At 33.3% G+C, this 144,179-nt stretch overlaps 10 protein-coding genes and 2 long non-coding RNA genes across 20 annotated transcripts in view; 4 read left to right on the top strand and 8 right to left on the bottom strand.

Annotated features, from left to right (window-relative positions):
- Window positions 1–9,543: 9,543 nt before the first annotated feature.
- On the bottom strand, window positions 9,544–11,280 carry LOC110630490. The gene is made up of 2 exons (XR_002490391.2): window positions 10,722–11,280; window positions 9,544–9,921 (listed from the first exon to the last, which is right to left on the bottom strand). It is a non-coding gene; the product is annotated as an uncharacterized LOC110630490 (long non-coding RNA).
- Window positions 11,281–16,006: 4,726 nt separating this feature from the next.
- LOC110629138 (kinesin-like protein KIN-8B) lies at window positions 16,007–24,625 on the bottom strand. The gene is made up of 15 exons (XM_021776049.2): window positions 23,942–24,625; window positions 23,777–23,848; window positions 23,579–23,695; window positions 23,294–23,382; window positions 22,698–22,842; window positions 22,509–22,604; window positions 20,724–20,815; window positions 19,844–20,092; window positions 19,591–19,741; window positions 19,084–19,146; window positions 18,766–19,002; window positions 18,209–18,313; window positions 18,013–18,126; window positions 16,802–17,401; window positions 16,007–16,515 (listed from the first exon to the last, which is right to left on the bottom strand). The coding sequence occupies exons 1-15, from the start codon at window positions 23,987–23,989 to the stop codon at window positions 16,282–16,284; spliced, it is 2,412 nt and encodes an 803-aa protein (XP_021631741.1). The 5' UTR covers window positions 23,990–24,625; the 3' UTR covers window positions 16,007–16,281.
- A 4,924-nt stretch (window positions 24,626–29,549) lies between these two features.
- Window positions 29,550–43,713, bottom strand: LOC110630230 (probable sphingolipid transporter spinster homolog 2). Of its 2 annotated transcripts, none has more exons than XM_021777617.2 (16): window positions 43,552–43,713; window positions 43,246–43,377; window positions 42,946–43,047; window positions 41,908–42,012; window positions 41,721–41,796; window positions 41,522–41,596; window positions 41,238–41,340; window positions 41,085–41,150; window positions 37,659–37,707; window positions 34,352–34,452; window positions 34,107–34,183; window positions 33,852–33,965; window positions 31,861–31,980; window positions 31,561–31,689; window positions 31,050–31,128; window positions 29,550–29,917 (listed from the first exon to the last, which is right to left on the bottom strand). In XM_021777617.2, the coding sequence occupies exons 1-16, from the start codon at window positions 43,608–43,610 to the stop codon at window positions 29,787–29,789; spliced, it is 1,518 nt and encodes a 505-aa protein (XP_021633309.1). In that variant the 5' UTR covers window positions 43,611–43,713; the 3' UTR covers window positions 29,550–29,786. The 2 variants fall into 2 exon arrangements, with proteins under 2 accessions (XP_021633309.1, XP_021633310.1); XM_021777618.2 differs by having other exon boundaries at window positions 34,352–34,449.
- Window positions 43,714–45,949: 2,236 nt separating this feature from the next.
- On the bottom strand, window positions 45,950–68,057 carry LOC110629968 (probable starch synthase 4, chloroplastic/amyloplastic). 4 transcript variants are annotated; one of them, XM_021777215.2, is made up of 20 exons: window positions 67,787–68,052; window positions 67,657–67,704; window positions 66,960–66,993; window positions 66,795–66,873; window positions 66,516–66,644; window positions 65,859–65,988; window positions 65,360–65,494; window positions 64,226–64,330; window positions 63,939–64,037; window positions 60,035–60,164; window positions 59,194–59,244; window positions 58,987–59,097; window positions 58,178–58,287; window positions 57,780–57,948; window positions 47,892–47,978; window positions 47,574–47,642; window positions 47,075–47,188; window positions 46,674–46,735; window positions 46,463–46,559; window positions 45,950–46,380 (listed from the first exon to the last, which is right to left on the bottom strand). In XM_021777215.2, the coding sequence occupies exons 1-20, from the start codon at window positions 67,888–67,890 to the stop codon at window positions 46,261–46,263; spliced, it is 1,983 nt and encodes a 660-aa protein (XP_021632907.1). In that variant the 5' UTR covers window positions 67,891–68,052; the 3' UTR covers window positions 45,950–46,260. The 4 variants fall into 4 exon arrangements, 3 of the variants coding, with proteins under 3 accessions (XP_021632907.1, XP_021632906.1, XP_021632908.1); XM_021777214.2 differs by having other exon boundaries at window positions 65,859–66,063; window positions 67,787–68,051; XM_021777216.2 differs by having other exon boundaries at window positions 65,859–66,063; window positions 66,960–66,988; window positions 67,787–67,866.
- A 4,097-nt stretch (window positions 68,058–72,154) lies between these two features.
- Window positions 72,155–73,192, top strand: LOC110629274 (protein MAIN-LIKE 2-like). The gene is made up of 2 exons (XM_021776183.1): window positions 72,155–72,779; window positions 73,023–73,192. The coding sequence occupies exons 1-2, from the start codon at window positions 72,155–72,157 to the stop codon at window positions 73,190–73,192; spliced, it is 795 nt and encodes a 264-aa protein (XP_021631875.1).
- A 60-nt stretch (window positions 73,193–73,252) lies between these two features.
- Window positions 73,253–74,326, bottom strand: LOC110629273. Its single transcript, XM_021776182.1, has 2 exons — window positions 74,290–74,326; window positions 73,253–74,247 (listed from the first exon to the last, which is right to left on the bottom strand). Exons 1-2 carry the CDS (start codon window positions 74,324–74,326, stop codon window positions 73,253–73,255), a joined length of 1,032 nt encoding a protein of 343 aa, XP_021631874.1.
- Window positions 74,327–76,814: 2,488 nt separating this feature from the next.
- On the bottom strand, window positions 76,815–83,657 carry LOC110629872 (titin). The gene is made up of 10 exons (XM_021777053.2): window positions 83,510–83,657; window positions 82,861–82,951; window positions 82,534–82,760; window positions 81,822–81,936; window positions 80,784–80,861; window positions 80,490–80,613; window positions 79,953–80,398; window positions 79,723–79,862; window positions 77,741–77,833; window positions 76,815–77,149 (listed from the first exon to the last, which is right to left on the bottom strand). Exons 2-10 carry the CDS (start codon window positions 82,879–82,881, stop codon window positions 77,038–77,040), a joined length of 1,356 nt encoding a protein of 451 aa, XP_021632745.1. The 5' UTR covers window positions 82,882–82,951; window positions 83,510–83,657; the 3' UTR covers window positions 76,815–77,037.
- Window positions 83,658–83,870: 213 nt separating this feature from the next.
- Window positions 83,871–86,754, top strand: LOC110629873. 2 transcript variants are annotated; one of them, XM_021777055.2, is made up of 7 exons: window positions 83,871–84,178; window positions 84,335–84,402; window positions 84,496–84,636; window positions 85,237–85,278; window positions 85,991–86,127; window positions 86,222–86,323; window positions 86,416–86,754. In XM_021777055.2, the coding sequence occupies exons 1-7, from the start codon at window positions 84,117–84,119 to the stop codon at window positions 86,542–86,544; spliced, it is 681 nt and encodes a 226-aa protein (XP_021632747.1). In that variant the 5' UTR covers window positions 83,871–84,116; the 3' UTR covers window positions 86,545–86,754. The 2 variants fall into 2 exon arrangements, with proteins under 2 accessions (XP_021632747.1, XP_021632748.1); XM_021777056.2 differs by lacking the exon at window positions 85,237–85,278.
- Window positions 86,755–87,624: 870 nt separating this feature from the next.
- On the bottom strand, window positions 87,625–94,759 carry LOC110630247 (phosphoenolpyruvate carboxykinase (ATP) 1). The gene is made up of 13 exons (XM_021777647.2): window positions 94,601–94,759; window positions 94,112–94,383; window positions 92,371–92,540; window positions 91,524–91,677; window positions 91,362–91,446; window positions 90,375–90,475; window positions 89,852–90,150; window positions 89,501–89,674; window positions 89,284–89,349; window positions 89,011–89,189; window positions 88,609–88,778; window positions 88,356–88,524; window positions 87,625–87,925 (listed from the first exon to the last, which is right to left on the bottom strand). The coding sequence occupies exons 2-13, from the start codon at window positions 94,372–94,374 to the stop codon at window positions 87,782–87,784; spliced, it is 1,974 nt and encodes a 657-aa protein (XP_021633339.1). The 5' UTR covers window positions 94,375–94,383; window positions 94,601–94,759; the 3' UTR covers window positions 87,625–87,781.
- A 25,428-nt stretch (window positions 94,760–120,187) lies between these two features.
- LOC110629151 lies at window positions 120,188–123,510 on the top strand. Its single transcript, XR_002490178.2, has 2 exons — window positions 120,188–120,306; window positions 120,417–123,510. It is a non-coding gene; the product is annotated as an uncharacterized LOC110629151 (long non-coding RNA).
- A 5,258-nt stretch (window positions 123,511–128,768) lies between these two features.
- On the top strand, window positions 128,769–141,218 carry LOC110630222 (protein RMD5 homolog). Of its 4 annotated transcripts, none has more exons than XM_021777598.2 (3): window positions 128,769–128,988; window positions 130,011–130,142; window positions 139,788–141,218. In XM_021777598.2, the coding sequence occupies exon 3, from the start codon at window positions 139,851–139,853 to the stop codon at window positions 141,006–141,008; it is 1,158 nt and encodes a 385-aa protein (XP_021633290.1). In that variant the 5' UTR covers window positions 128,769–128,988; window positions 130,011–130,142; window positions 139,788–139,850; the 3' UTR covers window positions 141,009–141,218. The 4 variants fall into 4 exon arrangements, with proteins under 4 accessions (XP_021633290.1, XP_021633291.1, XP_021633289.1 ...); XM_021777599.2 differs by having other exon boundaries at window positions 130,006–130,142; XM_021777597.2 differs by lacking the exon at window positions 130,011–130,142.
- A 1,011-nt stretch (window positions 141,219–142,229) lies between these two features.
- LOC110630486 (auxin-responsive protein IAA9) overlaps window positions 142,230–144,179 on the bottom strand; it is a 4,754-nt gene continuing 2,804 nt past the window's right edge. Inside the window, exons 5-6 of the mRNA XM_021778003.2 lie at window positions 143,141–143,202; window positions 142,230–142,520 (exon numbers count right to left, since the gene is read on the bottom strand). Of these exons, the coding sequence (XP_021633695.1) occupies window positions 142,483–142,520; window positions 143,141–143,202 (100 nt within the window). The 3' untranslated portion in view covers window positions 142,230–142,482. The remainder of the gene's footprint in view (window positions 142,521–143,140; window positions 143,203–144,179) is intronic.

The raw sequence follows: 144,179 nt of genomic DNA, 5'->3' as shown, positions 1-144,179 counted from the left end.
CCAAGATGTATCAAGATCTGAAGAAAGTGTATTGGTGGCCAGCTATGAAGAGAGAAGTGGCACAGTTTGTGTCAGCCTGGGAAGTGTGCCAGAGGGTGAAGCTGGAACATCAGAAGCCGGCTGGAATGCTTAACCCACTACCTATTGCAGAGTGGAAATGGGAGAATATAGCTATGGACTTCGTGGTGGGGTTACCGGCAGTGTCCAACAGACTCACCAAATCTGCTCACTTCATCCCTCTCAGGAGTGGCTACTCTGTGGACAAGTTAGCGCAGGTGTATGTTGATGAGATCGTCAGGCTGCATGGGGTTCCTGTTTCAATAGTGTCTGATCGAGGGCCCCAGTTCACCTCCAGGTTTTGGCGGAGTCTGCAGAACGCCATGGGTACTAAGTTGGATTTTAGCACCGCTTTCCATCCACAGACGGACGGACAATCAGAGAGGACCATCCAAACAATAGAAGATATGCTCAGAATGTGTGTGCTGGATTTTGGCGGTTCTTGGAGGCAACATCTACCTTGAGTGGAGTTTGCCTACAATAACAGTCATCATGCTAGCATCGGGATGGCTCCATATGAAGCTTTATATGGAAGGAAGTGCAGGTCGCCTGTCTGTTGGGAAGAAGTTGGAGAAAAAGCCTTGGCAGGGCCTGAGCTAGTAGAGATCACCAGCAGAGTGGTGCCCATAATCAGAGAAAGAATCAAGACTGCTGCAAGCAGGCAGAATAGTTATGCAGACATCCGCAGAAGGCTAGTAGAGTTTCAGGAGGGGGATTTGGTATTGCTCAGAGTGTCTCCAATGAAAGGGGTGATTCGGTTTGGGAAGAAGGGTAAGCTAGCTCCACGGTACATCGGACCCTTCGAGATCTTGCAGAAGGTTGGGAATGTATCGTACAAGCTGGATTTACCTGCTTCAATGGAAAGAATCCATCCGGTTTTCCATGTTTCCATGTTAAGGAAGTTCGTGTCAGATCCGGGCAAGGTTCTTAGTGAGCCTGATGTGGAGATCCAAGAGGATCTCACCTATGTTGAGCAGCCAGTACGGATCCTAGACACCCAGATCAGAAAGCTAAGGAACAAGGAAATCCCGATGGTGAAAGTCCTTTGGAATCACCACAACATCGAAGAGTGTACCTGGGAGACACAGGAGTCTATGCTCCGGCAATATCCTCATCTCTTCTAAGGTGAATTTTCATGTGCTTTGTATGAATGTTTATGTTTTATGCCATGCTATGTTTGTTTGGTGAACATTCGGGGACGAATGTTCTTAAGGGGGGAAGAATGTAATACCCGGCTAGACTCCGGTATCGGAATTCCTACCGTCCGGTGGAATCTTGGATGTCGGAAACCTCTAGAAGGGTAAAAGCATGTTTTCATAAATGTTTTAATGTATGTTATGGTTTTAAGCAAAAAGGAAATTGAGTTTTAAAAGAAAAAGACCAAGGAGACATTTCCAAGTTCGGCCGCCGAACGTGGGATGGTTTAGGGGGGAAGTTAGGCTTCCGAAAGTTTCAAAAGTTCGGCCGTCGAACCTCATGTTCGGCCGCCGAACTTGCATGAGTTTTGGAAGCACCTTAGGCTGCCGAAAGGTGGTCTGCCAGCCCCTATATAAGAGCTCCATGGCCGAAACGGGCGAGTTTTCTCCCCATTTTCGGCCACGGTGAGTTTTTGCTCTCCTATGGTTCATTTTAGATGTTTTTCCTTCGATCTTTCATGTTTTAACAAGCTTTATGTTGATTTGAAGATATTTGAACAAAAGAGCGAGTTTTGGAAGCTTGGAGACCAAAGAGTTGAGATCTTTCCCATCTCCAAGTTGGATCGTCTCTCCTCTCGTTCTTCAAGAGGTAAGAGTAGATCCATAGTTCCTTTAATGTTTTAAGTAAGTTTTATGAAGTTTCTTGGGGTAGAAATGCATGTGTAGGTTTATGTGAAGTTTATGGGTTTACTGTGCGTTTATGAACAATGTATGTTGATTATGCATGATTGAATGAGTTGGGAGGCGTTTATGCATGTTGAGCTGAGTTTCTGCCCTTTGGGAAGAATTCAGGTTCGGCAGCCGAAGCCTCTTTCGGCCGCCGAACCTGCCTTTGGTAGCATGTATCGGCTGCCGAACCCTGCCCCCGAAAGTGGACTTTCGGCTCTGGAAGGGAGTTTCGGCCGCCGAAGGTGCCGCCGAACATGCATGAGTTTCGTCTCTGGAGGGAACCTTCGGCCGCCGAAGGTGCATGACTTTCGGCTCTGGAGGGCCTTTCTGCCGCCGAACTTGCAGCCGAAAGTGCCCTGTTCAACCCTCCTTTACATGATTTCTATGATTGTTTTAAGGTGTTTTAGGGGGTTTTTGGGGAGTATTTTAGAGTCATATTTATGTATGTTTGGTCCCTCATTTGAGTCCACCTGTGTAGGTTCGGACCCGAGGAACCGAGGACCCCAGCAGTGAGTTCAGCTGCTTCTGAGTCTATTAGAGCTTCAGCCAGAGGTGAGTGGAATATCTTATTTCATTTCAAAGTAAATAAATAAATTCTGAGCATGATACACGCATCATGAATGCCATGAGATATACTAGGGTGCTTGCATTAGAATTCACGAATATGTTGCATTGCATAATATGTTGCTGATGTGGATGAATGTTGGATGATCCTTTAGCCGCACTACATTATGATATGATGTGATACGGTACGGAAGACCAGTGAGGCCCATTCTACGCCCCTGGCACCATGTAAGAGAAAGACCAGTGAGGCCCATTCTACGCCCCTGGCATATTGGAATGTTATGTTATGAGTGTAATGTAAGAGAAAGACCAGTGAGGCCCAGTCTACGCCCCTGGCACTATGGGAATGAGTAGTGGGCTATGGGTGACAAGTTCATCCTTGATGTGAATTGTTTGTGATATGTTGCATTTCATGAAAGCATGAAATTTTAAATTAAATGTTTATATATTCTGCTCACTGGGCTTTATAGCTCACCCCTCTCCCTTAACCCCCAGGTTTGCAGGTACAGGGTAGGCCAGGAGGTCAGCAGGAGTAGAGTCTTGTTATTGTAATAGCTTGATGTGGATATGAATATGATGTAATGTAAAAGTATAGTATAGAAATGTTATGTAATGATGCTTATGGAAGTTTAGAGTTGTGCTTGACCATATTTGTAATACCCGGCTAGACTCCGGTATCGGAATTCCTACCGTCCGGTGGAATCTCGGGTGTCGGAAACCTCTAGAAGGGTAAAACCATGTTTTTATAAAATGTTTTAATGTGTTTTATGTTTTAAGCATGAAAGAAAATGAGTTTTTGCATGAAAATAGCCTTGGAGGAAAACTCAGGTTCGGCCGCCGAACCCCAAGTTCGGCCGCTGAATATACATGCACTTCGGGAGTGCTTTAGGCCTCCGAAGGCACAAGTGAGGAAAGTCCAGGTTCGGCCGCTGAAACTCAAGTTCGGCCGCCGAACATGGCATGCATGCGGAGGCACGTTCGGCTCCCGAATGTGGCCTGACCAGCCACTATAAAGGGGTCCCTTAGCCGAAAATGGGCTAACTTTTCTCCCCATTTTCGGCCAAGGTGAGCTCTCCGCCATCCCTCACCAATCTTGAGTCTCTTCCTTCAGATCTTTCAAGATTTTCATGAGTTTTCACTTTGTTTTGAAGTTTTTGAGCATTTGAGCAAGTTTTGGAGCTTTGAGGTTCAAAGAAACTCAACCCCTCCCACCTCCGAGTTTAGGTCGTCTCTCTCTCGATCTTCAAGAGGTAAGAGCCGATCTTAAGCTCATTGCATGTTTTAAGTAAGTTTTAAGTAGATATATGGGGTAGAAATGCATGTTAGGTTATTGTTATGTTTATGGGTATATGTTGCGTTTATGAACAATGTGGATGTTTGATGTGTTGTAGATGGGGTTTAAGTTGTTGAAGCCCCTAGGAACTTGTATGCTTGAGTATGCATGTTGTAGAATAGGAAAAATGCAAGTTTGGAAGGTTTGGGAGGCATTTGTGCATGAGGAGCTGAAGTTTCTGCCCTTTGGCAGAAACCAGGTTCGGCAGCCGAAGGACTTTCGGCCGCCGAACATGGCTGGGAGGCAGGCAAGCCTTTCGGCTGCCGAAGCCTGCCCCCGAAAAGAGACTTTCATCTCTGGAGGGCACTTTCGGCCGCCGAAGGTGCCGCCGAACCTGCCTGACTTTCGGCTCTGGAGAGACTTTCGGCCGCCGAAAGTGCCCTGTGCAGCCCTCCTTTGCATGTTTTGCCATGATGTTATAGGTGTTTTAAGGGGGTTTTTGGGGAGTATTTTAGAGTCATGTTCTAGTATGTTTGGTCCCTCATTTGAGTCCACCTGTGTAGGTTCGGACCCGAGGAACCGAGGACCCCAGCAGTGAGTTCAGCTGCTTCGGTATTGTCAGAGTCAGCCAGAGGTGAGTGGAACTAAACTTAATCTTTTAAATTGAGAAATTAAATGTTTATCATGTTTCATGCATCATGAGTATGCAATAGGATGATTGCATTAGATTTCACGAATATGTTGCATTGCATTCTTTATTGTTGATGTGGGTGAATGTTGGATGACCCAATTAGTCCCTGAGGGAAGACCAGGACCCCATTCTACGGCCTGGCACGGAAATGAAAGACCAGGACCCCATTCTACGGCCTGGCACGGATATGGGACTCGAAGACCAGGAGCCCAGAGGAGGCCCTGGGGCAATGGTAAGTAATGTATGATATGACAGGAAGACCAGGACCCCATGCTACAGCCTGGCACAAATGATGCTGGAACTATTTGGTGACAAGTTCACCCAACCCTTATGTGAATTGTCTGTGTTATGATGCATTTCATTGGAGCATGTTTGTTAATATGTTTTTATGGTTCTACTCACTGGGCTTTTTAGCTCACCCCTTTCCCTTTAACCCCCAGGCTTGCAGGTACAGGATAAAGCAGGAAGTCGGATAGAGTAAAGTCATGGTTATATAATAGCTAGCAGTGGACATGATTAAATTGTAATGTAATGTCTTATACAGTCATGATATGTAATGATGATGTATTGAGGTTTAGAAATTGTGCTTGACCGAGTTTGTATAGTAATCCCTTTTGATTCATGATCTATAGAATGTTTTATGATGTTTATGTTCAACCAAGCTTAATTAATGATATGTTATGATACCCCATTGGAGTATTTGATGAGGGCTCCAGTGTGTGGTTTATGTTATGTTATGAGTATGCACAGGTTGAGCTTGGTTTATGGAAAGGAAAAGTTTACAGGTTTATGAGTATGTATGATCATGTATGGGATTTGACAGGTTCACAGGTTACATGTCAGGCTTGCTACGGGTCCCGGCGGCCTTAAGCCGATCTGGATTCTAGCGCCGGTAGCGGTCCGATTTTCGGGTCGTTACAATAGTATTATGTTAATCCCTTTCTAGTACATGATCTTAATGTTTAATGATGATTATTGTAAACCAAACTTAATGTATGTATGTTACCCCATTGGAGCATTGTTGAGGACTCCAGTGTGGGTTGTTGATTATGATTATGTATAGTGCATACACAGGTTGAGTTTGGTGATTGAATGGAAAGAAAAGTTCAAAATTTTTATGTATGTTGTTGATCATGTATGGGATTAAACAGGTTCACAGGATGAATGTTTGGCTTGCTATGGGTCCCGGCGGCCTTAAGCCGATCTGGATCCTAGCGCCGGTAGCGGTCCGATTTTCGGGTCGTTACAATATTAATATACAACTCAATAATTATCATAGATCCAAAATTACTCCATACATATTTATAATTCTAACAATACAATAACTATTTAAGAAAATAAACATCAAATCCCTAAGACATGGTTAAATTCTTATTTTAGTATATTTCTCTTACAAAAATTAGGGATCTATTATAACAAAAATAACTCATTGGATAAAACCCCTAAATAAAAAATAATTAACCCATAAATGAATATTTAACACTCCAAAATCTCAAATCATAAAAATTACCATATAATATACTAAGGAAATACATAGAACTTAAGAAATTTACGAAGAAAATGAGAGAAATTTACCTATTAAAACTTGATGCTCAAAAGAGAGGAAAATGAGTTTTAGGTTAGGGTTTTTTATTGAAAAAAATTAAAATAAAAATTTGGGATTTTGGTTTAGATTGAAGGATTAAAATGGAAGATGGAGAGAAGATGAGAGATTAAGAGATTTTTTTTTTTGATATAATATTAAAAAGGAGTACACCTTTCTGCTCTCCCAAAACCAGAGCAAGAATATGAGGATTTAAAATTCTCTTTTTTTTAAAAAAAGAAAAAACTAGTCGGCCCATTTTTTAGTCTTATCTAAAGGGTTTTACAATTCTCTTCCCCTAAAAGAAATTCCGCCCTCGAAATTTACGTATTTGATGAAGTAAACAAGTACAGATATTGAAGCTGCATATCCTTCTCTCACTCCCAAATAGCTCCTCTACTAGAGTGATTGCTCCAACAAACTTTCACCAGAGGAATTATCTTGCTTCTTAAAACATTCTCTTCTCTAGCTCTGGTTCTTCCTCATATATTAAATCTTCTCTCAGCTCAATTGGTTAATTTTGAAGAACATGAGAAGAATCACTTCTAGACCTCTTTAACATGGACATATGAAAAACATCATGAATCTATGATAACTGTGGAGGTAAAGCTAAACAATAAGTAACTGATCCAGTCCTCTCTAAAATTTCATTATTGAATAAATAAGGACTTAGCTGCCCCAAACATCTTTGCACGATTTCTTATGATAGATTCATTAAAGAGTACCAATTAATGAATCTTCCGTACTCCCTTAAACTCTATGAATGAGTGATGGCTGATCCGTATCAAAACAGAAACACAAAAATAGCCACAGCTTTAAATATAGTAAATAATTTAAATATTTACAAATTAAAGAAAGTAATATATTAAGATTAAGAAATAATATTTTATTATGTTAGAACTAATATGAAATTAAATCAAAAGTTTTGAACATATTCAGCAAAATTTTTTAAATGGGTTTATCTAAACTTCTTTAGGAATTTATTTGAATTTTATGCCTAAATTTTAGGCTTTGGTATCATATTGTGTTCATTTTGTTTATTTTGTTTTTTTCATATATATTAAAAAATAATTTTTTTATTAACTTTTCAATTATACTCATTTTAAAAATATTAAATTTTATTAAATATTGCAGTATTTTGCATACTCATTTTAAAAAATAACAATTAATAGAAGATTATATTAAAAATAAAATAAAATTAAATAGACCCATAATAATTAATTTATATGTTAATTATAATGTAAAAAAGGAAGAAATGAATAATAATTTTGAAATAATAAAAAAAATTAAAAATTATGAAATGGAGAAGTATATTTTAGACTTTTTAAGTCTAGCATCTATTTTCTCATTCCACAAAAGATAAAATAAAACTGCAAGTAATAAATACTTTCTAAATAGAATTAATAGTTACCCTAACTAACTTTTAGGACAAAATTTTCTCTCCTGATTTCTTTATTTTTGATATTCTCAGACTCATATATCATTCAGCATCCTCTTTGCTCCTCAACATAAGAGAGATCTCATTGTTATCTTGAAAGTAGGTTTTCTCTCCTTTAAGTGGAGTTGTACATAAATAATATTCATTTTGATTTTTAACAGATATTTAATTGTAGACAGAAGATTTTTTTTAAAAAAAAAAAATTAAATTTATTCTTAAATTATATAATATTGACCGAAAATATCAAATTTAATGTTTTGGTTTAAATTAAACTCTAAATTATTATTAAAAGCCAAATATATATATATATATATATATATAGAGTTTACATTTTAAATTTTTGATAAGTGATAGTTTAATTGAAAAGTAAATTGAAACTGAAAAATAAAAACTGATAGTTCATCAGCAAATTTTGATTTTTTGACCTTTCTTTCTTACATATATTCACTCTTGGTGTTTGTTGTGGTTGAATTTTGTACTTACCGGTTGTTAGACACCCAAAATCATGTTCTTTTTCTTTTTAACTATGCAAAGTTTTGTATTAAAAGCACAATAGGGCAATGCCTACCCTTGGCCACCATAGCCCATCCATTAAACAACCCCACTCAAAGCCCACAAAACCAGCCCATAGACTCATCCCCAACCGAGAGTATTTTGAAAATCCTTTCAAAATGCTCTCAACAATCCACCACCGATAGTGTCGCTTATCTCCTACGGGATTGGTAAGCATACAGAAGGAAGAGCAAAGATAATACACGATGCAACAGCATGGCAAGAAGCCCAACTTCCAAGCAAGAAAAAACTCTTAAGCAACAAAAAAATGCAAAAACCCAAGACTCAGCCACAAAGACTCAACCCATCGAAATCCATTGGGAGAAGAGAACCAGCGTCCCAGCATTTTCAGTCTATTGAAATTGTGGAGGGACCATATTTGAGATAAATTCGCTCTCCGTTGCCTATTCTACTAGTCTTCACAGCAGTTGACAACAAATGATCAGAGTAGAGGGAGCAGTGTTCCACGACCACATGACCAAGCCATCACCAACTCTAGCAGAAACCGAAACCATTAAATGAAAACCCCATAGTAAATTATATTTCATAGATGAGTAGTCTTAAAATTTCTAAAAGGTAAATCTGAATCACAAAGTTTAAATATAATAAAATTACATTTCCCATATAAATTATTTTGAATTTTTTAAGAAAATTCTATATAAATACAATTATAAAATTATTTTTCCTATATAAATAATTTTAAAATTTCTAGATGATAATTCTGTATCACAAAGCTCTCAATAAAAATGTAAGAGAGCAATATCACACCCATAACTTTGAGGAAAAAGAATTTTATTTTTATTTTTTGTATAAAAAAGTTAATATTATTTATTTTTTTAAAAAAAATCTGTAATCTTGTCCTTTACTAGTAATAACAAAATAATATTAATGATTTTAGGAGAGAGAATAATGTTAATATCACTAAATTAACTTTTTGCTAATTGAATTTCTCTCTTTCTCCCGTTCTCCCTTCCCCTTTCACAACTCATATGGTGCTTCTGCTGGAAAGCAATTAACACATTCCCCATAAAACTCCATTACCTCACGGCACAATGTCCAAGAGTTTTAAGTTGAAGATCGAGAGATGAATATCTGTAATTGTGTGCCCTTTTGGACCTTTGACTTTTTTTTATAATTTCTTTTGCCCACTGAATTTTGTTAATACAAGCTTTCTTGCATGGTTTAATTTTATGGATTAACATAGTCAAACTGACAAGATCATTGGCCGGTCCAGCCGGGAGATCCAAATTTCAAAACCCTAGGGTAATGTACAGAAGGCCAGGAATGGTAACAACATCTACTTTCATGAAGAACAGGACAACTACATTCATCATATTAGCTTGCAAGAGTATATCCAACTAGTTATGAACTAAACGAGAGCTCAAAATGCATTTTAAATGCCGCTGAAAAAATCAATTTGAAAAAACTGTTTTCTAAATTATGTTTTAAGAAAAATTTTCTCGATAGTGACTGTTAGCCAGTAAAATAAACATCAATTTTATTGTTTATGTGAAATAAATATGAAAATATTAATTTATTATACAATGACGTAAAAAACCAAACACCTCCTGAATCTCCACCTACTCTTGATATGTACAACTGCTGGCGGCCAAAAACCAAAATAATATCGCAAAGCACACTAAAAATACAAGATATCTACACAAAATTTAAGGGGTGAATTTTGGTACAGAACGGGAGGTAACATGTGATATATTTGGCCCGTTAGAGGGTTCAGTGCGTTGAAAAATATGGTTGAGCAGTGCAGGCCCGAGAGCCATGCCGGCAAACCTAGTACTGTTCCGCCATCACCCATCGTTTTAATGCTACCACTCATCCAGCATTAGGATTCATATAGAACATGCCTTCAAGCATTGCTCCATATTTCCTGTATAAAGAAGGCTAACACAATAGACAAAATAACTTCAGAAACATCTACAATTTTCAGTGATGCGGTTCCTAAGATTGGATCTGCTAGAAAACACGCATAAATGGGCGAGACCTAAAGATGGATAATAAACTCATTCAGCTACAATTAATTAGGTAAAATATAGCTGCTGAACAAGGATTGTGAATGGGAGCAATTTAAAATAGAAGAAAAAAGGTAATACAGAGATTCATGAGTTCAAATCATCCACAACCAAAGATAATTGCCGAGCAATTTATAAAACTATTGTTATATAATATACAAGATGATTCATGGGTTCATGTTCCTCCAGTTAAAATATGCCCAACTGGCCAAGACAAAATGTTAACCAAGGCAGTTCAAATTAATGTTCATCGGAAAACCAACACTAGAGGACCTTCCTATTAAAAAGGAAGAAAGATCCCCCAGATTTAAAACCCAGTGAGTTCTACAAATATGGTGACTGATCTAACTAGCAGAGATCAAATGGATCGGGTCAATCAGATATGGAAAAACATGAAAAATTAGTAGATGGCTTAAACCATCGCTATTGAACGAGCTTCTTGAAACAGATATTTTTTCTTATGAAAAATGAGATCCAATTGAAAACCTTGTTTGGATTTCAAAACCAAGGAAAGCATCTAAATACTAAAACAATTAAATTAACCCAAAACAAGAAGCTTATCCTTTCCTTCCATTGCTTACCAATAGTGACAAATCTTAAGCCTCGAATCTAGATATAAACAATTTATCGTTAAAAAAATGAAATGAAACCGTGTGAAACAGATTGACATACCAATAAATCACAAACTAACAAAGATCTTGTGCATCTTTGATTAAGCCAGTTTTGAACATCGATCCCCTTCAGTGTTTATAGCTCGATGAATGCTTCAAATAGTAATCCTTCTATGCAAAGTCTAGACCGTATAAACATCAAGATGTCAAAAAGCCACGAAAAGGGTTTGAATACCAAACCAAGCAATAGATCAGAAGAATAGGTTTCAACCGACTTTTCAGTGGCTTTAAATGGTGTCAATAGCTCATCAAGATCTCCCAATTCACGCAAGCCACCTACGAAAGCTTCCATGCTCGGTATAATATAGCCTCTTGTGCATCATCAAAGTGGAAAAGGACTTTGCAGGGAAGGATTACTGGATGAAGCGCTCATTCATGCTGCCGAAAAACCAAAACAACACAGTAGGGGACAGAAACAAAACCCTAGATACAAATTCCCAGTGAAAGATACGTATTTATAGGGGAGGCTCTTGCACGGGTAGGGTTAAGTCACGAGCTAATAAAACGATGTAACCTTGGATCGAGATAGATCTAGATCTAGAGATAGAGAACGTGACAGTTACAGTAAGTACCTTTTTTTTCTTTTTTTTTTTTAAAAAGTATGGTGAATTTATTTTACGAGTATTAAGATTTAAAATTGTAAATAATAAAGCTAAATTAAAAAATTTAATAATAAATTTATTAAAAAAAAGTTATAATTTAATTTTTAAATATTATCATTATTAATAAATCAGTCTCTTTATTTATAAAAATTTATTAAAATATTTTTATTTTCTCGTTCCGTAAAAAAAAACCTATCTTTTCATCAATTTTTAACGTTAAAAATATAACAAAAAAATTAAATTACTCTCTTCCTCCTTCTTTATTGATTTTTTTCTTTTTTCTCTTTTTTTTATTTTTTTTTCTTTTTTTTTATTTTTTTTTCTTCTTTTGAGGAAGAATTATTTTATCGATAAAAATAAATAATAAAAATTTTTTAATAAATATAAAAAAAGATTATGATATTTTAACAGATATAAAAAAAATAAAAATGTTTTAATAGATTTTTAAAAATATAGGGACTGACTTGTTAATAATAACAATATTCAACGACTAAATAAGGGGTTTTATTTGAGGGTAAAATTGAATTTAAAAATTTTATCTTATTTTTTATCTATTTTTAACGGAAAAGAGGACGGAATGACTATTTCGTTGATAGAAAAAAAATTATGTTTTAATAGATTTCTAAACTTAGAGAGACTGATTTGTTAATAATGACAATATTCAGATACTAAATTATAAAGTTTCAATTTATTAAATTAAAATTTTGAAAAATTATTATTTCTAAATAAGAAAATAAAATTATATTTTTTATAATTGTTTATAACTTATTATTTGATGTTAGAGGCATATAAGGTGTTATAAAATATTAAAAATTAATTTTTACATTTAAAATGTTATTTTTCTTAAAAATAATTATAATGACGGATGTATTTATAAAAGAATATATTAAATACTTAAAAATTTTCATTTTTTTTTCTTTTTATATAATTATATACGTATTAATATGTTTATGGTTTTTGTTTTGACATTTAGCTTTTATGCATTTTATGGATAAAAAGTTATTAAAAATATTTACATATCAAGGGTTCAAGGTACGTTGTTTTATGAAAAAAATATTTTTTATATTTTTTGATATGTGAAATATTTAAAAAAATATATTTTTGAATGAAAAAAATAAATTATTTCAAAAAAAATAACTTTCTCTTTTTAATCTGCACTTTAATATTTTTATTAAAGTTTATGTATATAAATATATTTTTTAAATTAAAATTAAATAATAAAAAATTAATTATTTTATTAAATTATCATAAATCAGTAAAAGCATTGCTCGTCTACGACCCCTCTAACCACTGCAAATCCAACTTGATTTATCATCTTTAATACCTTACATTCACAAGTCACGTCTTGTGTCATGTGTCTTGCATCTGTAAGACGCTAGATATGGTTTAGTTATCAAACTCTATCATTGTAAAAGAGCATACAAATTATGATGTCTAACTTTGGATAATGGTTAAAAAGTTGAATTTATCCTTAAATTATATAATAAAAATCGAATATTTCAAATTTAAATTTTTATTTTAAATTTATTTTTAAACTAATATTAAAAGGCCAAATAAAATTATTAGTTGTTATAATTTTAAAGTGTGAACTACATACTACTTAGTTTATTTGATCTTATTTAACATTTTAATAATAATTTATGAATAAAATTGAACTATAAAATAAAATTTCAGTATTTTGACCCTTAATATATAATTAGTTCATGGAAAAATTTAGTTTGTATGCCTTCCAACACTTATCTTGTCCTGTAAAGCTATTACATAGTTATTTTTATATAAATTAAGCCTCCATTTGTTTTATAAAAAATATTTTTCAAGAAAATATTTTTCAAGCCGTACGTGCCGCTTCAATAAATTTATTTCTCTCTTTATCCACCATATCTGCATAAAGTAGAGAGTGAGTAAGTAAAATAGTGTAAAGGTAAAGGTAAAGGTAGTAAAAGTAAAATACTCTGCTTTGTAAAAAAGGATAGGATCATTCGAGGGTTCCGTTGATTAGATGGCCGAGTCAACCGAGTCTGTTCTGCTTGGTAATGACTTTGTCATGAGAGGATGGCATTTCTCGCCGTCACGGACACCCAAAGGCGAAGGATGAAGAACTTATTTTTTCAACATTTCAGGAAAAAGAAGATTTGATCAAAAAGGCTTTGGCGCTTCTTCCTGCTGAAAAACCAAAACTCTTTGTTTTTTTGGTACCCAGTTAATACAACTGGGAAAAGAGGGCTACACTCGACTTAATATTGTTATTGAAGTAAATAAAGTGAAAAGTCACCAAAATTCTCTAGCTATTGGAGTGCAGTTGGACGATTGACAGCTTGTGGAATCTGAGGACTTCAACAAAGAACGGGCAATTGGGAATCGAAGATCTGCCTTCAACTGTTCCTCGTATACCATGATGATATCTTTAGTAGGATCTGGTCATCTATACAAACATTTGGATTTGGAGCATAAATTCAGAAGATCTCTCGGGAGATCTGGTAATCATCATGTAAGCGATCTACGTCCCTTTCAGCATTATATCATTCACCAGAAGGGTATCGTTATCATGGACTGCCCTCAACGAAACTATGGGAGCTGGAGCACGAATGGGTCACCGGAGAGAGAGCTAAAGCTTGAACCACCATCAGAATAAGAAGAAGAAGATGAAAAAGACCTAAAAGTATGTATGAGTTACCTTTAAAAAACGCAAGTTAGAGACTGAGAGTTTGAGTGTTTTTAGAGCAGAAGGAAGCAATTGAGAGCAAAAATGATGATCATAGGAGAAAGGGAGATTTTATATTGTTGTTTCGACGACTTGTTTAAATGCAGTTCATAAATAAAATTGAACTACATAGTTTTTTTTATATAAATTAAGCCTCCATTTGTTTTATGAAAAATATTTTTCAGGAAAATATTTTTCAAGCAGCACTTACCGCTTCAATGAATTTGCTTTTCCCATATCTGCATAAAGTAGAGAGCGAGTAAGTAAAATAGTGTAAAGGTAAAGGTGATAAAAGTAATGAGGATTATCTGAGGGTTCCGTTGATCGGATGGCCGAGGCAATCGAGCCTGTTTTGCTTGGTAATGACTTTGTCATGAGAGGATGACATTTCTCACCACCACGGATACCCAGAGGCGAAGGATGAAGAACTTATTTTTTCAATATTTTAGAAAAAAAAAAAAGATTCGATCGAAAAGGGTTTGGCACTTCTTCCTGCTGAAGAACCAAAACTCTTCATTTTTTTAGGTACCCAGTTAATACAACTGGGAAAAGAGGGCTACACTCGACTTAATATTGTTATTGAAGTAGATGAAGTGAAAAGTCACCAAAATTCTCCAGCTATTGGGGTGCAATTGGGCGACTGACAATTTGTGGAATCTGAGGACTTCAACAAAGAACGGGCAATTGGGAACCGAAGATCTGCCTTCAACTGTTCCTCGTATACTATGATGATATCTTCAGCAGGATCTGGTCATCTATGCGAACATTTGGATTTGGAGCATAAATTTGGAAGATCTCTCGAGAGATATGGTAATTGTCATGTAAGCGATCTACATTCCTCTCAGTCAACATGGATGAGATATCATTCACCAAAAGGGTATCATTATCATGGATTGCCCTCAACGAAACTATGGGAGCTGGAGCACGAATGGAATAACCAGAGAAAGAGTTGAAGCTTGAACTACCACCAGAATAAGAAGAAGAAGATGAAAAAGACATAAAAGTATGCAGGAGTTACCTTTAGAAAATGCAAGTTAGAGACCGAGAGTATGAGTATTTTTAGAGCAGAAAGAAGTAATTGAGAGTAAAAATGATGATCGCAGGAGTAAGGAAAATTTTATACTATTGTTTCGACGGCTTATTTAAATGCAGTTTGAGAAGCAAGGCAAAGTATCATTTATGACTAGTGCAGGCGAAGAGACGTTGATATAGAGAATCAATTCAAGTATGCCATGCATCCAAAATCATAGACAACAACTATAAACTTCAAATCTAAAGAATCGAAAATCGATGAGGGACTTCTAATATGATATAATATGATATAATAATAATAATAATAAACAAATGATATGATATATGCAATTTGATGTGCGAAAACGAAAGTAACACATTAGTGTAAGTGCCAAGTTTTTAATATTTTAACATTATTTCATTATACTTTGAATTACCACCAAAATGTCCCTTGAACATAAATTTGTATTTGATTAAGAACTTCCCACAACATAAATTTTCGAGGTAAACATGAATTTTATTTTATTTTATTTCTTTTTGTGTATGATTTTTTAAAAAAAGTCGAGATTCTCATTGCAGCATTATTAAATTTCGATAACCATTTTCTTTTTCTACCGTGAAAGAGTTTGTATTTAATTTTGCCGTTTATGAATTTATGTTACTCATCAAGTTTGTCTGGTCTTTTATTATTAAGCTAGACAGTGATCAACCTAAGGGACTGGTTGAGGTTACCATCCCATTTAAAATTTAATCTTTAAGTGGAAATAGATTAAATATAAGTTTGTTTCTAATAGATTACCATGTTTAATTCTTCTATATTTTTATAAAAAATTTAAAAGGTTAATCTTACTTTTTAAATGTAAACTTTGACGCTGCCTAAATATAAATGTTGCATCAAGCTAGACACTATTCTTGAACGGTCCCCAACTGGGAGATCCGAATTGCAAAAGGCTGGTGAAATGTAAAGAAAAGTAATGGTAAGAGCATATACTTGCATTACAAACAAGACAAACTGCATTCAACTTGCTGCTCTCCAACTAATTACAGACTAAATCTCCATCTCCTTCCTCTGAATGGAGGAACAAAAGAATCAACTGCTGCCTGCCCTACGCTCACAATATTACTATGCTACACTTGATATGTACAACTGGTGATAGGCAAAAAAAAAAAAAAAAAGAAGCATACCTGCCAAAAATACAAGACATGACATCTACACAAAATTTAAGGGGTGGATTCTGGGGTCTGAACTAGGGTTTACAAAAGAGATTTTTCTCTGGAGTAGCAAATGAAGGAACACGTAATATATTTGGGCCACTAGGGGTTTCAGTGTGCTGAAAAATATGGCTTGTGCTGTGCAGCTCTGAGAGCTGTGCTGAGAAACCAAGGGCTGTTCGGCCATTACCCATCATTGTTTGGCTATCACTTACTCCAGCATTACGAGTCTCATAGAGATGTTTCCTTGAAGCATCGTTCCACATTACCTGTATGAGAAGGCTATTACAGATCAATGCTTGAACTTCAAAAACATCAAAAGTTTTCAATGATATGGCTCCTAAGATCAGAAATGCTAGAAAACACGCATAATGAACAAGAACCAGAGATGGATAATAATCTCATTCAGCTAAAATTACTTATTAGTTACAAATAATTTTAGCTGCTGAATCATGTTTGGGGATGGGAGCAATTTATAATGGGAGGGGGAGGGGGAGGGGGAGAGGACGAGGATAATGTGCACACAGAAACTAGCAATAATGATTGAATCCGTACCTTACGATGCCGGCTTAAATCAGCACTGGGAGATGAAGCTGATGGGGAGCCTTCACTACAAGGGGAAGCCCAAGTTCTCAACTCTGGGCATGAACTGCGCAAATTTTGAGGAAGCTTAGCAGGTGTGCCAAACCAGGAATCTGGGGCACTACCAATCCAATGATTAGTGCTCTTCCTCAGACTCAGATATGCAGGAGGTGATTGATCATGAGACAGCATGTAATAGGAACTATGGTGCTCTTCTCTGCAAAAAGTACCACTTGGATTCCAAGGACCCCTGGAAAATGAACTTGAACCAAAATCTTGATAGTGTTGGAAGATGCAAGATCTAGAAATCGATTGACCAGAGCACTGACTATATCCCTTTGGGGCAAATCTGTCAAAAGTAGAAACCGAGTACTTATCTGAAATTGCAAGACGAGGCATCATTGTCCAATCTTCAATTATTATTCCATGTTTAGCTGCAAAGTCCAACAAATGCTTCTCTTCAAGTCCTAATCCCATGAGCATGTTCCACAACTTTCTTTGTGCTTCTCGTTGGTTGTGAATTATTTGATCCCTCATTGCCATTTCAAACTGAAGCTCCGTGTTAGCCATTCCCTATATTGTAGCATTTGTTAAGTAAAAGCAATTTACAAAACCCTTCATATAGCATATATGACATGATGACTAATGGGTTCACATTCCTCATTAAAATGCCCTAATAACAAAATGTAAACCATGACAGTTCAAAGTCATTGTTCAGGGGGAAAACCAACATTAGAATAAGAAAAATGTCTTGACAAAAGTGAGCATACACTTGTACGCTCTTGGTTCAAAGCTTCAAATTTTAATAACATCTTGATATCTCATTTTTGTATAGGCTTCATTTGAAACGATTCATTTTGCCAGAAACTAATTCAAATGAATACTTATATAATCATGCATGATTTTTATTTTTGAAATGAAAAGTTTTTCAAGTTAGAAAAGACGAATACTTTCATTTCAAACAAGAAAATTAATAAAAAAAAATCAATTAAATTGAATTCTTGAAAAATTTTAAATTCCAGACAAAGGGATATTCATTTCCAAAGACTATCAATTGGTGACTACTTTACTAATGATATATTTGCAACCTACACTTATGTTAAGATTATGATACAATTAAAAACAATCCAATTTGCACAACACTCAATTCCATGCAAATAGATTCCTGCATAGCATTTACTCACCAGAAGCCTGTATTGATTAAGAATCCGCAAGTAGGTTTTATTTCCATTCTTACTAATGGCTTTATCAATCATATCTTGGAGTTGGAATCTATGCTTCTCATTTTCTTCAATTTCCTACAAAGAGATGAAGTTGATGACATGATCAAAAACCAACAAAATTTGGGTCCTATAACCTGAGTACAAGCAAAGACTTCACCTTTTGGTAATTGATGCCAACCTCATCATTGTCACGAATGTTGTCAAGGATGACTTTTTGTCTAGCTATCAAAGCCTCTATAACTGATCCTTCCTTTTCAATAGCCTAATAGATAAGAGAAGGTTAAATCAGAGTATTTCACTATTACAATGAATTATAAATAAAGAAAGACTATTATTGTTCTTTTCTTGACAGCTCGCAATAGAAGATATACTATTTAAACAACTCATGGACTATCCACGAGTTCCATTCCCATATTTCTTACCTATAAACTGTTCCATCCTTCAAAAGGAGAAACAATTATTAAATATTCTCCAATTCAATCAATAATCTATATCCCAGGCTGCCTAGCTATTATAACCATATAACATATTTGAAGAAAATGTCTCTAAACTGCAATTAAATATGATCCCACTAAGTGCTAAGTAAATGGAATGAAAATATCTAAACTCCAATTAAATATGACCCACCTAAGTGCCAAGTAAATGAAATCAATAATTCTTGTATCACTGTCCTAGATATAGTCATGTGATTGAACGATGCTGTCAACACCTTACCTGTTGTTTTGCTATTGCATCATCAAGATGTTGGAGTTCAAAGCGATTACGAAGATTAGTCTCCTCAAGTTCAAATAATGCCTTCTGTAAGTTTATACGTTCCTGAACATTTTCACTGGTTTCACGACTTAAAATGTCCAACCAAGAAAGCTCATCATCTACAGATTTTTCAGCAGGTTTGACACTTAGTTGGGATTCCTTTTCAGCCAATTCTTTTCTCAAACGGCAAACCTCAATCTGTACAATCAAGCATGTTACATTCTGATCCAAATTAACTGCCAAGTGAATAATACAAATAAAATACATGCAACAGCTTACCTGAAGACCATCAATCATCCTCTGGTAATCTGACACATGGGTATCAATTGTGCCAATATTTTTCTGAGGAAAAAATAAAGAAATTGCAAACTTCTGTGAGAGATGGTGCCAGCCAACCCAGTGGTGCATAGGGAAATAGAAAGGGAAAAGAAGGAAGAAGAAGATAATGAAGAAAAAATGGCATATTCAATTAAGAATAACCATGTTTCCACTTTGTAAAAGAGGAGGGTTAACACTCCAATCTTATGTTTGGAAATCTTATCAGCCGACTATCAGAAGAATAGAGAAACGTGCAAAAAGCAAAGGATGATCCAAAATGAAGTACACAAGAGGACAAAATATGTATATTTTATTTGAAAGAACTATGTTCATGCAAGCGCAAGTGCAGTTGTTGATTCACTTTTTTTTTAAAAAAAAAAAAAACACACACACACAAATAGCCATCATCAGATCTATTTGATCTCAACAGTTCTAATGAAATACTTTCCTGGATAAACATAATCTCACCTGAATATGTGTCTTGATTTCCTTTGCTCGGTCAGCATACTTCAAGGTATTTATGGTATGATGATACTGATTGTCCGCAGGGGATATTGTAGCAACCATGACAGTCTGAGAATTGCCACTCAGACCATCTTTAAGTATACGTGTTAGTTTGCTGTAAAATACTGATATTAGCTCCACTACCACAAAGGACTTGGACTATATCAACTTTTATATGCCCTTCAGCAAAAAAATAAATAAAGTTAACAAAAGATACCTATTGCGATATGGAACATAAGCAAGACCCTTCTTGTGTTGTTTCCCCAAGGCGTTAATGCAGTTTGCTAAAGCAAGAAGGGAACGGTTAATATTAGCACCATCCCTTAGCTTTTGTCCTCCACTATTTGTCTCAGAAGCTCTTTCACTGCCAGCAAGATCCACAAGTGCAAGTTTGCCTCGCATGACCTGATTTTGATACTTGTTTCTCTGCTTTCTTTTCACGATTATCTCTAAAACAGCATGTGATCTGGTTACATGAGATATAATTTCATCACATGGCACAGAAAAGGCTAAATGTAAAATAAGTTTCCAATGCAGTAGTTTACAAACTTTTCCCTTAACAATGTACTGACACATCTATCTGATTTTTAATCATTAAATTGCAAAAGTTACTATTTTTCTTTTAATAATTACTCTTAAAACACGGTTAGTAAGAAATAGAAGTTGGAAGACCAACCATTTGATAATAGTATAGATAAAAACTATTCACGTGACCCTCACCAACAAGCCTGAGCTTTTAGGTTGAGCGGTTTCTTGAAATGGTAGCAGAGCATCTCAGACCAAAAGGTTCAAGTTCAAATTCTATTTCAATATTTCAGTATAAAGTAAAGTGGGCTTGTGATTGTTCACGCTTCAAGCCCAGTAGACATTCACGTGCGGTAGCATATTAGAAATATAAAACTATTCTTGTAGCCCTTGCCTGGAAATATGAGATTTTCGATGGGGTCATTTCTTGACATTATGATGAAGTAAGAAGTATCTTAATAGAATATACTCGTTAGAAGGTTTTAATATTCACATGCAACAGAATTATAGTATTGGAAATCAGAAGGTTAATTTGAGAGCAAACATGTGATTGAAAAAGGATAATTACAAACCGAGACGATGTTGCATTAGCCTCTGTACTTTCTGTTTTCCGTCTACTATTTCCCAAGTTCAATAATTCAAGAATCTTATCAGCTGAATGCACCTGAGATAACAGAAAACATCATCAAGGACCGATAAGCACCTCAACATCCTGCATGTATGGAAATGTCCCAGGGAACAAAGCAGAGAAGTGACGTAGCTTTTAATAGAAATCATAAAACACCAGTTTTTTAGTTTAAAAAATAATACAACACAGTGAAACAAAATAGTTAAACCAATATGTGAATATAAGATCTAGTTCTATTACAGTGTACTCTGCAAACTGCAACATACAACAACAGAAAAACTAAAAATATCATTTGGTTTGAGAACTGAGATTTCATCCTCAGCATGTTCTGGAGAATTTGCTACAGATTTCTTTCAGAATAGTTTTAGGAGCGATCAACTTTATCCAGGTTACACAAAAAGATTTTTGAAAAAAAGCTTCAATTATCTGCAGCTTTAATTACAATAAAGTATAATAGAATGTGTTGAAACTTTTGATCGAACATCCATGCTCCAGCTGTTAGGTTGATAAGTGGCCCAGTGACAAAACAAGATTAAAATAAAAAGTTTTAATACCCGAAGAGAAAAATGTTATCTTCATAAATTGGTTCATATTAAAGGTATAAATCATCTAATCACCAGTAAATAACGCGCAACCAAAATGATATCCTGATTCCTGAAACACCAGTGAATCAATTAGAAAGCCCATAAGGTGAAAATTCATTAAAGCTTGACCAGTTCATGAGCCTATTGCTAAACATGAAAACTAGAATTCTAGCAAAAGAAACTAAAGTGGTCCGTCAGTAGCACTTCCTCCACCAACCTCAGCAGCTCAGTCATTAGGCAAGGTTTTAACCTAGAGTTGACAAAGGATCCATACAACTGGACCTTAAAAGTCCAAGAATTTTTACAAGCTATGTGAAATGCGTATAGAGAACATGGTACAGTTAAATTGTCATATATATAATTTTTAAGACATTTTTAAGCTTAAAATTCAAATGGCAAGCTCTAAAAATAACTTAGTAATCAATATGAGAATAACTTCAATCATATAATAATTCAACAATTTAATTTATATTTCAAAGTATAAATTTTGAAAGTCATAAATGAAAGTCATAATTCAACAATAATTGTGTCATGTACTTTTAACAACAATATATAAAACAGTAGTTTATATCCATCATAATGATAATATTTGCATACACATAAGATCATAGTCTGTAGCAAATTAGGAGTTACAGACACAATCTAATAGCTCTTAAGTAAACAATTCAGCACCTAAAATTTGAAACTTGAAAGAAATAAGAAAAGGTAGAAGAGTGACAAAATAATAACAAACTGAACAAGAGCAGCAAGAGCTTTCACAAATGAAAAAGACAGCAAAAATTCAAAAAGGTAAAATTTAACTATTTAAAATTATAGATTGATATTAGCGTTTGAAAAAATCAATTTCAATATGAGTTTATCTGACTTTGGTTTTATATATAATTTGAATCATTCACATATTTTTAACTCACAAAATCATAATCTTAGAAATAAGCTTGCAAATTTAATAACTACTATTAGTTGTAATCTAAAGCACATAAAACCCACCCAACAATCGCAAGAAAGTACATAACCGCAAAAACATAATGCTGCAATTGACTGGCTAAGCTACACATAGTGCATTTTATGCTTTTGCATGAAAAACAAAATTCACGTGATATATGATGAAACAATTGGTTAATTAAACAAGAAGGATGAAAATGAACCTTGATGCACCTCAGACCAACAACAATTATTCCTTTCTCTGGATCCTCACGTAGTTCCAAATGACCTGATGATTTCTCAAGTAAATCATAGATAACCTAAATTTGAAAAATCAAAGGTTAATAAGTTGATAATAAACAATAAGATAACAGACAAGTTTCTACAAACTTCATTTGAAAAAGACAACCTACCTCATTGTACACTTCAAGGTAGGAACAAGAGACTTCAAATTGATCAGAGTTCTTGTCCTTTTCTATAAGAGTAAATATTGTATGCAAACTGAGAACCATAAGTCCAGGATCTTCTTGGGTCCCAACCATTGTATATGTTTTACCACTGAAGAATATGAGAAGTAGAAGAATTAGATTGCATATAATTATTTAAATAAAAAAGCAAGTTAAAGATGGAAAGAACAGGCAACGATATATCTCAAAAGAATGTGAAATAAAAGCATTTCATCATTTAGAACGCCAGGCATTGACCACACCACAACTAAATACTTCTCCCTCACTCCCACTTCATGATTTACAGAAGAATCTGACATGTCAATTTTTTTTCCATTATTTGAGAAGATGAATGACACAGCAACAAAGATTCCGAAATGTCAACCAAAATCTTAAGGCCTGCCATTGATCTGTTCAGCGGCATAAAGCCTGAAGAGAGGCTCACACATCAAGGAAAATATCATAATCATATTGAACTAAACATCAACTTAGAAAATTATACACGTAATGCTAAATGAAAATGCACAAGCTGTAATGATTAAAAAGCACATCTCGTTCAATACCTTCCGGTTGAACCATAGGCAAAGATGGTAGCATTTAGACCTTGAACAACCCCAGATATTATAGAAGATATACCTCTTTCGTATACATCCTGCACATACAAAGCACAGTTGAACAAATCATACAACAAATAATCCCAAAACAACATCAAGATCGGCTAACAAATACTTTATTTGGTTTTGTAGCTTTTCACCAAAAAATAACAAAAAATTTCATTTTATATGATCTATAGATTTCAATAACATCCAAAGACAAACTTTTCCAGCAAGTGAACAAACACGATATACCAAATTTGTACAATGAGGAGCAAAGGCGTGATCAAAACGATATTTCTTCTCCTTGGTTCGATTCTGTATGCGATCGAGGTAGTCCTTCGAGAGGTCAGGATCCAGAATAATCACCTCCTACCAAAATTCACACGTTCCCTATAAAAATCAAAATCAAATAGAAAAAATATACATATACATAGACATTAAAAATCACACCTTATTGTCATTAACACGAACAATGTCTCGACCACGCTCTCTCTCCTTTAAAGGTCTGCACTTGACAGCAACCTGCAAGCAAAAAACAACAGAAATTCTAAGCCCAAATTATTTTTTACTATAAGAAAGTCCAATTAAACACCACGAAGTATACGAAGGGCTAACCGTGAGGGTTGTGGTTCTCTTAGCAGCTGGAGCTCTAATGCTGGGCATTATTAAAACACCATTAAACAATCAATTGAAAAACTTGGAAGCTCGCATTACCAGCTTGAAAAGCCAAACAAGTCAAAATCAAAATGTGTAAAAAGTCTCCTATCCAAAAGCCCTAGCAGTGAAAAATTGAAACAGAAGCTAAATCTCTGAGAACGGATCAATAGAAACTTCAAATCATTCCCTGAGACAACACATTCGAAAATAACAGAAACATTAACGCATTCTTGAGATTCTACAAGCTCACATTGCCTCAAAAACCGTTAATAAGAGAAAAAAGAGACAGAAAAACAGTCTACTGAGAAACACAAGAACGCGTTTTTGCGGAGAAGAAAGAGTAATAAGAAAATGATTGAAATATTGTGCGTGAGTGAGAGAGAAAGAGAGGAAAGATACGGTGGTTGGTGGTGTACGGTAGTTGTAGTGTAGTGAGTGGCATGTAAGGCGGGTAATGACTAATGAAAGAGAAGACGAAGAGGAAGGGAAGAAGGAGCAGGAGGAGGTGGTGGAGGAGAAAAAGAGAAAATTTTGTTTGTACGTAGTGTACAGGGTTGTGGAATGATCCTGATTGTTGGATTTGAATGGAGGGTGGAGGGGATTTTTGACATTAAACTTTGGAGGGATGATCATGATTCATGATGGTTTGCTACCGTCTTTTGGTTCTTAAAAAGGACGTTTGGGACACTTGGGACCAATAAATTTTCAGCCAGGGGAAAGTTATTTCAGTTTTGTGCTAAGAAATTGGGTGGCAAATATGCTACTAATTATTATTTTCCTTATATGAATACGATTATTTCTTTTTTATTTTATAAAAAAAAATTGTACAATAAAATTAGAGTTGGCTGAATTTACTATTTACCTTTTTATTTTTATAAAATTATAAATATTTAATCAAACAATTCAATAATTCTTCTTACCTAAAACAATTCTGAATTTGATTGGCAAATTAAAACAACTCTACAAAAGGAGACGCTCTGCCTTTTAGGTCAATAATTTGAAAGTATAATCAGGCATTGAAAATTTTAATTTTTGTGATTCATGTTTAAAATAATTTGAATATTCAAATTAAATCGTAATTAATTTTTAAAATGTTATAATATAGGATTCGCTTAATAACGGAAATCAATTTTATTATAAAAAATAAAAATCAAATAAAGTGCAAATAAAGTTGGTAATAAAATTATTATTATTATTATTATTATGAAGTTGATAATAGTATGGGGATGAAAGCGGGTGAGCAATCAAATCTGATGAGCAACCGGTGGATGAGAGCCCACGAATGGCCGCTATCTTAATTATAATAAGCATGGGCATTTAGAGAAACCATCACCAACCCTCCATGACCTGAGAATTATGCATCTTCTCTCGTCCTCATCATCACTCCTTCTACCCATACACACAAGAAATGCAAACCTCAGCTATTCATCAATGATCTCATTAACACTTGTTTTTTTAATAATAATTATAAATACATTAAATATTAAAAATTAATATTAAATTAAACTAATTTTTTAAAAAGTAATCAATTTCTTTTTAAATTTAAGTATGCCGTTAATAGAAAAAATAACAAACATTTATAGATATATTAATTAAGAGTTTTAAAAAAAAAATTAAATGCATTTAAATAAATATGAAAAATCTCAATTTCTATTTTTTTAATTTTTAATTTTTATTTTTAAAAAAATTAAAAAAATTATAATAAAAAAAAACTACAAGCGTTGAACCAGGAATAACAAGAAAATAAAGAAAGAGTACAAATAAGACAGTGACAGAAACGCAAATTAAACATGAAAATAAAATCTTTGGAAAAATAAGAAAGAAAATAAAATATAAAAAAAATAGAAAATAAAAAAGAAAATATGTAGGGTAATGCTGACAGTCAAATTCACGTTGATTGTCCAGAAATCAGGGATCATAAACCTGCAAAATCAAAATCTAGGCAGATAAATTTAACACAAACACCCATTTCTCATGACTCCTGATGTTGACGTGTGCTATGGTATCGTATGCAATCGGACGTACCATATCAATTCAACATATTAATATTAATTAGAAAGTGCACTCTCTTTTATTTTTTATTTTATTTATAAAAAATAACCGTCCAATACTTTTTATTTTATTAATTAAAATATAATAATATTATTAATTACTATATATTATTTTAATTAATAAAATAATGAGCGTTAAACTGTTATCTGTCTAACTTATTGTTGTTAGCTTTTTTTTTTATTATTTATTTATTTATTTTAAAAGAAAACATGTGTGAAAAGTAGAGTGGTTGTTTGTCCACATAAATGAGAAATTAATTATTTTTGGAAGCCACGTACTTCTTTACTGTTCATTGCGCCAAACACGTCTTATCCTCCAGCTGTTATTGGCTTTTAGAAACTCCTCCCGAAGCTTATAATTCAGACTATAAATTCCTATTTCTCAGTCTTATTACGCGCGCTTATAAAAATTATATTCAAAATTTATTTAATTAATATATTAATAAAAAATATTTTTTATATTATATTTTATCTAATTTATAATTTTTATTTATTTATTTTTCACATAAAAATATAAATTTTTTAATTTTTTAAAAATAAAATAAAGTAATTTTGATTTTAATATAAAAGTGGTTGGTTAGTTTTTTTATTAAGAAAATAAAATATAAAATATTTTAAATTTATTTAAATACATAAATCACCATATTAAATTTGTGCGTGAAGTATAAAATCAGTTGTTAAAGATAACGGTTATCTCGCTTACCTAAAGAATATTTTTTACCATATCAGAGCTGACCATTTGGTCGATTTAGTTTAAAATCGAACTGAACCGAATAAATCGAAAATCAAAATTTTAGTGTTTATAAAAATCAAACCGAATCGATTTTGATCAGAAATCGAATCGAATCGAATCGGTCTGATTCAGTTCGATTCGGTTCGGTTTGATCGGTTTCGACTTTTAATAATTTTTTTATTTTTTACACCTTAATTGTAATATTTTAAAATTTAATTAAAATATTTTAATCTTAATATGATTTAATTTCTCTATATTATTGAAAAAACATATTATTATCACTAATCGGTTCGGTTCGATTTTTTCGATTTTTTTCTGATCAAAATCGAACCGAACCGAAATAATTAAAATTTCTGAAATTAAAAACCGAACCGAATTGAAATATATAAAAAACCAAACTAATTTTCAAATCGGTTCAGTTCGATCAATTTTTTCAGTTTGAATCGAATACTGCTCACTCCTATACCATATCAAAAGATGGAAAGATAAATTGATAGATAAATGCAAATGAATTTAAATTTTAGATTTTATAAGTTATAAATAATTATTTATATATTTTAATATTAAAATAGAAAATCGATTATTGGTTTTTCTTTTTAAAATTTAACCACTTCATTAATTAAGAATTTTTCAAAGAAAATAAAAAATTACATCAACTTTTTAGATTTCTCTAATATTAAGTTAGATTTATTTACATAAATAATCAAAGATTTTAAAATTATAATTAATTATAAATAAATATTAATAATTTTAAATTTAGAAAATTCAATTAATGCAGTCAAAAGTGAAGGAAACTTAAATTTTAAACATGGAACTATCTAATAATTCTCTAATGTTAATAAGTTATTAATAAGACATATGCAATGATTTTAAATTTTAAATTTCAAAGTTATAAATAAATATTAATAATTTTAAATTAAACAATTAGAAAAATTGTTACATTTTCCATTTTAACTTCATTAAGAATTTTATAGAAAATAAAAAAAAAATAAACTTCTCAAATTTCTCAAACTCTGTGATAATCCTTATAATAAAATGATCACAATTTTTAAAAATAAAAAATGGAATCACACAGAAAAAAAATCTATCAAATTATTTGTATTTTAATATTATTTTAGTTATATTTTATTTATCTATTTTTATTTTTTTTAAAAAAGTCTATTATCATTATTAGTCTTAGAGACTAATATAAAATTTTTCAATTTTTGGTTTTTTATTTGCATCATATCATTTGTTTTCTAAGTTTTATTAACTTAGAGACTCTTAATTATTAAGGGGCAAAACTGTAATTATGTATTTATATTAATTTTAAAATTTAAGATGGTTAATTTGCCAATGAATGGAGAGATATTTTAGGGATTTAGATGGAGGAAGGAATAAATTTCGAAGAGAATGGAAGGCATCAGAATGGGACGTAATGGATGATGAGAAAGGATGGATTGGATTTGGATATATATATAGAGAGAGAGAGAGAGAGAGCTGTTGAAATGGATGGGTGAGAAAATTTCACATGGAAGAGGCGGAGAGAGACTAGGAGAGAGCACATGCATCACTCCGAATGTGACAAAAATAGTATCTGGTCGGACCCCTTCCAACTGTACATACAAACAAGATAGATTCAGATTGCTAACCATTTCAATTGGATCAACCTCATATATAATGATGTAAATAAATAGACTACTTGAAAATGTCCTATCATTATTTAGTTTAAATTAAAAAATTAAATTAATTTAAAATTTTAATTTAATTTTTTATTATTTTAATTTTTTTTATTTATTTCGATTCAATTTAATTTTTAATTTTAAAAATTTTAATAATTTTAATTCCGTTCAGTATTGATAAAAAAATAAAAAATTAAATCGACCCGATTATTGATAATAATATATTATTTTAAATAATATAGAGAGATTAGATCATATTAATATTAAAATATTTCAATCATATTAAAAATAAAGTATAAAAAATAAAAAATTTATTACAAATTCAAACTGATCAAATCGAATTGAATCATATCAATTCAATTGACTAAAATCGATTTAGTTCAATTTTTATAAATACTAAAATTTTAATTTTTGATTTATTTAATTCGATTCAATTTTGAATCGAATTAACCAAATAATACTAACCGAGTATTCATAAAAATTAAATTATTTAAATTTAAATTAGATTCATATTAATAATATTTAAATTTATCTTAATTTTAATTAAAAATTAATATAAATTATTTAAATTTATAGAGATTGCATGACAGTACATCACCCAAAATCAATTTTGAGTCACATATGAAGTTATTATCGGGAGATGAACACTAATCTATTCATATTTTCTTTTGAAAACATAGGTATATATGTCTAAACTTGAATTTATTGTTTCAATTATTTAACTTTAAAATTTCTATAAATTATTATATTAGATTTAATTTTAAAAATAATGTTTATAGCTTATAACGTAGTTAGGAAACTTTTATTCAATAATAATTTTAATAATAATAATGTCAAATATTTTAGACTTCACGAAAAACTAATCAAACTACTCTACTTGGCATGAACAAATTTTTTAAACTTTCAAAAACTAATAAGTCCTTGATAAACATAGTTTTAATAAACTTCTATTCTAATTAATACCACTAAAAAAACCGCAACCTGGTGAACCAAACAGTCCTTAAGATTTCAGAAATTTTTGAGATGATGCCCAAAAGGGCAGAAGGCTAGAAATCAAATATGGGGGAACAACATTCCTCTTGTGAAGACATTATGCAAAATGGACAAACTAGAAGATCATAGAACTCAGAAATCAGTATTTAGTATGATTAACAACTGAATTGGCTATTCGATTCTTTTGGAATTCCTTTCACTATGTACAAACAATCAACTGTCTTTATTTCTTACAATATGCACATAATTGTAGAGAATAGTATACAATAACTTTCGCTCGCTGCACGTGGGATGAAACAGGCATGTTTTGTAAACAATATCAACCTGAAGCTGTAACTGAAACTGTAGCAAGGATTCTGCCATTTTTATGCTTCATTGAAGTTATCCGACATCTCAGTCCTGTCTTCAAGCAATGGCTCCATGCTTGCTTTCGTGTCAGCGGAGATATGATTTTCTCCATCCTCATCAAACATGTCCGCACTATTCAGAAAAACCCCTGTCCAAGGATATATGAATAATTTTCAATAAAAATGGGAGATTCACAGTACATATATGACATTGAACTCCCAATTCCATAGCACCGGAACAGGGATGAGATAATTAATGGATAGATCAGACACATCAATTCATTCTATAAAAACTCTGCATTCATGGTTGGTGGCTTGGTCCATTGTGGAAATGGTTTGTGGTAAAACAAGAACCAGAGTACTTCCTCAATATGTTGAGAATAGCTCTTTAATTAAGCACATAAAAGATCATGCCATATCTGAGAATATTCAAATTCAAATCTAACTTAATTTAGTCATTAATTCCCTAGCAAGGAAATAATATAGATGCATATTGTGCCAAGATAAATTTGTAATTTGCCATCCTTGTCTGGTGTGTAGAAAATCTGCAACCACGGCAAGTATGATTCACTAGAATCACAATGAAAATCCGACCATATTGCATTTCAATTTTATTGCCAAAACTTATCTTGGCAATGCCATAGAAGGGACAAAAGAAAGAAGAGAGCATTTTGAGAGGGTGTGGAGGGATGGTTGGATGAAGCAATAGAGGGAGGAAGCAGGGATGGGTGAAGCATTTTATCTTTGAGTTTGTGATATGTGGGCTATAAGAGAGAGAGGGAGAGAGAGAAGGGTGGGGGGATGCGGGGTCAAGAGTGAAGAGGGAGAGGGTACAAGTACAAGAAGGAGGTTCATTTCTTGCAGAAGAATCAATTTCGTTCTTTTTATTATATATTTCTTTCTTTTTTTAAAAAAAAATGTTCCATGTCAGCCTTTAGTGATTGAATCCCAATGTCCGGTTCATCAGCATTCTTCAGAGCTAATTTCGGAATTCGACTAGATAGTTTATTGTGGTGATTTGGAGAGTTCATTTGGTGAATTGTTAAAATCAAAGGTAGAAGATCTTTAAAATCGTACTTAAGCTCTTTTTGGTATTTTTGCCTGAAATAAAAGAAAATATTGAAAAACCAGAAACAATTATCCAAATTATGAATGTCGCTGAATTTCTACTTGCAACTAATCCAACTGTGGGAAGACAAAAGAGCCAGATATTCTATTGAAGTTAAGGGGCTTCCAAAATCACAATATGAGAGAATATAATGCTAACGGTCTGATGGTTACCTATAAACCATATTGCAGCTGCAAGAAACAGCACAGCTGTTAGAATGAGTGCTGTTCCCCTCCAATTGTTGATGTGATCCTGTATATGGCATTTGGCAAATATCAGAAATATTAAAATACAAAAAGAAGAGAGGTAAAAGAAATGGTTAATCTATTGAGTCTGTTTATAACCACAAACAAAACATTGGCTACAGATGATACCTTTGTCATGCAACGGCATAAAATCCTACTACCCTAAAGCAAAAGCTTCCTAAGGTGAATAAGAAATCACTGGTGCTTTACCTTACCTAGAGCAGTTAATAATCTTGCAAAAAGGATGATAGGAAATTATTTATTTATTGATTGAACAAAAGCAAAAGGTCTGTAAATTATATCATTAGAATGAGGGCATCAACAGGAAACAATTGGTGCATCTATCTGTAATATGCTCATCACATCATTTATTCATGAAAAAGCAACACGTCATAAAGTAAGCTTCAAAAATATGGTTGAATTGGATTCCAAAGCACACCTGTAGAACCCCAACGAGTGGTGAAGAAGGTACATCACCAAATATGTGGATTGATACAGTTGACATAGCAATAGACAAGGGTCTCAAACCAGGTTTGACACAATGCAGGCACACAAAATTAACTGGAGCCTGCAAAAGAAAACAGGAATGGATGTCAATCAATAACCTTTCGCTGTTAAATAAAACAGAAAAGATGTAAGCCAGCTATGCAAACACCACATGACTTTTTTTTTTCTTTAACTGAACACCGTGTCAGTTGAAATACTGATTTTCAACCAAATCACAGGATTAGCATATTACCTGAGTGGCAAAGACGAGTAGTTCACCTACAGAAAAAAGGACTATAAAACCAAACAAGCTCCTTAGACAGAATGCACTGAAGCAAAAGATGGCACCCAGAAATGTTGCTACAGATAAAAGCTGTAAAAGAAACAGACAGACAACCTTTTACTACAATACACAAAGAAAAAAAGCAGTGCCTTTGGATTCAAAATTAATCAATTGGTTAAAGAATTTATATCCCAGGATTATAATAGGGCTTTTTACCTTTTCAGGTTGAAAAAAAAAAAAATTTCTCAAACCCTGATTCGGAAGATTTTTTTTCCTGAATCAGGGTGAAAGTGTACTCTACCGCACTTTAAAAGTGCGGTAGAGCTTACCGCACTCTTAAAGTGCGGTAAGAAATAAAAAATAATAATTTTTTTTTTAAAATTACATTACCGCACTCTTAGAGTGCGGTAATGTACTTTTACAATTTGAAATTAATTTTAAAATTTAATTTTTATTTAATTAATTATTATATTATATTATATTAATTTAATTATATATTAAATTTATATAAATATGATTATAAAAATTATATTATTATTAATATTAATTATTTTAAATTATTTATAATATAATATAATATTTATTTTATTAATTATATATTAAATTTATATGAATATAATTATAAAAATTATATTAATATTATTATAAATATTAATTATATTATTTTATTTTTAATATAACATTATATTTTCATATTTATCATTTTATTTTATTATTTTTATTATTATGAAATTTTTTAAAAATTATATAACTAACAACACCTAAAAAAAATTTGGACTTTTTACTATTTTAAAATTTAAAAAAAAAATTAAAAGCTGTTACTGTTTCAAAAATTAAATATTTATAAATTAATTGTAATAAAAACAATAAAATAAAATAATAAATATTAATGATATAATGTTATATTATAAATAAATTAAAATAATTAATATTTATAATAATATTAATATAATTTTATAACTATATTTATATAAATTTAATATATAATAATAAAATAAATATTATATTGTTTTATAAATAATTTAAAATAATTAATATTAATATTAATATATCTTTTATAATATATTTATATAAATTTAATAAATAATTAAATTAATAAAATATAATATAATTAATTAAATAAAAATTAAATTTTAAAATACAGAATAATAAATATAAAAAATATAATGTTATATTATAAACCCATTTAAAAAAAATGTAATATTATAAATAAATTAAAATAATTAATAAAATAAATATAATATTATATTATAAATAATTTAAAATAATTAATATTAATATTAATATTAATATAATTTTCATAATTATATTTATATAAATTTAATATATAATTAATAAAATAAATATTATATTATATTATAAATAATTTAAAATAATTAATATTAATATTAATATAATTTTTATAATCATATTTATATAAATTTAATATATAATTAAATTAATATAATATAATATAATAATTAATTAAATAAAAATTAAATTTTAAAATTAATTTTAAATTGTAAAATTACATTACCGCACTCTAGGAGTGCGGTAAAGTAATTTTTTAAAAAAAAATTATTATTTTTTATTTCTTACCGCACTCTTAGAGTGCGGTAAGCTCTACCGCACTTTTAAAGTGCGGTAGAGTCCATTTTCACCCTGATTCGGGAAAAAAGTTTTTCCGAATCAGGGTTTGGAAAATTTTTTTTTTTTCAACTTGAAAAGGTAAAAAGCCCATTATAATAGGACTCTTAACTTTATTTATAAACCTAAAGTTCAGCTGAGAAGTTATTATTATACTATTATGTCCTTTTTTTTGAAGTTATACTAATCGGAACTACACACTCAGATCAAATCCTTGATTTCATTCCCATTCAAATGCAACCTTAAATAATTGGGACTTTGAAATAAAGAAATCTTGCCAGGCATGAGAATACAGCCTAAAAGTCAAGTCCTGTAACATGTATAACATAACTCACCTTAAAAGCATTAGAGATTGTAGCATTCATGCGATCAAGTATAATGCCTCCAGCTAAGGTGCCCAAAATTCCACAAACAATTGTAATCCCTCCAAACATCATGTCTGCATTACTCTATCAAAAGCCTCAGAGGAAATTAATACATCAACATCACAGACCACCAATTAAACTAAGCAATTGATGGCACCACACTGGAAGGAAGAAAATCATAAAATGAAAACAAGGCAACAATTAAGAATTAGTAGTTAGCAGTACCATATGATAAATATTATAACCCGCTTTTGGTCCCCAGTATGAGTATGCTCCAATGACAAAGTTGTACGATATATAACCTGCAAACTAAGAAATGAGTAAATAACCTGAAAGTAACCAATATAAATCATATGTTCATGCCATAATAAGAATTCTATTGAAAACATAACCAAGAACACTGAAGCAGTATTGGATAAATATTAAGTTAAGAAAGCACAATCAAAAACAAGAAGGAAAAGAGAAAGCACCTAGAACATTTACAACATAAACTCTGTCAAGCAAAAGCACTTTCATATCCCTTGAAATTCGTGATAACTGCTGTAAAATTGTAGTTTTACCCTTCAACCTGCTATTTAACAAAAGTGTTAATTAAGAATTGCAAAATGATTGATGTTGGGTATTTGGGATTAATGATACATTCTCTCTTTTTTTACTGAGCAGGATAAAGTTTAAAGGTGATCAACCTTCAACTAATTACTGGAAAAACAAAAATTCACAAAAAATGTAACTTGCAGAATTTGATAGATCACGGTAAGGGAACTAAGTTGGTCACTCCGCTCTGCTGTGATGCATGACGAAGAAAAGATTTGGGGTTTATATGCTTTGAAATGTGAACATATCGACTTTAAAAAGTAATATATGTTCTAACATATTGCAGTGTGCACAGTACTTGCCTCTCATCTCACTTAGCTTGCTGTGCATCATTCAGTTTTGACCTAGAGAACAAGGTATTGGAAGTTCAATGATTTTTTTTTTTTGGGAAAACTCTACATGTTAACTAGCCACTAATTACAGGCCCTTGGATCAAATTCATTTGTTTGATAAGGCAGCTGGTTTGCACTAGGTTCCTCAAGGAGAGACAAAGTGAGATATCTAACATAGTAATTTGAATTCAAAATCTTCTCAACAAAAGTTAACATATCCAGCAAGAAAAACAAGTTATCAGTTGCTTTGGTATAGAATTTTCACTTTGCTATGTAGCTTTTTAATTTGTCGAATTTGGAAAGTGATGGTCTCCTTTTATTCTTTTTGGTTTACCTACTTGCACTATGTTCGGTTCAATTCCAATTCTTAAATTTTTGAATTCCATGTTTTATGTGTTTGGTTGGTTTGAATAAAAATTAGAATTCAATTCTATTCAACTACATGGAATTAGTTATAACTAAAACCAATGCCTATCAAATTTGATGGAATTTGAAATAAATTCTACAAAACTTAACCAAGAATACCTTTTGGACTAAAATGTCCATGCCAAATAATTTTTTTCTCAATAATTTATCCCTTAAACTTTATTGGTTAGATGAAGACTATAAACTAGTTTTCTACTTATTTGCTACTATTATATCTAGACAAGTATATAATCTATATATATATTTTTTCTAATTTTATAATATCTAAACTTATTTTCTCTCATCAGGAACCAAGGTTGTTACACCCAGCCCCGTAATGAACCGATAAAGGTAAAGGGTTTAAGTCATCTATGGTTGAATCGCTATATTATTAAATAAATATTATAAAATTAATAATAATATTTCTTATTATAATTAATGCTTTTATATATTTTTATTAATTACTATTAAAATAACTTTACTGAAATTTTAAGATTTAAATATTTCAAAAAATAATTTAAATAATTATTTTCAATTATATGTAACAAAGACAAAATCAAAATTAAAATTTATAATAACAAATGAAAAATAAATATTACTATATTAAAAACCGTACAAAAATTTATGTATTTTTTTACAATATGAGATAATAAAATAATGAAATAATGGGATAAGCTACACTTTAGTCCCTGAGTTTTAACGTAATTAATGGATAAGTCCCTATATTTTTAAAATTGAACATTTAAAACTCTATATAATCAATCCGTCTAATTGCAGGTCCTTCCATCCATAATTCTATTAATCAACCAGTCAAATGAAGAATAAACATTTCAAATACCTAAAATACCCTTATAAACACTTACATCCTTTTCAATATAAATGAGAATTTTATACTGTGTAAACTACACTTTGATCTCTAAATTTTAGCATAATTGATGAATCAGTTCTTATATTTTTACAAGTAAATCCGTAAATCTCTCTATATTTAATTCGTCTAAAATTACAATTTTTCATTCATATTATAGACATTAGTTCAGAGTTAGTGGATGGTCAAATTTCTCTTAAAATACTCTTAAAAAAAGTTTATTACCTACTTAAAGGTTACTTAGTACCACTCAAATATTAGTACCACTCAAAAATAGTGGAAGCTGTAACTATTTTCTAAAAGTCTTGAAATTATAAGTATTAAAGTATTTTTAATGAATAGAAATTGAAGAACAAAAAGTGTTAAATTTTAGTTAAATGAGATATTATAGACAAAAGTTAATGGAGACTTAAGTGTTCTTTCAAATAAAAAATGAATGATCAAAATATTTAAATTATAATAGATGAGGACAAATCGAATCGATTATAGAGAGAGTTAAGTGTATGATTTTAAAAATACAATGGTCGGTCCATTAATTATGCTAAAACTCAAGAATTCAAGTATAGTTTATCAATTTAAAAATGATAATAAAGACATTTCTACACTTTTAATGACAAAATAAATGTAGGAACTTCTAATTTGGACGGACTGATTATAAAGAAATTTAAGTCTTTGGTTTTAAAAATACAAGTGTAATCTATCCTAAAATAATGTAATTTACCCTAAAATAATGTAATACTTTAATTTAACTAATAAAATAAATAATTAATAATATTAATTATTTAAATAGTCATTTTTATTTTTTCCAAATTGACAGTAATAATATAAGCATAGATACTATTACTATAATTCAATAGCTAAAAAATAACTGAGAACAAAAATGGCTAAGGTGGTGATGGGCATTAGTCGCTCACCTAGGTCTTGGGATTGAGTCTCATGGATAACAAAAGCATTTTTTTTCCAATAAAAGGAGAACGCTTTGATTTGGAAAACAGAATTCAAACCGTCCGAACTCTAGATTACCAGTTCGCTGAGTACCCGGCTGATTCACACCAATTTACTTCGATTCTACTAAATACAGGGTTTTCTCTCTAAACTGAACTACACCAAGGTCCTGGTTAAATCTATCCGACTGGCAGGTCTGGTCCGGTTTTAACAACAATGCTATTAACACTTTATTTATTATGTGAATCTCCAAGTCACAAAAATTTATTAATATATTTTTAATGAATTTATATTTTTATTAATTTTTATAAATTTACTAAATATAAAATTTTTTGATATAGTAAAAGTTTTTTTATTTTACCCTTAAGAGTAGTTTAGAAAATGAAAAGATGAATTATATGGAATTCAATTGAAATCTATATTTTAAGTTGTCATACCAAACAATGGAATTCATTTCAAATGAATTCTATTTAGAATTCAATTGAATTCCATAGAATTTTGTAAAATGAAATAGAACCAAACATTATGTTAGCTAACTTCTTTTTTCTTCTTCATACAGTTTTGAATTTAAATTAGAAGTTTAGTCATTATATAAAAACTGATAATGATATTCAATAGAAAGCAAGAACCACTCACTTTGAACCTTTAACAGATGCGTTGCTACCAATACCTTCATTGTCATCCTCTGCAAAGAGAAAATTATTAGCATTTGAAAAAAGAACAAAAAATTTCCCTTGCAATCAAAAAGGCCATAACAAAATAAAGAAGATATCTTCATTACTCAGAATCAGAGAACTTTTTTTTTTGGTTGCAAAATCAACTATTTGCATTGACAAATGGAAGTCACAATCTACAATTTCCAATGGTAAAAGGATTCAGTAGCAATGTCACCACAAAATGAATCTGTCCCCACACAAGATAACTGGCAAAACCTTTTTTTCCTTACTGCATGTAGTCAATATTATATACCACTCAGCTACAGTTGTTTTAAGGTGTCACAACTCACAACCACAAAGTCTCTTGTATCTAAGTCAAACTAAATAATTGAAATTCACTGGGCAAAGATAATGTTATGATAGAAGAATAAAGGGGTTAGGAAATAAATAGAAGGTGTTGAGGGTTTAAATTGTATAAAAGGATAGAGTAGAAAATAGTAAACTTAGCTAGGAATTAGTTACAGTGTAGTGGCAAGAACAGTTATTTTTAGAGATCTAAAGCTGTACAAATAACAGCCATTGTAACTAAAGGAAATCACTCCAAGAATTATCAATCTTAATTAATCTTTCTTTCTTCTCTCTCTCTCTCTCTCTAATTCTCTCCACCCTGCAATTTCCCTCCTTTCTTTCTCTCCCCTTTCCTCTCTTTCTGACTTGTTAGGGATCCAATTGGTATCAGAGCTTTGTCGAGGATGGGCATTACTTCCAATGAATTTCTGGTAGTTGCAATCAGGCACAGATCAGAAGCAGTCCTCCCCAGTTACAGGTTTCTCCTGCTGTCTTTCTTCTTCTTCTATTCTGCTTTCTTCCCTCTAATTCTTTCTTCTTCCTAAAATTTCTCTCTCCCGTTCTTTCTCCTCTCTTCTTTCTTCTTGACAGAATCTTTCTTCTTCTGTCCCTGAGTATTCTTCTCCTTCTTCCTCTATTCTTTCCTTCTTTCTTTTCCAGAATTTCTTCCTTTCATTTGCAGAAATTTCTTCCATTTCCTTCCTTCTGTTCTTCTTTTTCTTGGCAAAACCTTATTTTCACACTTCTTTCTTTCCTCTGGAAGACTGGAACCCCTTCCTTCCTTAAACTCTTGAACCAAATTCTTCTTGTTCTATTGTTTTCTAGTCCTTATCTTTTCTTCTTTAATTCCTCACTTCCAGCATTTCAAGAACTTGTTTCTTAGAATTCTTGAAATTTTCGTTCCTTCCTTTATTCACATTCTTCATCTTCCTACTTTATTGATTTTTCCAGAAAATTTCTCTCTTGAATTACCATTTTACTTCCTGAAAATCAGATTACTCTTCTTGATTTTCTTTGTTTTCTTGAAATTCTTGAATCATAGTGCCATATTAGGCATAAATTTTTCTTAATGGAGTTCAAGAAATTCTAGATAGAAGATTAAAAGAATGGAACAAGCAGTTGGAGCAAAGATTCAAAAAATTGATTCAGAAAATAGAAAATTTAGAAAAAAAAAGGGGAAGTTTTGAGCAATCAATTCAAGTGACAAAGGAAAAGATTGCAGTCTTGATTAATGAAAATCAAATTTTTGAAAAGCCTAATGAAGAACAAGATGTAGTGTGCAATTTCCAAGAAGAAAGACAAAGCCATTGAGGTGGAGCAGGAGCTTTTTGTTGACATGTCTAATGTAAGTGAGATCAATGAGGAGAAGAATGATTAAGATGGTGATGATGGGCAACTAGAGTCTGAAATGAGGATAATACTAGTTGAATCTGAAATGTTTGCACAATTCAGTTCCAAAACTGAGTTTTTTGCCACTGAAATTCTTGGAAATATTCTTGGAAAAAAAGAAAGATAAAGGTGTTATAAAAGGTGTGGGTGTTGGAAACACGTGGCAGTATTTTTGGAGCCAAGATGTTAAGTACAGTGGTTGTCATCCTAGAATTTTTATGGAAGATAAATGGGAAATAGCAAAAAGAGAAAGGAAGAAGGTTATGACATCAAATTCTATTGTGATATTGAATGAACAAGCACGAGAAATTTGGAAAAGGAAAAGGAAGAAAGTTTAGCATCTTCAGCCAAGCCTTATGGGTCAATTCAGCTGAAGCAGGTGCTGAAAGTTAACCTTTGGGGTTCTAAATTCTGGGGATTAACTGACCACCAAAAGCTGCTGTATGGGATTTTCACATCCTTCTGACTAAGTCTGAGGAAAGAAGCAACAAAAATTCATTTCAATTTTAAACATTTTCTTCATTCTTGAGGACAATAATGATTTCAAGAAGTGGGTAATGTTATGATAGAAGAATAAAGGGGTTAGGAAATAAATAGAAGGTGTTGAGGGTTTAAATTGTATAAAAGGATAGAGTAGAAAATAGTAAACTTAGCTACAAATTAGTTAGAGAGTGTAGTGGCGAGAACAGTTATTTTAGAGATCTAAAGATGTATAAATAACAGCCATTGTAACTAAAGGAAATCACTCCAAGAATTATCAATCTTAATCGATCTTTCTTTCTCTCTCTAGTTCTCTCTACTCTGCAATTTCCCCCCTTTCTTTCTCTCCCCTTTCTTCTATTTCTCTCCCCTTTCCTCTCTTTCTGACTTTTTAGGGATCCAATCCATAACAGATAATGAGACCCAAAATAAATAAATCAAGTCCATTCAATGAAGTCACAAGCTTATTGATTTTTCCAATTCAGCATGCATTAAAAGCATGGCTCTGACGCCAAGTAAAGTTTTTAACAGAATAAGCTCACAAATTTTAAAGAAACATGACTACCATTACAGCGCACTACAGCAGCCTTTTTCCACACATCAATCACATGCATTTATCATCAACTCACTAAGCCTTAACCCAAACAAGTTGAGGTTGGCTACATGGATCTGTTTCTTATTCCACCCACTTTAGGGCTATATCTTCAAAAAGATCTAAAAACACACCTAATTTGATTGGTTAAAACAAATGAAATTAAACACCAGGGTGATTTAAACCATGGGTCTATTTCTTTTCCAATTCAGCATGAATAAAACCACAAAGAAATGAAAAGATAAAGGAAGTGAATAAAATTTAACAAATTGCAGTAATTAAGTTTTGAGTGTCTGTTCAAGGTTCTGCATGCTTTTTTTTTTTTTTTTTTTAACAATACAACATGGTGATAAAAACAAATGGCAGAATCATTTGAAAACCAGCATTCTAGCTTAAGTTCCTGCATGTGGGCTACGAAAGAATCTTCCATATTGCACTAAAAAAATACAGGATATATCTTGTAAGCCTACAGTAAAAAGCAACTAATCTACCTTAAGGCACTTCTATAAATAAATGAATTACTGTTGTACATAGATTATATCAGCGAAGGCAACAATGAATAATTTCAAGAAAAGAAAAGATAGGAATATGCAGTACCTTCAGGTATAGAAGCAAGTGCTTCTATTGATGTCAATGCCTCCTTTGATTCAGTAAAAGCAAAACCTATTACATGTTCCATGATGAATAGAAAGTTAAAATACTCCAGAACAGATAAACTAAAGTGCAGATGATGAGTCACTAACAATGCACCTTTGAGTGGCAAAGGTTTCATGACGAATCCTAGAACAGCAAATGGAAGCATCAGAAATGCTTCTCCCCAAAATGCAAAGCGCCAGTTAAAATGGTTTCCAACCTAAATATTGAGAAAATGCAGAAGATGATGTTCACCATAAAATCCGCCAGATAATATAGAAATTACATAGACAAAAAGAAAATTTATCTCCCTAATAAGAAAAGATAATTGAAGTTGCAAACTGAAAAGAGACTATACTTGACAAGAACCTGAAAACAACTGGTTCAGCATGTAAACTTACAAATCCACCATAAACATAACCCAATGCCACTCCAGTTGGTATGCACATGTAAAATGTCGCAAGCCAGGCTGTTTTCTGAAACCATAAAGGAGTATGCAGTCATATGAATAGTTTACATATTTAACCAAGACAAAACAGCAAGTTCAGCTTTTCTAAACTTCCCATCTTGAAAGGTAAAAAGGTACAAAATAAAACATGCCTGAGCAACAGGAGCATTGTCATCTATAAATGGAGCCGCAAGACTTATGAAAGAAGCCTCACCAACACCAACCAGCCTAAAAGGCAATGTTCAAAGTTCACTCTAAGCAGCCATTATTAAGAAAATTGAGTATACAACTGAACAAAAAAGAATGAACTCTTTTGAAGCACTAGCAGTTTACACTTACATGCGGCATATTGCAATTGACCAAAAATCAAACGAACTACCACACCCAGCTGTTGCAAATGTCCAAACAGATAATCCAACTCCAATTAGCCTAAAAGGATTATGGCTGCAAGGGCAACAACAAACGAGAACTTATAAATCAAATTGTGCAGCAAACTGCAAATTACACCAAAATACCTATAAATACAAGAAAAAGAAAAGAAAATCAATATCTGTTTCTACATTGCTTCAATATTAGCACAATATGTATAATGATCAGATGCCAGTGAAGATTAAAATAGCTTCATGAATCTCCCATGAATTCTGTAAAGAAACATACCACTCACTTTTGAATTTCAATAATCTAACATGCATTAGAGTAAGGTACCTAAAACCCAAACATAACAACAATGCTTTCTGACATTAATAGGCACTTTAGACGTAACAGTAGATTCTGTACTCTCCTGAGTTCCAATTCTGATTTTAACTAGACAAAACTATGTGCTCTCTCCCTCTAGTCAAGCTTGTGCAAAACCATTCCAATTCACAAATTAATTCCATTTCTTCTTCTTCTTCTTTCCTTTTTTAAGACTCTAATCTTGAACCATAAAGTATCATACTTTCCTTTCACAAATAAAAGAATTTTATTTCATATAATTCTATTTGACAATTTAGGTGGTTTGTTTATCATCTCTCTGCATTCTTTCAGATTTTCTTTAACCAAAATTTTGATGACTTGAATAAAAAGCTATCATGCAATAGCTAATAATTTGTCTTGAAAAAATTATAGGTTATTTAGCAAAAAATTTAAACTTAAACTGTCTTGTTGGCTAACTTTCTTCTATTTACATTTGTTTTTAATATACTCCAACATAACACAGTCTGGACAAGACAGTGCCAATTGAATTTTCCTCACTATTTGAGAATCCTCTTATAGTAAGCACTCAAGAATTAGGAGGGTGAAAAAAAAATCATCTTTAGGGTAAAACATTTCCTATGAAAAGTTCAATTGTATCCTCATGTACCAAGTAGGCAAGTAACGCACAACTCAGGTGCTCACCTCTTAGCCAGAGAAGCAAATATTGGAGAAGCTACAAGAAGTCCAACCATAAAGGCAGATGATAGAACACCATCTTGGAAATTGTTCAAGTTAAAATCCCCCCTGAAACCAAAATATATAGCATGCAAGTAACTAAACCAAGAAACTTAAAGATACATCACGCTTATACAGCTAGTAAAAAATTAGATCTGACAGTTGCTAACGAATGCAAATTAATATAACTGGACTGCTTATGCCCTTTCAACAATGGCATTTAATAGAAAATGTATAGAAGAAGTAGAAGAATAGAATAGATCTTACTGAATTCCACTACCGGAATTGCAAATTCCCTTATCATCACAAGTCCTAATACTCCCATTAACTCCATTGCTTGCTATTGCTCCGCGATCCACATAATTTAACATATTTATCACGCAAAACATCATAAGCAACCTGAAAAAAAAAAGTTAAAATTAAGAACTAAGATTAGGGTTCACTAAAACCAGCTCCAATTCACCATAATCAAGGTACAAGAAAAATTTCCAGCTACTTCTACCATTAAAAAACTACTTGGGCAGACATGCAAAAACAAATTAAAGGAAGCAAATCCTAAAATTTTGGTTACACCTTCTGGGAGTGAACCATGAAGGAGACTGAGTTGAGTGGGTGATCGAGGACCGAGCCATTACTGAGGAGATTGAGGTGGCTTCCGATTAAAGGATCGAGTTAGCCTTCTTGCATACCGTACTTTAACGTTGAGTTTTTGGTTGAATTAATAAAGCTCCAATTTTTGGATTAAAAATATCATGATAATTGTGTGCTTTATTACAAAATCATCCTCCATTTTTGGATGACTGCGGATGATTTTTTTTCTTTTTCTTTTTTCTTTTTTTAATTTTTTTAAAATATGCTGGAATATTATTGAAATATGTTTACTTGCTAAGGGAAAATTATTATTTAATTTTGGTAAATATAAAAAATTTATTCATTAATTTATTGATTTTATAATATATACAGCTTTTAAAAATTTTATTAATTAATTTTAATTATTAAATATTATAAAAAGATGTAAAATGATCCGACTAATAAATAAAATTTTTTATAAAATTAAAAAATAATTACTGAGTCTTTTATATCATTGAAAAAAATAATAAAACATTAAATTAACTAGTGATGCTTTATGCTTGTTTAAAAATAAAAGTAGAAATACATTGTTATATGTTATAGTGTAATAACCTCCTCAAATTAGAATCATAATCGAACTGCGAGTCAAATCAAAGTAAATCTATTTTAATTTGTAGCATCTCTTAATATTTAATAAAATTTAATATTTTTTTAAATAAATATAATTAAAAATTAATAAAAATATATATATTAAAAATTATAAAAATATGAAAAAGTAGTGTGAATAAAAATTATAAAATAGAAAAAAAATATTGATGATCTGATATCTAAAAAATAAAATTTTTCTTTTATATGCTAGTGATGTATAACAAACTATCTATCATTAGGTCACTTGTTCCTGCCATGTTGATTCGGACATACGAGAATATTATATCCCTGTCTCATGCGTAACGGCATGTGATTTTCCCCGGGCGCGTGTAGATGGACCCACAAGACAGATGGGTTGATCTCCTTTTTGGGGGCCCAGAGGGAATCTGCTTGAGGGCTATGAAGGCTGGGACTGCCTGGTTGGGAAATTCAGATGGAGCCCGGTCTCAAGACTTGAGCGGACTGGACCTGGTTTGTGTGGGAGGCATGGGTCTCTAGGTGAGCTATTGTCATGGGTCTGGCTCCAGACCGGGTGAAGAAACCAGTGATCTTCAAATATTATTTAGCTTGCATACTTAATTGTCAACTAATATATATACGAATCTATTAGAAATTACACATAAACCATCACTATCATCTATATATTTACCTTCTCTTAACCCATGTAGTTATTACATTATAACTTATTTTATTTTTTTTAAATAGAGTTTTATTTTGACAAAAAGAAAAAGAATTATCCTTATTTAAAGTTTGTTAAATGTTTAGAGATTTATTTGAATTTTTTTTTTTATAGTTTTACATTCATAATAAATTTGCAAATGACTTCAAATAAACATACTTGAATTTTGGCTAATACAAAATTTTGTTTTAGTTATATATTTATTATTTATTTTATTTTGAAAAGGGTTAATTTTTAATAGTATAAGTTTTTTTTTCTAAAATAATTGTGAGAAAAAGTACTATGATGGTAGAATTTCAAGTTCTTATCCTATTAGATAGTTCAGTTTCTTTTCAAAAATGGAAAAAGTTTCCCAATCCCATCCCTTTCCATCTTTCATCATTTTCTCCCCTTCTCCATTCCTCTCTCATTTAATTGCAGTTTTGCCAATAACTTTTTATTTGAAATGATTTATTTTATTGAAAAAAATTTAAATGAATTATTATTAAATTATAAATTATATAAATTTTTTTAATTTAAAAATTCAGTTTAATTTTTATTTTTTTAATTCGATTTTATTTTTATTTTTAAAAATTTTAATTATTTTCATTTAATTCGATTTTAATAAAAAAAATCAATAAAATTTAACTAAATTAATTAATGAATAATAGTATATTATTTTTGATAATATAGAGATATTAAATTATAACTAATATTAAAATATTTTAATAAATTTTAAAATATTAAAAATAAAAAAAAAATCCATTCGATTTAAATTTCAAATTAAAATTAATAATTTTTAAAATATTAAAATTTTAATTTTAATTTTTTTAATTTAATCTACCAGTAAGTCTTAACTCCTAATCATCCCTTACTTTTGTTTTAAATAACTCTCACGTATTTATCTATTTAGAATGAATATTATCCATCACTATTAATAAAAATTTAAATCAATAAATTATGAAATTTGGCATAGTTAATTTGAGTGCATGTGCTACATACTTAATGGAATTTCATTGTGTTTTTCTTCTTTATGAAAAATTATTTCTCTTTAACTATATAATAATCTGTACATGCTTTCTCTTGAAACAAATCTAAATTTAAAAGTTATTAGATATGTCATTAAAAACCCATGGAGTCAACATGTACAAAAACTACACTACAGAACTAGAGTCCAAAACATATACAAAACTACACCGTGTAATGACATGGTCAAGTGGAATCTCACTGAACTTTACATACGAGGTTCTAAGTCCTTGCTACTTTGCATTATATCCTGGAATTGGATGGCCAGAACTTAGCAATGCTGAAGCTGAAATCTGTTCCCTAACCCACAAACTCCACCGTAGACTCTGGACGTCTAATATCTACATATGAACATGGGGACATATGCAGTGGCATCTACTTCACAAACTTTTTAGGGCTGTGTATGCAGAAACATGAATGTCATAGCACTCTGCATTCCAGGAGAAGTCCATTGCCATGGAGTTTATTATACTTCGCCTCCATTTTGATGGGTTGTTATTCTACAAGGAAGTGTCACATAAAGTTCTTTCAGAATGAAAACACACAAGGACTAATTTTGCCATCACCTCAGAAAATACTCACAATTTCATTGAGGGCCTCACTAAGAGACATGTTTCCGAAGGTAGAGCTAATTAACTGGGTGAATTTAGTGGCCTCTTGTTCATGATCTGCAACAGATCTGTTTCAAAGATACAAGCAATTCTCGTGCTCAATGAGAGGAAAACAGAAAAGAAAAGAGAGGTGGGGAATATAGCTTTCTTGTTGCTTAGGATTCTCTGCAAGATACAGTTACCTGAATCTGTTGTCATTAGATGCTAATGCAACTGGAGCTGCTCCATATTTCAAAGCTTTGAGCTGCATTTTTCCATTACTCAAATAAATCACAAGATAGAAGGCATATCTGAAAATAGATATGCATATTCATGCATGTTTTTGTTTATTGGTTACACGTGAAGCAAAAAAGCTGTGGAACTTGAAGATTATTTTGAGTCATGAGACAAGAATATAAATAAGTATCAAGATGAACTGAAATATTCCTGAAGACCAAATGTGCAGCCCGAGTTGAAATGACCAAATGTGAAGTGCAGCAAGAGATTGAAGGGGGAAAAAAGACACTTTCAGATAAAAAATGGAATTATTGGTTGGGGGATGATGTGGAGATTCTGCTTTGATAAAATATTATGCTGTACTTACTGGCACTTGGAGCAAAGGGTCATGAAAAGATTGGCAGAGTATTATGTCAGATCCTGCAAAGATTAGATGTGATACAGCTTCATCATATTTGTTTATGAATCTCACATTTTCACCCTGCAACATAGGATAAACCAAAAATCAAAGCAAAGAATTAGAGGTTGGCCAATAAATCTTTCTTTTGGGTGTTGGGTTGGACTTGGGCATGGATGAACATAGTAGCATTTGATAAGCAAATTGAGATCTCTGCAACTTGGAACCTGAAATTGTGACCACAATTTGCATTCAGCTAATATGGTGAGAACTTCACCGACAGGTTTAATGCTAAAAGCATGTCTGATGATGCTTACTCAGTTTGTGCTGAGTGCAAGATCATAATTTGCAGCAGGATACCATTCAAGAGGCTGCTTAGCTTATTTTCTTAATGAAGTTCATTTCCTTAATGTAAAATAATTGTAATGAGAAGATTAGAAACAGAGGTATGCTTGCTGGAATCCTGTACCTGGAGCTCTTTCTGAAGAGATTCCAGAGACCTGTTTGCACTTGGTATTTTGCTTCCCATGAAGATAAACTGTGGAAAACAAATGAAATATCAAATTCATGCGAAAGAAAATTAACAATGTAAATACCATGTACACATTCACAGAAAGCATATATTATTATTGACAGGTGTCTACCAACAGAAATTTAGAGTTACGGCTCATATTACTTTATGCAAGTATTTCTATCATATCAGCAAGGAAGGAGTTTCTGTCAGCACTAAACCAAAAAGTCTGCAGTTTTCATAATGGAAATACATGAACTTGACAGAAATAAGAACCTGGACAGAGTTCCCGGTAGCATTCCAAACAACTGCCTTCAGTTTATCCGCATCAGAATCTGACATTTCTGAAAAGATGCATCCTACCTGTATCATTTTTTTAATTGTTTTTAGATAATCATTCTGGCCAACAAAACAAAAATATGCAAAATGAAGGTGGTACATATCTGATGCAATACCAGGTATATATGCACACGCCTAATGCAAATTATTTCAAGGGGATCCTTTCACATATTCAATAAGCACATAAGACTATTATTTTGATTAAAGAACACTTTTTTTTTGAGGAATCAAAGGCCTCAAAAAGCCTCTGGTAGCTCATATCAGGATTAAATGAGGGCCCCAGCTCCATGGTTTTAAATAACGGCCATTATGTTACGTAACGGTTGTTATTTATAGGTTTTCGAGCCTGCCGTAGCCGTTAAGGCCTGTAAATAACGGTAGGAAAATTTTTTTGCTATAGCAGCCGTTATGGCCGTTATGCAAAGGTAATGGCCGTTAATGTAACGGCCATAACGGCCATAACGGCCGCTACTTTCCTTAACAGTAGTCCAGCACCAGCCTTTGTATGCATTATTGAAGGGGCAAAAAAACTGATTTCTCTACTTCTCTTTAGCCTTTTGTCTTTCTTTACTCTTTACTACTTTGTGTCTTCGCACAACCAGCAAGTCAAGCACTCCACCATCCAGCACTCTCTCCACTTCTCCAGAGTTCAGACTCTGGCTCTAGGCTCCAGCTTTCTTCCATACTTATTTCCAGCCTCCATTTCAACTTTTCAAGCCAAAAACTGCTATATTTCTCTTAAATTTTTTTTCATAGCAGCTTATATACTTAAATTTCTACTCAAAAACCTACCCTAAACGATCATTCTGGTAGTATTAATTGAGGTAAGTTACTGTATATAATGTTTAAAATTTATGTATTTTATATTTATTTGATATATTTGTATTTATTATTAAGTTGTATAATTTAACTTTCATTTTATCTTTTAATATATTTTAATTTCATAAACTTTATAAATTTTTTCAAAAAATTTGCGCCGCGACAAGCCGTTACCGTTACGTTATGACCGTTATAAACTTGTTTCCATTACATGCGGCCGTGATCGAGCACACTGCCGCGACCGTGATTTGAAACAATGCCCAGCTCTGTTCTGAGTGCTACTTGCTAGCACAAAATAGCAGGACAGTGGATCTCCAACTACATGGTTGGTTTACCATTGTGTCTCATAAGAATAGATCAAGCAATGGCAGTACATGTCATGGGTGATGGGACTCCAACTGAAACTAGATGTCATATCGGCAACTTAGCATAATGGACTGCTCTGATGAGCTACCCATGCTAATACATTTTTCCACACTTAATATGCCAATCCCAGATACTCATTTTCAAGAAACCCAACTTACCTAACATAAACAGTATGCTAAGACACCTCAGCAATTAGGTTTGGATTATTAGGGTATTCCTGAAGTGGCAACTTCAGAAAATCTACCTTAGGATAGGATTTTTGTGTCTTAAAGATTTTTGTGAGATGCAGCGCAATACTTTGTATCCTAAAGACTTTTGTGAGATGCAGAACATGCTCTGTGTCAGTAGAAAAGTAATATTTCCTGTGTCTATTATAATATATTTATACATGAAAAACCTATATAGAAAAGAAATGATTCCTTTTATTAAGCCTATGATCATGCAATTCTTAAGATTAAGCAACTAACAAATCTATCCATATTGATTCCAATATCAACATATTTACTTTGTGTAACATCTCCTCGAGTTAGAGCATAGATATTAATTATGCCAAACTTGTTACATATGTAATCAACTCGAGTCTCGTTCAGAGTTTTAGTGAAGATATCCCCTAATTGTTATCAGTTTTGCTATCTTGTTGAGATTATCTTTTGTTAGACTTTTTCACGAACAAAATGACAGTCAATCTCAAAATGTTTGGTCCTCATGAAATGCTAGATTAGAAATAATGTGAATAGTTGCTTGATTATCACACCACAACTTAGCAGGCACCGAATTTGTGAACCCAACCTCTTCTAATAGTTAACACATCCAAACTTCACATATGGTTTATACCACAGCTCGATATTCAGATTCAACACTAGAACGAGAGACCACATTTTGCTTTTTACTTCTCCATGAGACCAGGTTATCTTCAACAAAAACACATTTTCCAATGGTTGATCTCCTATCAACCTTTGAACCTGCCCAATCAGCATCAGAAAACATCCAATGTTTGAGTGCCCATGGTTAGCATAGAAGAGGCCATGTCCTGGAGCCCTTTTTGCAAAGAATCTACCTGATGCATCCAAACTTCACATACGGCTTGTACTATAGTTCGATATTCAAATTCAGTACTAGAACGAGAGACCATATTTTGCTTTTTACTTCTCCATGAGACCAGGTTACCTCTCACAAAAACACAATTTCCAGTGGTTAACCTCCTATCAACCTTTGAACCTGCCCAATAAGTATCAGAAAACATCCAATGTTTGAGTGCCCATGGTTAACATAGAAGAGGTCATGTCCTGGAGCCCTTTTTGCAAAGAATTTGCCCCAGAGCATCTCACTGAGCAATGAGAAGCCATAAACTGACTCACCCTTCTATACATTTCAGGATTTGCAAATAGTTCACTGTGTTCCGTGGTAAGTTGAAGATTAGGAGTTATTGATGTACTACAAGGCTTAGCACCCAATTTTCCTGTTTCCATCAACAAATCAAAAACATACTTTCTTTGAGATAAAAAAATGTCTTTCTTACACCGCATAATTTCAATGTCCAAAAATTATTTCAAGGAGCCTAAATCCTTTGTATGAAATTGTGCTTAAAGAAATTCTTTAGAGATGTATGCCAGCAACATCACTTCCTGTGATAACAATATCATCCACATATACTACAAGCAGAACTATTCCACTATCAGAATTTTTATAAAACACTGAATGATCACACTTATTCATCTGCATTTCAAACTGTTGGACCACCTTACTAAACCTGCCAAACCATGCCTGAGGACTCTATTTCAAGCCACAGAGGGATTTTTGAAATTTACAAACCCTGCCTAACTCTCTTTGAGCAACAAAACCAAGTGGTTGCTCAATATAAACTTTCTCTTGAAGGTCACTATGGAGAAAAACATTTCTAATATTCAGTTGATGCAAAGGCTAATCATGTGTAGCTATGAAGGAAATGAACAATCGAACAGATGCACTGGAGAGAAAGTATCGAAATAGTCAACTCCATAAGTTTGAACATAACCTTTGGCTGCTAAACGGGCCTTAAGGCGAGCAACAGATCCATCAGGTTTAATTTCACCGGAAACATCCATTTATATCCAATAGCCCGCTTTACTGGGGTAAGGATACCAACTCCCAAGTATTATTAGTATCTAGGGCCATCATTTCTTTTTCCATCACAGCATGCCAACCAGAATGGGATAAATCCTCAATAACAGTTTTGGAGACTGAAATAAAATTTGGAGACTGACAAAACAATGAGAAGAAGAGGATAATTGATCATAAGAAACAAAAAACGAAATAGGATGAATGCAAGTACATCTACCTTTGCGAAGGGCAACGGGCATATCCAAGTCAAACGGTGACATATCGGTGGGGGCAGGATCCGCCGATGAAGAAGCTGATAGCAGAGCGGAGTCAAAGTCCTCTAGGCGTCTGGAATAAACATGAAAAATAGGAGGACGACTTGGCACATGAGCGAAAGGTGCAGAAAGATTCTGAGGGTGAGACAAAGAGCAAACAGTATATACCAAGAGGTCATCTTCCTTCCCCTATATGTCATAAATAAATGATGGTGGAAAGAATGAAGTAGACTCAAAAAATGTTACATCAGCAGACATAAGGTACCGATTAAGATAAAGAGAAAAGCAATAATATTCTTTTTAAAGTCGAGAGTAGCCAAGAAAGACACATTTGAGTGATTTGGGATCTAATATAGTAACCTGTAGATGAACATCACGAACAAAACAAATACACCCAATGATACGTAGTTTAATAGGAAATAAAGATTCAATGGAAAATAAAATGTTAATAAGGAATATCACTATGAAGAATGGAGTAGGGCATGCGATTGATAAAAAAAAAGCAGTGGATACAATATCAGTTCAAAAACATTTAGGGATTTTCATTTGGAATAAGAGACCTATGGCTACTTCAAGAAGATATCGATTTTTTCGTTCGGCAATCCCATTCTGTAAAGAAGTGTTAACATAGGAAGACTAATGAAGAATCTCTTTTTGTGACAAATAAGATTCAAATTCCTAGAAAGATATTTTTTAACATTATCACTTTGCAATATTCATAGATGCCTGGTATTGAGAAAATTGTACATACACATCTGCAACTATCAAAATTCTCTGATCAGGAGAAGCCTCAACTGCCATGTGTGCCATTTGTGAGCATTGATTATTATTCTGAAGTTTCAGGCATGTCTTCTTAGTGTGTTCAGGTTCATGGTAGTAATAACAAATGATTCCACCAGAGTCAAAAGTAGGAACTGCTTCCTCAGGATGCTGAGATCCTCTACTACCATTAAAAGCTCCTCTGTTCCCATCTCCGTTATTCTGTCTGCCACTGTCATTGCGGCTAACAAAGACACTAGTAGTGTGTGAAAGAACTGGAGAGGAAGATTCTGTAAGTAATATTCTAGTGAAAACCTCATGTAACGATGATATTTCAGAATTAGAAAGAATCTGAGATTTAGCTGTCTCAAACTTTGGAGGGAGACCTACAAGAAAACTCATAACAGCCATTTGCTCTTATTGAGCTTGTTAAGTTTTTACATTGTGCTAAAAGGCATCAAGACATTAAGTTTCTTATAAACTCTTTTAAAATCTATAAAATATGAGGTCAGAGTTCTCTCCTGTTTCTCAATCCGATAAAACGCCTTATACACCTTGTTAAATTTGGGTCAGGCCTAACTCACCCCAAAAGCTAGCTTAAGGGGGAGGAGTGCCTATGGCCCATATAAGGGGCACATTACCCTTTCCACAACCGATATGGGATTCAACACACCCCCTCACGCCCAGAATTTTTAATGGTGCGTGGCACATTTATAGGGTGCCCAACATCGGATGGGGAGGCTCTGATACCATGTTAAATTTGAGTCAGGCCTAACTCACCCCAAAAGCTAGCTCAAGGCGGAGGAGTGCCTATGGCCCATATAAGGGGCACATTACCCCTTTCCACAACCGATGTGGGATTCAACACACCTCATAAATATGAGAAATATTCCCTTTGCCTGAATACAATAATCCATTAATTATTTAACAAATTCACAGTGATTAATAAGACTGATTACCTCACTATGAATGAAATTTTGGATCTGCAACAATAATCGAGTATCATCCCTCATCCAATCTTTCCTAATGTCATCAATTGGAGGATTCTTAGTAAGGTGACCGTCCATTCCGATACTTCATAAATAAATACGGATAGTCTTACTCCAATCCAGAAAATTAGATCTATTTATTTTGTATTTTGTGATTTTAGTCATCACATGAATCAAATTAGCTATGGTGTTTTTAATTTCAGTCATAAAAACAACTCACCCAAATTAATGGCAACAGAAGGCGCAGAAAAAAAACAAAAAAGTAATGTGAACAGTACCAGAATGATGTGAATAGTACCCAAAATCCAATCCAACCCAAAAATACCTCCACAAAACACCTAAATGGCAAACTGACCACAGAACTGAAGAGAGGACCTCGGAGCGACACCAGTGATGGTGACTGGAGTAGAGTCGGACAAGCGACGCGCCGGCAAATGGGACGGCATCAGAAACAAGTTGCGGCACGTGAAGGCCATTTGCCGGTCGGACAATCGTCAGCTCTTCAGGGCAGCATCGCCGGCTCTCTGACGTCCTTCCTGGGTGGGTAGTGAGAGACAAATGTCACCCTGTAAGGGTGACCTAAAAGAATAGGACAAATGGAGCCCTAAGTCTCCAAATAGAACATAAAAAAAAATTCAAATCTTTTGTCTACAAGGCTCTGATACCATGTAGAAAAGTAATATTTCTAATATCTATTACAATAGAGATTACAACATATTTATACATGAAAAACCTATCTAGAAAGGAAAGGGAATCCTTTTATCAAGCCTATGATCATGCAATCCCTAAGATTAAGCAACTAACAAATCTATCCATATTTACTTCCTATATCAACATATTTACTTTCTATAACAATGTCTTAAAGATTTTTGTGGTATGCAAGACGTACTTTGTGCTCTAAATCTTTTTTTGAGATACAAGGCGCATTTTGTGTCCTAAAAACTTCTATGGGATGCATGCCATACTTTGTGCCTAAAGCTATTGTGAGATGTAGACCTACTTTGTGTCTTAAAGACTTATGTGAGATACAAGACTTACTTTGTATCCTAAAGACTTTTGTGAGATGCAAGACATACTGTGCCTTAAGCCTTCTGTGAAAAATTGGCAATGCTTGTGAGAGATCAAGAAAACTGGAATTGAAAACATTTTCATGCTCATTCAGGCATATATCAAACTCAAACTCATATCCTTGCTCTCTCAGCAATCTATTTATTTTACCACTATCATTCATTACTGAGTCACCCATCTAGGAAACATTAAACCCTAATAACTATCAGTTACTTCATCTCTCAATTGAATTTCCCCACACTTTCTTTTCCGTTTCTACTACAATTGTTCTAGCTTCCTTATTGATCCAAATTTTAATCCACCTCGTCTCATTTGATTACTCCACATCAAGCATACCACACACACAAATATGCACCCAATGACTTAAGCAAGCACCTTGCATCTCAAATATTTTAAGCTACAAACACTCAACTTCCATTTCCACAATATTGGTTCCCTATCTTATAATTACTCTAAGTATCCAAATGATTTCTGTAGAAATATAATATTTGATATTGTATTTCATAATAAAGATTACAACCTATTTATATATAAAAGACGGTATCTAAACAGGAAGGAAAATCAAGTCTATGATTATACAATCCCTAAGATTAAGCAACTAACCCATCTATCAATATTTACTTCCTATATTAATATATTTACTTCCTATAATCTATAACACTCCCCCTCAAGTTGGAGCATAAATGTTAATCATGCTCAACTTGTTATATATATAATCAACTCGTCCCATGCAACTTAGCAGACACCGAATTTGTAAACCCAACTTTTTCCAATAATTGACGTACCCACAAAACTTCACAAACGGTTTTTGCCATGACTGGACATTCAAATTCAGCACTAGAATGGGAGACCACATTTTCTTAGCTTGGTAAAATGCCTTACACACATCATAAATACGAGAAGTATTCCCTTTGCCAGAATATAGAAATTCCAAATACTGCATTAATTCTTTAACAAATTCAGAATGATTAATAAGACTAAACACCTTACTGTGAATAGAATTTCGAATCCGTGAACAATACTCGTGACTCTTGAACAGTACCCGATGAACAGTACTCGTGAACAGTACCCGATAAATAGTACTCGTGAACAGTACCTGATGAACAGAGCCCTAAGTCTCAAGTCTCCAAATGTTACCCTTTATGGATAACCCAAATGAACAGAGTCCTAAATCTTTAAATATTACCCTTTATGAGTAATCCAAATGAACAGAGCCCTAAGTCTCCAAATGTTACCCTTTATGAGTAACCCAAATGAATAGAGCCCTAAGTTTCCAAACGTTACCCTTTATGAGTAACCCAAATAAACAGAGCCCTAAGTCTTCAAACGTTACTCTTTATGAGTAACCCAAATGAATAGAGCCCTAAGTCTCCAAACGTTACCCTTTATGAGTAACCCAAATGAACAGAGCCCTAAGTCTCCAAATGTTACCCTTTTATGGGTAACCCAAATAAACAGAGTCCTAAGTCTCCAAAAGTTACTCTTTATGGGTAGCCCAAATGAATAGTATCAAAAAGACGCATCCACCCAACACCCAAACGGAAAACGAACCACAAATCTGACAAAGGAGCTGCAAGGCGACTTTGGCATCCTCTTTAGGTGAACGGTGAGAGACAAATATTATCCTAGATGGATAACACAAAAGAACAGGAGTCCTGAGTCTCCAAAAAGTTAAAACTTGACGAGAGAGAAAAAAATCTCTACAAACCTTGCTCTGATACCATGTAGAAATATAATATTTGATGTTGTATTTCATAATAAAGATTACAACCTATTTATATATGAGAAACGGTAACTAAACAGGAAGGAAAATCAAGTCTATGATTATACAATCCCTAAGATTAAGCAACTAACCCATCTATCAATATTTACTTCCTATATTAATATATTTACTTCCTATAATCTATAACAATTTCAAACAACAACCCTTAAGTTAGATAACGGTCATTATTTATAGGTTTTTGAGGAGTAAGCTACCCAATACCCCGTTATCTAAAAGCATCTTGTGAGTTTTATGGTAATGGTTGTGCCATTGATACGTAAAGGTAACAGCCATTATTTACATTATTTACCAGAAATGGTTGTACCATTGATATATAAAGGTAATGGCTATTATTTACATTATTTACCATTAATGGTAATAATCGTTGCCTCCCAAGACTACATTTACTAAAAGTCATATATACACACCATTTTCTTCCTTTCTCTTAATTTTTGAATGTTTCAACTATCCAAACCAAAGTAATGATTCTATCATATTCCCTCAAAATTTTGCTGAAATTTCTAATTCTAATTCTAATTCTACAAGTTTCTCCTTTTCTGCTAATAAACATCATAAATATCTCTATTTCATGGTTGGTTCTAGTAAAAGGTGAGCGTTTTAATTTTCTTTTTTTGCCATATCTTTTTATTATTTGTTGTTTTTTTATTAAAATACATACTAATTATAGAATAACATCAAACCAAACTTGAAACTTCATTTATATTTGCTAACAATAAGTGTAATTTTAGACTCAAGAAAATGTAAAATTAATAATAAGTTTTAAACTTTTAATTTAATACTTATCTTGGTTATAAAACAACATATGTTATGAATAGTAAGTTGAAGAAATGGAAAAAGAATGACTGTAGATATTCAACTTCCATCTGACTAACGGCCTACAAACCAACTAGCTAACCTTCCTTTATAATCCTTGAATAGTAATTCATGGACTATTATTTAGCATAAAGCATCTGTAAGTGACTTTTTAAGTTTGCTGTCAAATCCCAAGATTCAATCTGGGATAGTTGGTGAAAACCGCCAACTTGGAATATGGTAGGGGCAGAGAGAATTCCTGATGAAGCAATGAATGCGTAGAGATTGGAAAGAATACTAATAGTGAAAGAATGACAATTATGAAAAAAATACTTGAGTAAAGGCAATGGAGACAAGTCAAAGAATCTAAGCTGTAATTTTTTTTTAACAAAAATTTGCTTCTAACAATTTAAAAAAATTCATTTGTTATTTGTTAAGGTGGTAATAAGGTTTGTTATTTAATGTCTACATAATTATTTTTGGCTATAAATTAATATTAGCTAATAATGTTAAAGAATAATAGATTTGATGCACCTATTTGATGCATTTATATTTATCTATAAAGTTGTAATCTTAGTTTTACTTGTATCTACCAATATCTACTCATTTCATCAACTTTGCAATTTTTTTAAAAAATTGCATATGCTCATCTGTTACCATTATGTTATGATAGTTACAAGCCTCTTTCCGTTTCCCACGCCATGGCAATCCAGGATGCTGAAAAATGCATGAACTTAAGAACCAGTTTTCTAGACAAATGAATGCATTTTCTTTACAACATTCTTCCCAAGCAACATTACAGAATCAATGATTTATAGTTATCTAATTCTTAGAACATGAAGAGAAAATAAAAAATTGACAACCAAAGTTACAAGATCTTATAGGAAACTCTTACAAGAATGGTAGAGGAATTTTCAGATAACCCTAGGCGTTCTCGCAATGCAACTTTGCAAACAGCTTTCCCTTTCAAGTCATCTTTATTGTAATTTTTGGGAAGAAATCTGTCTTTGGAAGGATCCCAGGTGGAGTCATCAAATCCATAGGGAGTAACAAGCAACTTATCACTATAACCAAGAGTCGATATGAGGATGTATTAAACTAAAGAAGTGGGGGAGTGGGAGGTAGCAAAACAGAAACATATATGTGCCCAGAAAAGACATGCTAGAAGGAACAAGAAGCAACAATATTCACCAATCGAATTTTGTTTTATTTAGACAATCCTGCTCCATTTCAGTTTACATGGCAAAGGAAAGAAAGGTCACTGAATGAAAAATGGGTTGCTGCATAACTTACCTGTGAATGGATAAGGTAGATTCTAATCCATGACTCAAACTGTGAATAATCCTGCCTTTGGAATTCATGGATGACACTACTGCAACTTTATTAGAGTATACAACTCCACCCTGCAAACATTTTAGAAAATAAATCTGTTGGCATAAATTACAAGAAGGAACTGAAATAAAATCATTCCAGTTAGTTCCAAATTTTGAAGTGCATTCCGATTCCATCTCACATAAAGAAACAGGTCCATACCTTACAGATATACAGGTATATCACGTAGGCTAAGCACCAAACAACAAATACAATATAAACGCAATAGGGGTACAGTGACAGGTTTCAATATCACATTAGAGTACCCAACACAAAAATTGGATTAACATATAATGAGCTTTATAAAGTTGTAAAACATATAAAATGTCACGCATAACCATTATGACATTATCAAATATTAAGGACACGTCACATAAACAGGCATGCTTGCTTGTTCATTGACTAGTAGCAAATAAAAAGCATGATAAAATGATTTCCCCAGTAGAGGAGGTCCATCAGAAAGATGATTCAATATACACTTTGTATTATGACCAATCATGCTTTTCCTTGGGTTGCATTTCCTAATGGCGCTATTAACTCAAGTTGAAAGTGAAAAGAATGGAGCAGCTCCGGGTTGAGGACTTTATAAACATGTAGAATTAAAATGAGGAGAGGGGAGCGGCAAAGATAATATCAAATGTGCAGAGTGGAATTATTAGCAAAACACAGTACCATGATGCATTTTCTTTTACTAATAAGAGACGGACAACAAAAAGAGAGAATATCCATACCTTCAGAATATTGATAATATGCGGTTTAGAATTATCTTGCAAGCGATCAGGACGATGAAGTCTACCAGGATCAAGTCCACAAAGCACTAGCTTCTCAGGTTGCTCAAGGCCCTAAAATATTATACACCAGGGAATTTCATAAAGTCCTACAATAGAAAGGACCCAATTTGAACTTGACGCAATAATGGAAAAGACATAGAAAACTACCTGTGACTCAAAGCCATGGCATGTCAACAATATTCTGGTACCTCCAAGTCCCTATAGATATAAACAAGTTGTGATGAGTAATTTTACAAAGTCATCTTTCAGCTCCTTCTGATCAACAGCCAGAGTATTAAAGAAATAATAAAAACTTGCACAAGCGAGAACCGTAAGTGTGACACATCCGTTATCTCATGTAATACAACATTTACAACCCAGGCAGCCCTCTCACCTTGAACCAATGGAAAAATTGTCACACAAATAAGTTTCTAATGTCGAAGAAATCAAGGTTTTACACATTGCAAAATATAGTTATGGACCCAACTTTTAAAGGTGCCACTTAATTTTCTGTAGTTCAACAATACAACCAGTAGAACTGTGAGGTAAAAGAATAAGGTTCTTTAATAGTGAAACAAGTGGAAAAAATTTCAGTCCTGGTCCATCCTGAGATGTTATCTTCTCTAATTCAAACTCCAAGTACCATGACGAACCACTGTTCATCAGAACAAGCTTGGCCAACTATATGCACATAATTATCCAGAATTGCACATCAATCAAGATGTTGTAAAGCGAATGAGAAATAACTTAGAAGTACCAAACTTGTTGGTGGGCAAATCTATTCAACCACTCAGGTGAACCCAAGCTACTACCTCATAATATCTGACTCTCCCTCCCCTTCCACTCTTATACTGAGAGAAGATGGCACTGGCTCAGGGGCTACAACTAAATTAAAAATGACAAAATAGCTCACCACTGGTACCCCCATGCACACAGAGAGAAAAAAAGCTATGAACCAATTAAATGATCCATTCAGAGAGGGAGGGGAAAAAAAGAGTCCAACTTGCACCTGTTTAGCAAAAATATCCCAGAAAAGTGGTCCAACAATAGCAGTCTCCCAGTTGTGTGTGTGTAACACATCAGGCTGCTTTCCAGATTTTGTTATATAATCCAATGAAGCACGAGAAAAATAGGCAAACCTGAAGGCTTCCAACGGATAACCACAAACAAATTGTTAATTAGAGATAATATGTTAGCACTAAAGAAGAAGTTTTTGAAAAAATAGCATAACAATATAAAGTTATATTCTAGTCTAAATATCAGGGTAGAAAAGGGATATCAACACAAAAGGATAAAAGTGCCCAGTTTTCATCTTGAAATCGAGTCACACACACACTATGTCTACTTTAAATAGAAATGCATAAAGAGTGGATACTGGTAGATTCCATCATAATCATTTCCTGTAATGACAATATCATCAATATAGACTACCAAATAGATGCATCTATCACCATTATGATGAAAAAATATGGAATGATCAAAATTACTTCGAGACATTCCAAACTGTTGAACTAAAGTGATGAATCGTCCAAACCATGCTCTTGGAGACTGTTTTAGTCCATACAAAGAGCGCCGAAGATGACACACTAAGCCTAACTTTCCCTGAGCAACCAATCTTAGAGATTGCTTCATGTAAACTTCTTCGACGAGCTCTCCATAAAAAAAGGCATTTTTAATGTCTAGTTGATGAAAAGTCTAGTGATTTATTAGAGCCAATGAGATAAGGAGGCGAACAAAAGCTATCTTGACTACTGGAGAGAAAGTATCACTGTAATTAAGTCTAAAAATCTGTGTGTAATCTTTAGCTACAAGACGAGCTTTAAAGTGATCAATTTTGCCATCAGATCCCATCTTAACTGTGTAAACCCATCGACAACCAACAGTAGATTTGCCAGGTGGTAAGGATACCAGTTTTCAAGTTCCATTATTATGAAGTGCAGTCATTTCCTCAACCATAGCATTACACCAATTAGTATGATCCAATACTTCTCTAACTGTCTTGGGTATAGACACAGCAGAAATAAAAGTATAATAGGAAGGAGACAAACGATGGTAACTTACAAAATTATAAATGGGATGAGGATTTCGAGAAGAGTGAATACCTTTTCGAAGAGCAAGAGAAGGGGTAGCTATTGCTGCTGAAGGCATGACCGAAGTAGGTGATGATGGAACGGGAGGTGAGTCATTAGAAGTATCTACATCAGGGAGAGAAATGTCATTGTTATTAGCAAATAGGTGAGGCCGACGTGTGTAGACCTGAAGAGGTGGCATAGAAGTGAGAGATGGACATACTTGAAGTGAAGGAGAGATAAGAGTCGGAGGTATAGACAAAGCTCTAGGAATAAATATTTTGCGTGTTGTACTAAAAGAAAAGTAAGGAGAGGTTTCAAAAAAAGGTGACATCTGTGGACACAGTATCTGTTAGTAGTAGGGTCATAGCATTTGTAAACTTTTTGAAGTCATGAATAGCCAAGAAAGACACATTTAACCAATTTGAGCTGAAGTTTGTCTTTGCAAGGAGTATGATCATGAACAAAGCATATATATCCGAAAACACGCAGAAACAACGGGATGGACCTCTGGTTAGGAAATAGAACAGAATGAGAACTTTGATACTGCAAAACAGAGGAAAACATGAGGTTAATCAAGTAACAGTAAGGACAGCTTCCCCAAAAACGTAACGGAACATTGTGATGTAGGAGTAAGGTGCGGGCTATTTCAATCAAATGCCGATTTTTTCGCTCGACAACCCTATTTTGTTGTGGAGTATGAGAACAAGAAGTCTGGTGAGTAATATCCTGAGTAGACAAGAAATAAGTAAACGATGAAGAAAAATATTCTCTTGCATTGTCACTTCGCAATATCTTAATGCGAACACCAAATTGATTATGGATTTCAGCATAAAATTTTTGAAAAATAGATAACAACTCAGAACGATTCTTCATCAGAAAAAGCCAAGTGCAACGAGAATAATCATCAATAAAGGTAACAAAATATTAAAATTCCAGAGTTGTACTAACCCGACTTGGAGCCCAAATATCTGAATGAATAATGTCAAATATAGAAGTGGCTCTATTATTGACCCGCTTGGGAAAAAAAGCCCGAGTTTGCTTCTCAAGTTGACAAGCCTCACATTCTAAAGAAGGCAAGGAAGAGAGACTAGAAACCACTTTTTGTAACTTGTTCAGACTTGGATGTCCCCAACGACTATGAATGAGTCTAGTGGAGTTGGTAGACACAAAAGCACTTGGAGGGTTAGAAGAGAAAAAATAGTACAATTCGTGTGACTCATATTCTGCTCCAATCTTCTTCCCAGTACTTCGGTCCTACACAACCATAGATTCAGCAGTAAAGATGGCTGAACAGTGAAAATCTTTAGCCAATTTGCTAATAGAGATTAGGTTGTATGGACATTCAGGGGTGAATAAAACATTAGTTAAGGGGATAAAAGGAAGAAGATATAAGTTACCTATTCCTTCAACTTGAGTTTATAAACCATCAGCTAATGTGACTTTAGATGGTGTAGAAAGTGAAACAATAGTAGAGAAAAGATTGGAATTACCACAAATATGATCAGAAGCACCAAAGTCGAATATCCATGAACCAATGGGTAAAGACTTAGTTAGATAAGCAAAAGAGTTACCAGAATGAGCAATACTTGGAGAAGAATGTTGCTGAGTAGCTTGAAACTGTAGATTTTCTCTGTATTCTGCTTCATTTAGAGTGACTGAATTCAGTTTGGAACGTGAGTCTACTCTATTTGATTGGGCCATATGAACTATATTCAGTGTTATCTGCTTCTCAAACATGTTGAAGAGAAAAGGAATCTGCTTCAGGACGTGAACAGTAATCTCGAAGTTACTGTTCATGAAGGATGGGTGAAGAGGGCTGAGCAGGTGACCGAACCTAGTGGGCTGGAGTCCCTAACGTCGAGCGAGTCTGAGGGAAAGATCGCTGGCGTGAAAAGGTCGCCGAAATAAGGATGGAGAAATAGAGTGGCGGCATGTTAAGGCACGTGGCGGCATTTCCAGTGACGGTGCTTCAAGGAGGTGCCGATCGGAAACCAGGAGGCTGGTGGCCTGGGTGGTGAGATCAACTGACTTCCAGAAAACCTCCAAATGAAGGTGGCAGATCTGTCACTCACAAGTAGGCCAAGATGCTTGGCAAATATACCATGAAACAGTGATAAAAAAGAAAGAGAGAAAGAGATTTTTAGAGAAAGATACTTGATTATTTCCCTTAAGCCAATTGGGGTACATATGCTACTTACAAGAATAACTTAAAAATTAATTTCCTAATTATAGGCTAATCATATCCCAATCATATCACACAATTGTATCCTTAATTATGCACACAATCACTACAAAATCTATGCTATTTACAAAAAGTATCTCAATAAGTACCAATGATTTTCATAGCTTAAAAGCTCATTACAAAAATGTGCTAACTCTATTGTTCCTACCACCCACAAGATTTAACAATTGTGTGAGTAATTAGGTCTAAATTAGAACTCCTTAAAACTAAATAATAGGAAAATAAAAGAAACAAAAAAAAGCCCTCATCTCTATGAATATATTAACAGGCATAAACATCCCTCTACCATTGTTCCTACGATCATCTATTTCATGTTAGAAAGATAATGCAGATTTTGGAACCCACAGCTATGCTAAATTGAATTTTTTTTTTCTTTGCCAGGTCATTATTCAAAGGGTAATGCTTATTTTTGAAACAAAATGATATAGCAAATTGCATTCTACTTCTTTTTTCAACATTCATTAACCATTTAACTCTTTGCCATCTGTTACGTTGGGATAGAGACATGCAGCTCTACCATAGGATTCACTCAATAAACAAGCATGATAGATTTTCAAATAGTGTAAAACAAACCAATTGGGAAAAGCATAAGAACTCACCGTTCAAAGTCATCTGAGTAACCATATACCTTCTCACGGTTAAAAAAGGATGAGTAGTACAAAGGTTGAATAAAAGTAACTCCTATGCCATTGACGACTCTGGATAATGGCCATCAAAAATAATATCAATACAAAAAGCCTCAATAGTACACAATGCAGAATTGCAGATACAATATTTTGCTCACCCATTTAGTAATTTTTCTCCACAGTAACTCCAGGCTAAAATGAAAATATTAGACAACAACTCAACTTAAAATTAGTATACAAAAAACAAAAAGAATTCGCACCCTGTCCAAATTTTGTTTCCATGCAATTGGCCCTCAAAATATGAGTAGAACTCTGCCTCAATTTCTCGCAACCCTTGAATTTCATTGAGGTTCAGAGATGCATACCTGTTACAGCATGAACCCCTTCAGGATGACTTATGAATTTCAGGTTCAAAATCGAACACTCTAAACTTATGAGCTATGATAAAATAACACATCAAACTGCAAATATTTGAAAAACAAAAAAAGAATCATGCAGTCTATTCTGAATTGATGCACATGCCCAACATGTGGGAAAAAGAGAGAGACAAAGAATCTCTACCGTGTCAGTTTTGGGTAACAAAATTTTCCGCCTATAACTAATAGTCTCATATGTCAAATAGATTAAAATTGCAGAATCCTCCCCCTTAAACCAGAGGATAATTTTGCTATTAGTTCAAAATCAAGTATATTATAAATAACAGATAGTTATACTACAAACTTGCAAGATGTATTACACTCTTATGCACATGCATCTGCATAGTGAGCTCAAGCAAGGAAATGCCAAGACCATTTAGCACTTTCTGGAAGGTGTTTGAAAACTTCCTAACTGAACTACAATTGTAAACCAAAAACAATACTTGATAGAAAAATAATAATCTCATGCCAACAAGGTGTTCTGCATGCTCACAACAGTATTAAATGCATTAATCTGAGAACAAACAGCTAAAGTGTGTGTGTGTGTGTATATATATTATTAACATAAAATAGCTATGCTAATTTAAATTGGACACAAGTAACGTACATCAAAGTTAGATGAATCATCTTGCAGTTTCACATGCATATTTCCAATATTTTGGAAATGACAACTTTTAAAAGCATTAGAATACATTAATGCTTTTAGAGATACCTTGAAACTTTCAGTTTCTGAATGTATAGCAAGAAAATCATTGTGAAATATTCAACCCAATTATGAAAATATACATAAATCCTCCCTTTAGACATATAATATATATGTGGGTTCCTTAGGACCAGAGAAAAATAGATATTATCCTAAATGAAATTGGTAGGTGACTCCTAAACTTTTCATAGACAGATACATCTATATAACATTTCTAAATAAATTTCCCTCACAAGCAAGCTAAGTAGCTGACAAAAATGAGTTGCATTGCTTACTTTGGCAAAATAACCTCTGGTAAGTGGCCCGCTTTCAGCAGTGCACAAGATAATCCTGTCACATATGATGCCAAGGATCCAACCTCTATGACTGGTGCCATTTCAGTACAGATATGGATAATGTGAAAACCACTCCTGAATTGAATTACAGTTATTTTGACTTTTCAATAGAAAATAAATAGTATGATAAAAGGGAGGAGGATAGAACAACAATGAATTATCAAGATTTAATACAGAATTCCTGCATTTTTGGAAAATGACACTCTACAACTCTCAAATATTCAGCATGTTGTGTTTGGAAGAGGAAAAAAAACCAGTCGCAAGCCGACGAGTATATATGCAAGCCTTTAACTTTGAAGATGCACACATCTGACTTCTTTTTTTTGTGTGTGTGTGTGTGTGTGTGCATGTGTATGGAACTATGGATGTGCGCAAAATTAAGGATGCGATTGCATTCACTATAACTTAGTTAATCTAATTTTCATTAAAACCATAATACTTTTTGCTTCCATATGAGAAGTTCCGAAGTTCTGACAGAAGCTCAGCATCACTTTTCTGCAAGTTGTCGAAGGAAATATCAGCGACACTACTTTTGGAACTCATGATTGCCTTTCTCAAATTCGATGACTCTGCAGTGTTAATCATGCCAGTGAGGACCATTGAGTCGATCCGAAGCAGCAATTCACAGCACAAAGATTGTTTATCTGGTTTAGTAAGTATATCCATCAAAGAAATTACTTGACTTCAGCAGCTGAACCAAATTTAGGTACTAAAAACCTAAACAGCTTGAGCTAGAAGTTCTCAAATGAAAAATAAAATTATTGCTACATCTCCAAACTGTTAGAAATAATTAATTAACCCTGGTACTGGTTGAGGGAATCCAGAGTACAAATTTTTATGCTCAATCACCTCAATGACTATGTGAAATCTGTTCTCAAGGGCACAACCAATTACTTCAGATTTGATGTTAAATTAGAACCAAAAAGGATAATCAAACACAAACAAATAGGTATATAATTTCTTATGATAAAATGCAAATATGACATCCTTGAGATTTCAAATAAAAAGAAGATAAACAGCAAGACTATCAGTTATTAAATTCATAATTTCATTGCTTATACGACTAAATGCAACATTTCAAGATAGCATTGATCACCTTTTCCAAAACCAGCTTGCTTTTCTGCCTCCAATTGCTCTATTCTGTCAAGCAACAGCTGTTTCTCTTGGTTTGCTTTTTTCAGTTCTTCAACAGCCAGAAGACGCTGATTGTTTAAGTATAGAATATCTGAATATCATCACAAAAATGTACTAAAACTTGTTCATGTGGAGCAGGTGACGTTAACTACACAAACTTTAAGATCCAAACCAGCAATCAGGAAGAACTAAACCGTTTTTTTTTTTTTTGAAAAAAAAAAGGATCACATGAAAAGCTTACTTCGCTGAGCCTCTTTGAAGAGCTGCCATATGTGATTGTGTTTCACTTCTGATTCAAAATTAGATGGCCCAAATTTTTCCTAGAAACAAACAATAAAAACCCATCCTAATATGCTCTACAAGAAGAAGATAGCAAGTCACATGATTGAAGCGTACTAATGCATACCTGAGGCATCTCTGCATTGTCATCACTTTCTACCCTAAAAGGAAGATTGATTAACAAAGTTTGTTGATGAGAAAGTTGAGCACATAAAAACGAACATAATTAATAGGCCAATTGATCCAAAAAGTCCAATATTTGCACATATTTGCATTTTAATTCAATTCTTTAATTTTGATTTAAGTGGCCTAACCTTTAAATTTGGTGCAATTTTAGTTTAATTGATCTAATTTTTGGATTTGGTGCAACTTGATAGTCTAACTAGAATACCACATGTATTATTATTATTATTATTACATAAACTAGTGACCAACTTACCGAAAAAGCTCAAATTTAAATTTTAGGTGTAATTTTAATCAATTTTTAAAAATAAAAAAATATAAGAGTTCAGATAGAATACCAAATATAATATTTTATTTTTTTAATATAAAATAATTATATATATAAAATTAATATTAACTCATATTTAAGTATGATTAGATGATATATTTAATTTTAAAAACCGTTAAACATTACATAATTTTGAATTTTGTTTTGCATTAATAATTATGAAAATTTTATAATAAATAGTAGTTTTGCATAAAAATATAAAATTGGCCAATTAAATTAAAGAATTAGATTAAAATGCAAATACTCGACAAAAGTTGGATCCTTTTATGTCAATTGGCCTAATTAATAAAGATTAGGGAGAAAATACACTCACTCTAATTTTGAGTGAGCTCTAAACAAGGCATTGCCCTCTCCATTCCTCCTGCAACGAAAATCAATTACTTGAAAAAACCAGTAATCAAAATCTGAAAATTTCAGGAAAAATTTGGAGGGGATTTTGGTACCTCAAGAAGCGAAGTGAAGGAGCTTTAACGGGCTTCCAGTGCGCTGTGTTGGATTTGGGAAATGGAGGAGGAAAAAGGATTGCCGCTTTCATGGAAATCTCCATCGTTGAGGATAGTTTCAGCAAGTCCAGAAGCAGGGAAAGAGAGGAAGATTGATTAAGAACGATGACACTGGGCAGCTATCGTTTTCAAAGTAACCGTTTATCTCTGCAGGTACTAAAGTAAGATTGCTTTGTTACCCACTGCTTTTAATAGCAGTCGGCTATTAAAGTGCCGGATAACGATTTTAAACTTAGTATCTAAATATTACAAAAAAAAAAATTCAAATAGTTTATTCTCTTAATCTTAAAAAAAATAATAATTTTAATGAGTTAAGATACTAAAAACTAGTTTTAAAATAATATAGATAAGAGTTTAAGTTAGACAAGGCAATATGTAGGAGAAATTAAATGCTACGAGCAAATGAAGTAGAGATTATAAGAGCTAAGAGATGTCTCATACTTGATATTCATAGAGAATATATATGTTTAGGTAAACTGTAATTTAGTTCCTCTAATTTAGCGAAATATAATATTTTATTTTTCTATTTTTAAAAACCTTCAATTTAATCCTTCACATTTAAAAAAATTACAAAATAATTTCTATCATCAAATTTTCAGTTAACAACCCATTTATTTTAATAAAAATGACTAAACTATCATTTTCTCCTCATTCTTCTCCTTCTTTTCCCGATCATCTTCTTCCTTTTCTCCTCATCTTATTCCTCCTCCTCTTCCTCCTCTTCCTCCTTCTTCTTCTTCTTCTTTTTCTTCTTCTCCTTCTCCTTCTTTTCCCAATCCTTTCTCCTCCTTCTCTTTCTCCTCCTCCTCCTCCCGATCCTCTTCTTCCTTTCCTCCTCCTCCTCCTCCTCCTCCTCCTCCTCCTCCTCCTCCTCCTCCTCCTCCTTCTATGTTGGGATGGAGTGAATACTGGTTGGTTGGGTTTTTTTACTTAAAGGGTAGTTTAGTCATTTTCATTAAAATAAACGGAAGGTTAACTGAAAATTTGACGGTAGGAACTATTTTGCAGTTTTTTTAAATGTAAAGGATTAAATTGAAGGTTTTTAAAAACAGAGGAACGAAAATTTATATTTCACTAAATCAGATGGACTAAATTACAGTTTATCCTATATATTTTATTAAGCAATAGAATCATTCCAATTAACGTTTCATAAAAAATTATTAAGTAATGACTGATATAATTTAATAATATAATTGTTGTATGTACAATAGTTATTAATTGATTATGTTAATTTTTATATAAAATCCATCATAATTAATAGTTAACATGATACCGTTATATACAAATAATGATTATATAAAATAATTTTTCATTTAATAAAGTGTTTTAATACTTTGATTCGTGTGAAAATGTGATAATTTTATAAGATGGCTGTTATGGAGATATCCACTTTAGTGTATGCAAGTTAGAATGCAGAGACTAGTAAAGCTCCAAATGTATTTAATCTCCAATCTTGTTGAGGGAGATTTTATGATGGTGATTCAATTCATTGCTGGCCATGGTATTCTCAACTCCATAGAAAGATTACTTAAGGATATTTTGCATATGTCTAATTTCTAAAGATTGATTAAGGATATTTTGCATATGTCTAAGTTCTTTATCTCCTTCATGCATGTTAAAAGGAGTGAAACAAAGTTGCCTATTATACGAGCAATTTTTCAAATCATGCAAAAATAGAAAAATAATTTTAAAATCATGCAGGATCCGAAAATATTTTCGGATCCTGTGTATCAATGGAGCGTGTTCGGCAGTCATACTGCCGAACACGCTTGTTCGACACCATGGGTGTCGAACAAAGTAGAGTTCGACACCCATACCTTATTGAGCTTGTTTGGCACTCATAGTGCCGAACAAATTGATCCGTGCCACGGGAGCAGTGTAATCTGCTCACGTGGCCGCCAGCTTGGCAGAATAAAATGTTCGCCACTTAAAGTGGCGAACACTTCTGCCTGCGTGGCTTGTTTGGCACCCAAGGTGCCGAACACCCACAGAAAACAATGCTTCGTCATAGTGGCGAACACTTTCCTTTTAACAGCGTGGCGTTGCATGCATGCAGAGCCACGCGGACATTTGTTGTGCAGGTCCGTGAACCATTTGAAATAAACACCCCCTATCGGCTCTTCCTCTCCTTTTTTCGCATCACCTTCATCCATCCTTCTTCTCATTTTCTCTTCTTCCTCTGCAACAGTATTTTATCTCCACCATTTTCTTCTCTTTTCTTTTTCCTCTGCAAATTTTCTCCATCTTTGCTCTGCACCCGTTTCCATTTAGCGAAGAATATCAATTAACAGGTTTTTCGTTAAACTTTTCTTTAAATTTAAATGTTTTTATATTTTTTAGGTTAAATAAAATTATTAATATAATTTTGTATGTAATTTTTTTAATTTTAAAAATTTTATTAAAAATTTTTTAAAATATTTAAAAATTAACTAATTAGTATTATCTGTAAAATATTAATTAAAATTGAAATAAAGTAAAATAAAAATTAGTAATACGCTTTTATTTTTGTAAAGGAATGTGTGGAGAAACTTGTAAAACTTTATTTTAAAAATTTTTATTTTTAAAAAAATATAATAATTTAAATTTAAATATTATAATAATTTATAAATTTATTATTAATAATTTTATTATTATATTTATTATGATAATATATAAATTGATTTGTGTTAATTATATATTTTGTTTAATTTTTTTGAAAATATTTTTTAATATTTAATAAAATTTAATATGTTTAAATGTAATTATAATTAAAATGATAATAAAATATAATAATTTTGTAAAAATAAAATAATTTAATTTTGTAAAATATTTAATCCGTTGAAATTTTTATTAATTTTTTAAAATTTTATTTTGTATTATAATAATATATAAATTGTGTAGAATTAATTTGATTTTAAATTTAAGTATTTATAAATATTTTGTAATATTTAAAAAAATTTAATATATAAAATAAATAAAAATAAAAAGTGAATAAAATTTAATAATTTATAAAAAAATATAATAATTTAATTATCTTAAACATGTCATCCGATTTTTATTTTTTTTAATTAGTTGAAAAATATAATTTTTTTTACATTATAATAATATATAAATTTATTAGAATTAAATATATTATATATTCAAGTATTTATAAATATTTTGTAATATCTAATAAAATTTAATGTATAAAATAATTATGAATAAAAAGTGAATAAAATTTAATAACTTTTAAAAATTATTTTTTTTAATTTTATAAAACATGTCATCCGCTTTTTTTTAATTAATTGAAAATTATAAGTTATTTTTTTATTATAATAATATATAAATTTATTAGAATTAATTTTATTTTAAATGTAAGTATTTATAAATATTTTGTAATATTTAAAAAAATTAATATATAAAATGAATATAAATAAAAATTGAATAAAATATAATAAATTATAAAAAAATATAATAATATAATTTTCTTCAACATGTCATCCGTTTTTTATTTTGTTTTTAATTAATTTAAGTATTTATAAATATTTTGTAAATATGTAATAAAATTTAATATTTTCAAAATTAATATAAATAAAAAGTTAATATAATTTATTAATTTATAAAAAATATAATAATTAAAATTTTCAAAACATGTCATCCGTATTTAAATTTTTTAAATTATTTAAAAATTATTTATTTATTTATTTTTGAAATATTAATATTAAATTTTATTAATTTATTAAATTAAAATATTTAATAAAATTTCATTAAAATATTTAATAAAATTTCATTAAATTAACTAATAAAATTTAATTTTTTTGAAAATATTAAATTAAAATATTTAAAAATATATTAAATAATTTCTTAAATAATAACACCAATATATTATTAAAATTTGTTTTAATGTGGTGTTAGATTTGTTGTTGTTTTTTAGATAAAATATTTGTTGTGATTTTTAGATTGAATATTTGTAGTGATTTGTGGATAGAATATGTGGTGTGATTTTGGATAGATTAGTTGTTTGTGATTTTTAATATAATATTTGTTGTGATTATTGGATATAGTATTTGTTGTGATATTTGGATAGAATACCTTTGAATTAGTAGTAATTATTTTTTGATTTTTTGATATAATATTTTTTAAATATGTATATAATTGTATTGTTAAATTAAGTAGTGTTATTTAGTGAATAATTGGTGTTTGAATATTGTATATAATTTTACATAATTAGGTATGGAGGAAAGACGCAATCGCCGTGACCGCTGTAATTATATTTTACCGGGTCCCAACGATCCATCCTTCCTATATGCACAAGCCGATCATCTGTCTGAGGCTATATGACAACAAAGTATGGAAGTTGGGGCAATTGCTTGCAGAAGGACGGGAACAATTTTACATCTGGACGACATTCCGGATCAAATAATACCTTACCTACGACGAACTGGATTTTATGGGGTAATACGGTTAGGATTTTTTGCATTGGATTGGCATCTAATTAGTACCCTGGTGGAGCGGTGGCGACCAGAGACCCATACGTTTATGTTTCCCGAAGGGGAAATGACCATTACCCTTCAGGATGTAGGGTTAATAACCGGGTTGCCGGTCAATGGTGCAGCTGTTACAGGGCGTTCACGCCACCATTGGCCATCGGTGTGTGAGGCACTATTAGGTGTCGTTCCACCTAATAGTGCCATAAGAGGTTGTTACTTGAAGATGGTATGGCTAGCTGAGGAGTTTAGTCAGCTTCCAGATGACTCCGATAAGGAAGTTGTGCAGAGGTTCGCACGCGCATACATCATGAGGGTCATTGGATCTATTTTTAGTGATACATCAGCTTCGCGTGTGAATCTTATGTTTTTACCTTTGCTAGCCGACTTGGAGGAAGCCGGCAATTATAGCTGGGGTGGTACATGTCTGACATGGCTGTACAAACAGCTATGTAAGGCGACAAATCCTGAAGTTATGCAAATGGCAGGTGCACTCTCATTGGATCGCGTGCTGAAACACCCGAGATAGACGAATAATTACTGCCCCGCCAGCAACAGGGCCACTCCATTTTCATTCAGAGTATATGGAGTGGTACCGTAGGGTGTCCAGACGCTGGATTTCAGTTAAAGGAGCGGCCTTGGGGTCAGGGGTAAAAAGTTAATGCTGTTTAAAGTCATTTTCAATAATAACTGCATATTAGAAATAATATAATTGAATGCTTTTATTGCAGGAGGATGGTCTGGAGCATATGCACGCTATGGCGACAAATCCGACCACGGGGAGCATGACATCTATTTGCGACCTCCTACAATCTGTTTCATTCTGTATGATGGAAGAGAGGCGGCAAACACAGTTTCCAGCTCCACATCCAGCACCTACTCCACCACACATCACTGCTGACCCAAATGACCCGCCCATTCCAGATTCTGTTTCACGTGGAAGTCGGGGTAGAAACCGTGGTCATGGTAGGGCAACAATTTTTATATCGGGTTGCTGTTCAATTAATGCAAATATGAATGAACAAATAAAATTCTCATCCAATTGGCTATAGTTTTTTGTCAACTGAGGATTTGTACATGTGTGCGGTCCATTATATCCCGTAATTTTCCATATATCCTCCCCTTCTTTCTTGGATGCTCGAAGCCTCCATGCACATCCACTGTCTTTGTCTTTACACTTTATAGAATACGTCTTCTCCCTTGTTTCATGATAACAAAATTGATGGTGATGTCTTAGATGATATTCTTTTGCAGCCGCAGCCACTGCATCTCTCGAAAAAAATATCATCCCAACTGAAAACTCTTTAGAAGGATCCCAAAAGTAACGACCTTCTGGCTTATCATAAGAATCCACCATCAACAAATCGAAGTCTATTTCTGCATATGGGGGAGGATGAACAACAGGTACAATAGGATTAGGAAATTGTGTGTTGCAATATCGAGACTCACTCCCAATATCCTCCTGACCATTACCATCATCATCATCATCCTCAGTAGACATCCATGAATCATCGTCGTCCTCATCCTCGTCCTCGTCCTCATTCTCTACTGTATCAGATAAATTAATTGACGGCCCTGCAAGACTATCAGATAAACCATAATCATCAACTATATTTTGCTCTTCACATGGTTTATCATTTGATTCAACAGCAGTTTCAGATGGACCAATATCAGTATCTTCATTTGTAGTATCAACACAACGAAGTATCTTAACATATATTTCTATACCAGGTATACCACCAATTTGATACAAGTAATTAAATATACTAGATACATCATCTTCACCCCATATCTCCATACATTCAAATTGTAAGAATCCATCCACAATTGTAGGCTTTCTAAAACTAATCGTCTCTATAAATTCATTATTCTCGGATAATCCAATTGCACGAGCAATTTTACCGACCAATTGATTAAAACTTATCCGTTTACCCAATTGAATAATTTTTGAAAAACCTCAATCATAATCGTAACCATTACAACTATTTATAATATTACCATCCCAATGAATATTAGCATATGCAGGAACTGCCATTTATCTGATAAAAAAAATAGAATAATAAATAATTTGATCACCATTTACTATATACATAAAAAAATAAAAATTTAGAATATAAAATATTTAAAACTTACCTGCGTTTCTTCTTTTGTAGTCGAATCGATAAGAGTAGAAATAATATTTTTGTGAAATTTGTAGAGGGAAATAAATAGTTTATAGAACGTAATTTATTGAGATATAATGTAAATTTTAAGTAATTTATAGAGTAATAGATAGGATAATTTATAGAGAGACTGGAAATAAGAGTGATCGGAAAAGGGAGTGATGTATAGAGTGATTGGTCGGAGTAATTGGTGGGATAATTTATAGGCGGGGGCGGGTTCTAGTTCGCCACCAACACTGCCGAAGCAGGGTCACGGACTGCAAAGCATGCATGTCGTACATGCATGACCGTGATGCAGGCAGCTCTTCAGCACTTATAGTGCCGAAGAGCTTTCTTCATGCTTTATTAAAATAATTTTAAAATAAAAAAATAGAGCGTATTAAATATTTTCAAAAATTAAAATATTATATTTTTAAATAACTATTAAATTTTATTATATCTTAATTTATATTTATTTTAAAAAAATTAAATTTTATTTTTAACAGTAAAATAAATTTTAATTTTTTATAAATAAAAATATATATATAAATAATATTTTAATAATAAATGAGTTTTTCGTAGACTATTTAAATTTAGAAAATATTTTAATTTTAAAATATATAAATTTACTAGATAATAGATTAGATAATAATTTAAATTGAGATATTATGATAGATAATAGATTAGATAATTTAAATTTAGATATTATTATAATAATATTATTAAATATTATTAAAAGTTAATTTTATAATAGAATTAGAAATGAGTTATTAATGGATTGATGGTTAAAAAATATATAATTTTAAATATAAAAAAATAAATTTAATATTAATATATTTTAATTAATATCAATAAATAAATTTTAATTTATTATAATATTTTATTAATTTTTATAAATTTTTTAAATATATATTTATTTTATATATTTTATTTTCATTAAACATTTATAGCCACCATAGGAATTTGTTCAGCAGCATCACTGCCGAACAAATTCCTGTGCAATCACATACACGCGTACGTCCACGCAGGTGCATGCAGGTACGCACCTGCAGGTACGCGTGGATGCATGTATGTAAGAAAAGAGTTAGTGTCGAACTCTTTTCTTAGTCAAGGCTTCGTCAGGCTTCTCTAACGAAGCCTTGAAGCTTGTGTGTGTTCGGCATTCATAGTGCCGAACACGCCAAGCTAGCGGCTACGGTAGCAGAATACACTGCTCCCGTGGCACGGATCAGCTTGTTCGGCACTATGAGTGCCGAACAAGCTCAATAAAGTAGAGTTCGACACCCATGGTGTCGAACAAGCGTGTTCGGCAGTATGATTGCCGAACACGCTCTGTTGACACACAAGTTTCGAAAATATTTTCGGATCCTACATGATTTTAAAATTATTTTTCCTTTTATGCATGATTTGAAAAATTGCTCCGATTATGCTAATCATCCAGGATACCAACGTCTTATGTAATCCTGTCGCTTAATGGATTTTGTATTTGGCTATACTTTCTTGATTCCTCTATATATTTATCTTCTATTTAGTCTAAAAAAATTATTGCATAAAGAAAAAATATACTTCTACCTACGAAATATACTAAAGAATTTCTTTTATATAATCGATTTCAATTGATATTTGAATTTTAAACTTTACCAAGGTTTTTAATATCAACGTGTTAAAATTATATTTTAACTGCAAAAAAAAAAAATTCAGTTACTTAAAAAAACACATCTACCTTCATAGAATATATACCGTCAAATATATCCATCACTTTCTCTATAAATAGGAATAAGGAGGAAAGGAACTCCTTTTTCTCCTCCCTTACTTTCTCTCTCATAATATCTTTCCCTAATATATATCCAACTCTAATTTGAGTATTGAAAGACTCATCATTTTCTATATTCATTTGCGGGGAACTTGAACATGCAAAAAATACTCACTTTCGTTTTTCCAGTTAAATCTACACTGAATTGCCAAAAAAATGGCATGCGCCTGTCGGAGCTCTTATGAGTGAGCTGTACTCTCTTTGAAAATGAAAAAAATAAACACTCGGGGATTAAAGTTCAATCCCCCCTCCACCTCATGTTCCAAACCCAATAAATCTCGTAGCCAAATCATCTCAATTGAGATCATATTCCCTATGGGATTAAAGTCAATTTCACCCTTCAACTTTAAAAATGATAAAAATAATTTAAACCCACACTCACTTTTATTCAAAAATCAAGAACACTACTGAACTTCTTGATAACTTAAAACCATGAAATCGAACTTTTTAATATCTGATCAAATTAAACTCATATTTTTTATTTTAAAGCTAAATTATGTATACATTAAATATGGACTAAATTGAATTTCTATTGCGCAATTAGCCTTCTCCTGAGAACGAAATGCAGCTGCCAAAAATACCTGCACTTGTTATTTATCTATAATTAAATTGCACCTAGAACTGGCGAATTCATTCCTACATTTCGAATGTAATTGCAAGTCCCATATCGCAGGGAGAACCCACACACATCATCTATCATAGGGATGATGCAGAACTGGTTGGGACTTCGCCAGAACAGAAAAAACAGAACTAAAAAAGAAAGGAAAAGGGATATGGACAATAGGTGGTCCGTCAATGTTGGCTCAGCTTGCGCTTCTTTGCCAATCTTCTCTGTCGTTCTCGCCGCTCCTCTTCCTCTATCAGGCGTAGTTGCTCCTCATCCTCCTCCTTTGCTATTTTTGCGCTGTATTGCCATGTATAAACAACAGCTAGGTAAGGAGTACAAAGATACAGAAAAGTAACAAACTCAATTTGATCCTTCTTAAGTTCCTTTTTTGGCAGCTAAATTATGTCAAAACTTTAAACGTCCCTCGGTCTACAATATTTCGACTGTGGTACTTTTCCAATTTGTTTCGATATAATCCAAGGACTATAAAATAATTTATTTTTAAGGGTCTTTCAGAAAAAAAATCAAAGGATATATGTGTTAATTTTGACATAACTTGACGATGAAAAATTAATTTATCCTATTTTAAGGCCAAAAAGCAAACTTTCTGTGAAGCAAATTTAAAACCCCCCCCAAAAAAAAAACTCTCCCTGCCACACACACACAAAAAAAAAAAAATCATTTCTTAGAAATTTTCCACTAGAATATATTCTTCATGCACAAGTTATTTCTGCAACCCAAACACTGCATTCAAAAATATTTAAAAAGCTGAGAAGTTAGCGAGAGAGCACATAAAGGATAAAATCAGCAACTAATACTTTCATAGAAACACTAGTGGAACTTCACAATTCCAACAATCATAAACAACTAAATTTAGTGAACACTAACCTTCTTCTCTCTTCCCTCATGATATCATCAAAGTTTGCCTCCATCATACTATCATCGTCATCATCATCATAGCGATCAGTATACCTTTTCGTACTGCAAGGAAAAGAAAAAGAAAAGGAAATGCTTTTAAATGGGAAACTAACTTGTACTATTTCAATAAGATAAAAGCAGTAGAAGATATCCTAGAGATGTTCAATGGTTGGTTTAGATCAAATTTGAATCCAAACCATCTTCATTAAGTTACCATATATCTTTTCTATTAGTTAACCAATGGTTAACCACTCACACCATTTATTACCTACATACCCCATCAACTATTAAAATTAATTTACTAATTAATGGTATACTAATTATGAAATACAATAAAAAATATTAAAATTAATTTACTAATTAATGGTATATTAATTATGAAATACAATGAAAAATGATTCAAATCTCAACTGTAACTTTACTAATATAATAAAAGTACAACTGAAAAATATAAATTAAACAGTATCATAAAAATTAAATGAAAATAACTAAATGAAAATAAAATAATTAAATTTAGATATTACAATTCAAATAATAAGTAAAAGATATCTTATTAATTTTATAAATTATACACTTTTAAATTTTCTAAACTAAAAAAAAGTTTAATTTCAAAATAAAAATTATAACTTTAATTTTAATTTTTTAGAAATTAAAAAAAGTTAAAATAATTTACATATATTATCTTAATTATTTTCAGAAATGTGACTAATTTAATTTTGTAAAAATTTAAAAATAAATATATTTTGCACATTATTTTAACCTTTTTTAGAAAGGTAACTATTTTTATATTTTGCACGAATTAAAAATTAAAATAATTTATACATATTAATTTAAATTTTTTCATATATGTAACTAATTTTAATTTAGAAATTAAAAAACTATTATACCTGAAATAATTGCAAAAAAATAAAATAATGTATCGGCAAAATATAATGCAGGTGCAAAAATATGGCTAACTTTTAATTTTTTAAAAATTAAAAAATAAAAATAAAATAATTGAATTGAGATATTAGATTCCTAATAATAATAGAGATACAAAAAATCTAATTAGTATTATATTCAAACTAAACACAAAAACAAGAGAAGTTAGAATTTAGGATTTATATATGAAAATAAGATGGTTATTTGTTGGTTAACCAACAAAAACCAACAAAAAAAAATAAATTGGATGAAATGTCCAAATCCATCCAACATAACCATTTAACCAAGTTTGTTGGTTTGGATTGATTGGATTTCATGAATTGAACCAATCCATGAACACCCAGAGATATCTGAACCTCTGGCATGTGGCCAATTCAACATCACTAATAATAGGTCAAAGCATAAAGTTCATTTTAATCCAAGTTTATGTACTAATAATGGCTTAAAGATCCAGCTCACTGCTCATCCCTCTTGAAATAAAGTTTAACTAATATAACATTAGGGATATTTGAACATATGCATGCTTGCCCGGCGCATGCACACATATTTTAACCCCTAGTAATTGATTTTTATAAATCAAAAGCTTGCCCTTTTTCAGGGAGCTCTATTGTAACATTCACACTCGCAATACTATTAAGAAAAAAACAAATTGTTGAATGAATAAATGAAATCATGCAAACATCCATGCTCACAACTAGAAACAATAAGACTGGATAGTATTAGACTGACTTATTCAGAATCATAAATAAGGTAAACTCAAATCAAATTCATTGTTGAATCAAAAGAAATTCATCGAAACAAAAACCTTGACCCATTTATGGGCGTGTTTTACATGGAAGAGAACATGTACACTCCTGACTAACAAGACAGTTATCTAATTGATTGTCAAAATTCATGTATGCTTCTTAAGTCCTAACCACAAGGATAATATTATTTTTTTTAAGTCACTGACAAAAGCATGTAAAAACAAAAGGGAGGAGGGAGGAAGAAGAAGGGGAGGGAAGGGAGGGGGGGGAGGGGGGAGACATTACTTGAACATTTGCCTAATCATGTCAAGCGCCTTTGAATCGTCATCATCTTCAACATCACAGAACGGTCTGGCAGGCTTTTTCTTGGGAAGGTTATTTTTCAATGATGCATGGGATGGAATCTGCTTGACTGGCCTATTTATCTGTTAATTTTTCAGAAGTAAAAAATAGGACTATCATTCCTCAAAGATTTACCTTTTAACAAACTATAAAAATTAAGTTTCGGCCTAAACCTGAGATTTTGAAGACACCACTGAATTATTTGGCTTCATTATATTCTTCTTGGGTTCTGGTAATGCCCTTCTCTGTTCAACTGGTTGCCTTGGAATAGATGACTGCTTAATTGGAGGGATAGGTTTGCGAGCAGCAGGGAGGATTGTTTTTGCACCTGGTACAAAGGACTTCTTCTCCACAGTGCTAGGAGGCATCTTTGAAGGCAAGCTTTTTGGCGCTGTAGGCCGGCCAGGCCCAGAACCATTGTTGCTACCAAGCTGCCTTCTCGAGTTTATCAATGTTGAAGTGGGTTTGCAGGTAGAAGTTGACTTATACAACCCTGATTTAGAATGCATTTGGCCATTGACAGTAGTTGATTTCCTTTCTTCATGAACACCACGAGTATCTCTAACGCTACTGCCTGAATGCTGTTTACTCTTCTGTGGAACTTGTGCAGATCGTGCCTCTTGAACATCAGCAAAAATCCTGTATAAGTATTCTTAATAAAAATATAATGTATTAAGACAACCAGATATGTGTACTAAAGAGCATTTTACCGGATTTTGGAGCAGCAACACTTTGAGGTACTGACTGCTTAGGAGGAGCCGGTATTTCTGCATCATCAGATAACAGGAAGGAGTAATCTCTTGTATCTTTAAGTTTCTGAACTTTTGTTTTTAGCTGCACATATAAGAAAAAAAATGAACCTTACTTTGCAGCTCAGACTTCTTTTGAAGCTAGTGTCAGACCACCCCCCCAACCCACTAAATTCACCACATGTGCACAGAGGAAGAGAGAAAAGGAGGTACAGTAGCAGGAGGTGGTAATAAATAAGAAGCTGCTCAGAATACCTCATTCCTGACTTTGGATATTGGCTGATGAACTCCATTCTTCGAACCTGTGCCGCTTGAAGAAGAGGTCTTCTTGACCTGTAGCAGCAGTAAGAGCATTACAATAAAAGCTAATACAAAATACATTCAAAGCTGTTTCCAGCACTGTCATTTGGCAAATGTGCTTAGGGTGAAAAACTAGCCCATAAAAGGACTAGAGAACAAAACATCAATTCAATGCCCAAAAGCTGCATCAAAATTGAAAATAACATTATGGATTTTCAGTGAAGAAAGAAATTAATTTGTTTAGAATTCCTCTAGCTTCTCTCTCCTTATCATCTCAATTTTTAGATATGAAGGATTCTAGATTCATTTGACAGAATATCAAGGCAATAACAATTTCCCCTAGAAATTTATCAAAATATAGGGATCTCCTCCCAGCATTGACAAAGGGCTTGCAAGCAGCTTCCTTCGGTAAACTAGCTTACTGTTGACATCTCAGTTCATAAATAGTAAAATGGGTAATTTACAGTGTAGTCCCTAAGATTTAGCAAAATCCAAAACTTAATCCACATTTTTAATAGTAAACAATTTAATCCTTGAGTTTTATTTAATTAACAAAATAGTCATTCTAAATTTAGTGTTAGTCAATCATAAATTGAAGAAATTAACTCAAATTGAAGGGAATAAATTGTTCCAAATATTAAAAACTAAATGAACTAAACTGTCATAAAAAGTAAAATTTGAAGGACTAAATTGTTATAGTCTAATAGTAAATTTTAATTAAATTACTATTTTGCTAATAAAATGAAACTTACGGACTAAATTGTCTCACTAAAAAAGCAGGTACCAAGTTATAGGTTTTGTCAAATCTCAAGGGCTATATTATAAATAACCTCAGTAAAGTCAAAGCAACCTTAATAAAACAAGTAGGGAATTGTCATACTCTCAATTCATAAAAATAAGAATGCTCCATAAGCAAGTAAGTGCGAGCTTAAGTTGGATTCTATTAGTGGTCTATGCATAGAATTTTACATGCTAAAAGTTTAAGGTACATACATGGTGGGAATTTGAAACTCTGGATACCAAATGTGGGTTTTCTAGAAATGATTTGCTTTCTTGAATTACTCTTTGGGCAATAACAGGCTGAGAAGGGCCAAAGAATGATCCATAGCTGCAGAAAGATGCAAATTAGACATATGAACGAACTATTAAGCATCATATACGGGACCACATACTTGAATTGGTTAATAATAAAAAATATATGACAGAATTCAATTTAATTTTACAGTATTAACTCTATAAATAAATATAAACCTCACACAGTGGTGTTAGGGCTAGTGTAGACAACTTATATGACACAATGAACTGTATAAAGTAGGTCACTTGTGCACATCTACCAATGCATAAATATTGCATTCAAATCAAAATACCGATTTAGCAATAATCACTTGATAGACCTTCTGGCGCAATGTCAAAGCATTACCTAAACCACTGCACATGCCATGACTATTACATATTCTCGAGTAACTAGAAATATAATGTGCATTCTCAAATTGCACTCTTCATACCTAACTACAGTCTCTCTCAAGGAAAGTGACTCATTAAGCATCTTTAAAATTCTTGTCCACAAGTACATGGCTGCATTTCTATTTCACTAGGGGCCGTCATATCATCACTTCTCTACTTGTGCAAATAAAGAACATATTTTATCCAGAAAAAAGACAGAAAAGTAAGCTGATTCACATTAAGAAATAAGCATATCACTCACTTATCGGAAGAAAGTTTCTTCTTTATCTCCTGGGATTTGGAAACAGCAGAACCATTTTCCCTTTGCATTTTCTTCCTAATTCGTTCTTTAATTCGTGCCCTTAATTCAAGATATTCAATTGCCTCTGCACTTGGCTTTTGCTCTTCTTCCTCCTCATATTCCTCCTCCTCGCCTTCTTCCTCTTGTTCATATCCTTCCTCCTCATATGCATCATAATCTTCAAACTCCTACAAACAAATTACACTCATGACCTTAGTAATTATTAAAGGACATAAATCATTCAAATGGCAATAAATATTGGATTAGATAACACCTAGAATGGCTTACATCTCCTTCATATCCCCGCATTGCAGTTTATTATCTCCACTACAATCAATGCAGAGAGCAGAGAGAGTTGCTCCTTACAACTACTGGATCCCTGAAATGTGAGAACACAAATTAATCCAATAGAAAAGAAAAAATTTAAAAGTGAAGCAATTACCAAATTGAAATCTAGGCAAAATTCAATACGATAGAACACAGAAAAGAGACTGATATACAACCCCACTCCCTTTTTTTCCAATTCTATAAAATTCTTGGTTCTGATTAGAATGACTAAGAGCACCAAAAAAAATTCCACCAAAGAACAAACCAAAAGAGAAAGAAATTATAAAGGAAAAAAGTACGATGGAATTAATATAAAAACGGCATCAATGCCTTTAATTAGTTAAAAAAATCGAATATTAAGATCGAAATAGATAACTTTCAAGTGCATAAAGAAAATTATTCGTGAAGTATATTTCAATACTAATCAGACCGTAAAAACACGAAACCTCATTGTATTTAATCGAAGAAAATATTTTATCAATCCAGATTCGAAAAAAGATCGACAATTTGTTCTTTCCGAAAAAATAAAGCTTTTGACTGAATTTTACAATTAAAAATTTTATTTTAGTTGTTAAAATCAACAGATCTGATCAGAAATTATGTCAATTACCTCAAATTTTCTCCAGATCTGATGAAATTGGATCGAAATTGAGCGATTTTCGACCTTGAATTCAGGCGCAGAGCTCGAAAGAGACCGAGACAAGCAAAACGCAAAGAGAGAGCAAAGCAACCTCTTAGATCTAAAGGGCAGAGAGACGGCGATCAAGGAGAAGGCGGCTTGTGCGTGTAGGTTTTCGGGGATAAAGAGATGCAAACGGAAGGACCCAGAGGCAAAGGGGAAATACGCTAACGTACGCGGAGTTGTGAACTGCGCACCCCTCTTCATTTTCGATTTTGTTTTTTTTTTTAAATTTCCGTTTTCGCTTCCAGTTTTATCCCGAAGGAAAACCAATCCCCTCTCTCTCTCTCCCTCTCTCCCTCTCTCTCTTTATTTTAACTATTTGAATTTTGGCCCATCGAAAGCTTGGCCTTATAAAGCAAAACGACAAAAGGAAAAGGTTTTGTTGCCCAATACGACACAGTGGCATTTGCGCTGTGATTGGATGGCCAAAATTTAAGGAGTGCAAAAGAGCCGAAGAGGTGTTTGATAAAATGCCTAGGTGACCTTGAAATTTTAAGCTTATGCCTTTTACTTGATTTTCTCCGTCTCATTGCGAATGGGAAGCAAAGAAGGGCTGTTTAAAGCTGAATTCCAGATTTTTAAAGATTTTCTGACCAGGTAACTGCGAAGAGAAAACGCTAAGCTCAGTGCCCGAAAATTCTTGAACTAATTTAAAGTGGAAATTCCTCTCTTTTTTCTGTAGTTTAGAATCTCAAATGGTTTTATTCGTTGGAATTTTTCATTTATACGTTAATGGCTGCCCGTTGATTATAGTGTCGCAAAGTTTGAGGAACTTGGGGCTGTTGGAAGTAGATTACTTGGTGAATTTCAGCAAGGGCTTGGTAGGCGTTTTCCTATTAACGTTTATGGTATATTTTAATGTTCTTTTTTCTTTTTCTTTCAGTTTTGACATTTTTCTTTATTTCTCCACGTAGAATTGCTCCGGCGTCCTCCAATAAACAGGAAATCTGAGTTAATAGAGAACATCATCCGAGCCAATGAGACAGAGAGGTTTAAATCGTATATGGCAGCTGGTTTTATCACCAGTCATGATAGAATCCAAAATATAAGCAAGTGTAAGTGCAACAGTATATTATTTTTGTAAGTTTAACACTCCTGGAAGTTTTTGGAGCTTAGATAAGGGTTTTTAAAATAATTTAGTAGCATTTTTCAGGAAACATGAGGTTTTTAGAGGATTGAAAACCTTACTCTTTCAGATCACCAAATTGATGAATTGCTGGGTTGGAGAGGTTTTATACTTCATTTTCCATTATTTTACTTAAGAAAACCTTCATAGGCTCCATTTGAATATGAAGTCAATTGCAATGGTAAAGTGTCATACAAGATTATAACCCTCAATCAGTTATGTTGTAGTTTTTTCTTTCACTTGAATATTGTATTTTAGTTGTTATGTGTTTCTTTCTGAAATTTCCAAATGAGTTGTACTCTTTCTATGTGATCGTACAAAGTATAAATTCATCAATCTTGTGTATAGGCTGTTGCATTCCTAGTTTTCTTGTCAGCTCCCATATGTCATATGTGTTTTTATATTTCTTACAGATTAGTACTTTTCTAGTTGTAAACTTGTAGCCGTTTTTTTCTTTTTTTAATTATTGCATTCCGTTTCATTCTCTTGCAACTTTTTGGTTTTAATGCTTAAAACTTTTGCACAGAAGTGCATACGTGCATACTCGGACTTCATAACCATTTAACTAAAGGTAACTTCTAGTTCTTAATCACATTACTATATTAGCAAAGTTCCAGCCCTCTTCTCTTCTCTTTTTTTCCAAAAAAAAAAAAAAACTTCTGGGAATTGGTTTCTATGCTTCTCAAGTTGGTGCTCAATACAAATTTAGGAGTTTGCTTATATGTTCTGTTATTGACTATTGTATCATAGACATTTCTATGCATTATTATAAGGTTGAACTCTTACCATGTGTCATCTTTATCTCTTAAACGTTTCTCAATCAGATAGATCTTTTAAATGCCAACTAGCTTCTTAAGATATATCTTGTCAATTAAAACCTATTTCTCTTTCACTAAAAGCTAATTGTCTATCTTACAAATTTTACATCTTTAATTTTTTTTTTTTATTTCTCAACCTCCTTAGAATATTGATGGTACTTTTAATTGAGGAATTACTTTTTATAAATCTCTTTATTATATTTATCAAATTCTAAATTTTTTATGGAATTTTATGGAATTGAGACTATAAAAATATTACTAATACTACATAATTAAACAAACAAAACTTTTACTGCCTTTCTGTTTATGACTCTACTTTGTCCTCTTAGGCAAGTGAGTGCAATGTTGCTATCCTTTTTTTTTTTGCCACGTTTGGTTCACCACCTCTCTCTCTCTCTCTCTCTCTCTCTCTCCAAAGGTGTTTTTATATTTAAAGCAGTGTTTAAGTATGTTTGTCCGTTGCAGCAAAAAGCATACTAAATGAACTTGACAAACTTCTGGAGGATTCAACTTTTGCAATTAAAACTGCCAATGGAAGTTTCTCACCCTTGACGGATGAAGATTTATGTGAAAAATTCGATCAACAAGCAGCTATTAACCAGGTTGGGGAAAATGTTGTATGCCAATGACGGCAATGTTGTTTTACAATTTCTCATTGAAATTATCTCCAATACACCGAAACTTCTTTTTGATTAGGAGGAAACTTCTTCAGTAGATCTTCAGGAACTTCAAATGACAGATTATGCAGCCCTTATGGGGAGCATATACATTATGGTAAAGCAAGATTACATGATGCAGGTAATGAATTCTCCATCTGCCATATTTTTGTTATGGAGACTGGAGTATACAATACGTCCTTGAAATGAAGGTTACTTGTTCATTTGTTCCAGGAAAGGATTGTTACTTCACTAAATCTCACATCGTCATCTGGGGAGATGGAAAGCTATTGCCTTATGTGGTCATTGCATCCATACATCAATGATGAAATCATGCAACAGGCGTGGAGGCTTATCCATTAGTTATTAATGTTTTCTTTTCCGTACTCTAGATCGTTTCGTGGTGGTTTTTATGAAGAAAGATTTCTGAGCTTGCTTGCAGTTCCCTTTTTCAGACTTTCAGGCATGTGCAGAAGTTTAAATTTCATACAACAAATTGCAGAAAAAATTGATTTCCATTTTCTGTAAAACTTTCCTAAATTAAACTTTGTTCTAAAATATTCTTTTTGCCAATGCTGTTCTGTTTTGCTTCTTAGAAACTGGTTCTCTGTTTCCGGTATAAGTAAGAATGTTGCAGAATCTTTTATGAACTTTAGTGACATTGATAGGGACCGTGCATGAAAGCAAATACATGCAGATGACTAATTGGAAATTTCACTCAAACAGCAAGCCACTCAATGCCCATAAGCCCATCAGAAGGATTTTGCTAATGCAATTTTATTGTTAATTGTCACCCTTCATCCTGGAAATCAAGTTCAAAGCTGAGATAATTAACATGATGAGGCCCCCAGCACCGGCTGGATAAGATACCATAAAATTCACCTCTTCGAACAATCTCAATCCGTTCAATATCCAATAATCGAAACTATCTCAAATCTAATTGTTATTATGTAAAAAATACTTGAGCTTGTTAGAGTTTATAAATTTTAATTTAATTACATAAAAATATTTTAAAACATTAATTTATATTAAAATTTTTAATGTTACAAAATATTTAAATTCTATTTTATTAACATAAAATTTATGAAAAGAATTACAAACATCATTGTAAAAATATATAAAACATATTAAATTAATTATTTAAATCAATCCTATAAAGAACATGTTAAATTAATTATTTAAATAAATAGATTGAGGTAACAGGCACTTAATACATAGAATCTAAACTCGATATAAATATTATTTCATAAATCTAAATTAATTCTAAACCTGATTATATGCTATTTTGATCCGTCCCAATAGAGTTTAATCGAAAGATATCGGCAAGAACTGAACCTGCTACCACCCCTAGCATGGGTTGTCAGATATGAAAAATATAAAAAACAATAACAGAATTGAATCAACAAAAATCAATAGGTGATAGAAGGAACAACAACACACAAGTGGATGATTATTTTTTTTAATTATGAATAAACTAGGAACAGTTTACATATATCATGATAGTACAAGTCACTGCAACCTTTAACCTAACTCTTTATTCTATCTTGTATACTTCCAACTCATTCAGAAATCATATTCCCCAATTTTCATTCAATGGGAATTAAAAAACTGGACCAGCTGCCAGGATCTCCTCTGTAAGCTTGTTGTCCTTTCCGATCTTGTAGTCGGTGAATGTTGCAAAATTGTTCTGGAATAGACCAGCCAGTTTAAGCAGTGTCTCATTGTAAGCATTCTTGTCTGACCACTGCAACCCAAAACTCAAATGCATTAGAATGTTGTAAACAAATAGGTCAAATTTGCCCTTCGACTATACAGAAGCGGTCAAAATAATCAAATTTTATCTTTTGGTTTAAGTTTAGTCTTGAACTATTATTAAAAGGCCAAACAAATCTAAATAAGACCGGATAGATTAAGTATAATATCGCTCACACTTGAAAATGCTGACAAGTGATGGCTTTATTTGACATTTTAATGTTAGTTTAGGAACAAATTTGGATCAAATGATGAAATTTTGTGTTTTTGATTCCGATATATAATTTAGGGGCAAATTTGGTCTCTTAACCAATTGTTTTATATATTCAAATTACAACTAGGAGAAGAGCACAAGCTATGTGGAATGGGCAATTATAAACAAGCGATAGAAATATGAAGAAATAGAGAAATAGGCTACTCACAGTGTTCACAGGATCCAGGATTTCAGAAGGCACTCCTTCAACTTCTGTGGGGATCTCAAGCCCAAACACATTAGTTTTCTTATAATTTGCATTTAAGAGACTGCCAGAGTGTATGGCATCAATTATTTTTCTTGTGTAAGCTAACTTGATACGACTGCCTGACCCATAGCTGTAACATATGCAAACATAATTCAGCCTTTTAAAAGGAATAGTTGATGCAAATTGTGACAGACCCAAACATTGCAAAACATACCTTCCACCTGACCAGCCAGTGTTGACAAGCCATCCGGTTGCCCCACGTTTCTGCATCTTCTCAGCTAGCATAGCTGCATACTTGGTAGGGTGCAACATTATAAATGCTGCACCGAAGCAAGCTGAGAATGTTGCTCGTGGTTCTTTCACACCATCTTCTGTGCCAGCCACCTGAATTGATCATCGCAAATTTCATTGCTGAATTGTTATATGCATTTCATTTACAAGTGTTTGTAAATACTAAAAATTATTAAAAGTAGGCCTGATAAACCAATGAACTTTAGCTCAATGACATTTGAGTCGTTTTTAGGACTGTCAGGTCTCAATTTCGAGTTCCAATTATAGCGAAATGTAGCGAAAACGAGAATCAATCGTTTTAATAAATTAATACGCATAAAATTACCAGTGCAGTGTAACCACTTATGAAATGGTACATGGTCTGTGCCAAGCTCAGCTTGCTCACGGGTGGAAGCACACCAAATGCATCACATGCCAGAAGAATGACATTCTTAGGGTGTGGACCGACGCATGGTATCTTTGCGTTAGGAATGTACTCAATAGGGTAAGATGCTCGAGTATTCTCTGCAACAAGAAAATTTATTTATGTTCAATCAAATGCAAGGTTCCAAAATAAATTATCTGGATCAAACTGAAATCATCCAGTTTATCCTTTCACCTGTAACTGATCTGTCAGCATAGTCCACCTCTCTAGTGTGCTCATCAAATACCACATTTTCCAACACTGCCAACCATAAAAAAATTGCATCAATTCACACTCTGAAAACATGTTAAATCTATAAAATTTTCCAGTTTCATATAACCCTTTTATCATTTTCAATACCCACACTTGAATTTATAGTGTGATCTTAAAAATTGGGTCTTCAGAATTGTACCAGTTCCAAACTTGATGGCATTCCAAATATCAGGCTCCTTTTCCTGTGAGAGATCAATGCACTTGGCATAGCACCCTCCTTCAATATTTGACACTCCAGTCTCACTCCAGCAATGTTCATCATCTCCAATTAGGTACCTATTTGGATCAGTAGACAGAGTTGTCTTTCCAGTGCCTGTAGATATTGAAATTGACTCATCAATAAGAATAAAGGCGCAAAAGAAATGGTTAATTATATATGCCATATATAATTTCAAACTAAACAAGAAGGTGTTAAGACAAAAGCAAGAAGGCACATATCATATGGTTGGACTTGGCACCATATCGCGACCATGACATGGTGATACTATACCTGACAATCCAAAGAAGAGAGCAACATCTCCATCTTTTCCCATATTGCAGCCAGAATGTAAGGAGAGGATTTGACGCTTAGGCATGAGATAATGCATAACACTGAACAAACCCTTCTTCATTTCCCCGGCGTACTGTGTGCCGAGGATGACCATTTCCCTTCTAGCTAAATTCAAATCTATGCTAGAAGAGGATGTCATGTAGTGTGTATAACGATTACATGGGAACTGACCAGCATTGTATATAGTGAAGTCCGGAGTACCGAAATTCTCCAGCTCTTCAAGAGTGGGTCGGATACACCTGCCACCCACCCAGTTATCCAATTGCACACACTTAGCTCATACACCATACATATTTACTTACCACTTTCCTCCATTGTAGGGGGGATAATATCCAGTATATGATATCATAATTAACATGGCATCAACGATAAAGGAGACTTATCTGGTTGGCTTGGGCTTTGTGGAAGATAGAAACAGATAAATACTGCTGTTAAATGTTAGTAATTCGAATATTTTACTTACATGTTGTGCATGAACAACGAATGGTAAGCTCTGGCAGATACAATCCGAACTTTGATTCTATTCTCAGGATCCCAATTCAAAAATTGATCATTGACAAAGACCTGCAAAAAAAAGATTCAATTGTCAATCACTGTTCACTTAAAAATCCACAAGGAATGAGAATGCAAAAGTGGGTATGTTCGGAACAAAATCGTCAAAAATCTTAGTAACAAGTTAAACTATAACTTACCATAGCATATAAACGTCTAATTTTCTGCTTGCACTTCAATTTATATATATTTTTTTTCAAATTTTCATAATTTTTAAGTTGCATTTCTTGGAGTTAATTTATAGAACCAAAAAGGGCTAATTTGAAGTTTCATTTAGAACTGCATCTACCATCAACTCAGGAACACAAATTCAAGTCTTCAACAACTTCATTGGCAGCTAAACATTCTGGTCTCCAGATGAAATCTATCTCAGATTACTCATTTTTAAGAATGCTGTGTTCCAATTGCTAGACTACAATTCTAAAAAAAAAAAAATATTAGACTTCCACTTTTGTTGAACAGCAGTTCTTGACGATTAAGGCAAGTTGCTGGATAACAAAGTAAGAATCCATGTATATATGTGAACATATTTAATCCCAGACACATGCTAACCTCTTCACTAAACTGTTAATTTGATTGATAAATAGGCACAGTAATACAGTATTAGGACGACAAAATTGCTACTCCGAAGGTATACCACCATACCATTATCATCCAAAGTTGCACATCCAAGACAATACCCTAGGGTTATCTTTTCTATATATTATTTTGGCAACTCATTTTCAAGAAGTGCATTTCGTATGCATGTAAGAGGTAACAGGACAAATATGAAAGGAGCCGAATCAATGAATAATGGTTGAAAGCAATAATAAATCAGAAAAGTTAAGAGTTACTGTTAGGTTATTAAATAAATAAAAACAAATTGCTAGGCGATGGGAAAGTAGTAGTTGAAAACTACCTTGTCCAAAGAATTCAAGTAATCAACAGCTCTTTCCCTGTTAACCATGAATGTGTGCTCGTCCATTTCAATATTAGGTGAACCTCTGTTAGTACAAAAGAGTATTAATTAATTAAAATGGACGAAAACAGTAACTAAGCCAATTAATGAGAGAATACTCACTTTCCCCACCAAAGCTCCTCGCTTGTCTCATCATCCTTGACGACACGCTTATCTCTGGGGGCTCGGCCAGTCTTAGCACCAGAGAGGGTGGCCAATGCACCTGTTGATGCAATAAACGACCCTTTCTCGTACTTTATGGCCTGCTCATAAAGCTCTGCACAAATCCATATATAGATTTATTGGTCATCGCTTCATTTGCCTTTTTTTTGACATCATTTGATGTTTTATTTACAAGAATAAAGCAGAAGAAACACCAAGGCCTAAGGACATATATATTGAATAAATTACTTTTTAGCCCTTATATTTTGCCATTAATAATATTTCTATTTTTATTTTTAATTTAATTCATCAAATATTCAGATTAATTTATTCATGTATATTTTATATGTTGCTTAAACTAAATAAATCAAATAAAAAGATTTTAACTAATTTAATAATTTACTCTAATTTATTATTATTGACATCATATTTATGTGAATTTAAATAAATTTAATATTTTTAATTTCAATGAGAATATAATTATTCTTTTCTTGAAATTTATAACAATTTAATGAATATAGATGTATAAAATAAATAAAATATTTATAAAAATATTAATAAATTTTAATTTAATGATAATAGAGTTATTTTTCATACATTCAAAATTTATAAATTGAAAAAAGTTATTTCTCAATCTCTAATTTTCATTTCCAAAAAAGGAAATTTATAAATTGAGAAAAGTTTATTTTATGTATAATAATAAATACCACAAAATATTATTAAGATTAAAACTTATCAGATTGCTGATAACGCTACTTGATTCATAAATGTGCATGTATCATGAAACTAATGCTTCAGGAGTAATTACCTGCAGGAGAGAGGTTGTAAAGAACATGGGTGAACTTTAAGGAGCTGTCACTGACGCTGATAGCGGGCACAGCGGCGTGATGATCTTTTGAAATGGGTCGGATCTTATTCGCTGGGTCTCCTCTCACCACCTTGGGACCAGTTTCTCTTGTCAGCGATGCCAAAGATGCACTGTTCCAAAACCACAACAACTTTTTTTGTTAAATTTGTGATACAATATTATTAAAAAAAGAATAAAATTAATTATGTAACAATATAAAATTATAATAAAATTCATATTTAAATTTTCTACCACTCATCTCATAAGTTATAAATTAACTAATTTTTTCAAAAATTAATGAAAATATCTCCTACGTTATTTATGAAGTAGAATATTTGATTGGTCATCAGTCAAGTTTATGGGATGTAAGTTCTTTTTATTAATTAAGATTAATTTTTATTGAAACGAATTTTACAATTATTTATTTTTAATATATTAGATTGATATAAAAGTATTGTTTTAAAATTGTTAAAAAAGTTTTACATTTATTATATTAAATATAAATACTAAATTTATATAAAATTAACTAGAATGCATAACAAATATATAAATTTAAACAAAATATATAATAATAACTAAAAGTCATTTATATATAATTAAATTTATAAAATTATAAAAATTTATAATTATCATTTTTATTCATTTTCTTTAAAAAGGGCAAAAAGGACAATAAAAAAGGTCTCTCACCTCAGCAAAATAAACAAAAATGATTTTTAATGATTTTTGTTTTTTAAAAAAATACCCATATTTCTTTTAGGGGCATCTTGTTCTTCCTTAAACATAAACCAGAAATTTGATTAACGTTCGAATTTCATTCATATATTTAGTCAGAAATTTTAATTTACTTATTTTTAATTGTATATCTAAATTAAATAAGAATTTTCAATGTAAAATTAGTTTAACTAAATATTTAGAAAATCAAAAAATCAAGTTTTTTAATTTTTCAGTTAAATTGAAAAATAAATAACTTAACTCATTGAAAAATAAATTAAAAAATTAGCTCGAAATATTTATTTCTAACCTATAATAAGTTTAAAATTAAAATTTCTAAATTAATTTAGATAAAAAAATTAAATAAATTAATTCAAAATCTATTAAACATAGAAATGAAATTCAACCTTCTCAAAATAAAAAATGAAACTTAACATTTAAAGCAAGAAATTTCAAAGATTTTCGACACCAAGGGGTTTGAATATTTCAGCATCTCAAAACGTGTCGTTTCTTGAGTGGGCCAACACCGGCCTTTCCGTGGCTCCACAAAAAGCCCATAATCTCAGATCATCCCATCAACGATCGCGATTATCACAAAGACAGGGTGAGATCCCAGCCGCGTCTCGTCCCCGTATTCCGGGTTTGACGCTAAAAATTTTCCTTCGTTTTCTTCTATTTCTTTTTTTATTATTTTACAATATAGATATATTGAAAAGAATAACTTTAAATATATATTTTTTAAAATTAGGAGACGAGGACGTGGGACTTAACTCGCGTAATATGTCTTTAATTATTAAAGACAAGATAAGTTAGAAAATTTTAAATATATTTTTAAAATATAATAATGTAAAACAAAATATAATATATTTTAATTATAAAAATTTAAAATGGTTAAACAAAATTTTAAAGTATTTTTTTAGTTACATTTTAAATTATTTTTAAATACGCTTTTTTTAAGCTTCCACCGTAACTCCGGGCCATAATCATATACCTGATGGACTGGAGCTGCTGTTTTTGGCGTTCTTCTTCAGAGATAGTAGCGAAAGAACCTTGAATTCCTTTATTCGGAGTCGTCGGCGCGGATTTCTTCCTCTGAAGAGAGTGAAGCTCATCGATAGTCTGGGCCTTCACGGTGGATGCGCTCATGTCATGGCAGATCCCGTCATGCTTGTCGCTGGTTGCGATCTTCCTCAACGGTGACTTAGGCGTTCCCGTTCCTTTCCCGTTCATCGCCACCTCTCCGTTGGTTGCCATCTCTCTCCACTGTTCAAATTTCAACAAAAAAAACGGAAATTAAGAAAAAAGACATGATACCTACAATTGTTCATTTGTTACTTCAAGAAATGACGAACATAGCAGATGTTTTAAGCCATTTGTGGCATGACAGTGAGACGTCAGATCATCTAACGATTTCTCTTCTATGTTGAAAATAAAAACGCTGGTACAAGAAGCGAGAAGAGAGAGAGAAAAAAAAACGAACCAGCAGAGTGAAAACAACGAGCGAGCTCGAAGGGATATGAGGAGAAGCTAGAAGAAAAAGTGAGAGAAAATGGAGGATTCGATCATGAAACGGAAGAGAGTATGCTGAAAGCAAAATGGTTAAGCGAGAAGTGATGCGAAAATGGAGAAGCCAGTGAGCCGCTTATAAAGGGTTCAAATCAAGTGGAGAGGTTAACCATAGTTAAATCAGATAACCATGGTTAGAATTTATCCCAGATGGTGGTCGAGCACCCAGGGAAGAAAAGGAAAATTCCGAAAACTGTCATTTGAAAACAGGGAAACGTAGTGGTCAAGATCAAGAACAGAACGAAATCTGGTGGTCCCCGCCCCCATTGCAGATAGTTACTGGCTTGATCCTTTTTTCCATATTTTTTTTTCTTGCAATTTAGACAATGTTTCGTATAATCCAGCAAATCTTTTGCTGGTTAATTATTTTTTATTTTATTTATTTTGTATAATTTTATACTTTAACATAGGTTATGAAATTTAATAAAATTTATAATTTAGTTTTTACAATTTTAATGAAAAATAATTTAGTGTATAAAGTTTTATTTTATTAATAAAATAATTATTTCATTTAAAATTTTTGATAGCAAATTTAAAAAATAAAAAAAAAATTTAATATTTTCCTCAATTTACAAATAAATTGAAATATTAGTTGGTAAATTTTTCGTAGCTAAATAATAATGGATTAAATTTATTAATAAATAATTATTAATAAATACGAGTAAATCGATATCGTCCATTTCTAATATATTTCCTATTGAATTTAACAAGAGAAATTTTTAATTTAGCTTTTAATTCTTCATTATTACAATCAAGTATTTTGAAATCACGACATTATATGATAGTTTTTTAATTATTAACAATAGATATAATAAAATAAAACAATTTTATGTCAGCACATGATGGCTAAGGTTTTTTTTTTCAAAGAATCACATTCCAATAACATCAATATGATTAATTAACTTCTTCAATGAATTATTAGATTTATTGAATGCTTCTTGCTTAAATTTATTTTTTTTAATTTATTAATATTTTAAAATATGAGTTATATTTTATTTAATTTACTTAATTTTATTTAATTTTTTAATTATAATTTAAAAATAAAATTTAATATTTTTAATTTTATTATATAATTCAAAGATAATTTTAATATTTTTATATTACTAATAAAAATTTTAAATATGTAGCTAAAATCAATTTTCGTTCTTTATAATCTATACTTGTTAGAATTTTAAATGTGGCATGTATAATAAAAAAACTTAATGATTAATCAAATAAAAATGATTTTAAAAAAATTGAATATTAATAATGAAAATTTTAAGGATTAAACAATAATTTAATCTAAAAAAATCCCAAGAGCTTTCACATCACGGCGTCAACGTCAGCTGCTTATCGTTCTGTCGCAGACTGAATTGCGGCGGCCAAAGGAAGTGCCACGTCATTCATCCTTCCTTGGAATCTATACGAGGTTTAAGCATCGTGAACCATGCAAAATACTGCCAAAGAGATGAGACTATGGGCGGGCAGAAAACCAACCCCATGCTGACACAAACAAAAGCATGAAAACCAGGAACATGACTGTAGTAAATTCCAGTGGAGTTTTTCCACCATTCAAACGATGATTTAATATACAAAAATAATTTAAAATGATTCATTCAACCTTCCACTTTCCATAATTAATCATCAAATAAATATTTAATTTACTAAAAAGAAAAATATCTTTCCATTTTTTTCATATTCATATAATAAATTCTATAAAAAAATGTACACATATTATTTTAATTTATCTTTTTTCTAGATTTACTGTAATCTAAAATTATATAAGAGTTATACATTTACATGTATTTAGGACTTAACTTAAAATAATATGCATAACAATTTTAAAATTATGTAATTATATTTTTTATATAAAAAAATAATAATAGACAATACAACAATAAGAAATAATATTTTTTTATTATTATAAAAGTAAATATTTTACAATAAATGAAAGATTTTTTTTAAATAAAAGAATAATATCATTAATAAAAATCGAGGTCAACACCGAAATTACATCAATTTAAAACATCAAGAAAAATAGGATCTCTAAAGCTCAATAATTGAAAATTTTAAAAACATCTAAACCCTAGAAACCTGAAAATTGTATGATCTGAATATTTAGACCTAAAGAAAAAAAAAATTGACGTTATCATCCATCCTGAAGAACTCCAAGAACCTCTAATCGTCATTGTCTAGAAAAGGTAAGATGATGTTGCTCCTACACTAGCAGTAGAAGCCATGAATCCACATGAGTAGAAGATCCAACCAGTAATCAAGATACACAAACAAACATCTAGGATGATAAGAAGACAAAACTTACCACAATTGATCCATGCCCGCTGAATCTGAAGTTTGGTGATAGAAAAACTAGATACTAAAAAAAGAGAGTAAGGATTTTTATCATCGAATCAAGTCACAAGTCACCGTCACCCGAGCCACAAAAAGCTTTCTCCAATCGAATAAATCCAAAAAAAAAAAACACGCATATCTCATAAACAGTTCGATTTCTCTTCCATAGGAGCTTTCCTTGAAACACATAAATAGAAGGGAAAAAAAAAACAGGAAAAGCATAATATGCCAAAAAAAAAAAAATCAATCTCGTTCAGAATGATATTAAAAAGTTATTTTAAAAAATCCATTTAAAAAAAATATTAAAAAAATTTCATGTAATTATATTTTATACAATCTCACCTAATTTTTTATATTTTAAATATTAAAAAAATAATTACACTATGTAATTATATTTTAAAAAGACAATTGTCAAAACAGTATATTCTTTTAAGTTTGTTTTACTATTATTTTTTATCAATTCAATCTTAACCTTTTAAAATTATTCTAAATATATCCGATCATTATTTATATGGTTAAAAATTAAAAGAATTATCATATTAATATTAAATCAATGAAGATTAGCATTAATAGTAAAAAAATCTTACACTTTATTTTTATTATAATTTCACTTTACACTTTTATTTTTATCAATTAAATTATATTTTTTTAACATTGGATTAAATGCACTCCTGCAGTCTACCGTTACTATTTAGTATTATTTTTAAACTCATAGTTAAAAAAATAATATTATTAAATATATTAGTTATAAAATATTAAAAAATAATTTAAAATAATATTTAACATGATTTAATTAAAATAAAAATAATTAAAATATATATTTTTAAAAAATTTCCTTTTAACTTCACTTTTTTAAATTATATTAATATTTAGAGAGTGAAAAAAAATAATAATATATAGATTAATTTAGAATTTGATTTTCTAACTTAATTTTTTGTTAAGTGACTAAAGGTATATGTAATTCATTTAGAGTCATAAATTCAAATCTCCACTCTTTTATCTCCTAAAAAGAATATTAAAATTTTATTAATAAAATAAATAATTATCAAAAGAATATCATATATTTTTAATTTTATTATAATTTTACTTTATATTATTTTTTCAATTAAATTAATTTTTTTAAAAAAATTAATAATTTTACCATAATCTTTTAAATCATTTATTAATTATATTTTAAAATTTATGGACATAATACAATAATATAACGATAACGTATTGAGTAATGTAGTAATTTTATTAATTTTTAATGGTATAAAATAGAATATAATTAAAATAATTTTAAAAATTAAAATTTAATTAGTGAAAAAATAATATAAAATACTACAATAAATTTAAAAGTATATGATTTTTAAACCATACGGCAAGAATTTTCATACATTACTGACCGACGCCACAGTGGGAGAGCTACACAAGGATTAGGAATGGGGCAGTTGGTTGCAATAAGGGACCATGATATGACGTCGTTTGTGACTTTGTGCAACAGTGGAATTTGCTTTTTAGCAGGAAAAAGATAAATTCTCTTCGTTGGACCGTTCCAATCTTTTTCCATTTTGTACAAGTTGATTTCAGGTGTGGATGAATGGATTCAACGTCTAATTATTTCAAACTAAAGAAAAATAATTATTCTAGTTGCAGTTTTTTTCCAATATTTAAATCAATCTTTACACGTTTTCTATATATATATATGGATTTCTTAATAAAAAAAGTTCATATTATTGAAATTTTTTAAATATAAAAGATATGTTTTGATTTGATATTCACTTGAAAAGGGTGAGGTGAATGCATTGGATTGTGTATAGAAAAAGTTAAGCATAACATGACTTATTATAAATTAAAAAAAAAAAAGAAAAAAAGGGAGGAAAAACTAGGGTTGGAATTTGTGTGAAGATAATCCCAACGCATCTTATCCGTCCATTTTATTCTGTAAACAGAAAATGTGGACCTATGGATCCAACGTCTTGTTTGGCGGCAAATTAAATGCTTCACGTTCAAGATATGCAAGTATGATTCTCCCCCTTACAAACTCACAGCAGAAAAGCATTTACCTTATTTGTAAGCAGTTCTTTTTTTCTTTTTTCGTAAAATAAGGTTTTTTAAGTTATAAAAATTTTGAATATAGTGAAGGGGAAAACGAGTGATTTTTCTAGTAAGGTATAAACCTTAAAAATTTTTATTTTAATCTAAGTTGAGTTAGAACTATTTTCGGCTTAAAGAAAGTCATTCGGTACTTAAATGTATAAGCCTAATTAATTCAGAAAATATAATAAAAATTAAAATTATAATAAATTGTTATGGATGCATTGTATATTGAGCCTTATAACCATCTAATTAATTCAAAAATATAATAAAAATTAAAATTATAATAAATTATTATTGATGCATTGTATATTGAGCCTTATGACCAGCCGAGCCTTATAATAGATGTAAACAAAGACAATAACAACAAAGTTGACCAAAATTAATGGTTTGGCTGGTAGTATAATATCTTATTGATCTTAGCTAATATAATAGCATGATTTCAGACGTATGATTTCAGCAACATTTATTTATTTAGTTTCTTAATTGATTTGATTTTCTGTTTTAAAGGAATAGTTAGGATTTCTAATTATGGTCTTTTTATTTCTACCAACTTGTAACCTCTATTTAAAGGGGAAGATTGAATTAATAAAATCATCAAACAAAATTTCAATTCCTCAGTTATAGAGGTTAAGGCTCTCTTTTCCTAATGAGTCTAGAGGTATAGAGCTTCCTTGTCGAGTTCTTTTGTTCTTTCAAAATAGGGTCTTCATGAGGATGTCTGTAATACCCGGCTAGACTCCGGTATCAAAATTTCCTACCGTCCGGTGGAATCTCGGATGTCGGAAACCTCTAGAAGGGTAAAACCATGTTTTCATAAAATGTTTTAATGTATTTTATGGTTTTAAGCAAGAAAGAAATTAAGTTTTGAATGAAAATAGTCTTGAGAATAAGACTCAGGTTCGGCTGCCGAACATGCATGCACTTCGGGAGTGCTTTAGGCCCCCGAAGGCATAAGTGAGAGAAGTCCAGGTTCGGCCGCCGAACATGGCATGCATGCGGAGACACGTTAGACCCCTGAAAGTGGCCTGGCCAGCCACCTATAAAAGGGTCCCCTTGTCCGAATGGGCGAGCTTTTCTCCCCATTTTCGGCCAAGGTGAGCTCTCCGCTGTCCCTCACCGATTTTGAGTCCTTTTCTTCAAATCTTTCATGATTTTCATGAGTTTCACTTTGTTTTGAAGATTTTTGAGCATTAAAGCAAGTTTTGAGGCTTGGAAGACTCATGAGTTTTTTTCCTTGGTTCTCCAAGTTTAGGTCGTCTCTCTCTCGATCTTCAAGAGGTAAGAGCCGATCTTGAGCTTATAGTATGTTTTAAACAAGTTTTAAGTTGTTTCTTGGGGTAGAAATGCATGTTTAGGTTAGTTGAGCTTTGTTAGGTTTTATGTGATTATATGGGCAATGTGTGTTGGATATGCATGTTTGATGTGTTGTAGTTGGGGTTTAGGATAGTTTGAGACCCCTAGGTGTTGATGTATGTGTGTATGCATGTTTTGGTTGAGTTGGATGCATGATTGGAAGTTTGGGAGCTTGTTGAGCCGAGTTTCTGCCCTTTGGGAGAAATCAGGTTCGGCAGCCGAAGGGACTTTCGGCCGCCGAACCTGTCTGTGAGGCAAGCCTTTCGGCTGCCGAAGCCTGCCCCCGAAAATGGACTTTCGTCTCTGGAGGGCACTTTCGCCCGCCGAAGGTGCTGCCGAACCTGCATGACTTTCGGCTCTGGAGGGACTTTCGACCGCCAAACCTGCCGCCGAAAGTGCCATGTGCAGCCCTCCTTTGCATGTTTTCTATGGATGTTTTAAGGTGTTTTAGGGGGTTTTTGGGGAGTATTTTAGAGTCATGATCATAGATGTTTGGTCTCTCATTTGAGTCCACCTGTGTAGGTTCGGACCCGAGGAACTGAGGACTCCAGCAGTGAGTCAGCTGCTTCAGAGTCTTGTTAGAGCTAGCCATAGGTGAGTAGAATAAACCTTATGTTTTAAATTAATACAAGTTTCAGCATGATTCATGCATCACGAATGCCATGTGATATTTTAGGTTGTTTGCATTAGAATCCACGAATATGTTGCATTGCATATCTTAATGTTAATGTGGATGGATGTTGGATGACCCATTGGTCCTCAGTATGATGAGATACGATATGATATGGAAGTCCAGGTGTGGCCTGCACTACGCCCCTGGCACTATGTAAGGGAAAGTCCGGGTGTGGCCTGCTGTAACGCCCCGGAAATCCGGACCGCTACCGGCGCTAGGATCCGGGTCGACTTAAGGCCGCTGGGACCCGTAGCAAGCCTGACATATAACCTGTAAACCTGTATAATCCCATACATGATCAACAACATGCATAAAAATTAAAACTTTTCTCCATACATACTGTCATCAACTAACTCAACCTGTGCATACTCTGTACATATACATAACATAGTCCCTCTGTGGGATCTCATCAAGCCTCAAGGGCAAAACAATCTGTGTTGAGTTAGTTTACATAAACATCATAACATAAGATCATGTACATACAAAAGGGATTAACAATATACTGTGGTCAAGCACAACCCTATCCTCAATAACCTCATTACATAACATACTGAATATTGTTACATTACATCATAATACATTTGTCATGTCCACAAACTAACTATTACATACATGACTTTTTCTCTTCTTGCCTTCTCTATCTATCCCGTACCTGCAAACCTAGGGGTTAGGGGAGAGGGGTGAGCTAGATGCCCAGTGAGTAGAACTATAAAAAGAATATTTAAAATATGTCATCATGAAATGCGTCACTGCACAAACAAATCACACCACGGATGGACTGATTCAAAAATCCCTCAACTCCATGCCCGGCCCTATTATGGGCACCACAGGACTTCGTATTGCCCGGCCCTATTATGGGCACCACAGGACTTCGTACTCGGAGTTATTGCCCGGCCCTATTATGGGCACCACAGGTCTTCGTATTGCCCGGCCCTATTATGGGCACCACAGGACTTCGTATATAGAAGGCTAATGAATCATCCTAGTGTCCATCCACTATCATCTATCACAACAATACAATGCGGCATAGTCGTGAGTTCTAATGCAACAACCTATAATATGATCATGATGCATGAAGCATGATAAAAGCATTTCATTTCTTAATTTTAAAAGGTTAAGTTTAGTTCCACTCACCTCTGGCTGACTCTGACAACTCTGTAGCAGTTGGCTCACTGCTGGGGTCCTTGGTTCCTCGGGTCCGAACCTACACAGGTGGACTCCAATGAGGGACCAAACATATATAAACATGACTCTAATATATCCCCCAAAAACCCCCTAAAACATCATGAAATCATCACAGAAAATATGCATGAAATGGCTGAACAGGGCACTTTCGGCGGCACCTTCGGCGGCCGAAAGTCCTGGACAGAGACGAAACTCAGCTAGGTTCGGCGGCACCTTCGGCGGCCGAAAGTCTTGGACAGAGACGAAAGTCTCTTTTCGGGGGCACCTTCGGCAGCCGAATGCTGCCTCCACAAGAGGGGTTCGGCGGCCGAAACTTCCTTCGGCTGCCGAACCTGGTTTCTGCCAAACGGGCAGAAACTTGGTTCACATGAACCTCCTGCCTCCCAAACCCACAAATCATGCATATACTTCAACCAAATCATGCATACAAGTTCCTAGGGGCCTCAAACATGCATATACCCCATCTACAACACTTCAATCACACACAATCAAGCTACATTGTTCAAAAAGTCATCAAAAACCCATAGGTTCAACATATACCCTAACATGCATTCTACCCCTTAAAACTTCATAAAACTTGTTTAAATCATACATTGAGCTTAAGATCGGCTCTTACCTCTTGAAGATCGAGGGTTGAGGAGATCTAAACTTGGAGATGAGAGAAGTTCCAACTTTTGGTCTCCAAGCTTCAAAACTCGTTCTAAGCTCAAAGATCTTCAAAACCAAAGTTATAAACTTGTAAAAATCATGGAAAAAGGAAGGAAAAACTCAAGATTGGGGGAAGGATGGCGAAATGCTCACCTTGGCCGAAATGGGGAGAAAAAGCTCACCCATTTTCGGCTAAGGGACCCTTTTATAGTGGCTGGCCAAGCCACGTTCGGGGGCCGAATGTGCCTCCGCATCCATGCAAATGTTCGGCGGCCGAACATGAGGTTCGGCGGCCGAACCTGCACTTTCCTCACTCATGCTTTCGGGGGCCTAACGTGCCTCCAAAACGCATGCATGTTCGGCGGCCGAACTTGACTTTCGGCGGCCGAACCTGGGTTTTCCTCCAAAGACTTTTCATGCAAAAACCCATTTAGTTTCATACTTTAAAACATTAAAATACATGAAAACATTTTTATAAAACATGGTTCTACCCTTCTAGAGGTCTCCGACATCCGAGATTCCACCGGACGGTAGGAATTTCGATACCGGAGTCTAGCCGGGTATTACATTCTCCCCCCCTTAAGAACATTCGTCCCCGAATGTTCCTCAACTAGCACACATAGCATGGCATAAGACATAACATACATACATAGCACATAAACACATAGAGATCTAACCTTAAAAGAGATGGGGATATTGCTGGAGCATGGACTCCCGTGTCTCCCAAGTGCATTCCTCTAGATTGTGGTGGTTCCACAGGACTTTCACCATCGGGATTTCCTTGTTTCTTAACTTTCTGATCTGGGTGTCTATGATCCGCACTGGCTGTTCAACATAGGTGAGATCCTCTTGGACCTCCACATCAGGCTCACTAAGAACCTTGCTCGGATCTGACACAAACTTCCTCAACATTGAAACATGGAAAACCGGATGGATTCTTTCCATTGGAGCAGGTAAATCCAGCTTGTACGACACATTCCCAATCTTTTGCAAGATTTCAAAGGGTCCGATGTATCGTGGGGCTAGTTTACCTTTCTTCCCAAAGCGAACCACTCCCCTCATTGGAGACACCTTGAGCAATACCAGATCCCCCTCCTGAAACTCTAACTGTCTTCTGCGGACGTCTGCATAGCTCTTCTATCTGCTGGTAGCAGTCTTGATTCTCTCTCTGATTATGGGTACCACCCTGCTGGTAATCTCTACTAGCTCAGGCCCTGCCAAGGCCTTTTCTCCAACTTCCTCCCAGCAAACAGGTGACCTGCACTTCCTCCCATATAAAGCTTCATATGGAGCCATCCCGATGCTAGCATGATGGCTGTTGTTGTAGGCAAACTCCACCAAAGGTAGATGCTGCCTCCAAGAACCGCCAAAGTCCAGCACACACATTCTGAGCATATCTTCGATGGTCTGGATGGTCCTTTCTGACTGTCCATCAGTCTGGGGGTGGAAGGCAGTACTGAAATCCAACCTAGTACCCATGGCATTCTGCAGACTCCGCCAAAATCTGGAGGTGAACTGGGGCCCTCTATCTGATACTATCGAAACAGGAACCCCATGCAGCCTGACGATCTCAACAACATACACTTGTGCTAACTTATCCACAGAGTAGTTGCTCCTAACAGGAATGAAGTGAGCAGATTTGGTGAGTCTGTCCACAATCACCCATATGGAGTCCACTCTGTTGGACGCCTCTCTCATAATGTCTCCTTTTAGCCCAATGTCATCTGGTACACATAGTCTGCTCCCATAGCGGAGGATCCCCTTACTGTCGAATCTAAACTCACTATTATTGCCTGACTGAACAGTCCTGGCAATTTTCACTAACTCCGGGTCCTCATGCTGTTTCTGAGCCACCTGCTCCAGAAACACGGGTGCCACTCTCATCTGGGCTACCAAGGCACCTGTACCAGACAACTCCATCTGTAGACCTTCCTCAATAAGCTTGTAGAACTCCTTCACCACGGGTCTCCTCTCTGCCGCGATGTGGGATAGACTACCGAGTGATTTCCGGCTTAAGGCGTCTACCACAACATTCGCCTTACCCGGATGGTACTGAATCTTGCAATCATAGTCACTCAGCAATTCTACCCATCTCCTCTGTCTCAGATTCAGATCCCTCTGACTCAAGATGTACTGCAGGCTCTTATGATCTGTAAAGATCTCACATTTTACCCCATAGAGGTAGTGCCTCCACATCTTGAGTGCAAAGATTACTGCTGCCATCTCAAGGTCATGTGTGGGGTAATTCAACTCATGCTTCTTCAGCTGCCTAGAAGCATAAGCGATCACCCTCTCATTCTGCATCAGTACACAACCCAGTCCCACACGGGACGCATCACAAAAGACTGTAAAGTCCTCATCACTAGATGGCAGAGCTAACACTGGTGCTGAAGTCAACCTCTTCTTAAGCTCTTTAAAACTCTCTTCGCACTGGTCGGTCCACAGAAACTTCTGATTCTTCCTGGTCAGTCTGGTCAGAGGAGCTGCTATCTTTGAGAAGTCCTGAACGAACCTCCTGTAGTAACCTGCCAAACCCAAGAAACTCCTGATCTCTGTCACTGAAGTGGGTCTAGGCCAGTTAGCCACAGTCTCTGTCTTCTTGGGGTCTACCTCTATTCCATTCTCTGACACTACATGCCCCAAGAACGAAATGCTCCTCAGCCAGAACTCACATTTAGAGAACTTGGCATACAAGCCATGTTCCCTCAAAGTCTGCAAGACCAACCGCAGATGATGGGCATGCTCCTCTGCATTCCTGGAATACACCAAGATATCATCTATGAAGACAATAACGAAGTGATCCAGGTACTGGCTAAACACTCTGTTCATGAGATCCATGAATGCTGCAGGGGCGTTGGTCAACCCGAACGGCATTACAAGGAACTCAAAATGCCCATATCTGGTCCTGAAGGCTGTCTTCGGCACATCCTCATCCCTTATCCTTAGCTGATGGTACCCCGATCTTAGATCTATTTTGGAGAAACAACCCGCTCCGGCTAGCTGGTCGAATAGATCATCGATCCTAGGCAATGGGTACCTATTCTTGGTAGTGACTTTGTTCAACTGCCTGTAGTCGATACAAAGTCTAAGGGATCCATCCTTCTTTCTCACGAACAAGACTAGAGCACCCTAAGGTGAGGTACTCTGTCGGATGAAACCCTTTTCTACCAGCTCTTGCAATTGCTCTTTCAACTCCTTTAACTCGGCTGGGGCCATCCTGTAGGGAGGGATAGAGATCGGTCTAGTTCCAGGCACCAACTCTATCTCGAACTCTATCTCCCTAGCAGGTGGTAAACCTGGAAGCTCATCAGGAAAGACATCCTGAAACTCTCTGACAACTGGCACCGAGGCCGGCTCCCTGACCTGACTGTCTAGCTCTCTCACATGAGCTAAGTACCCCTGACATCCCTTCCTAAGCAACCTATGAGCCTGAAGAGCTGATATCAGACCTCTAGGTGTGCCCCTCTTGTCTCCTCTGAAGACGACCTCTGACCCGTTCTGATCTCTGAACCTGACTACCTTGTCCCTGCAGTCCAAGGTAGCACCATGGGTAGATAGCCAATCCATCCCTAGAATGACGTCAAAGTCTGTCAAATCTAGAACCACAAGGTCGGCGGAGAGGCATCTTCCCTCAATAAAAACTGGACTGTACTGGCAGACTGACACTGCCACTGACGGGTCACACTTGGGTCCACTGACCCATAGGGGACACTCTAACCCAGAGACTATCAGACCTAACCTCTCAACGGCTCTCGGAGCAATAAATGAATGAGATGCACCCGGGTCCATTAATGCATACACATCAGAACACCCAATGACGAGATTACCTGACACCACGGTGTTGGATGTGTTAGCCTCCTGCTGTGTCATGGTGAAGATCCTGGCTGGAGCTGATGGACCTTCACCTCGGGAACCAGAAGAAGAGGCTGCCCCTCTCCCTCTACCTCTGCCACTGCCCTGAGTTGTGGCTGGAACTGCTGGCTGTGCCACACTACCAGAAGCTGTCTGCTGGGGCTGGCCCATAAAAGGCGCTCTAGGACAATCCCGAGCTATGTGTCCCTCCTGTCCACATCTGAAACATGCATTAGTCCCAGCTCGACACACTCCCCTGTGCGGTCTTCCACATCTCTGGCATTCGTACCATCTGAGCCTGAGCTCGAGCCACCGCCAAATCCCAGACCGGATTTCAACTTGTTCCAAAACTTATTCTTCTTCGGCTTCTTGGTGGTGTTATCCCACCTCTTCTTACTTGAGCTCTGAGAAGAGAACCCTGGTCCTCCTCTGCTTGGGGTCCTAACCCCTGAAGATTGGGTCACTGACTGCTTCACTGACCCCTCAACTATAGCACTTGCCTCCATTCTTCGAGCCATATCCACCACAGTGTGGAAACTTTCTCTCTCAGCTGACTGAACCAACGAGGAGTACCTGGAATGCAGCTTCATAACATATTTCTTGGCTTTCTTCGTATCTGAATCTAGAGCTTGCCCTGAAAAAGGCAATAGCTCCAAGAATTTATCCGTGAACTCCTCTACACCCATGTCTTCTGTCTGTCTCAGTCGCTCAAACTCAATCATCTTCAGTTCTCTAGAACTGTCTGGAAAAGCCCATCCAGCGAACTCATTCGCAAATTCTTCCCATGTCATACCGTCTAGTCTCGGGTCCACATAACACTTGAACCATTCCCGTGCCTTCTTGCACTTTAAAGTGAACCCTGCCATCTGAATGGCCCTGCTGTCACTTGCCCCTAGCTCATCAGTTATTGTCTTCACTAATCTCAGATACTCAAAGGGGTCATCCCCTGACTTGTATTTGGGAGCATCTAGCTTGAGGTAATCTGTCATCTTTACCTTGCTCCCATCAACTGAGCTAGGTCTAGGAGGTTGAGTAACTGGGGCTGCTGGTTCTGTAGGTGGTGGAGGTGGAGGTGCAGCATTCCCCGAGGTGGGGTTTGCCGGGTTTGGATAGAAGGGTGAGGGTGGATAAGCTGGGTACTGTGTATAGGGTGGAAAGAAAGGTGGATAAGGCATGTAGGTAGGGTAGGGGTTAAAGCTGGAGTAATCCGATGTACCTCCCATCGGATACCCTGAACCCTGTGGGAAGGGTGGATAACGGGGTGGAAAACCATACCCCGAGGCCTGCACGCCTCCCTGAGACTCCCCTGTCCCTTCTTCCTGCATGCTCACATCCAGGTTCCCATCCCTCCTCTGATCCTCTTCCATCACCTCCCTCACATCTGAAGAACTTCCACCTCTATCTGTTCCCCTTCTGCTAGCATCAAAAAGACCTTCTAGGGTCCCTTGACACTCTTTCTCTGTTTACTCTGCATGACATTGCCCTAGGCAATGTAGGAGGACGGGCGCTCGTGCCCTCATCCTCAGGTGGCACTCCAGTCAATCGTGCAGATCGACGAGTTCCTTTCATCCTGTTTTCTGAAAACAGTACACATCATACAAACATTAGCATCATATGGTTCATGTGGGCACACATGAACCCTCATCACATATACATCATTCATATCATAGCATATCATGAATGCACATGCATAAAGTCATGGCATTTCACATCATCATGCAAGACAGGACTCAACATCCTATCCTAGTGGACATGACCTTTCCTATTGTGCTTGACCTTCTATAACCTCTATGAGCCCGACACTCTAGGTCCGACCCTATGAACCTAGGGCTCTGATACCATTCTGTAACGCCCCGGAAATCCGGACCGCTACCGGCGCTAGGATCCGGGTCGACTTAAGGCCGCCGGGACCCGTAGCAAGCCTGACATATAACCTGTAAACCTGTATAATCCCATACATGATCAACAACATGCATAAAAATTAAAACTTTTCTCCATACATACTGTCATCAACTAACTCAACCTGTGCATACTCTGTACATATACATAACATAGTCCCTCTGTGGGATCTCATCAAGCCTCAAGGGCAAAACAATATGTGTTGAGTTAGTTTACATAAACATCATAACATAAGATCATGTACATACAAAAGGGATTAACAATAAACTGTGGTCAAGCACAACCCTATCCTCAATAACCTCATTACATAACATACTGAATATTGTTACATTACATCATAATACATTTGTCATGTCCACAAACTAACTATTACATACATGACTTTTTCTCTTCTTGCCTTCTCTATCTATCCCGTACCTGCAAACCTAGGGGTTAGGGGAGAGGGGTGAGCTAGATGCCCAGTGAGTAGAACTATAAAAAGAATATTTAAAATATGTCATCATGAAATGCGTCACTGCACAAACAAATCACACCACGGATGGACTGATTCAAAAATCCCTCAACTCCATGCCCGGCCCTATTATGGGCACCACAGGACTTCGTATTGCCCGGCCCTATTATGGGCACCACAGGACTTCGTACTCGGAGTTATTGCCCGGCCCTATTATGGGCACCACAGGTCTTCGTATTGCCCGGCCCTATTATGGGCACCACAGGACTTCGTATATAGAAGGCTAATGAATCATCCTAGTGTCCATCCACTATCATCTATCACAACAATACAATGCGGCATAGTCGTGAGTTCTAATGCAACAACCTATAATATGATCATGATGCATGAAGCATGATAAAAGCATTTCATTTCTTAATTTAAAAGGTTAAGTTTAGTTCCACTCACCTCTGGCTGACTCTGACAACTCTGTAGCAGTTGGCTCACTGCTGGGGTCCTTGGTTCCTCGGGTCCGAACCTACACAGGTGGACTCCAATGAGGGACCAAACATATATAAACATGACTCTAATATATCCCAAAAACCCCCTAAAACATCATGAAATCATCACAGAAAATATGCATGAAATGGCTGAACAGGGCACTTTCGGCGGCACCTTCGGCGGCCGAAAGTCCTGGACAGAGACGAAACTCAGCTAGGTTCGGCGGCACCTTCGGCGGCCGAAAGTCCTGGACAGAGACGAAAGTCTCTTTTCGGGGGCACCTTCGGCAGCCGAATGCTGCCTCCACAAGAGGGGTTCGGCGGCCGAAACTTCCTTCGGCTGCCGAACCTGGTTTTCTGCCAAACGGGCAGAAACTTGGTTCACATGAACCTCCTGCCTCCCAAACCCACAAATCATGCATATACTTCAACCAAATCATGCATACAAGTTCCTAGGGGCCTCAAACATGCATATACCCCATCTACAACACTTCAATCACACACAATCAAGCTACATTGTTCAAAAAGTCATCAAAAACCCATAGGTTCAACATATACCCTAACATGCATTCTACCCTTAAAACTTCATAAAACTTGTTTAATCATACATTGAGCTTAAGATCGGCTCTTACCTCTTGAAGATCGAGGGTTGAGGAGATCTAAACTTGGAGATGAGAGAAGTTCCAACTTTTGGTCTCCAAGCTTCAAAACTCGTTCTAAGCTCAAAGATCTTCAAAACCAAAGTTATAAACTTGTAAAAATCATGGAAAAAGGAAGGAAAAACTCAAGATTGGGGGAAGGATGGCGGAATGCTCACCTTGGCCGAAATGGGGAGAAAAAGCTCGCCCATTTTCGGCTAAGGGACCCTTTTATAGTGGCTGGCCAGGCCACGTTCGGGGCCGAATGTGCCTCCGCATCCATGCAAATGTTCGGCGGCCGAACATGAGGTTCGGCGGCCGAACCTGCACTTTCCTCACTCATGCTTTCGGGGGCCTAACGTGCCTCCAAAACGCATGCATGTTCGGCGGCCGAACTTGACTTTCGGCGGCCGAACCTGGGTTTTCCTCCAAAGAATTTTCATGCAAAAACCCATTTAGTTTCATACTTTAAAACATTAAAATACATGAAAATATTTTTATAAAACATGGTTCTACCCTTCTAGAGGTCTCCGACATCCGAGATTCCACCGGACGGTAGGAATTTCGATACCGGAGTCTAGCCGGGTATTATATTCTGCACTACGCCCCCGGCATTATTGGATATGTATGACATGTTATGTTTAAGGGAAAGACCAAGTGTGGCCTGCACTACGCCCCTGGCATGATTGGATTATGTGAGGGCCATTGGTGACAAGTCCATCCTTGATGTGATTTGTTTGTGCTGTGACGCATTCCATGATATCATATGTTTTAAATACAATGTTTTATTATTCTGCTCACTGGGCTCTAGTAGCTCACCCCTCTCCCTTAACCCCCAGGTTTGCAGGTACAGGGTAGACCAGGAGGTCAGCAAGAGTAATGAAGTCATGGTCATGTAATAGCTAATGTGGACATGATAAATGTTGATATGTTATGCTGAGTACAATCATGTAAAAGTATGATATAGAAATGTTATGTAGTAATGCTTATGAAGTTTAGAGTCGTGCTTGACCATAGTATTATGTTAATTCCTTTCTAATACATGATCTTAATGTCTAATGATGATTATTGAAAACCAAATTTAATGTATGTATGTTACCCCATTGGAGCATTGTTGAAGACTCCAGTGTGGGTTGATGATTATGATTATGTATAGTGCATGCACAGGTTGAGTTTGGTGAATGAATAGAAAGAAAAGTTCAAAATTTTTATGTATGTTGTTGATCATGTATGGGATTAAACAGGTTCACAGGTTGAATGTTTGGCTTGCTACGGGTCCCGGCAACCTTAAGCCGATCTGGATCCTAGCGCCGGTAGCGGTTCGATTTTCAGGTAGTTACAATGTCACCGAAATAAGAGAAAGACTATGGAAGCAGATTTTTCAGTATATCGTCCTGTGACCCAATCCTTCACACAAAGTCATAAAATAAGTTCTACCATAAATATATATCAATGACTTTTTATTAACAAAATGTATAAATATCCTGATGCATATAAGCATTTTTTATTGTAGCATAATCTCTTAGACTAAAAGAGAGAGAGAGAAAAAAAAATTAGTTAGAACAACTAGGCAAATTTTGGGAAAAGAGAGATGAAGTTTGGTGACCTCCCTTTTCTCTGGATAGGGGAATGTTCATATTATATTTGTATAGCTGTTTTGTCTCCTTATGGTGAAATAACCATCTTTCTCACTGTAATAGTGTTTTTTAGTGTGTTATTCTTTTCTTTCTTTCGTTTTGTCATCCACATTTGAATTTTACAAGAGATGGCTCATATGATAGATTTGTTAGTTGAGTCTCCGTATGGCAGCTTTGGATGGTTTTATCAAAGAACCTGCAACCATTGAAGGGAGATATCTTGATGACTTAGTTAATGAAATCTCGAGTAGCCACCGCTATATCAAGTGATCAATCTACCTTCAAGCCATTTGAGTAGTTATGAGCTCTTTCTTGTCTCTCTTTAGGATCGGGCTTCCATGTTTCAAAATTGAGTTTATTTTCTTTTGATTGATTTTTTTTAGTGTATTTTCTAAATTTTGGCTCCAAATCTAGCATAAAGGAATTTTCTTGATGCAGGTCAATCCATCTAGCCATGGTGCTGGGTCTCTTTAAAATGGCAAAGGCGACAAATTTCTTAGGATTTTTAAGAATAGAGATAGGTTGATTTAATAGATGCTTTGCTTTAATTTAACTTAGTTGATTTGAGTTTTGTTACTTGAGTTTTTGTCTTGAGGTTTTTGCTGTACTTTTAGCTCACTTAGATCTTAGTTAATGCATTTTTCTTGGATACTAAAAAAATATCTTATTATTGGTTTTTTTTCATCATTAGCAAGTCTTCCATGTACGTCATTGTTCTTTTACAACTGGAAATGGAAATAATTCATTTATAATATTTTATTAAATAATTTCTTGTATTGATTGTTAAAATTAAGAAAATTACTCATGACCTTATTTTGTTTGCCAAAGCTTAAATGGATCAAGTAGAGACTATCAGGGATGTTCTTGAAGACTTCTGTGCATGCTCCGGCCAAAAAGTCAACGAAGTTAAGACACAAATTTATTTCTCCAAAAACGTGAGTTTAGATCTTCGAAGGAACATTGCTTCTACTTTGGGGCTAAGGAAACAGACAACCTCAATAAGTACCTTGGCATTTTGCTGCTTCACTCAAGGATCACTAAACAAACCTACCACCATATTGTCGATAAGTGATGGGTATCGAAATCACAAAAAATAACCTATTAAATATCAATAATTATAAATTGTGTATAGAAAGAATAAGATCAAATCCACGGGAAATTGACACCAAGTATTTCTAAATAATGACTAAGAAAATAATCAATAAAAATAAAATGGGGCTTTTTAATGATGGGTAAAATAAAAAGCAATTTAAAGAAAACGATAATTAAAAGAGAAATAAATCAATACAAATAAGTTTTAGTTGAAGTGTAGGATCCATTTTAGTTTAAAAATTGATCATCTATAAAAATACTTTTATTCGTTTTAATAAATTAGTTATAGTTATGAAAAACGTTCCACATAACCAAACTCTTTTTAGATTTAAATTAATTAGAAAATATTCGCTAATTAACTCTAGCTAACAAATTACCCAAAGAATATCTTTGAAATTTTATTTATCAACTGCTTTAAGCATTAGAGAGACCTAATTCTAACTGAACGCGTGGTGAGTTTGACTTAGATTATGCAACTTCGTAATTGTTATACTAAATGTTACTTGTTGTTGAATATCTTAAATAATTACAGATTTTAAGTATTCAAACTAACAATATATTATTTTAAAATTAAGAACAATGAGCCCTATTGATCCAATAACAAAACAATAATAATATGAAGAACAAAATATGCATAAATATTGAAGAATAAAAGACGAACAATTGAGTTTAGGTCTCTCAATTAATGTAGAAACTCAAATTTCACCCTAATTTCAACTAGAAATAAAAAGTTTAGCCACTCATGACTTTCAAAGAAAATACAAAAGAGAAGAGAATTGACGATGAAGGATCGTTGCTGGTGAAGAGAGATGCCGAAGATGGCCTCCTTGCTGTCCATAATGATGGGCTTAAATAGATGCTCAATCCTAGTAAAGTTCTTTTGGGAATAGAAATTTTTCTTTTCTTTGAATTAGGATTCCTTCCTTCAATACCTTTCTTCCAATGATAGAACTCCTTGATTTGAGATGATTTGATGCCCTACTGAAGGAGGAGAAATCGAGTGGGTCCTGCAACTTTTAATGAGGTGTCCTAGTCCTTTTATTTTCAAATCTAGATTTTCTCCTCTCATTGTTTATGTGGATCTTTATTTTTTAGACTTCTAAATTTTAGAAGAAGATAAACCCAGTTTTTAGTTCAAAAGGGACTGTCAAAGGTGGGAATATAATGCACAATGGTGTTTGATCACCTACAAGGGTTGCTAATTCATGAAGGATCTTTTCTTGTGCCTTTGGAGCTCTTTCTTTGATGATTTCAGCCTTTAATTCAACAAGGACAACAATTGGTTTAAGAGCAATAGCTGTCGCGTTTTTTGCCTTTTCAGGTGCTGCTGTCACTGCCTCTATAACAGCTGGTTTAACTACTATTCCAAGGGTTGGTTTGCCCAAAGGTTTGTAAAAGTGATATGGGATAAAATAATAATAATAATAATAATAATAATAATAATAATAATAATAATAATAATAATAATAATAAAACTCGTGTAATTTTATGACTAGGTTGAAAATCTTTATTTTCATACGCTTCATGCACACTAACCAAAACCCAAATTGGGGATAAAAATGACAAAGACAACTAACAACTAAGAAATCCAAATTTCAAAGCCAAAAACTTCAAAGTTGCACATGACTCATTCATATCTTAACAACTCCTATATTAATTCATAAGTAATTAATGTCTTTACAAAGAAAGTGTGTGTAGCCAATCCAAACACAAATGGGTAATTAAAGAGTGGGATAGTCAATAGCTAGTGAAGGTTTATGCGGTAAAGGCTCACTTGCATGCTTTGGCATTTGTTCAATGAATTTTTTTACTTTTTATCACTGCAAAAGAATTTGGATTTCCAATGGATTGACTACTAATAAATTATTTGTAGATTTTATATCTATTAGGAAATTCTCAACCGATTTTAAATTTTATTCTCTTAGAATTATTACTAACGGATTTTTATAAATAAAAAAATATTAGTATTGAAATTATTAATTACTTTTGAAATCTGTTAACTATTATAGAAAGAAAAAAATAATTAGTAAAACAGTTAAATTTACCATACAACAATTTAACTTTATTAATTGGAAGGCCACTTAACCTAAATATGTCTTTATTTTTTAATTTATATATAAAAATATATAATATTAATAATATATATTTATTATTTTTAATTATACAATTATTTTATTAAAAATAATAATTATAAATTAATTATTAGATTATATTTTCTATAAATTTATTTATATATTTTTAATTAGAAAATATTTAATTAATTTTATAAAAAAAATACTTACAACCTAGTTAAAAACATAAAATAAATATAAATACGAAAAAGAAAATTTCTTTTTATTTTATGTAGTAAATAATTTTTTTTTATTTTAAGTCACTAAAAAAAGTCATATATATTTTATTCAAAAATTTATTGAAATATCAGATGAGTGACTATTTTATATAAATATTTAAATTTTAATAATTTTTTCAAAATAAATTAAAATTTAATTACCGCAGTAAATCAATAACTGAAATTCATTAATCATAAATGGAAATTACCTAGACAATTTGGATGCTTTGATTGGATTTCATTTGAGTAGTAGAGATGATAAGTCTTTTATTAAATAATTAGATGCTTAAACGAGTATGATTAATTAAATTAAGTTTGAACTTTTGGAGATTGGAGCCTGATTATGCTAATTGAGTTGTAGTTGTTTAAGGAATGTAAGTTTACTTTTGGGTGTATGTGCTCCTTTTAATATGGGAAAAAAATATTTTTAAAAAAGGAAAAATTACTTTTTAGTCCCTGAGATTTAACGTTATTAACACTTCTGTCCCTCTATTTTGGCGACCCAACACTTAAGTCCCTCACTTTATTTTCTGTCCAAATTCGTAGTCCTTCCGTCCAAAATAGCTGTTTGGGACACGTGAATTGACAAAATTAACCCTCACTAAACCCAAACCCAAATGCCTCTTCTCCTTCTTCTTCTTCTCCTTCTTCTTCTTCTCCTTCTTCTTCTTTTTCTTCCTGCCCTTTCTGCAACTTATTCTTCTTCTTCTTCTTCTTCTTCTTCTTCTTCTTCTTCTTCTTCTTCTTCTTCTTCTTCTTCTTCCTACCCTTTCTGCAACTGGAGAAAACATAAAAGAGATAAGGGTATTTTTGAAAAAAATTACCATCTCTCACATTTGACTCTTTGATCAAACGGTTTAAATGGACAGAAGGACTACGAATTTGGACGGAAGAGAAAGTGAGGGATTTAAGTGTTGGGTCGCCAAAATAGAGAGACAGAAGTGTTAATTACGTTAAATCTCAGGGACTAAAAAATAATTTTTCCTTAAAAAAATTATACTTTCACTCATTTTTATTTTAAAATATATATTTTTATTTATATAAAATTATTAATAAATTTTATTTTTTTAAATTAAGTAATGAAAAATAAGTTATTTTATTAAAAAATATTTTATACAAAATATTTTATAAAAAAATATTTTTTAAATATAAATTATTTTTCACAGATAAATGGATGATAATTTTATAAAAAATAAAATAAAATTGTCTACGAGTTTGGCTGTGATAGTATAGATTTAGGCTCTAATTTTAATATGAAAACAACTTATATTTGAATAAAAACTATTTTAAACTGAAAATATTTTGCATGAAATGTATTTTTTTAAAAAAATTATTTTCATTGTTTGATCATGAGTAAATTATATATAATAATCATAGTTCAAAATGATTTTTTTTAAAAAAAAAAAGGAAATAGTCTTTCTTAAAAATTATCTAATTTTTTAATAAATATTTTTTTATTTTTATTAATTTTTTAAATGCTATACGCACAAAAAAAATTAAAAAAATATATATGTACACTTTTTCAAAATAAAAGTATATATATAATATATAGTTTTTTGACAAAAATATCAATACGATAACCAAAATACAGTTGATTAATATTAAAAAATAATTAAAAAATATATATAATTTCTCTCATTTTAAGTGAATATAAATACAGATAAATTCGTGCTATTACGAATTAAGACAATAGTTACGCGTTTGTTGCGAGTTTTAAGAAGTTTAGGTGAGCTAGAAGTGGTAACGTCGGCCACACGCTGGAGTTTTTGAACGTTTGGAAGTTTGTGCCGCTGATGCAAGGCCAGAATTTTGTCTAGTTTAGGGGGAGGTGACTTCTGCTTCTTTTTCTTGGAGAAATAAATAAAAAATGAAGACTTCCAAACTAAGAGGAGTTACAACGTCTCATCTCATGTCACTTTCTTGTCTTGTATGGCCTTACCTACACCCCCACCGGCCGGTTTCGATTCAATTTCCGGTTGAAATTGTATTGAATTCACGGTTTGGATCAATTTGAAATAGGTTCGATTAGGCTTATTAGTATAAAAAATTTAAAATTTTTTAAAATTTATAATTTAATTAAAATATTTAAAAATTAATAAAATAATTTAAAATTATAAATTTTATTATAATTATATATAATTTTAATATTTTAATTAAGGAGTTTTACTAACATGACAATATCATATTAATTAATTTATTATATAATTGTAGATAAAAATTTATTATAAAAAAATTTAAAATTTTTTATTATTATACAATTTAATCTAAATTTATAAAAATTGAGATAATTTAACTTACAATTTTTTTAAAAAAAATTTTCATCCCATTTGATTTAATGCAAAAGACTATAACTTAATTCTCTTCCTATTTACTATTAATTTTAGTAAAAATTATAATAAATCTAATATTTATTATTTTTACTTTTCAATATTTTAAATCAGTGTTTAAAATATAAATACAAATACTGTATTTGAAAATATGCATGGTTGTGGTTTCTTACACTAAATAAATAGGTATAAAATATAAAAAGAGATTTTAAATTGAATTATATTAATTTTTAAAAATTTAAATTAAATTATAAAATAATAAAAAAATTTAAATTTTTCTATCAATAATTTTTTTATCCATCTATCATATAAATATAATAAAATAATTTATATAATATGATCACGTTAACAAAACACACTTTCTTAATTTAAAATTTAAAATTTAAAATAATTTTAACTAAATTTATAACTTTAAATAATTTTATTAATTTTTTAAAAATTTAAATTAAATTGTAAATTAGAAAAAAAGTTTTGATTTTGTTTTAATACCCAGCAGCCTTTCAACTAAAAATATTTTCGGTTTAAAACTCTTTCGATTAAAAAATAGTTACAGTATGAAATAGTTTCAACTCAATCCTTGTGTTGGTTCGACCTTGGTTCAAATTTTTTGAAATTATATACATTAAATATACAATTAGGTAAGAAGTATTATAGAAGAATTAAATTACAAGCCTAAGACCAAGAGATGTTATCCCACCCGACAAATCGAAAGAATAAAATCCAAACCACAATCAACCTAATTGAAATATGTATTTAGTCTTTTAGATTTTGGAAATGTTGTTGTGAATCTTTTATTTTTTTATTATTATATTTATTTATAATCCTTTTAAATTTGATTTTCAATTGACTTTTGAAATTTTATGCTTTTTTAGTATTATTATTATTTGTGATTTTTAAAATAAAAATTACAATTAATATATATTATATATAAAAGTGGAAAAATGAAGAATAATGGGATTGCCGGTTTTACCTTTATATTCTTTAACTATTTACAATTCACTTTAAATTTTAAAATGGATAATTATTTTATTATTTGAATAATTTTTTAAAATAATTTTAGATATTTATCATTTAAAATTAATACATATTTAAATTTCTTATTTATGAATTTAATTAATTTTATTTGATAATTATGTAGGATAATTATTAAAGATTAAAAATTTTGGTAATATTTAAATTGATTTTTTTAGATAAAATTATTAAAATAATAAGTTTAAATATTAATTAAAAATACTAAAATAATTATCATATTCTGTATTCTTAGATTTACATTTAAATATTAAATAATTATAAAAAATAAGTTATTTTATTAAAAAGGGAAAATTACTTTTTAGTCCCTGAGATTTAACATAATTAACACTTCTGTCCCTCTATTTTGGCGACCCAACACTTAAGTCCCTCACTTTATTTTCTATCCAAATTCGTAGTCCTTCCGTCCAAAATAGCCGTTTGGGACACGTGAATTGACAAAATTAACCCTCACTAAACCCAAACCCAATGCTTCTTCTTCTTCTTCTCGTCCTCTTCTTCCTACCATTTTCTGCAACTTCTTCTTCTTCTTCTAGAAAACATAAAAGAGAAAAAAAAAAGAATTTCACATTAAGAGAAGGGTATATCTGGAAAAAATTATCACTTCTCACTTTTGACTCTTTGACCAAACGGTTTAAATGGACGGAAGGACTTTGAATTTGGACGGAAGAGAAATTGAGAGACTTAAGTGTTGGGTCGCCAAAATAGAGGGACAGAAGTGTTAATTACGTTAAACCTCAGGGACTAAGAAGTAATTTTCTCTATTAAAAAATATTTTTAATGAAAAATATTTTTTTAAATACAAGTTAATGTTTGCTTTGATTGTAATCGGTCATTGACAATTTATTATAATCGATATATTTCAGATATTTGAGCAATTATGTCTGACTATATTTATTGATGTATAAAATAATTAATAATAATATATATTAATTTATTTTAAAATAATATAGAATTATTAGTTAATTCTTACTTCAAATTCAACTATTCAACTATTTATAATTTATCAATTGTATTTGGCCTTTAATTAAAGATTTGTGCATTAAATTTAATTGCTCATAATCGTTTAGAGATTTTTTTAAATTTCTTTTTATAAATAGTTGTTGTTGAAGGTATGACTATATCTAAGATGAGAAATATCCGTGCCTTTTAACATGATTACTAATAATTTTAATATGTATTCATTTCTTTAATTCTTATATATAAATATATAAAATAATATTTAAATTTATTATTAATTATTCTATAATTTTATTTTCATTAATCTTTATCTAGATTAAACTTTTATCTTATTTAATTAAATTTTCATAATATTACAAAATAGACGAAAATTAATAAAATTATTTTTTTTTTCAAAAATAGTTATTTTCTTTTTCTGATGCTCAATGCATAACAATTTTCTAAATAGAGTGAGCCGAGTAACTAACTAATTTGGCCCGGTCCAACTGAAACAGATCACATGAACTCCGCATCCTAGTTTTTGTTTTCAAATTTCAACATTACCCGAAGCCCAGATCATCCATTTGCTAAAAGCGGCCATTAGTGAGCTGAGCTGAGCGCTCCCTCGAAGAATACTATGGATTGTCAGAAGAAGCTTTCCCTCGCCGTGATGATTCGAGTCGTGAGTACTTTGAGAAAAGGAAAATCCAACAGTGTTTTTTTACTTTTGATCTTCTTCCATGGCTTTGAATTATCTGTGTCATTTATTTTTTGCCGGTGACTGCCGTTTAGGTTACTGGTTACTGAATATGGCGCAGATGTTACATACGGAGAAGAGATTATTGATCATAAGCTGGTCAAATGCGAACGCAAAGTAGACGGTAATGGTTTTCGTTTTGGAGTTTTATTCCTTTGATATTTATTAATTTGCCTTACCTATTCGAAGCTGTTTAGCTGTTTTTGGTTAGATTTTTAACAATTAGGCCTAATTAGTTGGGTAATTTAGTGTTTATTGCCTATCTAATCTTCACCTGATAGAAAATTGTTCGCAAGTTTGGTATTAATTTTATGAGCTAAGAAATTTTGTATATATTGAAGTTTAGAGATTTGTCATTTTGAAGCACATGTTTTTTGTTATTTGATCTTTAGCAATTGTGGTTTGACATCAGCTAACTAGTTGCTGCATCTCAGCAGTCCACTAGGGATGCTAGAAATCAATTATGATTTCAAATTGATCCTTGTAAGCCTGTCCAGATGTGCTTTTGTTACTTAATTCTAAGTTTGCAGTGTCATGCCAACCAACTTAAGGAATCCTACTGCAATACATAAGCACATTCTAGTATAATCTTCAATGGCGTACTTACCATAGAACAATAATGAATTCTTTTGTTTGTTAAATTTGAGTCAGGCTAGGCTTTTGGAGTACACTGAACACAGAGGTCAGAGGTCAGATAGGCGAATAAGCCAGGCAGACTAATTCAGTGATAATCAATATCCTGACCGCTTTTGGGGCAAATTGTTTTCCAACTGATTGAAGTGTTTGAGTTTACAGTCTAATCAAATGGCTAAATATATCTTCCTGTTGAGATAGGGTTTGGCACGTAAGTAATAACTCAATCTTGAATATGCTAGAATTGACACCATTTTCAAAGTTTTTGCGTTTTCAGTTTCAAATTGTAACAACTTTTTTCCCTTGTGTTTCACACTATATGTTCTATTTGGAAATATCTTTTTTTTTAATACATTCACAATGAAGTTGTGAATTGTATCTTTTAGTTTCTCGAATGCCCCTATTCTTTAAGGGAGATGTATTTACTTATAGAAAATGGAGCTCTGTTCTCTATTTTCTATCTTCTAAGAGAACCTACTTTTCATTTTCTAAGGAAAACAGAGGAAACGATAGAAAACATATTCACCTATCAATGAAAAAAAATTATTTTCTATTTCAATAATAAAAAGTATTAGTAACTTGTATAATTAAAAAATAAATCATTAAAAAATATTTTAAAAATTTAATTATTTTATTTAAATTTTTTTACCATGTATTAATTAATTAATTTATAATTATATAATAAAATTTATAATTATGATAATCTCACAATATAATTGTAAAGAACCATTGTTTTCCATTTGGAAAATAATCAGAAGAATAGAAAAATTAGTTGTCCAGTTCTCCATTTGGAAAACTGACATGTGGACATGGAATTCTAATTTTTCAGTTTTCTTAAAATACTTTTTCTTTTTCAAGAAAACTACTCCAGTTTTCTAGGAGTGAACAGGCCCTTAGTGTCTCCCACCCATCCCTCCTACTGTCACACACACACACACACACACTCTCTCTCTCTCTCTCTCCTCAATATTATGGTCTGATGTTACCCTGTCTGGGCTGTTTATATGTTGAGCTGCTAACCATGGTTGATTGATGTGATGTACTGCTTTAGGAGGTGTGTGATAAATTTGTCATAATTTAAATTGTGATATATTGTTGCCCTTGAGTTGTCTGATAAATGCTACCACTTTTTCCTGTTGTCTAATTATAGTCATTGCTAACAGAGATGTCTTTGGTTATGATGATTTTGAATGAATTAAAGGTGCAAACAGGTAGCTAAATGACACCCTCCAATTTGTTCTCCTGTAATGTTTAAGCATGTGCTATATAATGTGGCTCAATTTCTGCAACTTTCTTGAACATTACCTGTTTATATATTTATGATTGAATATTAGGTTAATCTTGATAAGCTGATTGTTTATCAGTATTGGGGCATTTTGATAAGTTTTGCCGCATGATCATTTGGGTTTTGGGACACATCTTGGTTGTTTATCAGACAATGTGCCAATTACAATTCTGAAAAGGTATGTGGATTGTGGATAATGAAACTTGAAGATATGGTTGAAAGTGAGGATGAGAAGGGAGAGAGTGGAAGGAGAAACGATATGGAGATATGTTTACTTCATTTGATTGGAAAGAGATAGATGGAAGGAAAAAGAATAGGAAAATACTAATACTACGGCAGCCATCCAAAATGCATGGTGGAAAGGAAAGAAGAGGGAAATGCCTTGATTTCATTTTTCACATTTTCAAACAAACATGAAATCTGGTATTCTCAACCAACCAAATGGAATGAAGTAAAATCTTCCTTCTCTCTTAACCTTTTGCTCCTCCATAATTTTATTCTCTGGCAGAACAATACTGGTTTCTGAAACCTTTGATGAAAAAGAAAGAGAGAGCAGAAGTTTTGAAAGAAAATACTTTATTATTCCCATCAAGCTAATTGGGATATATATTATTTACAAGAGTACATACTAGGTAAGAAAATAAATTAATTCCCTAATTATATCCAACAATCATATCCCTAATTATTACTACAAATCTAGACTCTTAAACTTAACTTTAATGGGGCAGTAGATAAAAATAATTACTGTGGTTCTATAGTAGTTATAATAAGAGACTATTAGAAACAATTTCTAATTGCAGGTTGGTCCTGTAAAAAAATTCCAGGTATTATGGACTATTTTATTCTTGAAGTCTTAGCTTATAGAGAGGCATCCTTGCTTGGTTCCTCTCGAAGTTTTCAAGCTGCTTTGGTGGAAGGAGACAGTCTACAAATGATCAACGCAATCAAGGGACATTCCTCCTTTCTCTCTATTAGAGGAGTGATTAATGATATTTTTTGTTTAGTTTTTTCTCGTAATCTGTCCCTTCTTTGTGTCAATAGGAGAAGGAATATTGCAGCACATACTTTAATTAGAAATACTTGCTAGATGACTCCTTCAATTGTAATCCTTTGACACAATCCTCTTTTATACACTCTTCTCTTACTCACTAAGGGGTTTCAGTAAAACTTTCTTTTTGAAGAAAAAAAAAATTCTTTGTACTTCGTCCTCACTTTGATTGTCAAAGTTTTTGTGTTTTAGTTTATTATTCCTTTGACAGATCAAGTGCTTGTTGCTTTTAACTGTTCATATGATGTATAAGTTTATGTTTTAACTTTATAGAGAGGTATTATCGATTTGACAATAAAAATCACTGTTTCGTCGATGGAAGCACTTTTTGTATTTTTAGAAGAAAGCACAGGAAATTTCATATTAACAAAAATCAGTAACGAATGGTTGTTTGGTTTAACCCTTTCAAAAAAATTTTTCTATTATTTACTTCTTCAAGTAGCCCAAAGGCTTACAGTGTGGCTTTCTGCTGGTGCTTGTAGGGTTGGTTTGGATGTTGATGCAACAACAGAATTTTTGCATATTCAAAGTAGCCAAAAATTTGCTTTCATTTTCACAATTTTTATTCGTAAAAGCTAATTACTCAAGTTTCTTATTTTTCTATTATATATTCATGAATTCAGATGTTAGTCGTTATTAAAATTTAAGCAAATTAATATTTATGTAAAAATAAGTTTATTAAAATAAAATATCTTTAATTCCCATTATTAGATATCTAAATTATTGGACTACACCTGATAAAATGAGCAAATTTAGCTTCTTTTAAGACAATTCTTTTTGTGAAAAAAAAAATTAACATCACCATTATTTTGTTTAAAATGATAATTTATTAAGTAAAAAATTTATTTTAAATAAGAGAATCGATAAAAAAAAATTAATTTAATTAAATTATTACAAAAACTATAATATCACACAAGAGGAGTTTGTTTACTTTAACTGTGAACTACTCCATTCTCAAAAAAAAAAAAAAAAGTAAAATTATTATTATTATTATTACTATTATTATTATTTAAGAAATATAAAAACATTAATAATGCTAAAGCCTCAAACATAAAACTGGGATATAATTCAATTAATGTAAATTAGCTGTAGAACTTACTGCGATAGCCAACAAAGTTTGTTGATTTTGACAAAAGAACTGTTTAAATTATTTTCAATGGCATTACTAATCGTAATGATAATAGATCTTAGCTTGACGATCTTGACAAAAGACAAATATTTCATGTAGCGCTTTATTTGATTTAGACAAACGAAATTTCTATCTTTTTTTTTTTTTGTAATTTATAGAGATGTTCTGAGATTTGATCAAATCTACATATTGGTCATTTACTAAATTTTGTGTAACAACTTAATTTAATATCTAGAAATAATATAATTAATTAGATCTTTTGTTAAATTAGAGATTAAATTGTCCTTGAAATAAAATGATCGAATTGTTTTTTAATAAAAAAATAAATTTTCAACGATATTCTTTTAATTTTTTTCTCCTCTCTCCCCTTCTCGGAGGAGAACCTACTTTGCAGCAGAAGATGAAATGGTGGATAAAATGGAATGACGGTATATATAACATCAGAGAGATGAGAAAAAGCTAAGTAATTAACTTTTGATAACTTCCAGATCTTTCCTAGCCCAGGAATAAGGTCGGGTTCAAAAGAAGGCCACAAGTCCAAAGCTCATTAGATCATACGCTCAAGAGGCGGCTCGACTTCACGAGCAGATCATACGCTCGAGAGGCGGCTCGACTTCACGAGCAGATCATACGCTCGAGAGGCGGCTCGACTTCACGAGCAGATCATACGCTCGAGAGGCGGCTCGACTTCACGAGCAGATCATACGCTCGAGAGGCGGCTCGACTTCACGAGCAGATCATACGCTCGAGAGGCGGCTCGACTTCACGAGCAGATCATACGCTCGAGAGGCGGCTCGACTTCACGAGTCTGGGCCGGCAACCCAAGATGATCCGGATCAGATATGAGCACAAACCCCATAAGGGAGTAGGCCCAATCACTCACCAGCTCTACCCGCATGCTCTCTGGAGAGCATTAAATGACCGTCACGCATGGAGCAGTGCCTGACACGCATGGAGCAGTGCCTGACACGCATGGAGCAGTGCCTGACACGCATGGAGCAGTGCCTGACACGCATGGAGCAGTGCCTGACACGCATGGAGCAGTGCCTGACACGCATGGAGCAGTGCCTGACACGCATGGAGCAGTGCCTGACACGCATGGAGCAGTGCCTGACACGCATGGAGCAGTGCCTGACACGCATGGAGCAGTGCCTGACACGCATGGAGCAGTGCCTGACACGCATGGAGCAGTGCCTGACACGCCCGTACGTACGGGCGAAGCACTATATATCGAGGGTCTTCTCTTGCAAGGGAATTTTCTTCTTTCTCTCTCTCCTGCTCCTTCTTCCTAAATTCCATTTTTCTTATTTTCTCTCCGCAACTCTTGCTTATACACACTATTCTAGCTCGTAAATCTGACTTGAACGTCGGAGGGTCTCTACAGGGACACCCCGATGAACCCCTGACCCTTTTTACCTTATTTTGCAGGTCCCTTCCTCATATAGAACATGGAGTTACCCATTTGACAGATCCGTTTGGGAGCCAAAAAAGGAATCATTCACATAATAGGGGGTGAGGGAGTACCAGATCTATATTTGGAGCCCAAAGAGATTTAAAGTTATCAACTTTTATAGTAAAAAATTCTCAAGAATGAATCAACCGGGCAATCCATGGTTTTGTTTCATTGCTTTACCAATTAATAAAGAAAATTTCAACAGAGCTGAAGCAGAACGCTTGTTCGGCATCGCTGAGAAGCTCCTCCAGTCCCGAGATTTTAAATAGGCAACGATACCTTGAGAATAAGCCATTGAAGGGTGAAGATTGGTGGTTTTCATAGCAAAAGAACCAAGAAGGTATTATCAAAGCAAAGATCTTGATTCTTCTGCGGCTAATTCTGAACCATCTGGATATTGCATTGTTGCTGCTGCAGCTGCTGTTGTTCTTGTTGGAGATAAGAATAACAAAACTGATTTAAGCCCAACTCCACAACCATTGTCAATCCAATCCTGTGAGCCACACAAAGGAAACTGTGCTTGTACAGCCATATTTTCTTGGAACCCAAACAAAACAATCCCACAAAAACCAAATCAAAATCAAACCCTTTTTCTCAACCTAATCTCTCTCTTTATCTTCTCTAGTGGTTGTATGATCTGTGCTGCGTTCCGGGTATAAAGATACTAATAAGTATATTTTTTAAAAATATAATAGACTAATTAATAAATTTTTTAAAATTATAAAAATTAAATAATAAAATATTTAATGGCTATAATTAATAAAATAACTGATATTAAAAAATATTTTAATATATTTTTTTAAATAAAAAAATCAGTTAATAAATTTTACGAAAGCTAACCGGTATTTTTTTTTTTTATAACTCAATTCATCAAAATATATTATATATGTGAAAATCATAATATGTTCCTATTATAAAAATTAGTGTTAGTATCGATGCTCAATGCAATATTGAAGGAGTAATGGCAGCTTAATATATATTATAAATTTAAGTCTATTAGTATGAATTTCAATGAAATTGATTTGTTTTTGAGAGGTTAAAAATAAAAGAAATTATAGAAATAAAAGAAATTATATAATATATGATATTTTATATTAGTAAAAATAAATATATAATGATGAGAAGTTAGATAGAAGATAAATGAAGATGATTATTATCTAGTATGAATTTAAGTTTATTAATATGAATTTAGATGAAATTGGTCTACTTTTGAAAATTTAAAAATAAAAAAAAAGCAGATAATATCTAATAGTAGACATGTCAAAATATAAACAATGATGCATAATAATATATTGTAAAAACAATGTATTTAAAAAAGTATATATATATTATAAAAAGGTAATATTCAAACAACAAATCTATGTTAGATTTTAAATTAATTGAATTTTTTTTCTGAAAACGAATATTAAAGATTGAGGAGTAAAACTTGAGATCTCTTAAATTTACTCGGATACACTTAATATGAGATTAAGTCTGTGAATGTATTTTGAATTGATTATTAATATTAATTAATAAGTTTTAATTTAAATTATTTTTTAAATTATAAATTTTTCGCGTCTGTTGAATCGATGAATTTTCACTTCAATTTTATATTAACGAAATAAAAAAATTAATATTTTAAATTGATGAAAATAATATAATTATGAAAAATGAGATAAAGGACGAATGAAAGAATAGGTGAACCTTAATTCAGCATGGCAGCGAAGTGTGGAAACCGTTATTGAGATTGAAAACGAAATAAACTAAATTGATATTAAGTTGAGTCATGAACAACAATACTAACATAATGATAATAGATTTCATTTCTTGATGATCTAGTACCTTGTTTGATTTGGACAAATTGTTTCTTCTATATCTATTTTTTTATATTTATTTATTTAAAATCAATTGAAATATGTCACATATATTAAAATTTCATAACAGCATACTTCTAATTTTTTTCTAAATTTTTATAAAAAAATTAAATATTTATATATAAAAGTAAAAAAATAAAGACTAATCTATAAAAATAATGATAGAATTAATATGATTTTAATATGATTGATCTAATTTAATTTAGAGATTACAAAATTATAAAAATTTCAATGTATAAATTTAAATAAAAAATAATTAAATTAAAATTTTTAAATAATAGTAAATTTATATACTATTTTTTAATAATCAATCTAAATATAAATATTTTAAATAATCTTATTATTTATTCTTTACTCTATAAATTATATATAAAATAAAAAATTATATAAATTTATTGTTAACAATAATTCAATTAAATTAATATTTAATTAAATAATTTTTATTTTATTTCTAACATAATATATTATTAAGTTTTGATTCTCAATATAAGATATTAATTTTTATATTTTTATATACGAATTTTTTGTTTAATTTATTATTTTTATAAAATTTCAATAAATAAAATTGAGAATCAAAATATAAATTTTTATATTTTTATATATAAATTTTTTGTATAATTCATTGTTTTCTGATAAATTTCAATAAATGGAATTTAAATGTTAAAAACATCTTTTATTATAAAATTTAACTAAAGATTATTTAATTAAAAATTTTTAAAGTAATTATCATGGATACAATTTTTTTTCTTTTAAAAATTAGTTTAACTCATAATAAAATTTCAATACTGTTAAAAAAAAAATCTTATAGAATAAAATTTAAATATTAAGAGATTTCTTTAATTATTTTGAATTTAAATATAATATTAATATAATTAAAAAATTAAATTAAAATTCTTAGATAACAATAAAATTATAATTAATAAAATACGATGGAAATAATTTAGAAAGTTTCATTATTTTGCTCAATCTTATTACCCCTAACCGTATTTTGCTCTGGCTGTGTTCTAAGTGAGGTATTTTCTGATGAGAATTCAACGGCCAGATTTAACAGAGGTATCCGGTGAAAGATAAAACCGGAAATAAGAGAATTGTCAAGGCTATTTTAGCAAATCACTGTCCAAATCTTCTGCAGTATCCGTTTCTCCTTCCTCCTCCTTTGGAGATCGGTGATTTCTGTTTAGCTTCCCTTATCGGTCTCTGTCCTTGGTAAACCTTATAACTTTTTCTCTATCTGTTTTGGTTTAGAATTTGGTGAAATTTCTTTTTGTCATTTCCAGTTACGGTTGATTTTTCTTTATCTATTCTCTTTATATCTTGATAAAGTATGTTGATTCTTCCGTTTGTTTATTTACACTGTGCTTGTTAATTGTTTCCGAATATTTTGTGAATCAAATGAACTGTATAATTTTTATTTCTCAATATCTGAGTTTCGACATGTGATTTTGGAACGAATGCATTTTTTTTAAATGCTTTTTTTATGAATAATTTATTGATGCACTTGAATGTTGGGTTTTCGGTGTAATACTGGAATACGTTACTGTTTTCTCTCTTCATTTTAATAGAACATGCTTATGCTATCTATTTTTTTTTTGTTAATTAGTTACTGATATTGGTCTAATTGTCTTCATATGCTGTGGAGTTTCCATCTGACCTGAGTTATTTGTGTTGTGAAGATGCTAGTGATAGGGTAATAATACCAGTTTAAGTTTTAGAGACCTCAGTCCTGGAACTTAGGAACGATCATGATAGATACTGTCTTAGCTTCAGCAAGTTTTTGAATGATCTGTTCAATGGTTTGTGCTTTTGAGATATGTAGAACAATTTTCAGATGATAAATCAGTTTTGCAGCTTTTTACTTATTAGCAAATAGGGTTTCATTTAAGCTGGTAAGTAATTTCTCCTTGCATTTTGAGGTGATTCTGTTTTTGGTCACTTCATACTAGTAGCATGGTGACCCTATTGTTTCAATTTAAGCATTATTAAAAATTAATGGGCTTAAAGTACTACAGAATTTGTTTCAACGCTAGTAGTAAATGTAACTGATGTTTCCTTCTTTGCTAACTATCAACTTAGCACACAATTATTTGGACTTCGAAGGAATTCTCTATGCAATTTTAAGCTTGTTTCCGATATTTGCACTAGGATTGCTGTTACTGCAAACTTCCTGTTATTGAGGATTGCTTTATTTACTTGGTTGGTCAAGTGAGTTGAGGAGTCTTTCAGTGCAGGTTTGTATTTAGTCAGTCATGCTGGTTAGCATTTGCATTTTCTTACATGCAATTATCCAAGGGCATTGGAAGTAAAGTTGAAGCATCTTATTCCTCTTTGGGAATGCACGCCTAATAATTATCTACAGATATGTAAGAACTATTTCTGTTGCTTATTCTTTGTTGATGCTTTAAAACTAGCCTGACAGAGACAATTAAAACCATTCACACATTGAATGCAATTCTGGTACTTCTCAAAATAGGAAAAACTACAAGACTCCTTTAGAATTTCAACAAAATGGGAATGTCAAGCTAAATTTTAATGTGGTGGAAAGAAATGCTTGAAATTCCAATTTTTCTAGAAGTTTGACATATTCCAATTTCAAAATTACGATTTTATGATTCCAATTTCAAAATTACGATTTTATGATGCTGTGTTTTGTAAATATTTAATAGTGAGGCACTTGCATTTGTGATGCTTCTATTCTTCTAAGCTTATTGAGCTCGTGGTTTCTTCATTCACCAAGTACGTGTGGACTACCATGCTTGCTAGATTTCACTCTCTTGTATTTCATAACATGGGAGAAATGGACCATAATAGCAGGTTCCTGATGCTGAACGCCCTTGCATTTTATTCTCATGTTGATGATTTGAAGTTGGTGGGCCAAATCATTTTGTGTTCATGCTTGATTCTTGTCTGCTGCTTGTTAGCTGTGTAGCAGGCACTATATCTGGATTAGTATGTACTGTAGCAATTTGCCAAACAGTACTGAAGAAGGAATTAAAGAGAGAAAGTAGAAGAAGAAGAATTAGAGAGAAGAAAAGGAGACAGAATTGAGAGGGAATAGAGATTAATATTTCATGGGTTCATTCTGAATGCCCCTTTACAATTGAGATTCTCCCATATAAGCTGTTTGGACACATCATACAGCTAGATAACAAACTAACCAGCTGTATAACTACTTTATGAAAATATACCCAAAATACCCTCTTATTCCCACCAATTCTAATTACATTTTACCCCTCTTCTTCTTCCTATAATATGTAACAATACCCAAGAAGGTTGGAAACCTTGAAACTGGCAATGAGGAAGGTCTGGTCTTTCCAAGTAGCATCTTCAATAGGGAGATTGACCCATTTGACCAAGCCTTGGAGCACTTGTCTTCCTTGCTGCAGAATGGTCCTTTGCTGAATGAGTTTATCTGGAGCCACCACAAAATCATCATTGGACTGGTAAATCTTGCAAAGGAACAATATCATTCCCAATTTTCTTCTTAAGCAAGGAGATATGGAAGACAGGATGGATGGTTGATGTAGGTGGTAGCTGCAATTTATAGGCAACCAACTCAATTCTGGCAATGACTTGAAATGGCCCATAGTACTTGGCGGAGAGTTTTAAGGACTTCCTCATAGCTAGAGAGGTTTGTCTATAGGGTTCAAGTTTAAGAAACACCCAATCCCCCACTTCAAAGGCCCTCTCTGTTCTCTTCTTATCCGCTTGCTGCTTCATTCTTGCTTGAGCAACTTGCAAGTTTTCTTTGAGTAACTGAGTCATGGATTGTCGCTGGGAAAGGAACTCAGAAAGAGATGCTACTAGAGTTTCTTCTGTAGGAAAAAAATGCCAACGGGGCTGGAGGATGTTCATACAATGCTTCAAAAGGGGACATGCCAATGGCACTATGGTGGCTAGTATTGTACCACCATTCAGCCAAAGAAAGCCAGTTGTTCCAGTAAGAAGGAGTGTTAAAAGTCATACTCTGTAAGTACCCTTCCAAACATTAGTTGAGTATTTCAGACTAACCATCACTCTGTGAATGGTAGGCTGAACTATAACATTGAGAAGTCCCCAATAACTTAAATAACTCCTTCCAGAATAGGCTAGTGAATATTTTGTCTCTGTCAGAGACTATGGACCGTGGAATACCATGTAACTTTAGGACAGAATCTAAGAAAATCTTAGCAACCTGAGCAGCAGAGAAAGGATGAGACAAGGGAATAAAGTGGGCATATTTAGAGAATCGGCAGACTACCACCAGGATGGTATCCTTGCCCTTGGACCCTGGTAATTGCTTTATAAAATTCATAGTAATATGTTTCCAAGATTGTGAGGGTGATGGTAAAGGTTGCAAGAGCCCAGGACTTGCACAATGCTCTGATTTACATCTAGCACAGTTGTCACAGCTTTTAACCCACTCCATTACTGCCTTGAACATACCAAGCCAGTAAAAGTATCTTTTAAGTCTTGTTTATAGCTTAGTACTTGTTTAGGAGTGATTGTAATTCATGATTGGGTATATCATCTTCAGGCACTGACCGGTTCTCCTCACTTGATGGGACAGCAATGTAGAACAGAGGGAATTGAAAATCTACCCCACCCCTGTTTAGTAATAGCTCATAATTGTCACTAGGCAACAACTTGGATGTGGAAGTCAAAGCTCCATGCCCTGCAAAGTAATCAACCTTCCTTCCTTAAAGGTTACAGTGGAGTGGTGAAAATCAAATAGGATAGGATCAAATAGTTTCATCCAATTTACTCCCAATATGATATCAAAACTACCCATATCCAGCACCCTCAAATCAAATGTAAACTTGAGATGTTGAACCCACCATGTAAACCCATGACACATGTGAGTGCTGGTCATCTTTCTACTGTCAGCCACTGTTACTGCCATCTCAGGAACCTATCAAGAGTAATTTCAACTCAGTAGCTATTCTAGCATCCATGAAACTGTGGGTACTTCCACTATTTACCAATATTATGAGCTACCAATTCTTATATTGTCCCAAAATCCTCACAGTTGCTCCTCCTTCACTGCACTCTAGGGCATTTAATGACAAAGTCATTTCTTCTTGTTTTCCAATTCCTTCCTCTCCTTCTAACACCCCATGCCATTCCTCATCCACCTCCAACTCAAGTTCCTCCCTTGCATAGCTATTACAGGTTTTTGTTTGCATTGGTGACCTAAAAAATACTTCTCTCCACATCTATAACAGGGTTTGGGTTGCCTTATACCTCCTTGAAGTGAGTTAGTCCTAGTTCGGAAAGGTGTTTGGTTGACTGAGCTTGACTACTCATAGGTGTTTGGTTCTAGTTGCTGTTTGGTTGATTTTTTGGGGATTGCAGTGAGTGTTTTTGGGCTGTTTCCAATGTCTTGATTTGGTAGTTTTGGTGGATAAGGATAATTTAAAAGTGTTTGGCTGGTTTTATAGGAAGAGAAGCTTTGTGTACAAGTGTTTGGTCAAGAATAGCACTAGGTGGATTTATGGAAATAAGGAATTTTCTTAGCATAACCTAAGAGTTGCTCTTGGAATCTAGCAATCTCAAAGGCATGAGAGAGACCGGTGGGTTTTAACATTCTCACCATTGGTCTAATTTCATCCCTCAAGCCTCCAATAAACCCACAAAGAAAATAATCAAAGCCTCCAATAAACCCACAAAGAAAATTATCATTCCCTAGATGAGGCATTACTCTCTCCATTCTAATTCTAAGATCCTCAAATTTGTCTTGATATTCATCTACACTCCCTTCTTGTCTCATCTTCGTGAATTCTTCAACAATATCTTCCAACCCTTGATCCCCAAATCTCACACACAATTCTCTCTCAAAATCTTCCCAAGCATGTGTCCCTCTATCCATAACCTAATTGTGACACCAAGCATCACTCTATCAATTAAAAATAGACTCGCAATTCCCACCTTCTCTTCATTAGGGACTTTATAAACTTCAAAGTGCTTAACACATTTTCTCACCCAAACTCTGGGCTCTTTTCTATCAAAAGTAATCAATTCAATTTTGGGGAGATACTTTTGCATACCTTCACGATCCATCAGATGTCCCAATATTGCTCCTACCACATTACCTCCACTAGAACTCGATCCCTGCTTCTGGTTCAGTAACTCTCTGGGAGTGGGTAAAATCCCTTTGCCTCTGACACCCAAGGTGGCCCCTATTAAGGATAAAGCCTAGCTCTAACTACTTATCCTATCTAGCTTAGCTGTAATTTGTATAGCTGTAATTTGTATTCCATATTTTACGCATTCTTAGCTGTAACCTATCTATATAAGTGTTGTACTCTATGCTAATTATATCAATACTATTTTTCCTATATGGTATCAGAGCCATTAACAATACTCTAACGAGGTTTTTCTAGATCCAGTTGTTTCTCTTTTCCTATGGCTTCTTCATCTCTTTCTTCTGTTATTCAACTAAATGCTCCTACACACTTCCCTATCAAACTCACTCAGGAAAACTTTCCTGTTTGGCGAAAACAAGTTCAATCAACATTGATTGGGCTCGATTTGCTTGGTTTTATTGATGGATCTAAAACATCGCCATCTGAATTTCTTACTGATAAAGACAAAACTATAAACCCAGAATATTCTCTCTGGTTTCGACAAGATCACATCCTTGTTAGTGCTCTTCTTGGTAGCTGTTCTGAGGTTATTCAGCCTCTAATTTCCTCAGCGAACACAGCAAAAGAGGCATGGGATCGGCTTCACCAGAGCTTTGCTAATGTCTCACGATCTCGTATTCTTTCACTCAAGACAAAGCTTGCTCAAAATCCCAAGGGTTCGAAATCTATTGCAGTATTTATGAATGAGATGCGTGCCATTGCTGATGAATTGGCTCTCACTCAGAATCCTGTTAGTGATGAAGACTTGATTGTTCATATTATTACACAGCTTGGTGATGATTATAGCTCCATTGTTGCGGCCTTAAAGGTTAGAGAATTGGCGATCTCCTTTTCTGATTTGTTTGAAAAGCTTACTGATCATGAACGATCTTTAAAAGACAAAGATCCACCTGTTTCATCTCCTTCTATTGCTACTGTTAATTATATTGCTAGGACTGGAAATCGTTCACTGCAACAGAATGGTGGAGGTCGTTCCAATCAGTCCTCACGCAGAAATCGTGGAGGTCGTTCTTATCAATTTCAGAACAATACACGAGGTTCTTATCAATCTCCTACTGTTTGTCAGTTTTGTGAGAATGTTGGGCATGTTGCTGCTGAATGCCGTAAGCTAGCACGTTTTCTTCGGGAAAACAATATTGTGGTGCGAACAGATTCCACAAATTCCTCCATAGCTTCCAATGCTGTTCCGTCGGTGAATGCTACGACTGCTATGTCTACCACATCACCTCAACAATGGTTGTTTGATAGTGGAGCTTCTCACCATATTGTTTCTAATCCGTCTTCCTTGCAGGGTTATACGGATTATGGTGGGCCAGATGAAATTCAACTTGGTGATGGTAAACTCTTGCCTGTTACTCATACTGGTTACACTGCTCTGTCAGCTAAAAATCACTATTTGTCTCTTTCAAATGTGCTTTGTGTGCCGAATTTGCGCAAGAATTTAATTTCAATTGCTAAACTTTGCCGGACTAATCATGTTTCTGTGGAATTCTTTCCACTGTATTTTCTTGTGAAGGATCTGTGCACGGGGGTGGTTCTTCTACGGGGCGAGAACATTGATGACATTTACAGTGCAAATTTTTCTCAACGTCGTTCTAAGTTACAATTGAATACTGCTAGTGTGTCTTCTCTTTCGGCTTTGCATCATAGGCTTGGCCATCCCTCCAACAAGTTTTTTAGCTTCGCTCTTCACAATATGGGTCATGAGTCATTGTCTAAGTCTGTGTCAAATTTTCATTGTGTTTCTTGTTTAATGAATAAAAGTCATAAGTTGCCATTTGCTGTTAATTCTCTTACTAGTTCTAAGCCTTTACAACTAGTATATTCTGATGTATGGGGACCAACGAAACCATCCATTGATGGCTATATTTATTATATTACATTCATTGATCATTATACCAAATACACATGGCTATATCCAATGAAGAAAAAGTCTGATGCTCATGATCTTTTTATTCATTTTCAGAAACTTGTTGAGAATTATTTCCAAACAAAAATAATCTTTGTTTTTACAGACAATGGAGGGGAATATCAAAAATTAAAGCCTCATTTTCTTTCCTGCGGAATATCTCATTATACTTCTCCACCACACACCCCGGAACATAATGGAACAGCAGAAAGAAGACATCGTTTCATTGTTGAAACAGGTCTTTCATTATTACATTTTTCTTCTCTGCCAATTGAATTTTGGTCCTATGCTTTTCTTACGGCTGTCTATTTGATAAATCGTTTGCCTTCTTCTGCTATTTCATTTACTACACCGTATTTTAAATTGTTTGGTCGATCTCCAAATTTCACTCGTCTAAAATCTTTTGGGTGTCTCTGTTTCCCTTGGTTGCGTCCTTATGTTTCTTCTAAAATGCAGTCTCGATCTCAGCCATGCATTTTTCTTGGCTATTCTACTACTCAATCTGCTTATCGGTGTTACGATCCCATCACTAAGAAGCTATATCTTTCCCGTCATGTTCGATTCGTTGAGCATGTTTTTCCGTCCAAAGATTGCACTAATGTTCCTCAATTTTCTACATTATTTTCTGCTGCCCCCTGCACAGGTACTTCGGCTGGGTTTCAAGAGGTTTCTTCTTTTATTTCGCCACAGCCAGTGGGTTCTATTCTCCAAGAATCAGTAGACTTATCTGATACTGTTGTGGCAGCCCCGGTAGTACCTCTCAATTCTGGACAGCGACATACTTCGGTGGCTTCGCCTGAGGATGGTTCAGTAATTCCTTTACAAAGCATTTTGCCAGTCACTGATTTATTATCTTCTTCAGCAATCCAACCTGTTCCTGGTTCTGATTCTAGCAGTTCTGTTGTGCCCACTGGTGTCTCTGATCAGCGTCCTCAGCGTCAGCGGAAATTAAATTCTCGGTACTATAATGATGCTTTTATTAATATGACCACTAAATATCCTTTGCAAGAGTCTTTGGAGCCTCGAAGTGTTAAGCAAGCTCTACAGATTGGTCATTGGCGTCAAGCTATGGATTCTGAATTCCATGCCTTATTGAACAATAACACTTGGGAGTTAGTACCAAAGGCTCAACATACACCCATTGGTTGTAAGTGGGTATTTCGTATAAAGAGAAAACCAGACGGTACTATCGACAGATACAAGGCCCGCTTAGTTGCTAAAGGTTTTCTTCAATAGGCTGGTCGTGATTATTTTGAGACTTTTAGTCCAGTGACCAAACCAGTCACAATTCGTGTGGTTCTAAGTCTTGCTGTATCAAGAGGATGGCCTTTACGACAACTTGATGTTAATAATGCCTTCCTTCAAGGCACTCTTCATGAAGAAGTATACATGCAGCAGCCTCCAGGTTATATTGATTCTAATTTTCCAAATTCTATTTGTCGATTACGTAAGTCGATCTATGGTCTTAAACAGGCTCCTCGAGCCTGGTATATTGAACTTACCACATTCCTGCTTTCTCAAGGCTTTCGAAAATCGCATGCAGATGCTTCTCTTTTTATTTATCACTCCAAAGATGTTCTTGCTTATTTTCTTATATATGTTGATGACATTGTGTTAACTGGCAATACCACGCGGTTTTTGGATGAATGTGTGTCCAAGTTGGTTGCTCGGTTTTCTATTAAAGACTTGGGCTCTTTACATCATTTTTTAGGTGTTGAGGTTATTCCGACCTCTACAGGGCTGTTTCTTTCTCAACATCGGCATATTCATGATTTACTCATTAAGTTTGCTATGGCTGGTGCTAAGGAGGCTAGTACACCTTTATCTAGTGAGAAACTTGAACTATGTGATGGATCACCATCGGCAGACTCTACAGTTTATCGGCAACTAGTTGGTGCCTTGCAATATTTAGCTCTCACTCGTCCTGATGTTTCCTTTGCAGTTAATAGACTTTCGCAGTTCATGCATGCCCCAACACAGAGGCATTTCCAAGCATCGAAGCGTGTCCTGCGATACTTGAAAGGTACAATTTATTATGGATTATATCTTCGTTCGGACTCTTCACATACATTAACTGCGTTTTCCGATTCTGACTGGGGTGGTACTCTTGAGCAAGGTCGGTCCACTACTGCATATGTCTTGTATCTTGGGTCTAATGTTATCTCATGGAAATCTACCAAACAGAAGACTGTTTCTCGATCTTCAACTGAGGCCGAATACAAGGCCTTGGCCAATGCTACAGCCGAAATGATTTGGGTTCAGAATTTGTTACAAGATTTGCATTTGCCTATTACTAAATCTCCAGTTCTTCATTGTGATAATATTGGAGCAACATACTTTTGTGCCAATCCAATATATCACACCAAGATGAAACACCTTGTATTGGACTACCACTTCGTCAGGGAACGTATACACGCTGGACAGCTTCGAGTACAACACATTAGCTCAAAGGACCATTAGCTCAAAGGACCAGTATGCTGATATGTTAACAAAGTCTCTTGGACGATTACAGTTTCAGTATTTTCGATCCAAGATTGGCGTTTCCGATGGAACCTTCATCTTGCGGGGGCGTATTAAGGATAAAGCCTAGCTCTAACTACTTATCCTATCTAGCTTAGCTGTAATTTGTATAGCTGTAATTTGTATTCCATATTTTACGCATTCTTAGCTGTAACCTATCTATATAAGTGTTGTACTCTATGCTAATTATATCAATACTATTTTTCCTATAGCCCCATCAGTTACAAATTCCTCAGTGGCCTCTCCCTTTACCTTATCCGTCATTAAACCAGTGAGAATGGATCGAAATTCCTCCATAATACAATTCTTAGTCTCGACAGCATTTTGTTTCATTTCTTCCCGCAACAACTCCATGTTCCTTCAGGATTCTTCTTGCATTAATCTCACTTGTTCTTCCAATCCGTCTAATCTCACCAACTCAGTACTCACCATCACCGATCTTGGCATATTGTGAAATAGTTGGAAGAGTTTTGACAGCTACAACCCACTTGCTTTGATACCAACTGTACTATAGCAATTTGCCAAACAGTACTGAAGAAGGGATTAGAGATAGAAAGTAGAAGAAGAAGAATTAGAGAGAAGAAAAGGAGGAGACAGAATTGAGAGGCAATAGAGATTAATATTTCATGGGTTCATTCCGAATGCCCCTCTACAATTGAGATTCTCCCATATAAGCTGTTTGGACACATCGTACAGCTGGATAACAAACTAACCAGCTGTATAACTACTTTACAAAAATATACCCAAAATACCTTCTTATTTCCTACCAATTCTAATTACATTTTACCCCTCTTCTTCTTCCTATATTACGTAACATAGGGCTTCTTACTTTTTTTTTCTCACTAATAATGTACCATCTTACTGCGCTGATTATTTATTAGCTCTTTTTTTTTTTTTTAAAAAAAAAAAAGGATTATTGAGAAGTTAAAACACCACAAACTACCAAAGAGAGGATTTGAGTGGTGACCGTCAAAAAGAAAAAGGATTCGAGTGGTAGAGCACAAACATTTTCTCCAGCATTTTTGAGAAATTTTCCACAGTAAGTAATCCCTCACCTGCACAACTACAACAAGCTTTTATTAGTTTGTTCCCTGTAACGCATTGGAAAGATTCCTTGCGGAGAAGGGGCTGCAACCTTAGACTTACAGTATGAAACAATAGAATGATGAACCCTTTTCGCCTATTTTAAGATTTCAGTTGTGTGATGGTTTCTTGATATCATGCTAATGATTGAATGTGTTTTCCTTGTTTGCTATGATGTTTATAATTGCTTTCATATCTTTATTTCTTTTGTTAGTAGATAAACATTAAGCTCCACTCACACTGTTGACATTGCTTCATGAGTTAGCTTTTCATAATTCCAATTACAGAATTTATCTTCTGTTGCCCTGGTGTTGAAGTTTTTTCAATCAGAGTTGATAAAACTTGTTCTCTCCTTAATTACTTTCATGCAGGTGCTTTGCATATTGATTTTTTTTTGTCTCAAACCATTGATAAAGTGAATATTTTTGGTAAAAATGGATCTGAACCCCATTAAAGACGCATTTGCTCACATTGCAAAGAGGCAAAAGCTGTCCAGTTCTAAAGCTGAAGAAGCGATTGACCAGGTTATGCAAGAAATTGAAAAGGCATTGGAAATATTAGAGTCTAGTGACTCCAGCTCTGAATTTGTCTATAAATCTGCTATTGGTGAGCTTAAGAAAAAGCTGCAAGATATTTCTCCCATCAGTCAGCTGGAAGGCACACAGAAGGAACTGAATATGGCCCTGAGCAAGTATCCAAAGCAACTCGAGAAATCTTTCCACCCGGACATCTCCAAGACATGCAGAAATATCGGCTTTGATGTCCACACAGTCAACCAAGTAATTGGAAGGCATTTCTACCGACTTGGATTATTTAGTATTGGTGACTGCTTCATAAATGAGGCCAAGGAATCTGAATCTACTGTTACTGTGCGATCCATGTTCTCAGAAATGTATCTAATAGTAGAAGCTATGAAGGATCGAAACCTAGAGCCTGCAATAAAGTGGGCTGCTGCCAACTCTAATAAGCTTAAAGAAAATGGTTCAGACCTTCAGCTGAAACTTCATCGCTTGCAGTTTCTGGAAATACTGCAAAATGGACGTAGAGGTGAATCTCTCACATATGCCAGAACTCATTTTGCTCCTTTTGCAGCCAACCATTTTGGTGAAATTCAGAAACTCATGGCCTGCCTCCTGTGGTCTGGTAAGCTTGATCACTCCCCTTATTCCGAATTTCTGTCTCCCGCTAACTGGAACAGAGTGGCTGACGAGCTAACTAGGCAATTCTGCTATCTTCTGGGGCAGTCTTTTGAAAGCCCATTGAGTGTGACAATAGCAGCAGGGTTTCAAGGGTTACCGCCTCTTCTGAAGTTTATGAACGTAATGGCGGGCAAGAAGCTCGAATGGCAGTCAATGAAGCAGTTGCCGGTGCCCATGGAGCTTGATAAAGAATTTCAGTTCCATCCGATCTTCGTGTGTCCAGTATCTAAGGAGCAATCGTCTGATGAGAATCCCCCAATGTTGATGTCCTGTGGCCACGTACTCTGCAAACAATCTGTCAATAAGATGTCAAAGAACAGCTCCAAAACCTTCAAGTGCCCGTACTGTCCATCTGATATCGACGCAGCGCAGTGTAGGCAGCTGTATTTCTGAATCGTAGTCCATTTGTACATTGAAATGTATTGATCTCTCTCTTTAGATATATGAAAATTGTGTAGAAGCTGATGATGGTGTATTGTGTAGCCAAGGGCATGCTGAGGGTGACAAAGCTGGGCCATTGTTGTACTGTTTGGTTGATGCATTTGTGGTAAATAGACATTCTTTGCAGATTTATATTGGGAATGGAAAACTAGTTCCGGTACACATTGAAAGTTATTTGTTATTTGTAAATGGTTGTGGGACAGGATCATTTACGCATCAAATTTAGTTTAGTTTATGAGCTGCATTTGTAAGTTCAAAAAATATTAAGCCGAGTTGATTAATTTATAAGTTATGATAAATATTTGATAGTCTGCAACCAGTTTCCATCGTCATGACCCAGTTGCATTTTGTGATTATTGAATCCTAGAGCTATGTAATTCTGCCAACTGCCAACTCAGATTCATTTATAAGGTATGTATTGAGACTGCTCTTTTTCTAAGGTCCTTGAATGAAAATTTTCATCATTTCTAAACGTTGCCTTGCAATTACAGAGTGGAAGGATATCAAATTCATTATTTTACAGTTCAACTTTTGAGGAGTAAGAAAAAACCTAGCACGCAGGGATACTTTCCCTGAAAACTTATCTTGATTCATATGGCCAGAAATTAATGAATATGAGTCTTGCCTGAGGGTGTAAAAATGCATGCTACTTAGGTTCAAATCCATGTCAAAGCCAAGTGAACACAAATGGAGAAAGTAGGCAACCCAGAAAATCAACTACTTGATACGCATGGCCCATATTTGTTAAAATAAAAATATGAAAAGATTATTTAATCTCCACGTTTCAAAAAATATACTCTAAGAAATTTGAAATCCTATTAATTAAACTATTAAATATTAAAAAAATATTAAATATTCTTAATAAAAATGAATTAATTAATAAATTTTTTAAAATATAGTATTATAATACATTTTTCAAAATCAATAAATCAATTATTAATGAATCTATATATCACAAAAACCAAATAATAAATAAAGCTAACAAAAAGATTAACTAATAAATTTTTAAAATTGGATAATTTTTAAAATTAAGGACCAACTAATCAATTTTCACAAGAACTAAATAACATTTTTCCCTAAAAACAAATACAGGATTTCACTGCCCATAAAATCCAAAAGCTTCCACTGAAGCAAAACTAGCATCATCACAATGAAATCCAATAAAAGCAGCAGTTGAAAGCACAACCATAAAAGTCATCTTTGATTCATCAGTCATCAAATACACAACTCTTAGTTAACCACTATATATTAACTCCATAGTTTTTTTTTTTTTTGTTCTTTTTAATAACATTAAGGAGTTCTAAAACAATCATGCTTGAAACAAGCATAAACTAACATCAACTCGTGCAATCACAACATAAATCAGGTGTTGAATCTGGAAGAAATGTTAAAAACCTTCCTCTTCAAGCATAACCAGAGTGCCTCGCTAGGCCTTGGTCTTGAATTTCTCCATAGCTCTGGGAGCTGTGCATCAGACCAAAAAACACCAACTCTTAGAGAATATTGACAACTAGAGCAGTAATCACATCAAGCATACAACTGATATCCAAACGAAAAAGAGATGCATCCAAGTTAGACTTCGAACGCAATAGCAAATTGCTGACGACAATAGCATCTGCTGCTATTTCATGAAACATGGGACAACCTAAGGACAAGAGCTAGAAGGCTAGAGATCTTATCTCCCATTACCGTTCAAATTCTCTGTTTTGACACACAATCATGTCAGCACAAAGCCATATACACAAATACCCTCATAACATTAACCCACCGTTTGGCATCATTCATTTTATAAGAAAATATTTCAAATGAATTCTCATATAATTATGCATGGATTTATTTCCTTTGAAAATTAAAATTTTGTTGTTCCATTCCAAATAAGAATATTGATATAATTGAATTGAATTCTTTGTGAAATCTTTGATTCCAAATAAGGGGTAAAAGATTCTCTTTTCCAACAGTAAAATAATCCTATTTTCTTCTATTTGGAGGAAGGGCCCAAGGCATTGAATCCACTAATCCCACCTGGAATTAAGATTTATACTTCATGTTTTTCACTTATTCATTAGATATGAAAAAACACATACCTAAACCAATTGCATCAGAACTCTTCATGATCTTTAGTCTCTTGCATGTGTCAATAAACATCCTGCAGCAAAAGAAAAATGAAGAGCAAAAACAAGGAGATATCAAGCACATCTACCAACTTTTGATTATAAACCATAACCCATTCCCAGGAGAAACCATCTAATAAGCAACACGAATGTCATGTTCACACCAGGTAACTTTCATACATAGTTTGATATATTGCACTCATTTGAATCAGTAGTGACATGTTATTTGACCTGGAAATGCTAAAAAACAAGGCCAAAACAAACATGTCTTGAACAAAAGCACACAGAAAAGGGATCATAACGTAGCTGCCTAAAGAGCAGCCAGGCCCTAGAAGAACAGGAAATATATATAAACATATACATATACAGATTAATTTATGCATTCAATAAACCTGTTGAAAGTGCAACAACTTAAACATTGTTTTATCATGATTGCAATTTTCGCTGAAGAACTTCAAAGTTACTGAAACTGCTCAATGGAACATATTACTAAACTCAGCTATTTCCAATACCAAAACCACACTCCCTAACACTCAATTCTTAACTCAGTATACTGGCAAGAAAAAAAAATTAGTATGAATTACTAAATGCATCCTCTTTATCTTGCAGGGCAAAAAGAATTGTACAGACAGTCTGACAGTATGTAGAACAAAATAGAAGCTCTACTGATAATAATGTTGATTCAAAAAGTGGCCATATTCTATCACTCTGGAAAACGATATGAAGTTTCTGAATATTTGCACAACTTGACAACTCTTACCATAAATCCTGTTATGTGTGTACAAAAGAGAGCTTGATGATTTATATATGATGGTTTCATGACCCATCTACTTCTTTATGAAAAAACAAACTAAGTAAAAAATTTACAGATTCCAGTCAATGAAGGATTGGTTTTGAATTTTTTTTTCCTCCCTAGGGAAATCAGGGAAGATCCATAAGACTACAATGTTAAGACCAAATTTTGAACGGACAGTATGCTAACAGTGAGCATGTACATATGCTATCCCAAAAC

Source organism: Manihot esculenta, chromosome 13 (genome assembly GCF_001659605.2).
Source record: "Manihot esculenta cultivar AM560-2 chromosome 13, M.esculenta_v8, whole genome shotgun sequence".
Classification (NCBI taxonomy): Eukaryota; Viridiplantae; Streptophyta; class Magnoliopsida; order Malpighiales; family Euphorbiaceae; genus Manihot; species Manihot esculenta.
The sequence above is the reverse complement of the archived record's forward strand: the minus strand, read 5'-3'. Positions and strand labels throughout refer to the sequence as shown.

What these genes read in the sequence shown, in the direction of transcription:
- LOC110630222 (XM_021777597.2), top strand. Translation starts at nt 139,851, where the DNA reads ATGGATCTGAACCCCATTAAAGACGCATTTGCTCACATTGCAAAGAGG.
- LOC110629273 (XM_021776182.1), bottom strand. Translation starts at nt 74,326, where the DNA reads ATGGCAGTTCCTGCATATGCTAATATTCATTGGGATG. An exon ending in TGCTAATATTCATTGGGATG is followed by an intron (nt 74,248 to 74,289) that starts GTAATATTATAA and finishes ATTATGATTGAG; the next exon opens with GTTTTTCAAAAATTATTCAA.
- LOC110629872 (XM_021777053.2), bottom strand. Translation starts at nt 82,881, where the DNA reads ATGCGGGGATATGAAGGAGAT. An exon ending in TGCGGGGATATGAAGGAGAT is followed by an intron (nt 82,761 to 82,860) that starts GTAAGCCATTCT and finishes ATTTGTTTGTAG; the next exon opens with GAGTTTGAAGATTATGATGC. An exon ending in ATGAGGGAAGAGAGAAGAAG is followed by an intron (nt 77,150 to 77,740) that starts GTTAGTGTTCAC and finishes ATGGCAATACAG; the next exon opens with CGCAAAAATAGCAAAGGAGG.
- LOC110630247 (XM_021777647.2), bottom strand. Translation starts at nt 94,374, where the DNA reads ATGGCAACCAACGGAGAGGTGGCGATGAACGGGAAAGGAACGGGAACG. An exon ending in CAGCAGCTCCAGTCCATCAG is followed by an intron (nt 92,541 to 94,111) that starts GTATATGATTAT and finishes GTTTTGGAACAG; the next exon opens with TGCATCTTTGGCATCGCTGA. An exon ending in TCCTGGATCCTGTGAACACT is followed by an intron (nt 87,926 to 88,355) that starts GTGAGTAGCCTA and finishes TTTGGGTTGCAG; the next exon opens with TGGTCAGACAAGAATGCTTA.
- LOC110629873 (XM_021777055.2), top strand. Translation starts at nt 84,117, where the DNA reads ATGGGAAGCAAAGAAGGGCTGTTTAAAGCTGAATTCCAGATTTTTAAA. An exon ending in AATCCAAAATATAAGCAAGT is followed by an intron (nt 84,637 to 85,236) that starts GTAAGTGCAACA and finishes TTTGCACAGAAG; the next exon opens with TGCATACGTGCATACTCGGA. An exon ending in TCATAACCATTTAACTAAAG is followed by an intron (nt 85,279 to 85,990) that starts GTAACTTCTAGT and finishes TGTCCGTTGCAG; the next exon opens with CAAAAAGCATACTAAATGAA.
- LOC110629274 (XM_021776183.1), top strand. Translation starts at nt 72,155, where the DNA reads ATGGAAGTTGGGGCAATTGCTTGCAGAAGGACGGGAACAATTTTACAT. An exon ending in TGAAGTTATGCAAATGGCAG is followed by an intron (nt 72,780 to 73,022) that starts GTGCACTCTCAT and finishes CTTTTATTGCAG; the next exon opens with GAGGATGGTCTGGAGCATAT.
- LOC110629968 (XM_021777214.2), bottom strand. Translation starts at nt 67,890, where the DNA reads ATGGAGATTTCCATGAAAGCGGCAATCCTTTTTCCTCCTCCATTTCCC. An exon ending in AAAATTCCTCTACCATTCTT is followed by an intron (nt 47,979 to 57,779) that starts GTAAGAGTTTCC and finishes AAAATGATACAG; the next exon opens with GTAGGATGCATCTTTTCAGA. An exon ending in CTCTTCAGAAAGAGCTCCAG is followed by an intron (nt 47,189 to 47,573) that starts GTACAGGATTCC and finishes CCTATGTTGCAG; the next exon opens with GGTGAAAATGTGAGATTCAT.
- LOC110629138 (XM_021776049.2), bottom strand. Translation starts at nt 23,989, where the DNA reads ATGCCCAGCATTAGAGCTCCAGCTGCTAAGAGAACCACAACCCTCACG. An exon ending in TTCGTGTTAATGACAATAAG is followed by an intron (nt 23,696 to 23,776) that starts GTGTGATTTTTA and finishes GAATTTTGGTAG; the next exon opens with GAGGTGATTATTCTGGATCC. An exon ending in TTAATCAATACAGGCTTCTG is followed by an intron (nt 17,402 to 18,012) that starts GTGAGTAAATGC and finishes GCTACAATATAG; the next exon opens with GGAATGGCTAACACGGAGCT.
- LOC110630230 (XM_021777617.2), bottom strand. Translation starts at nt 43,610, where the DNA reads ATGGCTCGGTCCTCGATCACCCACTCAACTCAGTCTCCTTCATGGTTC. An exon ending in TCATGGTTCACTCCCAGAAG is followed by an intron (nt 43,378 to 43,551) that starts GTGTAACCAAAA and finishes TTTTTTTTTCAG; the next exon opens with GTTGCTTATGATGTTTTGCG. An exon ending in GTTATAATATTTATCATATG is followed by an intron (nt 33,966 to 34,106) that starts GTACTGCTAACT and finishes GGCTTTTGATAG; the next exon opens with AGTAATGCAGACATGATGTT.